General features: G+C 43.2%; 4 protein-coding genes and 1 long non-coding RNA gene across 9 annotated transcripts; 4 read left to right on the top strand and 1 right to left on the bottom strand.

Annotated features, from left to right (window-relative positions):
* Positions 1-19903: 19903 nt before the first annotated feature.
* LOC115156276 (vegetative cell wall protein gp1-like) lies at positions 19904-20524 on the top strand. The gene has a single exon (XM_029703733.1). The coding sequence runs from the start codon at positions 19904-19906 to the stop codon at positions 20522-20524; it is 621 nt and encodes a 206-aa protein (XP_029559593.1).
* A 30250-nt stretch (positions 20525-50774) lies between these two features.
* On the top strand, positions 50775-55666 carry LOC115155482 (heterogeneous nuclear ribonucleoprotein A3). Of its 3 annotated transcripts, XR_003868084.1 has the most exons (12): positions 50775-50840; positions 51726-51848; positions 51960-52106; positions 52201-52411; positions 52500-52586; positions 52693-52746; positions 52841-52897; positions 53131-53259; positions 53389-53520; positions 53605-53675; positions 55148-55222; positions 55351-55666. XR_003868084.1 is itself a non-coding variant. In XM_029702116.1 (11 exons), exons 1-10 carry the CDS (start codon positions 50835-50837, stop codon positions 53658-53660), a joined length of 1002 nt encoding a protein of 333 aa, XP_029557976.1. In that variant the 5' UTR covers positions 50775-50834; the 3' UTR covers positions 53661-53675; positions 55148-55666. The 3 variants fall into 3 exon arrangements, 2 of the variants coding, with proteins under 2 accessions (XP_029557976.1, XP_029557975.1); XM_029702116.1 differs by having other exon boundaries at positions 55148-55666; XM_029702115.1 differs by lacking the exons at positions 55148-55222; positions 55351-55666 and adding an exon at positions 53790-54652.
* Positions 55667-57464: 1798 nt separating this feature from the next.
* On the bottom strand, positions 57465-68002 carry LOC115155481 (nuclear factor erythroid 2-related factor 2). Its single transcript, XM_029702114.1, has 5 exons — positions 67790-68002; positions 60690-60965; positions 60267-60359; positions 59693-59875; positions 57465-59098 (listed from the first exon to the last, which is right to left on the bottom strand). The coding sequence occupies exons 1-5, from the start codon at positions 67829-67831 to the stop codon at positions 57848-57850; spliced, it is 1845 nt and encodes a 614-aa protein (XP_029557974.1). The 5' UTR covers positions 67832-68002; the 3' UTR covers positions 57465-57847.
* Positions 68003-81040: 13038 nt separating this feature from the next.
* LOC115155484 (uncharacterized) lies at positions 81041-83252 on the top strand. Its single transcript, XR_003868087.1, has 2 exons — positions 81041-81635; positions 82515-83252. It is a non-coding gene; the product is annotated as an uncharacterized LOC115155484 (long non-coding RNA).
* A 2394-nt stretch (positions 83253-85646) lies between these two features.
* Positions 85647-119088, top strand: LOC115155483 (alkyldihydroxyacetonephosphate synthase, peroxisomal). 3 transcript variants are annotated; one of them, XR_003868086.1, is made up of 21 exons: positions 85650-85975; positions 90007-90096; positions 91522-91612; positions 91717-91837; positions 92024-92101; positions 92537-92608; positions 92849-92928; positions 95511-95591; positions 96569-96694; positions 97012-97120; positions 99426-99553; positions 100139-100190; positions 104296-104372; positions 104473-104585; positions 106238-106307; positions 108768-108829; positions 110256-110345; positions 112110-112209; positions 112365-112422; positions 116815-117146; positions 117261-119088. XR_003868086.1 is itself a non-coding variant. In XM_029702117.1 (20 exons), the coding sequence occupies exons 1-20, from the start codon at positions 85800-85802 to the stop codon at positions 116934-116936; spliced, it is 1896 nt and encodes a 631-aa protein (XP_029557977.1). In that variant the 5' UTR covers positions 85650-85799; the 3' UTR covers positions 116937-119088. The 3 variants fall into 3 exon arrangements, 2 of the variants coding, with proteins under 2 accessions (XP_029557978.1, XP_029557977.1); XM_029702117.1 differs by having other exon boundaries at positions 116815-119088; XM_029702118.1 differs by lacking the exon at positions 110256-110345 and having other exon boundaries at positions 85647-85975; positions 116815-119088.
* Positions 119089-132793: the final 13705 nt, after the last annotated feature.

A 132793-nucleotide genomic window follows, 5' to 3' on the forward strand; every position in this document is an offset into this window, starting at 1 on the left:
GGAGAGAGAAAAGATTAACCAAGCACCTGCAAAGTTATTTCAGCAATTATTTTATTGATTTAAATAGGCAAGTAAGTTAAGAACAAATTCTTATTTACAATGACGTTCTACACCGGCCAAACCCAGAGGACGCTGGGCAAATTGTGCGCCGCCCTATGGGACTCCCAATCACGGCCGGTTGTGATACTGCCTGGATTCAAACCAGGGTGTCTGTGGTGACGCCTCAAGCCCTGAGATGCAGTGTCTTAGACCGCTGCGCCACTCAGGAGCCCATTGCTCCTATAATCTTAAAGTAAGTGCTTTATTTTATTTACCTTTATGTGACTGTTCACGGGGATCTATAGGGCAGTATTTATGCCACATTGGCCACTGTTGAAACATCAAGAATGGTAATAGGAGTGATCAAATAGCCACTACCTAACCAACAATCCCATTTTATATGGCATATATGACATGGAAGCAGAGGTCATATCCTTCTTAACCTCTGGTTTCACTGGCTGTGTTCAAACGTATTCTAGATGTTATAATTTTGTAAACAGCGGTGCCGTCCTGTCCGGCCCAGGTTACCGACTGCTGAGTTACAGTTTAGACCTACAAGGGCAGATTGGTAGCCGTCGTCAGCACCAGTTGTACCTTTGTAATGGGGCCGATTTTAAAGAGGTGCCTTGAAATATGCTTCTGCACCTTTAATAAGTTCCAGCAGCGTCCGAAGCTGCGGGTTGCTTTTCCCCAGGCGCTGGTCTGAGTTTAGCAAACATTTATCACATATCTAACACCACTCCTGCTAAAGCAGACAAATGCTTTCCTGCTCTGGAATCCCTTCCGTTAGCCATCAAAATCAGGCCAACAAATATGCCTTTAATAGTTATCTATGGAGCCTCTCACGTACAATGAACACCCACATTTATTTCACCGCTTTCTCCTGCCCAGGGTAAGTGGATTCATTAGTACAGACCACAAGTTCAGCATCTTCACACATAGTATCAATGGTTTAAGTTGAGCTACAGCAGTGCTCAGATCCTCTGGCATCTGTACTCCAACACCCCCCCACCCAGACCTAAAGCCGGGCTCATTACAAAGGCTCCTCTGAAAAACACAGCCTTCCCACTAATGGCCCACAGATTGATTTTTAATTAGTAACACTTTTGGATGGTGGCCATTTTCAAATGGATCCTATATGAATAACTAATCCCTGTTTCAGTTTTAAGGGTCCTCTCTAAGTAGATGGCCTTAAGGTTAAACACTGATTGGATTCTCACAGGATGATCTCTGCTCCTTGTTCAACCTGTAACCCATTATCAGTCTTGTTATATGTAGGATCTATCCCCAACCCTCCTACAATATGTAGGATCTATCCACAACCCTCCTACAATATGTAGGATCTATCCCCAACCCTCCTACAATATGTAGGATCTATCCCCAACCCTCCTACAATATGTAGGATCTATCCACAACCCTCCTACAATATGTAGGATCTATCCCCAACCCTCCTACAATATGTAGGATCTATCCCCAACCCTCCTACAATATGTAGGATCTATCCCCAACCCTCCTACAATATGTAGGATCTATCCACAACCCTCCTACAATATGTAGGATCTATCCCCAACCCTCCTACAATATGTAGGATCTATCCCCAACCCTCCTACAATATGTAGGATCTATCCCCAACCCTCCTACAATATGTAGGATCTATCCACAACCCTCCTACAATATGTAGGATCTATCCCCAACCCTCCTATAATATGTAGGATCTATCCCCAACCCTCCTACAATATGTAGGATCTATCCCCAACCCTCCTACAATATGTAGTATCTATCCACAACCCTCCTACAATATGTAGGATCTATCCACAACCCTCCTACAATATGTAGGATCTATCCCCAACCCTCCTACAATATGTAGGATCTATCCACAACCCTCCTACAATATGTAGGATCTATCCACAACCCTCCTACAATATGTAGGATCTATCCACAACCCTCCTACAATATGTAGGATCTATCCCCAACCCTCCTACAATATGTAGGATCTATCCACAACCCTCCTACAATATGTAGGATCTATCCCCAACCCTCCTACAATATGTAGGATCTATCCCCAACCCTCCTACAATATGTAGGATCTATCCCCAACCCTCCTACAATATGTAGGATCTATCCACAACCCTCCTACAATATGTAGGATCTATCCCCAACCCTCCTACAATATGTAGGATCTATCCCCAACCCTCCTACAATATGTAGGATCTATCCGCAACCCTCCTACAATATGTAGGATCTATCCCCAACACTCCTACAATATGTAGGATCTATCCCCAACCCTCCTACAATATGTAGGATCTATCCCCAACCCTCCTACAATATGTAGGATCTATCCCCAACCCTCCTACAATATGTAGGATCTATCCCCAACCCTCCTACAATATGTAGGATCTATCCACAACCCTCCTACAATATGTAGGATCTATCCACAACCCTCCTACAATATGTAGGATATATCCACAACCCTCCTACAATATGTAGGATCTATCCCCAACCCTCCTACAATATGTAGGATCTTCCGAGTGGCCAAGCAGTCTAAGGCACTGCATCTCAGTGCTAGAGGTGTCACTACAGACCCTGGTTCGATTCCAGGCTGTTTCACAACCGGCCGTGATTGGGAGTATCATAGGGCGGCGCACAATTGGCCCAGCGTCGTCTGGGTTAGGGTTTGGCTGGGGTAGGCCGGCATTGTAAATAAAAATGTGTTCTTAAAACCTGTTAGGGATAGGGGGCAGTATTTTCACGGCCGGATAAAAAGCGTACCCGATTTAATCTGGTTACTACTCCTGCCCAGAAACGAGAATATGCAAATAATTAGTGGATTTGGATAGAAAACACTCTAAAGTTTCTAAAACTGTTTGAATGGTGTCTGTGAGTATAACAGAACTCATATGGCAGGCCAAAACCTGAGAAGATTCCATACAGGAAGTGCTCTGTCTGACAATTTGTTCTCCAACTAGGGCATCTCTATCAAAAATACAGCATCTCTGCTGTAACGTGACATTTTCTAAGGCTTCCAATGGCTCTAGGAAGGCGCCAGAGAGTGGAATGAGAGCTCTCCAGTCTCTGGGCGAAAAACAGCAGGGGGTTTTGTGAGTGGTCCTTCTGAGAACAATGACACTGGAGCGCGTGTGCAAGAGACGACTCCATGTTTTACTTTCATTGTTTGAACGAATACAACGTCGCCCGGTTGGAATATTATTGCTATTTTACGAGAAAAATAGCATAAAAATGTATTTTAAACAGCGTTTGACATGCTTCGAAGTATGGTAATGGAATATTTTGAAATTTTTTGTCACGAAATGCGCCGGCGCGTTACCCTTCGGATAGTTACCTGAACGCATGAACAAAACGGAGCTATTTCAATATAACTATGGATTATTTCGAACCAAAACAACATTTGTTGTTGAAGTAGAAGACCTGGGAGTGCATTCTGATGAAGAACAGCAAAGGTAATCCAATTTTTCTTATAGTAAATCTGAGTTTGGTGAGTGCCAAACTTGGTGGGTGTCAAAATAGCTAGCCGTGATGGCCGGGCTATGTACTCAGAATATTGCAAAATGTGCTTTCACCGAAAAGCTATTTTAAAATCAGACACCACGATTGCATAAAGGAGTTCTGTATCTATAATTCTTAAAATAATTGTTATGTATTTTGTGAACGTTAATCGTGAGTAATTTAGTAAATTCACCGGAAGTTTGCGGTGGGTATGCTAGTTCTGAGCATCACATGCTAATGTAAAAAGCTGGTTTTTGATATAAATATGAACTTGATTGAACAAAACATGCATGTATTGTATAACATTAATGTCCTAGGAGTGTCATCTGATGAAGATCATCAAAGGTTAGTGCTGCATTTAGCTGTGGTTTTGATTTTTGTGACATATATGCTTGCTTTGAAAATGGCTGTGTGATTATTTTTGGGAGGGTACTATCCTGACATAATCTAATGTTTTGCTTTCGTTGTAAAGCCTTTTTGAAATCGGACAGTGTGGTTAGATTAACGAGAGTCTTATCTTTAAAATGGTGTAAAATAGTCATATGTTTGAGAAATTGAAGTTATAGCATTTTTGAGGTGTTTGTATTTCGCGCCACGCTAAACTATTGGATATTGGTGAGGCGTTCCGCTAGCGGAACGTCTGGATATTGGTTCCGCTAGCGGAACGTCTGTCCCTAACAGGTTTTAACTGACTTGCCTAGATAAATAAAGGTTTAAAATATATATGTATATAACTAAATAAACCTATCCACAACCCTTCTACAATATGTAGTATCTATCCACAAACCTTCTACAGTGACGCCTATGTGTTTGTTGAAACACCATTGTACAATGAAAATGATTTGTCGTTGTTATAGACCTATAGTGTGGAGTAAGTGAGCACCACACATGACCATAATAACAATCTGGAAGTTTGGAGAGCTCCACATCTCAATGACTGTAGAGAGAAATAGTGTAGCTGAGGTGTAAACTAAAGTGGATCAGGTCAGTGTGAGTGTTGGGTTGGGTGTATATCATTAATTTATTCACACACAACAAAGGATGTTCTGCAGCAACTGCAGATTGCCTCTTTAACACACTTGCATAGTTGGATTGCACTGCCATCAAGGATGTTTTTTAAATCATTCATTAAAATAGATTTAATACAAATTAAGATTCAATTTACCTTTGCATTTCTTTGTCTAGTGAAAGTGAACAGTGTTTCACTATAACTATGTGTGTTCATGCAGTTTAAGCATGTGTGTTTGTCTGAGTGTGTACTGTACACAGGCTGTGTGTGTATTGTATGTATATATTATTATGTGTGTATTATAATATATTATTATGTGTGTATTATAATACGTTATTATGAGTGTATTGTAAACAATTATTATGTGTGTATTATGTGTGTATTATAATATATGATTATGTGTGTATGATGTGTGCATTATAATATATGATTATGTGTGTATTATGTGTGTATTACAATATATTATTATGTGTGTATTATAATATATTATAACGTGTGTATTATAATATATTATTATGTGTGTATTATAATATATTATTATGTGTGTATTATGTGTGTAGCATGTGTGTATTATAATATATTACTATGTGTGTATTATGTGTGTATTATAGTATATTATTATGTGTGTAATACTTGTGTATTATAATATTTTATTATGTGTGAATTACGTGTGTATTGTGATATATTATAATATATTATTATGTGTGTATTATGATATATTATAATATATTATTATGTGTGTATTATAATATATTATTATGTGTGTAATACTTGTGTATTATAATATTTTATTATGTGTGAATTACGTGTGTATTATGATAAATTATTATGTGTGTATTATGATATATTATAATATATTATTATGTGTGTATTATGATATATTATAATATATTATTATGTGTGTATTATAATATATTATTATGTGTGTAATACTTGTGTATTATAATATATTATTATGTGTGAATTACGTGTGTATTGTGATATATTATTATGTGTGTATTATGATATATTATAATATATTATTATGTGTGTATTACATGTGTATTATGATATATTATTATGTGTGCATTATGATATATTATTATGTGTGTAATACTTGTGTATTATAATATATTATTATGTGTGAATTATGTGTGTATTACGATATATTATTATGTGTGTATTATGATATATTATAATATATTATTATGTGTGTATTACGTGTGTATTATGATATATTATTATGTGTGTATTATGATATATTATAATATATTATTATGTGTGTATTATGATATATTATAATATACTATTATGTGTGTATTATAATATATTATTATGTGTGTAATACTTGTGTATTAAAATATATTATTATGTGTGTATTACGTGGGTATTATAATATATTATTATGTGTGTATTATGTGTATATTATATATTATTATGTGTGAATGATGTGTTTATTATGTATGTACTTAATGTGTATTGTATGCATCATGGGTGTGAAGAGGCATCACACAGTGTGCCTCTTCACACATATCTGACCTAGCAATCCACTCAACGGTAATTTATTGGTGCGATCCATTATTTTCATGTTTTATTATAGCCAGCGTTGGAGATATCATTCACAAATAGGCGCACTCGGCTGAGATGACAGCCAGGGAGAGGGATGTCCTTTAACGTTGTCCTCTGCCAAGCGCTTTCAGGGGAGCCCAATGGCCCAGAGACAGACAGTGAAGAGAGAGAGAGAGAGAGAGAGAGAGAGAGAGAGAGAGAGAGAGAGCACAGCAGCTCTCAGTGACGACCATGTCACATGACTACCTTTGTATTCGGTGGCCATAACTCAGCGCCTGAGAGTGTAGGATCCCTGGAGAATCCCTGGATGATCCCTGGGACTCAACGCAGTATGATCTGCAGATTAATGCAAAAGGGATCCCCAGGCCAGGCCTTTGCCTCTGGCCAAACGCTTGCGTCCTCCAAATTTGTATCCGCTAAAATGTTGGGTCCCATGTTTATTTGGGTAATGAATTGCAGTAATTAATGCACCTATTGATTCCTCCACAGTGTCTCCTACAAAGGCCAGTCTGATTTTTAATTTAGAGAGAGTGGGAGTGTACAGAGTACAATGGGAGGGGAAGGCAGGAAAACATAACCCAGACAGAAAACATAACCCAGACAGAAAACATAACCCAGACAGAAAACATAACACAGCCAGAAAACATAAAACCCAGCCAGAAAATATAACCCAGCCAGAAAACATAAAACCCAGCCAGAAAATATAACCCAGCCAGAAAATATAACCCAGCCAGAAAACATAAAACCCAGCCAGAAAACATAACACAGCCAGAAAACATAAAACCCAGCCAGAAAATATAACCCAGCCAGAAAATATAACCCAGCCAGAAAACATAAAACCCAGCCAGAAAACATAACACAGCCAGAAAACATAAAACCCAGCCAGAAAATATAACCCAGCCAGAAAATATAACACAGCCAGAAAACATAAAACCCAGCCAGAAAATATAACCCAGCCAGAAAATATAACACAGCCAGAAAACATAACCCAGCCAGAAAACATAACCCAGCCAGAAAACATAACCCAGCCAGAAAACATAACACAGCCAGAAAACATAACCCAGCCAGAAAAAATAACACAGCCAGAAAACATAGCACAGCCAGAAAACATAACACAGCCAGAAAACATAGCACAGCCAGAAAACATAACACAGCCAGAAAACATAACCCAGCCAGAAAACATAACCCAGCCAGAAAACATAACACAGCCAGGAAACATAACACAGCCAGAAAACATTACCCAGCCAGAAAACATAACACAGCCAGAAAACATAACACAGCCAGAAAACATAACCCAGCCAGAAAACATAACCCAACCAGAAAGCATAGCACAGCCAGCACAATTGCAATATGTGTTTGTAGGGTGAGAGTGAAATTGTTGTATGAATCACATTTGAATATATTCAATTAAATCTCACAAGTTGGAGGCGTTGGGTGCTCCATGCTGGTATTTTGCTTCTTTTTCCCTTCCTGGTTGTAATACAAATGTAAATGGTAAGAAGGCAACAGGGACGTTTGGCTTAGGAGCGTTTCAACAGCTGTGGTGGCACACTAATAAACACAATACAAACAAAATACAAAATTAGCATATAATCTCCTGGAATGATCAATGCGCTAATCTCTATCATCTTGCCTTGTTAAGAGAGGCATTGGCTGAAAACGGGATGTCGAGGGAAACATAATTTCAGGGGAAAATGAACCTCAAGGACAGAAACACTTCCCTTTAAGTATGCTCTCTCTAATTCTCTCTCTCTCTCTCTTTTTCTCTCTTTCTTTCTCTCTTTCTCTCTAATTCTCTCTCTCTTTCTCTCTTTTTCTCTCTTTCTTTCTCTCTTTCTCTCTTTCTCTCTTTCTTTCTCTTGGAAGACCTGAGCCCTAGGACCATGCCTAAGGACTACCTGGCCTGATGACTCCTTGCTGTCCCCAGTCCACCTGGCCGTGCTGCTGCTCCAGTTGCAACTGTTCTGCTTGCGGCTATGGAACCCTGACCTGTTCACCGGATGTGCTACCTGTCCCAGACCTGCTGTTTTCAACTATCTAGAGACAGCAGGAGCGGTAGAGATACTCTGAATGATCGGCTATGAAAAGCCAACTGACATTTACTCCTGAGGTGCTGACCTGTTGCACCCTCGACAACCACTGTGATTATTATTATTTGACCCTGCTGGTCATCTATGAACATTTGAACATCTTGGCCATGTTCTGTTATATTCTCCACCCAGCACAGCCAGAAGAGGACTGGCCACCCCTCATAGCCTGGTTCCTCTCTAGGTTTCTTCCTAGGTTCTGGCCTTTCTAGGGAGTTTTTCCTAGCCACCGTGCTTCTACACCTGCATTGCTTGCTGTTTGGGGTTTAAGGCTGGGTTTCTGTACAGCACTTCGTGACATCAGTAAGAAGGGCTGTATAAATACATTTGATTGATATTAGCCAGATTGGGATCAACAATCCAATTATCACTCAATGATGACGAACTTGTATTGATTCAGTTGTGGATCATCATAACATATGCATCCTATTCTATGTGTGTTACCGTTCGCTAGGGCCCTTAGCTCATTATAACAGCTCTCCTGATTGGTTGTTCTTCTCTGTGCTGTGGTTCCATGGGTGGTGCCCTATGTAAGCACTGGGTCACGGCTGCATTCACACTACTTACCAAGGTCTGCTGGAGAACAATGAACACTACCAGCCAACCCATTTATTCTTATTTGTTGACGTTCACCTTAAGAATTGCTTGTGCCCCTTGCGTGTAATTATAGGAAAATGAGTTTTTGCCTTCAATTATTATTTCAAAAACTTGAGTTTAGTTCAAATACGATTAACAGTTTCATATTGATAGCTATAGTTGCTGCTACAAAAGTACTCTAAACACCCAAGAGGTGTGTGGGATTTGTCAGTATTATCTCAAAGAGACGCAGGCATTCACTAAACAGATACGTTTCCTTAAGTAGCAATGTGTTATTTTAAGATAAGATATTGTGCATTCAAAAAGTATTCATACCCCTTGAATTTTTCCACATTTTATTGTGTTCCAGCCTGAATTCAAAATAGTTTAAATAATGTTTTTGATAAAGTGAAAATATGTTTTTAGACATTCTTGCTAATTTATTGAAAATGAAAGTAGAGGAGAGATTGACAGGATCACTACTTGTTTTTGTAAGAAGTGTTGACATGCTGAATGCACTGAAGTGTCTGTATAAACTACTAGCACATAGCTCAGACACATCCATACCCCACAAGACATGCCACCAGAGGTCTCTTCACAGTCCCCAAGTCCAGAACAGACTATGGGAGATGCACAGTACTACATAGAGCCATGACTACATGGAACTCTATTCCACATCAGGTAACTGATGCAAGCAGTAAAATTGTATTTAAAAAACAGATAAAAATACAACATATAGAACAGCACGGACTGTGGAGAGAAACACACACACAGGCACACACACACACAATAAGATATGCACTTTACACACACATACACATGGATTTTGTATTGTAGATATGTGGTAGCAGAGTTGTAGCCTGAGGGAACACACGTAATGTGTTGTGGAAAGTGTTATAAAATACTATGTCATGTAATATTTAAAATTGTGTGTAACTGCCTTAATGTTGTTGGACCCCAGGAAGAGTAGCTGCTGCCTTGACAGGAACTAATGGGGATCCTTAGTAAATACTAATACAGAAATACTGTATCACGTTTACATACTGTAAGTATTCACACCCTGAGCCAATACATGTTAGAATCACCTTTGGCAATGATTACAGTCTTTCTGGGCAAGTCTCTAAGAGCTTTGCACACCTGGATTGTACAATGATTTCACTTTTTTTTAAGTCTTCAAGCTCTGTCAAGTTGGTTGTTGAAAATGTTCAAGTCTTGCCATAGATGTTCAAGCCAATTTAAATCGAAACTGTAACTAGGCCACTCAGGAACATTCGCTGTCTTCTTGGTAAGCAATTCCAGCGTATATTTGGCCTCGTGTTTTAGGCTATTGACCTGCTGAAAGGTGAATTTGTCTCCCATTGTGTTGGAAAGCAGACTGAACCAGGTTTACCTCTAGAATTTTGCCTGAGCTTAGCTCTATTCCGTTTCTTTTTATCCTAAAAAACTCCCTATTACTTGTCATTGACAAGCATAACCATAACATGATGCAGCCACCACATTGCTTGAAATTATGATGAGTGGTACTCAGTGATGTGTTGTGTTGGATTTGCCCCAAACATAACGCTTTGTATTCAGGACTTAAAGTTCATATCTTTGCCAATTTGTTTGCAGTTTTAGTGTCTTATTGCAAACAGGATGCATGTTTTGGAATATTTGTATTCTGTACTGGGTTCCATCATTTCACTTCGTCATTTAGGTTAGTATTGTGGAGTTTTTTTTTTAAGGGGTGGATCAGCTTAATATTGCGGAAAGATTGTTGCTTCCATCAATGTAATTGTCTGTATCATTTCCAATCCCCCATATATTTTTCGGGCTAAATATATATATCCATATACATACACGTACATATACATATGCATACATATACACATATATACACACACATACCTATATAGACATACATACTTTTTTTTAGAATATACCTTTATTATTCGCCGCAAACCCTACCACCCTTCCCCCAATTAGAGTAAATTAATAAACAATAACACTTAGGCTTCTACCTTCAGTTTATTCATCTTATACACATTTTACAGACACAATCTATTTTGCAATAGTCATATTTTTGTTTGTTTGTAGTCCTTCCTCTATTTCTGATGTCCATCCAGTTTGATTTCTATTTGTAACTGTGCTATTTCACAAAATGTCTGAACCTACATGCATTTTACAGACCCCGTATGTTTTACATTGTTTATCTTGTTATAAGTTCCACCCTTCAGCTCCATTCAACCCCTCCCATCTATCTCTCAACATCATCCATTTAGGATTTCTATTTGCCATATATTTTTCAGCTGTGCTGTGATGCTTGACAAAAGTACTGAACCTTTCTATTCTCATAGCTTCTACAGATTGTAAATTTTAAAAAAAAGTTTTTTTGCTAAAATAATTATTATATTATTGATTGATTGACTATGGCTTTTCAAATCACCCAGTATTGCTATCTGCAGCGTTAGTTTTAGGCAAATGTTGCAATTCTTCAGCCATTCCTGGGCCTGTGACCAAAAACGAGCTACATATGGACAATACCAAAATAAATGATCTAATGACTCTGCCTCCTCACAGCAAAATCTGCAGAGCTGGGAAGATTGTATCAGTGCGGAGAACAAGTATTTGATACACTGCCGATTTTGCAGGTTTTCCTACTTACAAAGCATGTAGAGGTCTGTAATTTTTATCATAGGTACACTTCAACGGTGAGCGACGGAATTTAAAACAAAAATCCAGAAAATCACATTGTATGATTTTTAAGTAATTAATTTGCATTTTATTGCATGACATAAATATTTGATCACCTACCAACCAGTAAGAATTCCGTCTCTCACAGACCTGTTAGTTTTTCTTTAAGAAGCCCTCCTGTTCTCCACTCATTACCTGTATTAACTGCACCTGTTTGAACTTCGTTACCTGTATAAAAGACACCTGTCCACACACTAAATCAAACAGACTCCAACCTCTCTACAATGGCCAAGACTAGAGAGCTGTGTAAGGACATCAGGGATACAATTGTAGACCTGCACAACGCTGGGATGGGCTACAGGACAATAGGCAAGTAGCTTGGTGAGAAGGCAACAGCTGTTGGCGCAATTATTAGAAAATGGAAGAAGTTCAAGATGACGGTCAATCACCCTCGGTCTGGGGCTCCATGCAAGATCTCACCTCGTGGGGCATCATTGATCATGAGGAAGGTGAGGGATCAGCCCAGAACTACACGGCAGGACCTGGTCAATGACCTGAAGAGAGCTGGGACCACAGTCTCAAAGAAAACCATTAGTAACACACTACGCCGTCATGGAATAAAATCCTGCAGCGCACGCAAGGTCCCCCTGCTCAAGCCAGCGCATGTCCAGGCCCGTCTGAAGTTTGCCAATGACCATCTGGAGGATCCAGAGGAGGAATGGGAGAAGGTCATGTGGTCTGATGAGACAAAAATAGAGCTTTTTGGTCTAAACTCCACTCGCCGTGTTTGGAGGAAGAAGAAGGTAGAGTACAACCCCAAGTACACCATCCCAACCGTGAAGCATGGAGGTGGAAACATCATTCTTTGGGGATGCTTTTCTGCAAAGGGGACAGGACGACTGCACCGTATTGAGGGGAGGATGGATGGGGCCATGTATCGCGAGATCTTGGCCAAGAACCTCCTTCCCTCAGTAAGAGCATTGAAGATGGGTCGTAGCTGGGTCTTCCAGCATGACAACGACCCAAAACACACAGCCAGGGCAACTAAGGAGTGGCTCCGTAAGAAGCATCTCAAGGTCCTGGAGTGGCCTAGCCAGGCTCCAGATCTGAACCCAATAGAAAATCTTTGGAGGGAGCTGAAAGTCCATATTGCCCAGCGACAGCCCCAAAACCTGAAGGATCTGGAGAAGGTCTGTATGGAGGAGTGGGCCAAAATCCCTGCTGCAGTGTGTGCAAACCTGGTCAAGAACTACAGGAAACGTATGATCTCTGTAATTGCAAACAAAGGTTTCTGTACCAAATATTAAGTTCTGCTTTTCTGATGTATCAAATACTTATGTCATGCAATAAAATGCAAATTAATTACTTAAAAATCATACAATGTAATTTTCCGGATTTTTGTTTTAGATTCCGTCTCTGACAGTTGAAGTGTACCTATGATACAAATGCAGACCTCTACATGCTTTGTAAGTAGGAAAACCTGCAAAATCGGCAGTGTATCAAATACTTGTTCTCCCCACTGTATATAACATTCTATTGGTTGCAAGAATTTTGTATAGTAATTTAAATTGAAAAATTTGACGTTTTGAATCCGGCGTTGTTTTGGGTATCAATTCATAAACCATGTGCCATGGAATGGGTACATCAAAAATCTCTTCCCAACTATTTTGCAGTTTATATGGCACAGCTGTCAGTTTTTTAGTCATTAAAGGAAATTGGTATATGTTTTTATTTATCACACTTTTCTTTAACCATTTATGTTCTTTAATACAGGCCCGACATTCAAGTTCCTTACTTTTTTCCCCTTCTACTTGCCGTTTCCATTTTTGGGGCAATGCTGCAAGTAGTTGGCTGTAATTTTGGGTAGAGCAGACATTTTCATATGTCTGTGTTAGCTGCATGTGTGACATAGCTCCACCAGTCCTATTTATGATATCATTCACAACAATTATACCTTTTTTTAAACATTTCTTCGAAAAATACCTTTTTTTATCAATTAGTATATTTGAGTTTAAACACAATATTTGTTGTATTATTTGATCTGTTTTTTCAGGTGGATTAAACTGAAATTGCAACCAACTTTCTAAGGCTTGTTTAAAAAATAACTATATTTTTGAGATGATTTCCTTTTCAAACAACCGAAAGTGAGCAGTTGTAATCTAAATAAAGGGGAAAAGGCCATTCTTGAACATGGAATGAGACAAATCCTACCAATTTACTAGAGAACCAGTTTGGATTTAAGTATGACTGATGCCTTTAGTGAGAAGTCTAATGCTTTAATATTTAATCATTTCTGCTCTCTGAATTCAAATTCATTATATAAATAGGCCCTTTTAATTTTGTCTGGCTTGCCATTCCAAATAAAATTGAATATTTTTTTGGTTCATACAATTTAAAAAGCAGGTAGTATTGTGGAGTTACTACAATGTTGTTGATCCATCCTTCCTTTTCTCCTATCACAGCCATTACACTCTAAGTGTTTTAAAATCACCATTGGCCTCATGGTGAAATCCCTGAGCGGTTTCCTTCCTCTCCGGCAACTGCGTTAGGAAGGACGCCTGTATCTTTGTAGTGACTGGGTGTAGTGATAAGTAATAACTTCACCATGGTCAAAGGGATGTTCAATGTCTGTTTTGTTGTGTTTTTTTACCCATCTAGCAATAGGTGCCCTTCTTTGCAAGGCATTGGAAAACCTCACTGGTCTTTGCGATTGAATCTGTGTGTGAAATTCACTGCTCGACTGAGGGAGCTTACAGATAATTGTATGTGTGAGGTACAGAGATGAGATAGTCATTCAAAAATCATGTTAAACACTATTATTGCACACAGTTAGTCTATGCAACTTATTATGTGACTTGTTAAGCAAATGTTTACTCCTGCACTTATTTAGGCATGCCATAACAAAGAGGTTGAATACTCATTGACTCAAGACATTTCAGCTTAATTTCTAAATACGTAATTCCACTTTCACATTATAGGATATTGTGTGCAGACCAGTGACACAAAATCTCAATTTAATCAATTTTCAATTCAGGCTGCAACACAACAAAATGTGTAGAAGTCAAAGCACTGTAGCCTTCCCTGTAGCTCAGTTGGTAGAGCATGGTGTTTGCAACACCAGGGTTGTGGGTTCGATTCCCACGGGGGGCCAGCACACAGAAAAAAAAAAAATAAATGTATGAAATTGTATGAAATGTATGCATTCACTACTGTAAGTCGCTCTGGGTAAGAGCGTCTGCTAAATGACTAAAATGAAAATGAAATGTAAGAAAATGTAATTGTCCATTTGGTTAGCAGAAATTTGTAATTTGGCACTCTGTTATAAAAAATAATGGCTTTTCAGAATGATGTATCACTTCAACCTCATTCATTATCTCATATACAGCACTTGTTTTTTTATTTGATTTATTTCACCTTTATTTAACCAGGTAGGCTAGTTGAGAACAAGTTCTCATTTCCAACTGCGACCTGGCCAAGACAAAGCAAAGCAGTTCGACACATACAACAACACAGAGTTACACATGGAATAAACAAACATACAATAAATAATACAGTAGGAAAATGTATATACAGCATGTGAAAATGAGGTAGGATAAGAGAGGTAAGGCAATAAATAGGCCATGGTGGCAAAGTCATTATAATATAGCAATTAAACACTGGAAAGGTAGGATGTGCAGAGGACGAATGTGCAAGTTGAGATACTGGGGTGCAAAGGCGCAAGATAAATAAATACAGTATGGGGATGAGGTAGATTGGATGGGCTATTTACAGATGAGCTATGTACAGGTGCAGTGATCTGTGAGCTGCTCTGACAGCTGGTGCTTACAACTAGTGAGGGAGGTAAGAGTCTCCAGCTTCAGAGATTTTTGTAGTTCGTTCCAGTCATTGGCAGCAGAGAACTGGAAAGAGAGGCGGCCAAAGGAAGAATTGGCTTTGGGGGTGACCAGTGAGATATACCTGCTGGAGCGCATGCTACGGGTGGGTGCTGCTATGGTGACCAGTGAGCTGAGATAAGGTGGGGCTTTACCTAGCAGAGACTTGTAGATGACCTGGAGCCAGTGGGTTTGGCGACGAGTATGAAGCGAGGGCCAACCAACGAGAGCGTACAGGTCGCAGTGGTGGGTAGTATATGGGGCTTTGGTGACAAAACGGATGGCACTGTGATAGACTGCATCCAATTTGTTGAGAAGAGTGTTGGAGGCTATTTTGTAAATGACATCGCCGAAGTCGAGGATCGGTAGGATGGTCAGTTTTACGAGGGTGTGTTTGGCAGCATGAGTGAAGGATGCTTTGATGTGAAATTCTAGATTTCATTTTGGAATGGAGATGTTTAATGTGAGTCTGGAAGGAGAGTTTACAGTCCAAAACAGACACCTAGGTGTTTGTAGTTGTCCACATATTCTAAGTCAGAACCGTCCAGAGTAGTGATGCTGGACGGGCGGGCAGGTGCGGGCAGCGATCGGTTGAAGAGCATGCATTTAGTTTTACTTGCACTTAAGAGCAGTTGGAGGCCACGGAAGGAGAGTTGTATGGCATTGAAGCTCGTCTGGAGGTTTGTTAACACAGTGTCCAAAGAAGGGCCAGAGGTATACAGAATGGTGTCGTCTGCGTAGAGGTGGATCAAAGAATCACCAGCAGCAAGAACGACATCAGTGATCTATACAGAGAAGAGAGTCGGCCCGAGAATTGAACCCTGTGGCACCCCCATAGAGACTGCAAGAGGTCCGGACAACAGGCCCTCCGATTTGACATACTGAACTCTATCGGAGAAGTAGTTGGTGAACCAAGCAAGGCAATCATTTGAGAAACCAAGGCTGTTGAGTCTGCCAATAAGAATGTTGTGATTGACAGAGTCGAAAGCCTTAGCCAGGTCGATGAATACGGCTGCACAGTAATGTCACTTATCGATGGCGGTTATGATATTGTTTAGGACCTTGACCAACTGAGGTGCACCCATGACCAGCTCTGAAACCAGAGTGCATAGAGGAGAAGGTACGGTGAGATTCGAAATGGTCAGTAATCTGTTTGTTAACTTGGCTTTCGAAGACCTTAGAAAGGCAGGGTAGAATAGATATAGGAATGTAGCAGTTTGGGTCTAGAGTGTCTCCCCCTTTGAAGAGGGGGATGACCGCGGCAGCTTTCCAATCTATGGGAATCTCAGACGATACAAAAGAGAGGTTGAACAGGCTAGTAATAGGGGTTGCAACAATTTCGGCAGATCATTTTAGAAAGAGAGGGTCCAGATTGTCTAGCCCGGCTGATTTGTAGGGGTCCAGATTTTGCAGCTCTTTCAGAACATCAGCTATCTGGATTTGGGTGAAGGAGAAGTGGGGGAGGTTTGGGCGAGTTGCTGTGGGGAGCGCAGGGCTGTTTACTGGGGTAGGGGTAGCCAGGTGTAAAGCATGGCCAGCCATAGAAAAATGCTTATTGAAATTCTCAATTATTGTGGATTTATCAGTAGTGACAGTGTTTCCTAGCCTCAGTGCAGTGGGCAGCTGGGAGGAGGTGATCTTATTCTCCATGGACTTTACAGTGTCCCAGAACTTTTTTGAGTTTGTACTACAGGATGCAAATTTCTTCTTGAAAAAGCTAGCCTTAGCTTTCCTATCTGCCTGTGTATATTGGTTCCTAACTTCCCTGAAAAGTTGCATATCACGGGGGCTATTCAATGCTAATGCAGAACGCCACAGGATGATTTTGTGCTGGTCAAGGGCAGACAGGTCTGGAGAGAAACAGGGGCTATATCTGTTCCTGGTTCAAATTTTTTTGAATGGGGCATGCTTATTAAGGATGGTGAGGAAGGCACTTTTAAAGAATAACCAGGCATCCTCTACTGACGGGATGAGGTCAATGTCATTCCAGGATACCCCGGCCAGGTCGATTAGAAAGGCCTGTTCGCTGAAGTTTTTTAGGGAGCGTTTGACAGTGATGAGGGGTGGTCGTTTGACCGCCGACCCATTACGGATGCAGGCAATGAGGCAGTGATCGCTGAGAAAACAGCAGAGGTGTATTTGGAGGGTGAGTTAGTTAGGATGATATCTATGAGGGTGCCCGTGTTTACCTGGTAGGTTCATTGATAATTTGTGTGAGATTGAGGGCATCAAGCTTAGATTGTAGGATGGCCGGGGTGTTAAGCATGTCACAGTTTAGGTCACCTAGCAGCACGAGCTCAGAAGATAGATGGGGGGCAATCAATTCACCTATGGTGTCCAGAGCACAGCTGGGGCAGAGGGTGTTCTATAGCAGGTGGCAACGGTGAGAGACTTGTTTCTGGAAAGGTGGATTTTTAGAAGTAGAAGCTCTAATTGTTTTGGTACAGACCTGGATAGTAAGACAAAACTCTGCAGGCTATCTCTGCAGTAGATTGCAACTCCGCCCCCTTTGGCAGTTCTATCTTGGCAGAAAATTTTATAGTTAGGGATGGACATTTCTGGATTTTTGGTGGTTTTCCTAAGGCAGGATTCAGACACGGCTAAGACATCCAGGTTGGCAGAATGTGCTAAAGCAGTGAAAAATGCAAACTTAGAGAGTAGGCTTCTAATGTTAACTTGCATGAATCCAAGGCTTTTACGGTTACAGAAGTCAACAAATGAGAGTACCTGGGGAATAGGAGTGGAGCTAGGCACTGCTGGGCCTGGATTAGGTTTCTGGGCACGATAGCATTGATTCAAGGCATAATGTACAGACAAAGGTATGGTAGGAAGAGAGTACATTGGAGGTAAACCTAGGCATTGAGTAATGATGAGAGAGATATAGTCTCTAGAGACGTTTAAACCAGGTGATGTCATCACATATGTGGGAGGTGGAACAACATGGTTGGTTAAGGCATATTGAGCAGGGCTATAGGCTGTACAGTGAAATAAGACAGTAATCACTAACCAGGACAGTAATGGACAAGGCATATTGATATTAGGGATAGGCATGCGTAGCCAAGTGATCGTATGGGTCCAGTGAGTGGTTGGGCTGGCTAGGGACACGGTGATTCAGACAGTTAGCAGGCCGGGGCTAGCAAGCTAGCAGTTAGCAGGCCGGGGCTAGCAAGCTAGCATAAGGACCTTAGAGGGATGTCGCGATGGGGGTAAGTCTGTTTTTGCCTCCTCGTGTGGTGACGTTGATAGACCAGTCGTGGAATTAGTAGGGTTCCAAGTAGCAGAGGGGTCCAAGTCCAATTGGTAAAATGGGTATAGTGGTCCAAGAAACTGGCCGATGGATCTACATTTGATAACTTGTGTTAGCCAAGAGTTAGCCCTAAAATCTGAGGCTTGTTGAAAAGGTGCACTTGCAACAAACGTTTTTTTATCTACCATTTCAGCTGATGTTGTACCAGTGTTTTTCAGTTGACTATAAATACCATCTGAGAGTGTAAGAGGAAATGTAACAGACGTGATTACCAAATTCATTAATAACACACTTAAACTAAATCATGGTTGGCAAACAGCTCAGCCCATCGATAAGTTTATCCCACTACTTAGAACAATGATTATGAATAATGATTCATATTAACCTCCTACATTCCTCAAGCAATGCCTTATTAAAGGCAAAATAGGAAGAAGACTAATTGAGCTGACCAATAGTAATATCGGCTCAACTGCCAGGGCTGAGCAAGAGTTTGAAAAATAGCTGCTCTGCAGTTTAAATTAATCAGTTGTATTTTGCTTAATTTTGTTTGACGTTGGCAGAGGAAACGTCCTCTGGGAGTATCTGTCCTTTGACCACTATTGCTTTAGTAATTCTCCCATCAGTAAGAGTATGATTGAACCAAGTGTGTGTGTGTGTGTGTGTGTGTGTGTGTGTGTGTGTGTGTGTGTGTGTGTGTGTGCATCCAAATCAGTATCTCCTTCTCTCAGTTATCATTTATTCCTGATTTTCCCCTGCAGAAGTGAATGGGAGTTGACTACAAAGCCCACACAACCAAGAGTGAAACCTGATTAACCTTTCGATGACTCCAGCAGCAGCAAGTGAGCATAGCACACACCCTCCTCTCCTCTCCTCTCTTCTCCTCTGCTCTCCTCTCCTCTCTTCTCTTCTCCTCTGCTCTCCTCTCTTCTCCTCTGCTCTCCTCTCCTTCTGATAGCCCCAGCCAGGAGATGTTTCAGCTCACTTCTGCTACAGTGATGAATTAACAATAGAACCATTCAATGGCCCAGTAATTACCAAACACTTCGGACACAACATCAGCACTGTCACACAGGCTTTCCCCGGGAATCCTGAGGCTCCTTGCTCTTCCTAACTTTGTTTTCTCTGACGCAGATTACTTCTGCCACTCCATTACATCTGCCACTCCACTGCCATTTCATGTCTGCACCGCGCTCCATCTGCACAGGGTTGATAATTGTGTGGACCAGCCCTGGTGATTAACATCAGCAGAATTAATTACGCCCGCCATTAAGGCTCCAGGTTGCACACGTGATCAAAAGAAATGATCTTTCTCCCCAGCCCCTAAATCATCTCACCTTCAAGTGGAGTGATGGTGCAGAGACACCCAGAGACGACCAGAGACGACCAGAGACGACCAGAGACGACCAGAGACGACCAGAGACGACCAGAGACGACCAGAGACGACCAGAGACAACCAGAGCCCCCCGTTTACCACCTTCTTAACCCAACAAGAGGCGTGCATCTCACACCCGCCCACCTCCCTCCCGCCACCCACCCTCCTGCCCGCCCACCACCGTCCCTCCCTCCCACCTCCCACCCTCCTGCCCGCCCACCTCTCTCCCGCCTCCCACCCTCCTGCCCGCCCACCTCTCTCCCTCCTCCCACCCTCCTGCCCGCCCACCTCCCTCCCACCTCCCACCCTCCTGCCCGCCCACCTCCCTCCCGCCTCCCACCCTCCTGCCCGCCCACCTCTCTCCCGCCTCCCACCCTCCTGCCCGCCCACCTCCCTCCCACCTCCCACCCTCGTGCCCACCCACCTCCCTCCCGCCTCCCACCCACCTCCCTCCCGCCTCCCACCCTCCTGCCCGCCCACCTCCCTCCCGCCTCCCACCCTCCTGCCCGCCCACCTCCCTCCCACCTCCCACCCTCCTGCCCGCCCACCTCCCTCCCGCCTCCCACTGCCCACCAAGGAGACTACAGCCGAGGCTGATGGTATCAATTACAACACCTTATGTGGTGGGATGAGGGAGAGGTGCCCTGGGCCTTGTGACTAATGGCTCTGGGTTAGAGCCACCCTGCCTGCATATGGAGATCAGGGAGCTGACTGCCACTCCGGGTATGCAGGACCCACTGCCAGATGCTGAGGGCTCATTGGTACACACTCCACAGTCAGTTCACTGGCCTGACATACACAGGTATACAAGCACAAGAAGCAAGCTGCATCCACACAAAGGGTGGGATGTGTTGCTGTATTTAACCATAGCATAGTATGTAGAGGGTTTATTGATCTGTTCATCTGTTTATTCTTCATTTAACTCAGCAATGCTTTTTAGTTTGAATGTCAAAAGGTACAGTACAATAGACCAGGGAAGTAGCCAAATGTCGGAAGTTATGCCATTGTGTTCGTGTAGCAGTACATACAGCATGTGGTCTGAGTTGTGTTGTATTGATAGTGAGCATACAGAGATGGGCCAGGCCGGATCCTCAGAGAGAGTGATGACTTTGTTTGGAACAGGCCCCTGGAAGCACTGAGAACAGTGGTAATGTCAGGAGGAGATAAGCCTGTATCATATTGGCTTGTCAAGGTTAAACAGTGAGAGCTGGAGGAGTGGGAGGAGAAAACTCTCCAGTCTATCAATCCTTCCTTTGACTGAGGAAGATGGTGGGAGGGAGGGGAGAAGATGGTGAGGGAGGGGAGAAGATGGTGAGGGAGGGGAGAAGGGGGAGGGTGGGGAGAAGATGGTGGAGGAGGGGGGAAGGGAGAGGGAAGGAGGGGAGAAGATGGAGAGGAGAAGGGAGGGGGAGAGGAGAAAATGGTGGAGGAGGGGGGAAGGGAGGGAGGGAGGGAGGGGAGAAGATGGTGGGGAATGGAGAAGGGAGAGGGAGGGGAGAAGATGGTGGGGGATGGGGGAAGGGAGAGGGAGGGGAGAAGATGGTGGAGGAGGGGAGAAGGGAGAGGGAGGGGAGAAGATGGTGAGGAGGGGGGAAGGGAGAGGGAGGGGGAAGCTGGTGGGGAGAGGAGAAGGGAGAGGGAGGGGAGAAGATGGTGGGGAGGGGAGAAGGGAGAGGGAGGGGAGGATATGGTGAGGGAGGGGAGAAGGGGGAAGGAGAGGGAGGGGAGAAGATGGAGAGGGGAAGGGAGAGGGAGGGGAGAAGATGGTGAGGGAGAGGAGAAGGGAGAGGCAGGGGAGAAGATAGTGGGGGAGGGGGGAAGGGAGAGGGAGGGAGGGGAGAAGATGGTGTGGAGGAGAGAAGGGAGAGGGAGGGGATAAGATGGTGGGGAGGGGAGAAGGGAGAGGGAGGGTGGGGATGGCCATGCTCTATCAACTGAGCCACAAACCGATGCTGGCACTAAGACCGCACTCAACGAGCTGTATAGGGCCATAAGCAAACAAAAAAATGGAGATTCAGAGGCAGCGTTTCTCGTGGGTAGTAATTTCAACACAGGGGAATTAAAATCAGTTTTACCTCATTTCTACCAGTATGTCACCTGTGCAACTAGAGATGACAAAACTCTAGATCACCTTTACTCCACACACAGAAATGCATAGAAGGCCCTCCCTCGCCCTCCCTTTAGCAAATCAGACCATAACTATGTCCTCTTGCTTCCTGCTTACAAGCAAAAACTCAAACAGGAAGAGGTCCGATGAAGAGGATGCTACACTACAGGACTGTTTTGCTAGCACAGACTGGAATATGTTCCGGGATTCATCCGAAAGCATTGAGGGAGTTTACCACATCAGTCACCAGCTTCAATAATAAGTGCATTGATAACGTCGTCCCCACAGTGACCGTACGTACATACCCCAACCAGAAGCCATGGATTATAGGCAACATATGCACTGAGCTAAAGGCTAAAGCTGCCGCTTTCAAGGAGTGCGATACTAATCTGGATGCTAATAAGAAATCCCGCTGTGACCTCCGACAAGGCATCAAACAGGCAAAGCGTTAATACAGGACTAAGATCGAATCCTCCTACGCTCGACAGATGTGGCAGGGCTTGCAAACTATCGTGGATTACAAAGAGAAACCCAGCAAGCTGCCCAGCAACGAGAGCCTACCAGATGAGCTAAATGCCTTCCTTCTATGCTAACTTGTGAGTAAGACCTTTAAACAGATTTAAACATTCACAAGGCCATGGGGGGCCAGACAGAATACCAGGATGAGTACTCAGAGCATACGCGTTGACCAGCTGGCAAATGTCTTCACTCACATTTTCTGTCTGTAATACCGGGTCAGAGACAGGTTGTTTCAAGCAGATCACCATAGTCCCCCGTGCCCAAGAACACTAAGGTAACCTGTCTATATGACTATCGCGCCGTAGTACTCACATCTATAGCCATGAAATGCTTTGAAAGGATGGTCATGACTCACATGAACATTATCATCCCAGACACCCTGGACCCACTCAAATTTGCATACCGCCTCAACAGATCCACAGATGATGCAATCACTATTGCACTCCACACTGCCCTCACCCACCTGGACAAAAGGAACACCTATGTAAGAATGGTGTTCATTGACTACAGCTCAGCATTCAACACCATAGTGCCCTTCAAGCTCATCATCAAGTTCAGGACCCTGGGACTAAACACCTCCCTCTGCAACTGGATCCTGGACTTCCTGACGGGCCGCCCCCAGGTGGTGAGGGTAGATAACAACACACTGCCACACTGACCCTCAACACGGGGGCCCCTCTGGGGTGCGTGCTTAGTCCCTTCTTGTACTCCCTGTTCACACACAACTGCGTGGCCGCGCATGACTCCAACATTATCATCAAGTTTGCTGACGACACAACGGTGGTAGGCCTGATCACCGACAATGATGAGGCAGCCTATAGGGAGGAGGTCAGAGACCTGGCAGTGTGGTATCCAGGACAACAACCTTTCCCTCAACTTCAGCAAGACAAAGGAGATGATTGTGAACTACGGGAAACGGAGGTGCGAGCACGTCCCCGTCCACATCGATGGGGCTGTAGTGGAGCAGGTCGAGAGCTTCAAGTTCCTCAGTGTTCACATCACTGAAGAATTAACATGGTGAACACACACCCACACAGTCGTGAAGAGGGCACGACAGCGCCTCTTCCCCCTCAGGAGGCTGAAAAGATTTGGCATTGGCCCTCAGATCCTCCAAAAAGTTATACAGCAGCACCATTGAGAGCATCCTGACTGGCTGCATCACTGCTTGGTATGGCAATTGCAAGACTGCTTGGCGCTACAAAGAGTGGTGAGCACGGCCCAGTACATCACTGGGGCTGAGCTCCCTGCCATCCAGGATCTCTATACAAGGGAGTGTCAGAGAAAGGCCCAAACAATTGTCATAGACTCCAGCCACCCAAGTCATACACTGTTCTCTCTGCTACTGCACGGCAAGCAGTACCAGTGCACCAAGTCTGGAACCAACAGGACCCTGAACAGCTTCTAACCCAAAGCGATAAGACTGCTAAACAAGACTGCTAAATAGCTAATCAAATGGCTATCCGGACTACCTGCATTGAGCTTTTTTTGCACTAACTCTCTTGCACTGAGTCTATGCACACACACTCACACATACTTACACTGACACCCCAACACACACGCATACACTACGTATACCTACACGCACATCGACACTGGTACTTCCTGTGTATAGCCATGTTATTTTAACTCGTTATTGTCATTCCTTATACACTGTGTATTTATTCCTTGTGTCATTATTGTTGGAAAAAGACCCGTTAAGTAAGCATTTCACTGTTAGTCTATACCTGTTGTTTACAAAGCATGTGACAAATAACATTTGATTTGAAGGCTTCACCTTCATTGTAATGGGGGATCTCAAATTTGCAGGGATTCATTTATATAAGGAAGACAGCATCTTTCCTTCCCTAAAACAATGAGAGGTTCAGTATCATCAACTCCATTTCCACACCAGCCCCCCTGCTGCAGGATCATTTAAAAGGTTAAAAGACTAGTCAGCAATTATCCTCTATTCATTTGAGGTAAGCTGTAAAACAGAATCACATTACAGCTGCTGTCAAATGCCACACACTGCATCTACAAAGGAAGTGGCCATGGCTTCCCTCTCACTGCACCAGCTGCCTTTTACTATCCTGCCTGGAAACAGTTCCTTTGATAAAGGAGATCAGAGGAATGGGATTTAGTGTTTGTTTGTTTACTTGTTTCTCACATTACCATAAGGGGCGTCACTGGAGGACTTAGTATTGGGCAGACGATGCTAATACAGATCTTTCTTATATCTCTCTGATTTAGGACAGACATTTCAAAACATACTTCCTTTTTTTTTTTTACTGTCTGTTTTTACATGTATGAATATGTTATTCAATGCGTTTCTACGGGCTAATATGTCATACTCTTTTTGACCAGACAGTCTCAGATGCATGGGCTACATATAGTAAGACAGAGGGCCACTGTTTCGCTCGCTCAGATGCTTTCTCCAGTGAGAAAGAGTTTCAGCCACTTACGAATTGAAGGAAAATTGGCCGCTGCACAGTGCACTGTTCGGATGCTGGAATTTTTTCGGATGAACGTGCAATGGTGACCTACTTTTTTAATCGATTTGTTTGATAATCAGACGAAAACATCATGACTGGTTGTGTTCATGGCACATTAAAAGGTAATACATTTTTCTGGTGAAATTACTTGTCTGGCCTCTGCCTTGGGCCTCCAAATCGCTAAGTCCGCCCACGCGAAAGTAACATATCATATCATACTACTACTATTGGAGTGTCCCGGATTTAAGATTACAATGTTACGTTAACCCCTGAGTCCAGGTTGCAGCGTGCGTGCAGTCAACAACAGAACTCTGTGTTCATCAATCTGAGCTAGTCCAGAGCGTCACGTATTGCAGGGAAACAGGTAAGCACACCATCTACAAAGTGTTCCCCTTTGACTCCAGCGCTCAACAAATCAGAGCTAAGGGGCAGCCTGGAGAGGGGGGGGGGGGCACTGACACAGAGCTGCCATAGGAATGTGGCAGAGTAAGGCCAGGGAGGGCAGGGGAGGAACAAAGGGATGTCTGGGGTTCGTCTGGGAACCAGCCTGATATCTCCTTACTTTTAAACTATTCACTTCAGATCTAGCATGCTCACAAATGATGGCCATAGACTGATGAACTTGTTCCAGTTATTTCAGGTTATCCACCTCCCACCCCATAGGAGTTAGGTTGGTGTGTGTGGGGGGTACTGAATTAGTCCTGGGCGTTCAAGTCATTAGGTAGTACTTCCCATATTGGGGGGGCAGCATGGTTGGCAGGCAGGTTTTACAGCCCTCTGTGTGACGGTAAAGCGGGGGGACGTTAACTCCGATCATTAAACAGAGGATGTCATCACTCTGCACCACCACTGGACGGTATGTGTCACATGTATCCGCCATAGGCCAGCTTCTGTCCTGCACAGTCCACAACATCCTCTAAATCTGTCATCACAGCCCAGAACTGTCACACAAAAGGGCCATGACACTCTGCTTTAGGTAGGGGGGGACAATGTGTGTGTATGGGGGGGGGGAGGAGGGACATTTCGGCACCCCTGTGTGAACGCCTGTGCTGGACAGCGCTCGGGACACGGCGGCCGGTGCACATGGGTCGAGGTGTGGGGCTTGGTGCTCGTTACAGACCTGCTGCTGTACACTGACCAGATAAGCGGAGCAGGACAAGATAAGAGAACACTGCTGCCTACACAGAACTGCAATCAGCCGTAGACTGTCACAGCACTTAACAAAAACATATTCATTTTTATATATATTTATATTTAAATATATATATATATATAAGGAATGATATGTTCTTGTGTGTTGTATGTTCATAGGCTTGCATATACATTTGCATTGAAATATTTAAATTGGCTCCGTTTGCTGTGTGATGGAATTAAGGGGGAATCAATTGAAATGGTAAATGAGAGAGACTGTAATTTATTAGCCTCAGAGGATTACATGTTACCTTAATTCTAACTATAAACAATTATTACTCGAAGTAATGTATTACTGTGCTGTGTGCTACCAACATGTAGCCCAAGATGTTCTCTTAAACAACCTAATGTTACTCCTTACAGTCCTTTTAGAGGAAGCTCTGGCAGCCAAAACAGACAAATACTCCATCTAAACGGGATTCTCAATTATGATACGGTTCTAGGAACATGAAACCCTTTATATCACATCTAAATAATTTCACAAATGCAAAATATACACTTACTGGACATTATTTTAACTGGCATTATCAGCCAACAGTATTTTTCAGTGACAAGACATTTCTGGAGGGCTTCTTCCATTACACACAGGTGTTTGGAGCATACTAGATAGCTAATTAGCACAGGTGTTTGGAGCATACTAGATAGCACATTTTTCTTAACTAGACAAGTCAGTTAAGAACAACTTCTTACTTACAGTGATGGCCAATCAGGGAACAGTGGGTTAACTCCCTTGTTCAGGGGCAGAACAACAGATTTATACCTCATCAGCTCGGGGATTCGATCCAGCAACATTCCGGTTACTGGCCCAACGCTCTAACCACTAGGCTACCTGCCGCCCCAGAAAGATATGGTCCTTATGCTTCCAAAAGCGATGCGTTATAATGTTCAGACCGAGCATCGGCCTCTTAACAAAACTCCCCCTTACAGAAGATGCCTTTGTCCAATGACTCTGATGTGTAATGTAATGTAAACTCAGAGTCATGATCAAGGGTTGACCAACACCCAACAATATAATGTAGCCTGACTTTCATCTTATTGCATTTCCACAGGCTGCTTTTGTTTGTTATAGGGAATACTTACAGTGTGTGTATGTGTATGACTGTTGATACAGTATATAGCACATAAAAGTAACAACAAACAATACAATGTGAATATTTATGCCTAATCAACAAGTCCTTGCTTTTTTCTTTCCATGAACTGACATAATTGTCTCCTATCACTTTTGTTTTGCATGTAATGTCAGTGTTTTGCCTGCATTGAGAGATGGATAGAGAGACAGCGGGATAGAGAGACAGAGAGAGAGACAGAGAGAGAGACAGAGAGAGAGAGGGAGACAGAGAGATGGAAAGAGAGAGAGAGACAGAGCGAGAGAGAGAGAGAGAGAGAAAGAGAGAGAGAGACAGACAGACAGACAGAGAGAGAGAGATGAAAGAGAGAGACAGAGACAGAGAGAGAGAGAGAGAGACAGAGAGAGAGACCGAGAGACAGTGGGATAGAGAGAGAGAGAGAGAGAGAGAGAATGGATAGAGAGACAGCGGGATAGAGAGACAGAGAGAGAGAGAGATGAGAGAGAGAGAGAGAGATGAAAGAGAGAGACAGAGTGACAGAGACAGACAGAGAGAGAGAGAGAGAGATGGATAGAGAGACAGCGGGACAGAGACAGAGATAGAGAGAGACAGAGACAGAGATAGACAGAGAGAGAGAGAGAGAGAGGGAGAGATGGATAGAGAGACAGCGGGATAGAGAGACAGAGACAGAGATAGAGAGATGGATTGAGAGACAGCGGGATAGAGAGACAGAGAGAGAGAGACAGAGATGTTTGATCTGCTTTGACTTCATTCTCATGTCTCCCTCCTAGGACATTTTGAAGTATTGCACTACTTGAAGAGTACATTTTACTTGATCCGTTTACTACAGGTATGAACTATGTTTTTACAATAAACTTCTTCCTTAGTAAATTACCAAAAAGCATAGAGGAGCAATGTTACATCAGATATGTAACTTAGGTTGATAATTGTACTTTTGGGGCTTATAGCCCATAAATACATTAATACGAATGGTATCCCACTTGATGTTAAAGACTGATAAACCGTTCTACAAAAAAATGATATGGTGAAAAAATACTTATTTTGTAAATACATCGGACATACTGAAAATAAGATTTGGAAAGCATTACAAAATCTAATGAACTATTTGCATAAAAGGAGAAAAACCTGCTGCCCATTTTCTAAAGTTAGCTGCATTATTTTGTTTGTATCCCTGTTAATTGAAAATACAGGTGTTCTCCTTGGGGGAGAGATCAAAGTGAGATAACTTTCAGGTGATTTCCCCTTCTGAGGGCACTTCTCTGCACAAGTCATCAAACATTTGGAAATATTTTTCTAATGAATAACAGGTCGATATTTACTACCCTTTTGGGGGACTTTGATGTTCATGTAGCAGTAATTTCTTGAATAGGATTTTAGCAGATTATGCACTTGATAATTATGTAACAGACAAGTTTATAACTGCTAGTGGACATTAGTCAAAGAAAACTGGTGTAATAAAAACAGATAAAATAGGATCAAAACACTTTGTCACAGTTCACCACTTTATCTCTTATCGCTTAATAATTCCATTTGTCTGGAGAAAGAACGTGCAGGACTGGAATGTTGACTTTGGTAGACATTCAACGGTAGCCTTGGCTATTGGGTCACATTGGGCATGTGATACTCTTCCAGAGAAACCGTGGATGCCGTAGATTAGCTCCAGCCCATGTTCTTATTTCAACACACAGGAAGGATACGCATTAAAGATAGCAGTGAACTATTGCTGTAAGCCAGCAATGCTTCTGGGGTGGGTGGGTGTGTGTGTGTGTGTGTGTGTGTGTGTGTGTGTGTGTGTGTGTGTGTGTGTGTGTGTGTGTGTGTGTGTGGGGGGGGGGGGGGGGGGGGGGCATGTGTGTATATGTGTGTGTGCATCACCAATTTGTGATGGCCAGGTGAGCAGCTCCTTCTTCAGCTGGTCTATTCTGATGTAGATACTGTTCATTGTGTCCAAGCGGTGCCATTAGACATTGTGTCAATTGATGTTTGGCTGTTGCTTTTCATCCAATAAATTGTCCCTCTCCTCTTGCCATTATTCTCAGTGATGCTAGAGCACCAGGGGAGGGAAGAAGAGGCCGGGCTCTCTTATTGTTTGTGTGATGTAAGTGGGTTTTAATCAGGTCCTCTGCTCTCTGATCCCAGGTAGAGCTGTTGAGGTGTTGAGTCAGGTCTTGCTTAATCGATCCATCACCCCGAGCAAGCGGTGGGCAGGTGTAGTCCCCCTCTCCCTGGAGACACAGGCAACACCTCCGCTCCTCCTCCTCCTCTCCTCCTCCTCTCCTCCTCCTCTCCTCCTCCCCTCCTCCTCCTCTCCTCCTCCTCCTCTCCTCCTCTCCTCCTCCCCTCCTCCTCTGCTCCTCCTCCCCTCCTCTTCCTCCTCTCCTCCTCTTCTCCTCCCCTCCTCCCCTCCTCCTCCTCTGCACGGGAAACATCATCATCCCTCCATCTCAATGTCGCAGGCTGCTGGCAGCTCAACGTCGCCAAGCTGAGACTGTGAAAGATGCACTTTTGTGCTCGTTTGTTGTCTGTACACGAGAATTAGGGAAGGGAGTGTGGCTCTCCCTCCCACCCCTACCCCCTCTCACCCAGGAAGAAGGGAAAGTAAATGAATGGACCGCCCACACAACTGCCTTAGAGCTGCCTGAAGCTGTGCAGGGCAGACCACATAATGTATATATTGTAGAATACACCTCAAAATAGCACCACATTGTAAATTACCAGTGCATTTCATCTTTATTTTACGACATAAACCCCAATTAGTCAAAACGAATAAACTTTCAATGCAGCTTTAACACATAATTAAGAGAATGAGCAGTGTTTGTAATTACTTCGCAGGGTATAGTGAGGCAGTAAGGAATGAGAGTCTATGTTTCTCCTGCAGCAGACAGTCAATTAGAGGCAGAGGGAGACTGTGCAGCAGTCCTCTCCTCCGTCGCTGCGCCACTGAGGTGCTGTAAATAAGGTTTTATTTGCTTCCCCACTCCTACATCATTAGCCCACCCATTCCACTGTTTCCTAATGTCATCACTTCTTCACCTTCTATTTCTCATTGAGAGAAAAATACACTTTAAAATGGCCGCCTTCTTGGCTGTTCCTCTTTCCTCCTGTTTAACGTAGCACCTTCTTGGCTGTTCCTCTTTCCTCCTGTTTAATGTAGCACCTTCTTGGCTGTTCCTCTTTCCTCCTGTTTAATGTAGCACCTTCTTGGCTGTTCCTCTTTCCTCCTGTTTAATGTAGCACCTTCTTGGCCAGATGAAAGCAATAACGACAGTGCCTCTTTCCTCCTGTAGCTGAATTCCTCTACTTTACACCCTAAGAAGAGTTATCATGTGTTGTCGCTGACAAACTGAAGAGAGAGAACGACCCAAACTCCTTTATTGCACCCAGAGAGCTCTGTGAAGACGCCTGCCGTTATCTGTCCATATTGACAAAGGAGAGAAAAATGGTCAGAGTCCAGCCTTGACCTGGAGCTCATTGGTCAGAGTCCAGCCTTGACCTGGAGCTCATTGAGAAGGCTTCACCACGGCCATCTTGACTGTATCAATACATGATATGGTGGGAACCATGTATCAGTCGACACGGATCCTTCAATACTGCAAATCAAATCGAGCCAATTGATTTCATGTTGGAGGAACTCTCCACCATTGCTACTCCTTTGTCAGTCCATGCATAAGAGCATTGCTTTATGAGGAAATTTAAGGTAAATTGCTTTGTCTTCCAAATCCTTTGACGGTGCATGTCCTTTTATGAGACATGAAGCAGTGAGAGTGAAAAAACAATACGCTTTGTCATACAAAGTGGTAAACTAATATGAACATTGGATTTGCACAACACAAGCAATTCATTTCAGAAACACTGGAACTCCAAAGTAATAAAACATTCTGTGACTGATATACAGCCTGCATGGAGCAGACGGTAAAGGGAGACATTCTGTGACTGATATACAGCCTGTATGGAGCAGACGGTAAAGGGAGACTATTATTGGCTGATATACAGCCTGTATGGAGCAGACGGTAAAGGGAGACTATTATTGGCTGATTAGAGTAACACTTCTGCTTTTCGTAGACAGCTTTGGACAGCAAAGAGGACATATTCATGTTGAATATATGGTATTTTACAAAGTACAGACATGGAGTGTGGAAGCAGTTTTTGCCATAGCAGGAGACCGAACTGACGCAAAAGAGCAATTCTCTTATGTTGAATACTTTATGCAGAGCTAGAAACATGAAGTGTGCATGTGGATCCCAATGGCTCTGGTTAAACCATTGATATGAGTCTCTGTCTTTAGTGTTTGGTCTTGGAGAGGGTACGATGCTGAGCTGTTTATCTTGAACGAACATTGTACAGTGATATGACTTTCCATAAACTTCCAAAGGCATTTTATCAATGAGTGATGTGATTCAGTCAACAAATCTGTCTGCCAATTGTGGGAAATGTTGCTTAGCCCTGCACTAAAGAGGCTCTAACCCTGCACTAAAGTGTCTCTAACCCTGCACTAAAGAGGCTCTAACCCTGGACTAAAGTGTCTCTAACCCTGGACTAAAGTGTCTCTAATCCTGGATTAAAGAGACTCTAACCCTGGACTAAGTCATTAAACTATACAGTGTGAAAAGCTGCATTGTATTGTTCTCCTAATTAGGAAATAGCCAACCATTTACTTGTTCACATTTATTAAACATTTATAGAGCATGAAATACGCTTATAGATGATTTGTGACCAATTAATGCAGTGCTTATAAAGCTTATATGAATGTTTTATGACGCCTATATGAATGCTTATAAAGCCTTTATGAATGCTTTATGAAGCCTTTATGAATGCTTTATGAAGCCTATGTGAATGCTTTATGATGCCTTCATACAAGGCACTTAAAATAAAGCAGGACCTAAACCATGAACGGTTTGTCTAAAGCTTGTCTAATTGTCTGTAGCTTGTCGCTCGTCAGTAGCCCTCAGCCAGGTAGGCCTACATTTTAGTGCAGATCACTCACATATTCACATCACACACACACAAACGAACACACACACATAGGCCCAAAAAACAAAGCCACAATTTCTACCCTTAGATCCCAATAAGCTGATTCTATTTTTATTTGGTGTGATTTACACCCATTTCCTCCATGCAATAGGACAGGAAACAGATGCTAGGAATTGTTATTTTCCTAAATTCCTGGGAGAGAGATTGTGGTCAACACTGACGTGCGGGCTTGGCTTTGTAATCGCATGTGAAGGGGTGGTAGACGGTGAATAAATTCACTCCCTGCTTTCCCTGCTGTGATGCTCCATTTCCTCACAGTTTCCACTTGCCCATGTCCGTCTGCCCAAAGCCAGGTTGGCCGTGCTTTATAGCAGGCTTCCCTCTCGGAACCACTGCTGCGATTTTTCAGGACAAGGTCAAAACTCGTCCTCTGCTCCTGCTGTGACAGAGACAGACAGACAGACAGACAGACAGACAGACAGACAGACAGACAGACAGACAGACAGACAGACAGACAGACAGACAGACAGACAGACAGACAGACAGACAGACAGACAGACAGACAGACAGACAGACAGACAGACAGACAGACAGACAGACAGACAGACAGGTGATGGGTGTGACCGCTCTTGCCATCCAGATCATGACCTGAATAGTGAGAAGCATGGAGTAAAGTGGTCAACCTATTCTGTTTTAAGGTGAATTTTAAGAATTAATAAAGGGCAAACAATTAAACAAAGCCACATTCTGTAACATTTCCAGTATAAGTTTAACTAATAAAATGTCAATTGATTTTGAAAAAAAAGATTGACCTTACCTAAGATCCTATTAGGTTACCATTATGTAAGGGCTCCTGAGTGGCACTGCATCTTGAGGCATCAGTACAGACACCCTGGTTCAAATCCAGGCTGTATCACAACCGGCTGTGATTGGGAGTCCCATATGGCGGGGGGACAATTGGCCCAGCATCATCTGGTTTAGGCCGTCATTGTAAATAAGAATTTGTTCTTAACTGACTTGCCTAGTTAAATAAAGGTTAAATAAAGGTAAAATATTAACATCTTATGAGATGCTTAAATTAATCCATTATTATTTTTGATGGTGGCCAACTGTTTGCTGGCATGAAAAGCACACCTTTTACAGAGTGTGGCTTTAACCCAGTGATAATACTCCAGCCACAAATCCTTACTTTTCGTGGGCAAGAGCTCCATCTAGAGGATTTTTGTCATATGTCTTTATATAGGTAGGGCTGCTGGACCCTGCTGGAGACAGTCTGGTTATTGTGGACAGAACCCTGCTGGAGACAGTCTGGTTATTGTGGACAGAACCCTGCTGGAGACAGGCTGGTTATTGTGGACAGAACCCTGCTGGAGACAGTCTGGTTATTGTGGACAGAACCCTGCTGGAGACAGTCTGGTTATTGTGGACAGAACCCTTCTGGAGACAGACTGGTTATTGTGGACAGAACCCTGCTGGAGACAGACTGGTTATTGTGGACAGAACCCTGCTGGAGACAGTCTGGTTATTGTGGACAGAACTCTGCTGGAGACAGTCTGGTTATTGTGGACAGAACCCTGCTGGAGACAGTCTGGTTATTGTGGACAGAACCCTGCTGGAGACAGTCTGTTATTGTGGACAGAACCCTGCTGGAGACAGACTGGTTATTGTGGACAGAACCCTGCTGGAGACAGACTGGTTATTGTGGACAGAACCCTGCTGGAGACAGACTGGTTATTGTGGACAGAACCCTGCTGGAGACAGTCTGGTTATTGTGGACAGAACCCTGCTGGAGACAGACTGGTTATTGTGGACAGAACCCTGCTGGAGACAGTCTGGTTATTGTGGACAGAACCCTACTGGAGACAGACTGGTTATTGTGGACAGAACCCTGCTGGAGACAAACTGGTTATTGTGGACAGAACCCTGCTGGAGACAGACTGGTTATTGTGGACAGAACCTGCTAGAGACAGTCTGGTTATTGTGGACAGAACCCTGCTGGAGACAGTCTGGTTATTGTGGACAGAACCCTGCTGGAGACAGTCTGGTTATTGTGGACAGAACCCTGCTGGAGACAGTCTGGTTATTGTGGACAGAACCCTGCTGGAGACAGTCTGGTTATTGTGGACAGAACCCTGCTGGAGACAGTCTGGTTATTGTGGACAGAACCCTGCTGGAGACAGTCTGGTTATTGTGGACAGAACCCTGCTGGAGACAGTCTGGTTATTGTGGACAGAACCCTGCTGGAGACAGTCTGGTTATTGTGGACAGAACCCTACTGGAGACAGTCTGGTTATTGTGGACAGAACCCTACTGGAGACAGTCTGGTTATTGTGGACAGAACCCTGCTGGAGACAGTCTGGTTATTGTGGACAGAACCCTGCTGGAGACAGACTGGTTATTGTGGACAGAACCCTGCTGGAGACAGTCTGGTTATTGTGGACAGAACCCTGCTGGAGACAGTCTGGTTATTGTGGACAGAACCCTGCTGGAGACAGTCTGGTTATTGTGGACAGAACCCTGCTGGAGACAGACTGGTTATTGTGGACAGAACCCTGCTGGAGACAGACTGGTTATTGTGGACAGAACCCTGCTGGAGACAGACTGGTTATTGTGGACAGAACCCTGCTGGAGACAGTCTGGTTATTGTGAACAGAACCCTGCTGGAGACAGTCTGGTTATTGTGGACAGAACCCTGCTGGAGACAGACTGGTTATTGTGGACAGAACCCTGCTGGAGACAGTCTGGTTATTGTGAACAGAACCCTGCTGGAGACAGTCTGGTTATTGTGGACAGAACCCTGCTGGAGACAGACTGGTTATTGTGGACAGAACCCTGCTGGAGACAGACTGGTTATTGTAGCTAAGTGCACAGACGCAATACACACAACACTAAATACTTCCTCCAAGCTAGCTAACCACTGTAGCTAGTATTGACATTATAATTAAATCACAATAGATTAGTGTCCGTTAAACAGCTGCTTGTGTTAGCTGCCAAGTTAGTGCAGTGTCCTTAGCTAACTAGCTAAGTTGTGCTAGTTAGCAAATATGCTAAAGTTAGCTAGCTAAACATTTGGCTATGGCCTGGCACTGGCTGTATGGGATTATAGAGAGTGAATTTAATTGTTTCTTCATAGTCTTGCTAGGTAGTTATCTAGCTATGGCCATATGGCTAGTAGTCAGTTTAGGTGGCGAGGTCAGCACAGGTACATCAAAGCGGGGACCGAGAGATTGAAAAACAGCTTCTATCTCAAGGCCATCAAACTGCTAAACAGCCATCACTAACTCAGAGAGGCTGCTGGCTACATTGAGACCCAATCACTGGCCACTTTAATAAATGGATCACTAGTACCTTTAAACAATACCACATTAAATAATGCCACTTTAATAATGTTTACATATCTTACATTACTCATATCACATGTACATACTGTATTTTATACCATCTATTGCACCTTGCCTATGCCACTCAGCCATCGCTCATCCATATACTTATATGTACATATTCTCCTTCACCCCTTTAGATGTGTGTGTATTGTGTGTGTTGGGGAATTGTTAGATTACTTGTTAGATATTACTGCACTGTCGGAACTAGAAGCACAAGCATTTCGCTACACTCACATTAACATCTGCTAACCATGTGTATGTGATTTGATTTATCAACAAGGGAATTCTACAAAATAGCACATTAGCAGCTAGGGCTTGCTAACATTGGAATCTAGACCATAAACTAAGGCTAAGCAACACACAGGACATGCATTCCCAAACAACGCTACTGCCACCTTCTGGTTTGAAGTATTTTAACAAGGCTGTGGCTGACGGCTTCAAGGTCTTTGCTATGGGAACACAAAAGAGATTGACTGCCAACACTCTGTTCAGAGGTGCTAAGTACTGTCGGCAGGCAAACGATTGATACTCTGAGTTTTGCCTGTGATAACAAATTATTAGTAAACCATGCTGATTACCCTTGATGTCATGCAACAAAATGAAGGATAACAAAAACACATCACTTATATTGAACCCCAGATTGGGAGAGAAAATGTTCCTACCTGAAGCTGGTAATAATTATCCAGGCTGTATCACATTCTGCCATGATTGGGAGTCCCATAGGGCGGCACACAATTGGCCCAGCGTTGTCCGGGTTTGGCCGGGGTAGGCCGTCATTGTAAATAAGAATTTGTTCTTGACTGACTTGCCTAGTTAAATAAAGGTTAAAAAAAGAATAATGTGTGGGATGGGTTAGTAGTGTGTGATAGATCTCAGTGTCCCCCCATGTTCAGAGAGTAAGTTGTGTGATCAACAACCAAACAACTTGCTGTCCAGGGGTCGGGGCAAGCAAAAGTACACAGAGCATCAACCAAACTCCATCTGTGAGGAGCTGATACTGCACGACACATGCCTTTACACTCAGCTCTGCTCAGCTCAGCTAACCTCCCTAAACACCCAGCCCTCTTCACAGTACAGATCCTTTAACTATGCCAAATATTCTGTTTTGTGCCATTTCAGTCCATAATTTGTGATTGAAATTAAAAAAGGCTGCTGGTTCATATAGTCCTATGTTTTCAGAACTTACTAGCAAGTGCAGAGTGGTCAAAACACCAAAATCAAGACAAAATACATGATTTAATATGTTCTGATGGACAAGTTACTCTGTTGAATTAATATTTAGCCGGTGTAAAACCAAGTCCTTTTTCTAGGCTTATAAATGCTTGTTGGGAGCATTTTCTCCTTCAGTTGCCCTATGACTGACTACCTGGTTTATGACAGCATGACTTTTGGACAAATCACCTGACATCTGTTGCTCCCCTCAAACAACAGTGATTAGCATGGGCTTGGAATGAGACATCAAGACATGGTTTATGGCTGCTGGGCTAGCCTTGGCTGTTCACCCTGCAAAACATTTTATCAGTATTAATGTTTTAATGCTGATTAAATGTTTTCCCTCTTATACCGGTGCTATGGACAAATAAAATACTTTATACCATGGCATTGTTGAATACTCCTTTCTGATTGGCTTGAACGGCATTCTAGAGCGTGCATTATTTATCTTTATAAACTGGGTGGTTCGAGCCCTGAATGCTGATTGGCTGACAGCCATGGTATATCAGACCGTATACCTTGAGTATGACAAAACATTTGTTTTTACTGTTCTAATTATGTTGGTAAACAGTTTATAATAGCAATAAGGCACCTCGGGGGTTGCATTGTGCCTAAGAACACCCCTTAGCCATTGTATGTATTGGCCATATACCTTACCCCTTTGGGCCTTAATGCTTAAGGATACGCGGGACGGTAGCGTCCCACCTGGCCAACATCCGGTAAAATTGCAGAGCGCGAAATTCAAAAATACTAAATCCAAATATTTAATATTCTTGAAAATATATGTGTTATACATCAAAATAAAGCTTAACTTCTTGTTAATCCAGCCAAGGAGTCAGATTTCAAAAAGGCTTTACGGCGAAAGCAAACCATGCGATTATCTGAGGACAGTGCCCCGCATGCAAATGCATGACAAATCATATTTCAACCAGGCAGTTGCGACACGAAAGTCAGAAATAGCGATATAATATATGCCTTACCTTTGAAGATCTTCTTCTGTTGGCACTCCAAAGGGTCTCAGTTACATTACAAATGGTCCTTTTGTTCGATAATATCCAGTTTAGCGGAATAATCCACCGATTTCCCTCCTTCAAAATACATACAAAATGAATCCCAAACGTTACCAATAACCTTATCCAAACAAGTCAATCAACATTTATAATCAAACCTTAGGTACCCTAATACGCAAATAAACGATCAAATTTAAGACGGAGAATCGTTATTGTCTTCCTGGAGATAAATAACAAAGAACGCACTTTCCTCCACGTGCTTGGAAAGACTACAGCCAAAATGGGAGCCACTTAGAAAAGCTACAAGTTCTCCCTCATTTTTCCAAAAACCAGCCTGAAACTCTTTCTAAACACAGTTGACATCTAGTGGAAGCCCTAGGAACTGCAATCAGGGAGGATTTCGCCCTATAATAAAAGTGCCAGCCATTGAAATCAGTGTTATGCTGAATTCTTTTTTGGGGGGATGGTTTGTCCTCTGGGTTTCGCCTTTTAACAGTTTTAGAAACTTTAGAGTGTTTTCTATCCAAATCTACCAATTATATGCATATCCTAGCTTCTGGGCCTGAGTAGCAGGGAGTTTACTTTGGGCACGCTTTTCATCCGGACGTCAAAATACCGCCCCCTAGCCCAAAGAGTTTATTAAATAATGCACGGTATATTTGCACGGTAGAATTCAATGGCTATAGTTTATTTTTACATGTTTGAGCAGCTAGGACCGATGATTTGGTTAGCTAAACTAGCACTAGCTAGTAAATTTGCTAGCTACTTCAGTAGATGTTGAACACAGTTCTACCAGTAAATGAACACATTTCTAGAGGCAAATGTGTTCAATTATAGCCATGGTATAAAAGGGTTATAATCAACTCAGGGCTCTATGCATTCTTTGGAAAATAATGCATATAATCCGCTAGTGTGGAACACACCTTCCACGTCATTCATTATTTTCCACAGAATGCATAGCCCCTTGTTGATTTTCCCTTACATAAGCAATGACAATGTCACAGATTGTTCAAAATCAACATGGAGACAAAAGCTGTTGCACATTTCGGTGACATTCCGAATAAAACAAATGAATCATTGAGATCCATGGTGTCAATAAATTATCCATTGTAGGATGCAGTGTCACGTCCTGGCCAGCAGATGGAGCTGTGGTAGTAGTTTGGGGGTCAGGACGTGGCAGTCTTGTGTGTGTCTTGTGGCTCCTAATCAGGAACAGCTGGGAGTCGTTGTTCCTGATTGGGAGTCATATATGTAGGAGTTGTTTGTCACTGGGGTTTGTGGGTGGTTGTTTTTACATTGCATTTTGTATGCCTGTAAAACTGTCACTGTGGTGTTTATTGTTTTTTCAGTGGATGCTCTACTCTTTTTTTGAAAATAAAAATATGAGTATCCACACTTCCGCTGCGCCTTGGTCCTCCTTACAACAGCACAAAGTATTCGGTGACATGCAGAGTATTTGACAACTCCTACACCCAGAGGCGAGAACTCCTGGTACCGCACAACTACCACTGTTCATTAAAGGAGAGCTCTGAAGCAGAAATAATGTTACCAGGCCTCAATCTCATTATCAGTTTCATTAAGAAATAAATGTGCTGGAACAAGGTGGTGTGTAATCGACAGTCAGAGTGAAACACAGGACGTACTTTATTCATGGTTATTGACTTATTTTGAAGGCTGTAGAGTCCTTGTTTTCTTCCATTTTAACAACTGTGTGTTAAATGTTAGCAATAGAACAATGTAATGAATTGAAATAGTTGCAATGGTCTTTTACTCAACACATGTCCAATAATTTTACCTATAATATAACAGTACTGAAACAACAAAAAATACTCAACACATACTGCTACTATCACGTTTGAGGTATGACCCAGATGTAGACAGAGTTGAAGAAACAAAAGTTTATTCCTAACAACAGGGGCAGGCAAACGACAGGTCAAGGCAGGCAGGGGTCAATAATCCAGGCATAAAGGGACCAGAATGGTGGTATGTATACGAAGGGTACGGGGCAACAGAAGACGAACAGCAGAAGGGCTAATAATTTTGGAGATTGTAAACGGGCCGATAAACAGGGGGGAGAGTTTGCAGGATTCCACTCGGAGGGGCAGATCCCAGGTGGATAGCCATACCTTCTGCCCGAGACGATACCGGGGAGCCGGGGTTTTTATTTTATTTCATTTGATTTATTTCATCTTTATTTAACCAGGTTGGCTAGTTGAGAACAAGTTCTCATTTACAACTGCGACCTGGCCAAGATAAAGCAAAGCAGTGTGACACATACAACAACACAGAGTTACACATGGAATAAACAAACATTCAATCAATAATACAGTAGGAAAATGTACATACAGCATGTACAAATGAGGTTGGATAAGGGAGGTAAGGCAATAAATAGGCCATTGTGGCGAAGTAATTACAATATAGCAATTAAACACTGGAATGGTAGAATGTGCAGAAGATGAATATGCATGTTGCGATACTCCTAAGGAGCAAGATAAATAAATAAATACAGTATGGGGATCAGGTAGTTGGATGGGCTATTTACAGATGGGCTATGTACAGGTGCAGTGATCTGTGAGCTGCTCTGACAGCTGGTGCTTAAAGCTAGTGAGGGAGGTAAGAGTCTCTAATTTTGAGTTGCACCCCCTTTAGCCTTCAGAAAAAGGTGTTGAAGCGTTCCACAGGGATGCTGGCCCATGTTGACTCCAACGGTTTCCACAGTTGTGTCAAGTTGGCTGGATGTCCTTTGGATGGTGGACCCTTCTTGATACATACAGGAAACTGTTGAGTGTGGAAAAACCCAACAACATTGCAGTTCCTGACACATTCAAACCGGTACTCCTGGCACCTACTACCATACCCCGTTCAAAGGCTCTTAAATATTTTGTCTTGCCCATTCACCCTCTGAATGGCACATATACACAGTCCATGTCTCAATTGTCCCAAGATTTAAAAATCCTTTAACCTGTCTCCTCCCCTTCATCTACACTGATTTAAGTGGATTTAACAAGTGACATCAATAAGGGATCATAGCTTTCACCTGGATTTACCTGGTCAGTTTGTCGGTACCGTGTGGCTCAGTTGGTAGAGCATGGTGTTTGCAACGCCAGGGTTGTGGGTTCGATTCCCATGGGGGACCAGTACGGAGAAATAATGTATGAAATGTGTGCATTCACTACTGTAAGTCGCTCTGGATAAGAGCGTCTGCTAAATGACTAAAATGTAAATGTCTCCAGCTTTAGTGATTTTTGCAGTTCGTTCCAGTCATTGGCAGCAGAGAACTGGAAGGAGAGGCGGCCAAAGGAAGAATTGGCTTTGGGGGTGACCAGTGAGATATACCTGCTGGAGCATGTGCTACGGGTGGGTGCTGCTATGGTGACCAGTGAGCTGAGATAAGGCGGGGCTTTACCTAGCAGAGACTTGTAGATGACCTGGAGCCAGTGGGTTTGGCGACGAGTGTGAAGCGAGGGCCAGCCAACGAGAGCGTACAGGTCGCAGTGGTGGGTAGTATATGGGGCTTTGGTGACAAAACGGATGGCACAGTGAAAGACTGCATCCAATTTGTTGAGTAGAGTGTTGGAGGCTATTTTGTAAATGACATTGCTGAAGTCGAGGATCGGTAGGATGGTCAGTTTTACGAGGGCATGTTTGGCAGCATGAGTGAAGGATGCTTTGTTGCGAAATAGGAAGCCGTTTCTAGATTTAATTTTGGATTGGAGATGTTTAATGTGAGTCTGGAAGGAGAGTTTACAGTCTAACCAGACACCTAGGTATTTGTAGTTGTCCACATATTCTAAGTCAGAACCGTCCAGAGTAGTGATGCTGGACGGGCGGGCAGGTGCGGGCAGCGATCGGTTGAAGAGCATGCATTTAGTTTTACTTGAATTTAAGAGCAGTTGGAGGCCAAGAAAGGAGAGTGATATGGCATTGAAGCTCGTCTGGAGGTTTGTTAACACAGTGTCCAAAGAAGGGCCAGAGGTATACAGAATGGTGTCGTCTGCGTAGAGGTGGATCAAAGAATCACCAGCAGCAAGAGCGACATCAGTGATCTATACAGAGAAGAGAGTCAGCCCGAGAATTGAACCCTGTGGCACCCCCATAGAGACTGCCAGAGGTCCGGACAACAGGCCCTCCAGTTTGACACACTGAACTCCATCAGAGAAGTAGTTGGTGAACCAGGCGAGGCAATCATTTGAGAAACCAAGGCTGTTGAATCTGCCAATAAGAATGTTGTGATTGACAGAGTCGAAAGCCTTAGCCAGGTCGATGAATACGGCTGCACAGTAATGTCTCTTATCGATGGCGGTTATGATATCGTTTAGGACCTTGAGCGTGGCTGAGGTGCACCCATGACCAGCTCTGAAACCAGATTGCATACCGGAGAAGGTACGGTGTGATTCGAAATGGTCAATAATCTGTTTGTTAACTTGGCTTTCGAAGACCTTAGGTAGGATAGGATAGATATAGGTCTGTGGCAGTTTGGGTCTAGAGTGTCTCCCCCTTGGAAGAGGGGGATGACCGCAGCAGCTTTCCAATCTATGGGAATCTCATACAATAGGAAAGAGAGGTTGAACAGGCTAGTAATAGGGGTTGCAACAATTTCGTCAGATAATTGTAGAAAGAGAGGGTCCAGATTGTCTAGCCCGGCTGATTTGTAGGGGTCGAGATTTTGCAGCTCTTTCTGAACATCAGCTATCTGGATTTGGGTGAAGGAGAAATGGGGGAGGCTTGGGGGAGTTGCTGTGGGGGGTGGAGGGCTGTTGATCGGGGTAAGGGGTAGCCAGGTGGAAAGCATGGCCAGCCGTAGAAAAATGCTTATTGAAATTCTCAATTATTGTGGATTTATCGGTGGTGACAGTGTTTCCTAGCCTCAGTACAGTGGGCAGCTGCGAGGAGGTGCTCTTATTCTCCATGGACTTCACAGTGTCCCAGAACTTTTTTGAGTTTGTGCTACAGGATGCAAATTTCTGCTAGCCTTAGCTTTCCTAACTGCCTGTGAATATTTGTTCCTAACTTCCCTGAAAAGTTACATATCGCGGGGGCTATTCGATGCTAATGCAGAACGTCACAGGATATTTTTGTGCTGGTCAAGGGCAGTCAGGTCTGGAGAGAACCAAGGGCTATATCTTTTCCTGGTTCTACATTTTTTGAATGGGGCATGCTTATTTAAGATGGTGTGGAAGGCACTTTTAAAGAACAACCAGGCATCCTCTACTGACAGGATGAGGTCAATATCCTTCCAGGATACCCGGGCCAGGTCGATTAGAGAGGCCTGCTCGCTGAAGTGTTTTATGGAGCGTTTGACAGTGATGAGGAGTGGTCGTTTGACCGCAGACCCATTACGGATGCAGGCAATGAGGCAGTGATCACTGAGATCTTGGTTGAAAACAGCAGAAGTGTATTTGGAGGGCAAGTTGGTTAGGATGATATCTATGAGGGTGCCCGTGTTTACGGATTTGGGGTTGTACCTGGTGGGTTCATTGATAATTTGTGTGAGATTGAAGGCATCAAGCTTAGATTGTAGGATGGTCGGGGTGTTAAGCATGTCCCAGTTTAGGTCACCTAGCAGCACGAGCTCTGAAGATGGATGAGTGGCAATCAATTCACATTCGGTGTCCAGGGCACAGTTGGGGGCAGAGGGTGGTCTATAGCAAGCAGCAACGGCGAGAGACTTGTTTCTGGAAAGGTGGATTTTTAAAAGTGGAAGCTTGAATTGTTTTGGTACAGACCTGGATAGTAAGACAGAACTCTGCAGGCTATCTCTGCAGTAGATTGCAACACCGCCCCCTTTGGCAGTTTTATCTTGTCGGAAAATGTTATAGTTAGGGATGGAAATTTCTGGGTTTTTGGTGGTCTTCCTTAGCCAGGATTCAAACACGGCTAGGACATCCGGGTATGGCAGATTGTTGCTCCCACACAGCCATGACCCAGGCGAGTGCCGTCCCTGACATCAGCGTAATGATGTATGCTATTCTCTAGCGCTCCGAGTGGAACGAAGAAGGCTGCAGCTCGAAAACGAGGGAGCACTGTGAGAAGGAAGCCCGGCAGGTTACGGAATCTCCATCGTAGCACTCCGGAGGAGGTAAGCGGGGTTCTCGGGACACCGGGGTGACCGGGGTGGCAGCACTGCTAATAGCCAAGTTACTGAGGGGCTGGGAGGTTACCGTCGTGGTAGGCTGCCTCACGGACAAGCCGCGGAATTGCTCCAGCAAAGTGTTCAACGCATGGTCATGGCGTTCGGCCAAGGTCTGAAACCCTTCCATAAGCCCACGAAGCAACTCCTTGTGCCTTCCAATGGTGGCTCCTTGGGAGGAGATGGCATTGCGGAGTTGGTCCGAGTCTGCTGGGTCAGTCATGACCAGTTCAAACTATCATGTTTGAGGTGTAACCCAGATGCAGACAGAGTTGAAGAAACAAAAGTGTATTCCTCACAACAGGGGCAGGCAAACGACAGGTCAAGGCAGGCATGGGTCAATAATCCAGTGAGGGCATAAAGGGACCAGAACGGCAGGCAGTCTCAGGGTCAGGACAGGCAGGGATCAATAATCCTTTTAGGTGGGGTAAGATACAAAAAACGGCAGGCAGGCTCAGGGTCAGGGCAGGCAGAACATTCAAAACATGTTATGGATTGTAATACAATAGTAATAATAGTAATAATTGCTCATCTATATAATCATTAGAAACCTAAATAAGGGTATACAAGATGACAGAGATGGTCACCTCGCTTCAGGTCCTTAGAAAATTATGCAGTTAATTGTTTTTTATGTATTATTTCTTACGTTGTTAGCCCAGAAAACCTCAAGTGTTATTACATACAGCTGGGAAGAACTATTTGATATAAAAGCATGTCAACTTACCATCATTACGACCAGGAAAACGTCTTTCCCGAAGCGGATCCTTTGCTCGGACCTCCACCCTGGACATGGGATCTTATCCCAGAGGCCGATCCAAAACAACGCGGTCGCCGCAGGAGCGGCCTACTGGTCAGACTCAGAAGGTGAGCACACCATCCACCGCTTCCGAGCATATTACTCGCCAATGTCCAATCTGTAGATAACAAGGTGTACGAAATTAGGGCACGAGCTGCCTTCCAGAGAGATATCAGAGACTGCAACATTCTCTGTTTCACGGAAACATGGCTCAATCGGGATATGTTGTCAGAGTCGGGAAAGCCACCCGATTTCTTCACGCATCGCGCCTACAGAAATAAACATCTCCATGGTAAGAAGAAGGGCGGGGGTGTATGCCTTATGATTAACGACTCATGGTGTAATCACAACAACATACAGGAACTCAAGTCCTTTTGTTAAACTGACCTACAATTCCTCAAATGCCGACGCATTATTTTCCAAGAGAATTCTCTTCAGTTATAGTCACAGCCGTGTATATCCCCCCCCCCCAAGCAGATCCCTCATCGGCCCTGAAAGAACTTCACTAGACTATGTAAACTGGAAACCATAGATACTGAGGCTGCATTTATTGTAGCTGGGGATTTTAACAAAGCTAACCTAAGAACCATACTTCCTAAATTCTATCAGCATATCGAATGCGAGACAAGAGCTGGTAGCATTCTGGATCATTGCTACTCAAACTTCCGTGACGCATACAAAGTCCTCCCCCACCCTGCCTTTGGCAAATCTGACCATGACTCCATTTGGTTGCTCCCAGCAACAAACTAAAACAGGAAACGCCTGTGCTCAGGTCAATACAACGCTGGTCTGACCAATCAGATTCCACGCTTCAAGATAGCCTCAGACAATAACATTGACGTATACGCTGACTCGGTGTGCGAGTTTATTAGCAAGTGCATCTGAGTTGTTGTACCCTCTGTGACCATTAAAACATTCCCTAACCAGAAACCATGAATTGATGGAGGCATTCGCACGAAACTGAAAGCGAGAACCACCGCTTTTAATCATGGCAAGGCGACCGGAAACACAACCGAATACAAACAGTGCAACTATTCCCTCTGCAAGGCAATCAAACAAGAAAAGCTTCAGTATAGAGACAAAGTAGAGTCGCAATTCAACAGCTCATACACAAGACGTATGTGGCAGGGTCTACAGTCAATCACGGATTACAAAAAGAAAAACAACTCCATCGCGGACACCGACTTCTTGCTCCCAGACAAATTAAACAACTTCTTTGCTCGCTTTGAGGACAATACAGTGCCACTGACACGGCCAGCTACCAAAGCATGTGGGCTCTCCTTCTCCGTGGCCAACGTGAGTAAAACATTTAAACGTGTTAATCCTCGCAAGGCTGACGGCCCAGACAGCGTCCCTAGCCGCGTCCTCAGAGCATGCGCAGACCAGCTGGCTGGTGTGTTTACGGACATATTCAACCAATCCCTATCCCAGTCTATTGTCCCCACATGCTTCAAGATGGCCACCATTGTTCCTGTTCCCAAGAAAGCTAAGGTAACTGAACTAAATGACTATCGCCCCATTGCACTCACCTCTGTCATCATGAAGTGCTCTGAGAGACTAGTCAAAGATCATATCACCTCCACCCTACCTGATACCCTAGACCCACTCCAACCCTGGGTCTCGACCCCACCCTGTGCAACTGGGTCCTGGACTGCGTTCTCAGCCCTCTCCTGTACTCCCTGTTCACCCATGACTGCGGGGCCATGTACGCTTCCAACTCAATCATCAAGTTTGCAGACAATACTACAGTGGTCGAGACAGCCTACAGTGAGGAGGTGGGGGCCCTCAGAGTGTGGTGTCAGGAAAACAACCTCTCACTCAAAGTCAACAAAACAAAGGAGATGATCGTGGACTTCAGGAAACAGCAGAGGGAGCACCCCCCCATCCACATCGACTGGACAGTAGTGGAGAAGGTGGAACATCTGAAGTTCCTCGGCGTACATATCACAGACAAACTGAAATGGTCCACCCACACAGACAGCTTGGTGAAAGCGAGGAGGCTGAAGAAATGTTTCATGTCATCTAAAACAGTCACAAACTTTTACAGATGCACAATTGAGAGCATCCTGTCGGGCTGTATCACCGCCTGGTACTGCAATTGCACCGCCCTCAACCGCAAGGCTCTCCAGAGGGTAGTGAGGTCTGCACAACGCATCACCAGGGGCAAACTACCTGCCCTCCAGGACACCTACAGCACCCAAAGGCCAAAAAGATCATCAAGGACAACAACCACCCGAGCCACTGCCTGTTCACCCCGCTATCATCCAGAAGGCGAGGTCAGTACAGGTGCATCAAAGCTGGGACCGAGGCTGAAAAACAGCTTCTATCTCAAGGTCATCAGACTGTTAAACAGCCATCACTAACATAGAGAGGCTGCTGCCAACATACAGACTCAAATCTCTGGCCACTTAAATAAACAGACTTAATAAAATGATCACTAGTCACTTTAAATAACGCCGCTTTAATAATGTTTACATATCCTACATCCTAATCATCTCATATGTATATACTGTATTCTATACCATCTACTGCATCTTGCCTATGCCGCACGCCATCGCTCATCCATATATTTATATGTACATATTCTTATTCATCCCTTTACATTTGTGTGTATTTGTGTGTATAAGGTAGTTGTTGTAAATTTGTTAGATTACTTGTTAGATTTTACTGCATAGTCGTTACTAGAAGCACAAGCACTTCGCTACACTCGTATTAACATCTGCTAACCATGTGTATGTGACAAATACAAATTTATTTGATTTACAATAGTCATATTTAGGCTATAGAGAGTTGGGCCAATGCTGGTTCTGTCTGAATGTTCAGAGAGCGACAGTTTGCTGTTGCTAAGTGATTATTCCGTGTTGTGTTGTTTATTTCTGATCATTTTCAAAAACTATGAATATGTCCAGTGAAAACAGATATGCAATTTGTTGACGATACACACAGTACAGACTTGGATACACGTTATCCCGAATGCTAATCAATAAAAACGTCAGTTAAATTCGCTGCTCTGTTTTGCTTGTTGCATCAACAATATGTCACCAAAAACAGTGCAACATCAGTACACAATTGTTTTCGTTCAATTGAACGTACTATTATGTTTTTATATACTGAACGCAGCCCCAGCCGAACTCTATACGGCTCTGGGGTATGGTTTCCACTAGTTACCACAGCCACAAAGTGTAAATTGGCTATAACGTAAAAATTCATGAAAACAAACGTTTGCTTTTTTTAAAAAATCTTAATTTAAGGTTAGGCATAAGGTTAGCAGTGTAGTTAAGGTTAGGGTTGAGGTTAGGTTTAAAATAAGATTTTACGAAGATACATTTAGAAATGGGCGGGGTTTATGACTTTATGGCTGTGGTAACTAGCGACGACCCCCTGGGGTATCGCCAGCTTGTAGTCCTAAAAAAACGGAAAGAGTTATCAAAGATTTGTATAATTAAATCAAGATAGACCACAGTTTCCATTGGGAACAAATGAGTCATAGTGGCCAGAACTACCAAGGAGGTGGGCAGAGTCAAGCACAAGCTAGTGAGATCCTATTGGCGCGTTCTAGCACACATCTGCATATTTCCATCTGTGAAGTGGCGTGTGCAATAATTCAATTCGCTTTAGTACACTCTGTTCATAACATATTATATATTATAGTTTTGGGAATAGAAAACTGTATTGAGATCAAATGTTTAATTGATGACAAAATATGCAGAATGTCGGCCAAAATCAATCTTGTTCCATTTTGGGGCTCCAGAGTGGCGCAGCGGTCTAAGGCATTGCATCTCAGTGCTAGAGGTGTCACTACAGACCCTGGTTTAATTCCAGGCTGTATCACAACTGGCTGTTATTGGGAGTCCCATAGGGTGGTGCACAATTGGGTTTGGCCGGGCTAGGCCGTCATTGTAAATAAGAATTTGTTCTTAACTTCTATGGGCTACGTGGGACGCTAGCGTGACACAGCCAGTGAAATATCAGGGCGGCAAATTCAAAAACAACTAAATGTCATAATTCAACTTTTTTCAAACATACAACTATTTTACACCATTTTAAAGATACACTTCTCCTTGATGTAACCACATTGTCCGATTTCAAAAAGGCTTTACAGCGAAAGCAAAACATTAGATTATGTTAGGAGAGTACATAGACAAAAATAATCACACAGCCATTTTCCAAGCAAGGACATGTGTCAATAAAACCCAAAACACAGCTAAATGAAGCACTAACCTTTGACGATCTTCATCAGATGACACTCCTAGGACATTATGTTACACAATACATGTATGTTTTGTTCGATAAAGTTCATATTTATATCCAAAAACAGCATTTTACATTGGCACGTGATGTTCAGAAAATGTATTCCCACCAAAACGTTCGGTGAATGTGCACACCAATTTACAAAAATACTCATCATAAACGTTGACAAAATATATAACAATTATTTTAAGAATTATAGATAGACTACTCCTGGATGCAACCGCTGTGTCAGATTTTAAAATAGCTTTACGGAGAAAGCATATTTTTCAATATTCTGAGTACATAGCTCAGCCATCACGGCGAGCTATTCAGACACCCGCCAAGTTCGGGGCAACCTAAACTCAGAATTAGTATTAGAAATATTCTCTTACCTTTGCTGATCTTTGTCAGAATGCACTCCCAGGACTGCTACTTCCACAAGAAATGTTGTTTTTGTTCGAAATAATCCATATTTATGTACAAATACCTCCGTTTTGTTAGTGCGTAAGGATCACTTATCCAAAGGCATAACGCGCGAGCGCGGAACCAGAGACAAAAAGTCAAAATGTTCCATTACCGTACTTAGAAGCATGTCAAACGCTGTTTAAAATCAATCTTTATGGTATTTTTAACGTGAAATTGCAATAATATTCCAACCGGACAATAGCATATTCATTCAAGAAGAAAAAGAAGGAACGGCGTGCTCGCATGACTGCGCATATCCAATCCCTTTGTCCCCAGGCAGTCCACTCAGAAACTGAGCTCCTATTATCTGCCCAGTGACAGGAGAATGCTCAAACCACTTTCTGAAGGCTGTTGACAGCCAATGGAAGCCTTAGGAAGTGCAACGTCCCCCACAGACACTGTAGTTTCGACAGAGAATCAAAAGAAGAACTATAATTCTCAGACTTTCCACTTCCTGCTTGGATTTTTCTCAGGTTTTTGCCTGCCATATGAGTTATGTTATACTCACAGACACCATTCAAACAGTTTTAGAAACTTCAGAGTGGTTTCTATCCAAATCTACTAATAATATGCATATTCTAGTTTCTGGACCAGAGTAGTAACCTGTTTAAATTGGGTACGTTTTTCATCCGGCCCGTTTTTCATACTGCCCCCCAGACAGGTTTTAACTGACTTGCCTAGTTAAATAAAGGTTAAATAAAAATATATAAAATATTCTCCCACTACCATATTTGGAAAAGCTAAACAGATGCTTCACATTTATACATCTGGCGAAATATCTGTCTAATTGTTTTATCTTCGGAGTTACCTCTGGTTCGTTCAGCCATTCCTATGGGGGAAATAAAGTCTGGGTTTCACACAGAGGTAAATATCAGTCAGTTAACATTACCTTTATGGATTATGATGCCTTTATGTACTTATTTTTTAATTTTTTTTATTCACCAAAAGTGACATTAGCTAATGAAGATTATATCATAGAATAAAACGTATAAGACCTCCTAAACCTGTGTTTACCACAGATGTTATGTTCGCCGTTCATCCCAAACCCCATTATTTTCCCATGGGCATTGGCCAGAGTCACTCAGGTATAAAGAACGGCGCAGTTAATTCCTACAAAAAGACGCTATTACTATTGCTCTCTATAAACAAACTGACCACAGTTTCTAAACATACTGAACTGACTTTAAATCAGCTTGCCTTATCCGGTTTATTCTGGTAAACGACAAGAACTGACCCTGGATCAGTTATAACCGCTGCACAAGCGCAGACTTCTTTCTAATCACGTGGTAGAGTAGCTTCCTTTCTTCTCAGGACCAAGGAGAATACGCTGCGAAATGGAGGTGACGATGTTATGCATGTTTATCAATCTCTGTATATTTCAGTTGGACGTAACAGAGTGTAAAGTGTATTTAGAGGAAACTGATTTCTTTTTTTTTTTGTATTATCATGTTACAGCAACAATAAAATGTGCGCATTCTTAACCGCATTTTTTTGAGGAAGCAACGTTAGCTAGCTAACTAACTAACTAGCTAACTAACTAGCACAGCTGCGTCTCTGAACGTTTGGCCATCAAATTGCATCATGCCAGTCATGTAGTGTTACGGTTTCAATGTTGCATACATTTTGGTTTGTAGACGAGTGCTTGAATGTATTGTTGGGATACATAACTACCGGTATAATAACGTTATAGGCCTTACAATGTAGGACAGGCTACGCCTATACCTAGTAGTACGGCATGCATTGAACTTGAAAAATGAATTTACACACCAAATATTGGTATTTGCATTATAAAGTATATTAAATAATATTTTCAAAATGGCGAGTTGTTGTTTCTCCAAGAATGTTATAGAGTCGTGGCTAATGAGATAACTTACTCTCCTAAAATGTTTTTCTGTGGGTTTTTTTTATCAGCTAAGTCTGTCTTGCTGTTGGACACTGGGCAGAGCTGATTACTGTAATTACCCCCCCCCCCCATTACCCATAACCAGAGCATTATATAATTCTTCTCAATGTAAGTCTCTGCCTGTAACCATTTAAACAGCCTGGCTGGCACATTGCATTCTAATGCAGTAGGTCTGCTTTGGGACGGTGTGAAATTAGAACATTTACACTTATATATTGGACTCTTGTACTGTACAATTTTTTTGTAAAAAGATAGTATGCTGTTTTCTGTAGAGTTGCATTGTTATGCGTGACATGCATTCCTGTTTTGAATAATTCAACAGGGTCATGAAGCTAGGGAGCCTGAACAGCTCAGGAAGCTGTTCATTGGGGGCCTCAGTTTTGAAACCACTGAAGAAAGTTTAAGGATCCATTTTGAACAATGGGGAAACCTCACAGATAGTGTGGTATGTATGCATTTCACTCGCATTTGATTTAATAAAACGTGTCTAGCATTTACAATGTATTTCTTGGAGACCCACTGAATTGTTCAAGTAATGTAAGCTGGTTTCATGTAGGTGATGCGGGACCCAAACAACAAGCGCTCTAGAGGGTTCGGCTTTGTAACATACTCCTGTGTGGAGGAGGTTGATGCCTGCATGGCAGCTCGCCCTCATAAGGTGGACGGGCGTGTTGTCGAACCTAAAAGGGCTGTGTCGAGAGAGGTAAGCGAACTCTGCTTCACATTCAGGTGCATTTGCTGTTGTGCAGGTGTTGACCGGTGTGTGCTCACTGCCCTGCGCTTCTTGTCTGTCTCAGGACTCCAACAGACCAGGTGCCCACCTGAGGGTGAAGAAGATCTTTGTTGGGGGTATCAAGGAGGACACGGAGGAGGACCATATCAGAGAGTACTTTGAGACCTACGGGAGGATCGAGACCATTGACATTATGGAGGAACGCGCAACTGGGAAGAAGAGGGGATTCTGCTTTGTTTCATTTGATGACAATGACACCGTGGATAAAATTGTTGGTATGTATGTGGTTGTTGCAGCTTTGTCATTTTAAACATCAGTAAACGTTCCGTTTGCTAAGTATTCCCCTTTTCGTTTTCCTTTCAGCTCAAAAATACCACACAATAAACACACACAACTGCGAAGTCAGAAAAGCACTTTCAAAACAGGAAATGATGGAAGCGTCCAACCAGAGTAAGCATAATAACCTGTCTTTATACTGAATGTAAAACTGTGGGACTGTTTTAGAGAAGCACATTTAGAATGCGTTTCATTGTCAATATTGGCATTTTATTTCTAGGTAGGGGTGGTGGCTCTGGGAACTTCATGGGTAGAGGCGGCAACTTTGGACGAGGTAAACACTTTTTACATTTTGATATGGGGATAAATTTGGAACATAAGAACAGTAATCACACAATACATGTAAACATAATTGTCTTGTGTTACAGGAGGCTACAGTGGAGGAAGAGGAGGTTATGGAGGAGGGGATGGATATGGGGGAGATGGTAAACATTTCTCTACCATTAGTGGATAATCAAATGAGGGGGGATTTAAAGATGCATTACTAGAAGAGAGCTTGTTCTAATCTGAGTGCGCTGCTTTTGGTCACTGTTCTGATCTCACTGGTCAATTTGTAACCTGTTCTGAGCTCACTGGTCAATTTGTAACCTGATCTGAGTGGTCTGTTTGTAACCTGTTCTGATCTGAGACACACTGTTTTGTAACCTGTTCTGTGCAGGTGGGAACTATAGTGGAGGTCCTGGCTACGGAGGTGGACGTGGTGGAGGGGGTTATGGGGGAGGAGGTCCTGGGTATGGAAACCAGGGAGGAGGATATAATAACTACAATGACGGAGGCAACTTGGGAGGTACAAACGCCTGTTTTAGCCAGGATATATTGTCTTGGCTCGTGATTTATTCTTTGAGTTGCACTCACACTAACCCACAATAATTGGATTTGATGTCTGACCTTCTAAAAACACATCTCTGACTGCTAGGAAACTTTGGTGGTGGAGGAGGAGGAGGTGGAAATTACAATGACTTTGGTAACTACAGAGGACAGCAATCTAGCTATGGCCCCATGAAGGGAAACGACTTTGGTGGCAGAAACTCTGCTAGCCCCTATGGAGGTGAGTATTCACTCCCCTGAGCTGGACGTGACGATGTGCTGTTTGATGACACAACATTCATCTGTCAACTGTTGTTCATTCCAGGTGGCTATGGCTCAGGCAGTGGAAGTGGGGGTGGCTATGGCTCACAGCGCTATTGATACTATGACACTAGGGTATGTTCCATATTTGTTATTTTAAATACTCTGCATACCTGACTGTATAGTACAGCGTGAGCCCACGCAACACTAGAATAACCATTTTTGTTTTATCCTGTATCCATTCAACAGGCTTCAGTTCTTAGCAGGAGAGGAGATGAGCAAGGATTTGCCAGGAAAGCTGCAGGTTACTGTACTTTTAGGCAGTCGTCTGAAAGCATTTAAAGGAACAGAAGTCAGAAAGTTACTGCAGCTATAACGGGAGACTAATCCTTAAAAAGGCTGTACACAAGCTACAAAGTGCAAGAGTGTAGCTAGTACCTTCCTTTATTTGTGGTAGATGTTCCCCCACATTATATTTTTCCTTTTGTGCATCGGAAGTGTAAGTATTGTGCCTGTGGAATCAGAAAGTGTTTTTTTTTATATATATATATATAATTTTTACTCCTAACTCCAGTCCGTTTTGAATATTCCTTCGTTATTTTGTTGTAGATTGATAGATTTTCTCTGGTCTTCTCATCTTTGTCATTTTGAAGAACTTGGTTCTGTCAAAAGGGCGTAGACGCATCAGGCCCTCAAATTGGCTAGAGCTGTCCTTTTTTTCTCTCTTTGAAGTTAATATGATTGCAAGTCTCCGTATGAAGTGTATTATTATTTGTATTTCAAGAACAGTATGTATTTCAGTAATTTCGTTAGTGTAACAAGTGGTTATAATTAGTGCAGACAACAATTTGAGGAAATGTTTTACACTACTTGTATGCAGTAAACTCCATTCTAGATTGTAAAAATATTTTTGACAAGTGGAAAAAAAGTTAAATAAAGTTGTGTAGTAAAGTCTTTTGAAGTATAGTGCATCATTGGCTCAGAGAAAGATTGAAGGATTGGATTATTTTCATGTCCGTCATCACTAATCAAGTGTTGCAAATCAATACCCTCAATGTTTTGTTTTCTCTGAACTTCCTTGAAATGTAAAAATAAATAAAAAAATATGGCTGGATGGAAAGGGAGTCTTGGCTAGTCCTAGGGCGAGGTGCAAGCATCACCTAGCCAGCATTGCACTAGTAGGATTGTTACAGCTACAAGCCATTTCAGTTGAGCCTCAGCAGGTCAGCATGGAAGATTGCAGATGACTTTTTCAGACAGGACCTCTTCAGCCCCAGCACAGTGGACAAGTCAGCATGTTGTGAGAGGAAAGAGAAGGCAGTACCGAGAGCCGCATCCCTTGGAGAAAAGCTTGCATTGTCTTGCCTGGTAGTGAGCGTCAGCCTCATGGCTAGCTATACCTTTCAAGATCAGCTGATGCTAGCGAAGAAAGACTAACTAGAGTTCCTGGACACTTGGGAGATCCTGTTGAGTCAGATATCGACAGATTACCAGGAAGTTCTTATTAGCTGTCAGACGTTACATGGGGAAAGGGAAGTGAATATTTCACAGGCAGTGGTAACATAAAGATGGAGCAGGTAAGAGTAACCACTTTGCTTGATTTACAGATCGGGAAAGAAGCATTACGACTATTAAAGGCTGAAAATCTCTAATGACAGGATTACATGGAGATTTCTGGATGGGTAAGACTTAAGTATTTCTCAAAGTATACAGTAAGGCTATGTAAGACACTAACACTCATAAGGTAGAACAAATGCTATTGAGTCTAATCCCTTTCGAGAGTCAAAGTGTACCATTCACTCAATTTAAGGTCATTTTGAAGGATCTGATGAGATCCTTGCACAGCTCACTGATCTCTGGAGGTCTGCAGAGAACATGCTTCAATTCACTCAAACTTACACCCCTATAGATGTCCTTGATATTTTTCTCTGTGTAGTTTTTATAAAATGTTCAATTTTAATGTATAGCTTTTAATAGTAATAATAAAAAGTTGCTAAATTAAGGATGGTGGTTTTTCAACCCCTGGTTAGACAATTGAAGTATCATATTATAGTTTGAAGAAATTAATACTTATGCATGTCTATTAAATAAATGAGTTTATTGAATAAAGACATCTCTCAAAGGAACGACTGATTTATTTGATGTATGAATAGTTGATAGTTGTTTTGTTCGCCTCACACAGCCTCTGAAAGATTGGTTTGAAAGAGGGTGGAAAAGGCTTGGCGTTCAAATGTACTGTTTGTGAAAAGGCCTGGAACTGCAGATACAATGCGCAGTGCTAGCGGACTACTCGTTCATTCTTCCGCTGCTCTGTCATTCGCTACAGAAGAAACTGGTCGGATCAAGGAGCATTGGGTAGCCAGGAAAGTGCAGTGACTGCTGAGCTTTTCCCGAAGTGTATCCAGCTGACCTTTTTGAAGTGTAGCTGAACAATGGAGTACACTGTTGCATAACTGAATAAATGCCGGTGGAACCATATCCCCAGTGTTTTTGGCTTACACACAATAATGTATAGAATTAAAGGATTCAGCTCATAATAATCCATACTTCCCTTTTTATGCACTTTTTTTCTTGACTATTCTGGATTTGGCCATGAGGTAACGCAATGTCTCAACCTGCTATTCTTTCCGGGGTGGAGATATTGAGAAATGGAGTTGTGGCAGAGGTGTGTGTGTCTACAGAGCCACGGTGACCTTGACTTAATTCCAACACAGTAAAGGTGAATAATAAAGTCGAGCAACCTGTCGGTTCCAACTGGAAGAGCATCTACACCATTTTCCTTGCTTTGTAATTTACAAATGTATAAGAGCTATTGATAAGAGCTAGGTAAATGAGTATCCGTTTACATAAGGGGATTGTAAATATAAAATGAATTGTTTTACGTTATGCTCGCTGAAAACAAATGACAGCTAAACGGAAGCATATCAACTTTCCCACGGTGACGTTTATGAAACGGTGTGCCATTATGTAGAATTTACATTGTATGTCCTTTTAACTTCAAGGGATGACATTTAGAGACCCAAGCTGTAGGCTTCTGTGGCCGTACGCAAATCACGGCATAGCGCCAAATCTACAGTTGATTTATGATTTCTGTTTTAATTATATGCCCGGACTTTTCACATTATTTATTGCTTTAAATATTAGCCACTATCGGTAGCCACCATCAATTATACCCACATACATTTATTACTGTCACTTTAGTGTTCGTTTGCTTACATTTTGCATCATTCCAATACGTCGTTAGTCTACCTTCCTGTCATCTGTCATGATCGTGTGGTTGTTCCTGGGGATCGCTAGTAAATAGTGAATCATATTAGGCTAACCTATTAGAAGTTCTGCAGTCATTTCAGACATGTGGCCTATTTCAACCCTAATGGATTGAACCATACGTAACCGTTTAAACCTGCAGCCTGGCACAAGGTTCACGATGACTGGACCATTGTCCTCACAGTTTCTTGATTAGTGAGGATTATTAATGTGTAGCCTACTGTTCAACTTATTTTCGACACTTTTCTCAACTTACATTAATGGTTTGAACAATTTAATATGGCAACTTTCAGGATCAATCACAAATATATTTACTGCGTAAAGGCTCTCCAAACCTGTTTTTGTATTATTCATAAATACTTACCTAACTCTAAATAATATACAAGGTCAGAGCATTTTTTAAATCTACCAATTTGCGCTGTAAAGGAGACGAATATGTGTGTATTTACATGGCTTTGTTTCATCGATCTCCAATATTCTGAACCTGTTCTCTCGATATATTCTAGTGAGTCTATTGAGAAGATCCTAATTAAAAAGGGATCTCTTTACATAAATGCACTGAAAGTCTGTTAGTCTGAATACCAACTACTGAGAAGTTAGTAGGAAAGGCGTACATTTCTGAATCGGCCTAATTTGAATAGTAAGCAAGAGACCAACTGACTAAATGAACTGTTTATTTCATTAAAAAGCACAAGAGTCAGGACATACAAAGGAAATGGAGCTGCAAATCAGCAGTAAAGTTTATAAAACAGACTTTGAAGTAACAGTGATTGCAACAATATAATTAGCATACTAAAAACATGATATATACAATACAGATTTTCATATCTCAAAAGCAAATTATGTATTTACAAACAATATCAGGGGAAAATAGAGACCAGTACAAAATAACTCAAATATAATTAAAGATTCAAAAAGAGTAGGCAAAAACTATATAACAGTTCTGCTGTTTTACTAACGCTTAAAGCCAAGCAACTACAAAGTTATTCTTTGCATAGTATTATTACTAATGCTGTACCATGTAGTAAAGCAGAGAAGTGCTAGCTGTCCTTTTTCTTGATAAGTGTCTTTTTAATGCGGGGGACGAGGAAGACTGTGCCATCGGTCGTCTGCTGGAGGGAGTACTCCAACGGGGAATAGGGCTTCCCATCCTCGTCCCTCAGCAGACGGAAAACCTCCAGGTACAGGGTGTTTAGCTCTTGCTTCATCTTCCGCAGGCTGCTGTCATTCTTGGTCTTCTCTGTCTGCAGTCGCTCCTTCTCCTCCTTCAGCGAGTCCAGGTCATATTCCAGCTCCGTGATGTTCTCCATTTTGCGCTTGCGGCAGTTCTGGGCAGCCACCTTGTTCTTGCCCCGCCGGCGGATGTCTCTGACCAGGGCCAGCTGGGCTTCGTTGAGCTGGTGCTTGGACATCATCTCGTTGAAGTCATCCACAGGCAGGTCGATGATCATGTTCACGGTGAAGGGGATCTGGAGGGCCTTGGCTCGCTGCTCGTCTCTAGAGAGACGCTTCTCGGAGCGCCTCCTCTTCTTGTCTTTAGTGAAGGGGGGTTCACTGTGGCCAGTCTCGTCATCTGGCTCAGTCTTGCCATGTTTGGGCTTTTTGTCCCGCTGCTGAGGTAACACAGAAAGAGGTGTCTGCAGGCCATCTGGTTGGAAAGACAGTGAGAACATCTCAGAGTAGTCAGACTGTGCACTCCCAGGGTTACTGTCCATCTCATCCATGTCTGAATCGCTGTAGCCACCAAAGGAGCGGTCCCCATACATGGATTTCTCAGGAGAGCTAGAGTATGAGCTTGCCTCCACAGAAACACCTGAATCAGAATCTGGACATTCTGTAATTATCTCAGGTTTGTTGTCTCTGTCAAATGTATCTCCAGGAGAAAGGTCCTGTAATTCCATTGGTGTAAAAGTAGGCTTGTTTGGTATTTCTGCCAATGAGTTAACTCCATTTCCTTGGCCACAAGGCAGGGTGACACTGGTCACTTTTGTGTTGACAACATCTGGGTAAAATACGTCACAGAAAGTGTCTGTAGTGAAATGAGTATTGAGGTCTGGAGCCTTCAGGGTCATCTGACTGAGATGGTCCAGTGGAGCCATGTTGGGAAAGCTCTCCTCAAAGGTGTTGATGAATTCAGGTGGGCAGACATCTTCTGTGTTTGATGCCACCTCTTCCAGGTTGGACAATGGGTAGAAGCTGTAGTTTAGATCCTGCACCTCAGGGGTGGTGTTAGTGGGCAGATATCCTCCGGTCTGCTCCCGTGTGTCCTCCATTTCCATATTCAGACATTGCTAGAAAACAAGATTCAGAAGCATCAAAACAAATCCAGTAACCCATGCCGTTAATTAGACATCAAGATGTAACGTTAATGTAATATGCAGTATAGAACCATCATGTCGATTAGCTGTTGTTCAGTTTTTACTAATCATTTATTAAACCTTGGTTTCAAACCTTTTTATCCATTATTCCCAATAGTGAAACTTTGCACAGGTTCAATATTGCAAATAAAGTGGGATTCCTATATTGACTAACATTTTTTGCATGAAATTACACATTGTATTTGTACTGTAAGTAAAGTATTTTATTTCTTGTTTCAATGCTACTACCTTCACTAACTGCTTAGAAGCTATTTTATGTTCTACTAAGGACACAAGCAGCTTCACACCATTTGAGGCTTTCCCTCCCACTGCTTGGAGTCAACAGTGCTATGTGGGAACCTGACCACAGTGAGAATTAGCTGAGTAGTATCTTCTTCCGCTGTGTCCCATTCAAACACACAAAACAAAAAGGTGAGTATGTCCTCTCATGCATACCTGGCTGCTGCCATCCATGCATTCTTTGAGTGCTTGTTACACCATAGAGGCGGTAGAATATTCGTATTGTACCTGCAGCTCAGGGAGGGACAAAAGCTCCATCCAGGCCTGCTCCAAATCTGGGGAGGTCCTTTGTGGGGGCATTGGGGCTGGGAGTAGGGGCAGCTGGGTCAAAGCTGGCGGATCAGATTTCATCATGATGTGGCTGCTGTTGGGTGCTGGAGCTACGACGGTGTCCAGACAGGAAGAGGTCGTCTACAACACAAACAAGGGAGGGAAACACTGTAAAAGACCAGTACATACAACATTATATATTGTTCATTAGAAACTGGGTGGTTTGAACCCTGAATGCTGATTGGCTGACAGCCATGGTATATCAGACAGTATACCACGGGTATGACAAAAAATATATAATTACTTTGGTAACCAGTTTATAATAGCAATAAGGCACCTCTGAGGTTTGTGGTATATGGCCAACATACCACGGTTAAGGGCTGTGTCCAGGCACTCTGTGTTGCGTTGTGGCTAAGAACAACCCTTAGCTGTGGTATATTGGCCATTTACCACACCCCCTCTGTCCTTATTGCTTAATTAGAAATCGTTGTAAGCATATTTGTAAGGTAATAGTGAAAGCCTGTATTCTTACCTCAGTTGCCTCTACCAAAGGAAATGTCTCTGCCAGCAGTTGCATACATTCATCAAATGACATGGCATCCCCATCTACAGTGAAGCTGACATCCTGAAAGCAAAGATTCAAAGCACTTCAGGTTTTCATCTAAATTCCCTCTATTCTAACACTGCATCCATTTCAACATTGTGTTTGAAAATGCCTGATTTGCTAAAGAATAGGTAAGAATTTGAGCAGACAGCATTGCGCTACCTTAGACAAAGCTCTCCACAGAGCAGTTTCTAAACAGCCAAATCCACTAATGCAAAACTACAAAGCCACCTGTGTTTCCCTAATTACAGTGGAGGAGGTTGTTACCTAGCTACAGAGCAGCTGCACCCCCCAGGGAGGGGAGTGGCCAGCCCCTGACATGACTGACAGCTGTGTGTGTGTGTACGGTACCTGTATGAGTTGAGAGGGTGCGGCGGAGGTAGCCGTCTGAAGTGGCTGTCCGCTGGTTGCAAGGCGGGGCACAAACTCCCCCGTCTCCTCATCCAGCTGCAGCTGAGCAAGCAGGGCCTTCTCCTGCTCCCTCTGCTGCTGCAGCCTCTTGTCCTCCTCCTGTTCCCTCTGCTGCTGCAGCTCGTGCTCCTTCTGACGCTGGCAGTAGTCAAACACCTCGCGCCCCGCACCCAGATCTATGTCCTGCCTCCACAGGATGTCAATCAGGTCTATGTCCTGCCAACAGACAACAAGTTAGACCGGAACTCACAAAGCACCACACAGACTGTGACCAGATGAAAAAGACACTGAGGAGGAACAAGGAAGCGTTTCCCTGCTGTGAAGGAGTACGGCTACTGTCTCTCTCTCTCTCCAGTGCCACGCCCCGTCCCTCTGGGTGTCTGACGACAGCAGTACTAGCAAGAAGCAGTATGAATAATAGATGCACTTCTCCATTTCCCCAACTGCTCCTGAGTGGCGCAGCGGTCTAAGGCACTGCATCTCAGTGCTAGAGGCGTCACTACAGACCTTGGTTTGATTCCAAGCTGTATCATAACCGTCCGTGATTGGGAGTCCCATAGGCCGGCGCACAATTGGCCCAGCGTCATCCGGGTTAGGGTTTGGTCGGGGTAGGCCATCATTGTAAATAAGACTGTTCTTAAAACTGACTTGCCTAGTTAAATAAAGATTAAATATATATATATATTTTTTATTCACCCACAGAGGAGACGTGCCTCTCAGCTGGTGACTCTCTTGATTAGTGTCAACCAAATAAATCAAAGGACAGCAGGTCAAATGTAATATCACTAGCTCAAAAACCAATGAAATCATTGATCACTCTGAGGAGAAAAGTTCATTGATACAACTTAAAATTAAAACTGAGTTTTACGGAGTAAAAATAGAGTTTTACAGAGTGGCTGCGTTGCTGAAAACATTGGATGCCTTTTCCAGATAGCTAGAACACCGAACCTTCTAGCAACACCACTAGGACCTCCTAGTACGCTGCCTGTTCAGTCAGGAATGTGCAGAGATAAACTGTGCTGGTTTCCCCTGGGGCCCATCTTAACATCCATTACACAGACCTTATATACAGAAGGAAACATTTCACAAAGGACTTGTGAGATTGCATTAACCCAACGTATTAGGTCACAAGGAAAGCTCTGAGGATGTGTCTATTTGTTGCCTAAAAGAAGGTCAACGATACTTTCAGAGAGACTGGGACACATAAACAGAACAGAGAGGATGTAAAGAGAGACAGATCAGATGACTAACAAAGTGGAAGGCAGTGCAGAGGATGTGGTGTGGGAAAGATTTCAGAGCTTGGTGTAGATTTCGACATAGATAACTCTTGTAAATGGAATGAGCAGAAGTAATTGAGTTGTAACTTTGTGGACCAAATCAAGTGTTAAACATGGCCACAAAAATCCCCAAAACAATGTTTAATTATATAATTCACATGACCTATCATCTTTAAATTCAGAAATAGTTATAACAAACATTCTCTCTCTCTCTCTCTCTGCAGTGCAGCTGAGAACTGTTTAACCCTAATTGCCTCATGGGTGTCACGTCAAATCCAGCATTAATCCATAACCACTAAAACCTTTAAAGTCACAAGGTCTGGTTAGGCCTGTAAGTCTCGCTATTAATCTTGGTCTGGGTAGTGAGTACACAAAACCATAGGTGATACATTATGGCTCTGGAGAGGATGAAGAATGGCCCACACAACCACCCACAAATATCACTTACAGTCTAGAAGAGTAAAGAAATCTTGAAAAATAGGCGTACAAAGCCTTATTATTTTCAAATGAAATCTTATTGGTCGCGTACACAGATTATTAGTTACAACAGTGCAGTAGAATGTCTAGCAAATACAGTACAGATCATCTATAAATCTAAACAAGAAGTCAAGAAATGTCAGAACGAGTCCAATTAACAATCCAATATCGATATATTAGAGTGAGCAGTGTCAGAATGCAGAATATAAATATGTGGTGTTTTTAGACAGTATATAATTCGGGTAAATAAAATGCTATAAACAGTAGTAGGTATATTAGAATGGGCTATGCCTAGTTAAATTAAAAAAATTGAAAAGAATTATGTGGTGAATACAGTATATACATACACAGTGAGTAAACAATAGTATAGGAAGTGACCTATGTTCATTTTCTATATACATGGGACATTTTATAGACACTTTCATCATACAGGATGGATTCATAGTGTCATAAAAGATGTTATTGTAGAATCCCCTTTGAGGAAAAAAAAATATGATTTTCCCAGAGCCTCTTTTCATGTTGTCACTGAAACTTCAACACCACTCAACATTCATGCAGAGATGAGTGATCTGTGTACATTCACAAATGACTGAATCCTCCCTTTTCGAGGCCCCTTTCATGGACTGTCTCAAAAAGAGGATGATGTAACTATTTGGATGAACAGCTGAATGACTTCAAGTTATAACTCAGTAACTATTTTGATATAAACTATATTGGTGGAGTGAAGTATTTATCCACAAAATACTTGTGAAACATACTGGTTAGTTCACTGATCTTTATGAATAGTATAAATATACTAAGATACCATGTTAGTTACCTTTATCTGTCACTCAGAGGAGGTCTGGACTACAAATAAGGAACTGGGCTTGTAAAAATATATGATCCATTTCCTGGTCGATTCTGTAAATTAGTGTAAATAAAAACATTTTTCATGCTCAAAAATAATCTCTTTGTTTAAAACCAAACAGACAGACTTTGAGTAGCTGTATTTGGACTTCCATCTCAGAATGTGCAGCTACTCAAACAGAATAAAACAATTGTATTAGGTGAAGAAACAGCACTTTTAAAAACAAGCCAACCAAAGGAACTGTAAGCGCCAGTAACACAACAGGGCTGTGAGATAGAGTAAGGTTTCCTGGACACACATTAAGGCTTGACCAAAAAGCATTTTCGTGTTTGCTTTTAAATCCAGGACTAGGCTTAATCTGTGTCCAGGAAACTGTCCCAAAATGCACCTCTGTGTTGTTTCATGATACATTGTTGCTTACTGCCCCTACTTGGGTGTCAGATGACTATATTTGTTTTCACAAAAGAAACGCATCTGGTTAAAACAACTAAGTAGACTAAACTCAGGTTTAGACTTAATCTAGGGGGAAACCTGTTATTCAGTTGATAAAACCAAGGTAGCAAGATGGTGCAGTTTTATTGTCCCCCCAACCAATTGTGCTATTGTGTGTCTTTTTTGCCGTTATTTGTTTTTTTACATGTCACCTTTATTTAACCAGGTAGGTCAGTTGAGAACAAGTTCTCATTTACAACTGCAACCTGGCCAAGATAAAGCAAAGCAGTGTGACAAAAACAACAACACAGAGTTACACATAAACAAACGTACATTCAATAACACAATAGAAAAATTTATTTAGGGTGTGTGCAAATGTAGAAGAGTAGGGAGGTAAGGCAATAAATAGGCCATAGAGGCGAAATAATTACAATTTAGCATTAACACTGGAGTGATAGATGTGCAGATGATGATGTGCAAGTATAGATAGTGGGGTGCAAAAGAGCAAGGGGGTAAGTAATAATATGGGGATGTGGTAGTTGGGTGGGCTATTTACAGATTGGCTGTGTACAGGTACAGCGATCGGTAAGCTGCTCTGACAGCTGATGCTTAAAGTTAGTGAGGGAGATATAAGACTCCAGCTTCAGTGATTTTTGCAGTTCGTTCCAGTCATTGGCAGCAGAGAACTGGAAGGAAAGGCAGCCAAAGGAAGTGTTGGCTTTGGGGATGACCAGTGAAATATACCTGCTGGAGCGCGTGCTACGGGTGGGTGTTGCTATGGTGACCAGTGAGCTGAGATAAGGCGGGCCTGAGGTAGAGTATCTCAAGATAAGCTGTAGACCACACTATTTACCAAGCGTTTTCATCAATATTCTTTGTAGCTGTCTATTTACCACCACAAACTGATGCTGGCACTAAGGCCGCACTCAATGAGCTGTATACGGCAATAAGCAAACAGGAAGACGCTCATCCAGAGGCGGCGCTCCTAGTGGCCGGGGACTTTAATGCAGGGAAACTTAAATCCGTTTTACCTCATTTCTACCAGCATGTTAAATGTGCAACCAGAGGGGAAAAAAACTTTACTCCACACAGAGACGCGTACAAAGCTCTCCATCGCCCTCCATTTGGCAAATCTGACCATAATTCTATCATCCCGATTCCTGCTTACAAATAAAAACTAAAGCAGGAAGCACCAGTGACTCGGTCAATAAAAAAAAGTGGTCAGATTAAGCAGATGCAAAGCTACAGGACTTCTTCAGATGGCATTGAGGAGTACACCACATCAGTCACTGGCTTCATCAATAAGTGCATCAATGACGTCGTCCCCACAGTGAAAGGAGCGAGACTTTAACTCGGAAGCTTATAATAAATCCTGCTATGCCCTCCGACGAACCATCAAAACAGGCAAAGCATCAATACAGGACTAAGATTGAATCGTACTACACCGTCTCCGACGCTCGTCGGATGTGGCAGGGCTTGCAAGCTATTACAGACTACAAAAGGGAAGCACAGCCGAGAGCTGCCCAATGACACAAGCCAACCAGACGAGCTAAATTACTTCTATGCTCGCTTCGAGGCAAGTAACACTGAAGCATGCATGAGAGCATCAGCTGTTCCGGACGACTGTGTGATAACGCTCTCCGTAGCCGATGTGAGTAAGACCTTTAAACACGTCAACATTCACAAGGCCGCAGGGTCAGATGGATTATCAGGACTTGTACTCCGAGCATGTGCTGACCAACTGGCAAGTGTCCTCACTGACATTTTCAACCTGTCCCTGACTGAGTCTGTAATACCTACATGTTTCAAGCAGACCACCATAGTGCCTGTGCCCAAGAACACTAAGGTAACCTGCCTAAATGACTACCGACATATAGCACTCACGTCTGTAGCCCCCAGGTGGTAAGGGTAGGTAACAACACATCCGCCACGCTGATCCTCAACATGGGGGCCCCTCATGGGTGAGTGCTCAGTCCCCTCCTGTACTCCCTGTTCACCCATGACTGAGGGGCCAGGCACAACTCCAACATCATCATTAAGTTTGCAGATGACTCAACAGTGGTAGGCCTGATCACAGACAACGATGAGACAGCCTATAGGGAGGAGGTCATAGACCTGACCGTGTGGTGCCAGGATAACAACCTCTCCCTTAACGTGGTCAAGACAAAGGAGATGATTGTGGACTACTGGAAAGGGAGGACCGAGCACGCCCCCATTCTCATCGACGGGGCTGTAGTGGAGCAGGTTGAGAGCTTCGAGTTCCTTGGTGTCCACATCACCAACAAACTATCATGGTCCAAACACACTAAGACAGTCGTGCAGAGGGCATGACAAAGCCTATTCACCCTCAGCAGACTGAAAAGACTTGGCATGGGTCCTCAGATCCAAAAAATGTTCTACAGCATGGATCCTCTTTTACGCTGCTGCTACTCTCTGTTTATTATCTATGCATAGTCACTTTAACCCTACCTACATGCACATATTACCTCAATTACCTCGACTAACCGGTGCCCTCACACATTGACTCTGTACCGGTACCCCCTGTATATAGCCTCGCTATTGTTATTTTACTGCTGCGCTTTAATTATTTGTTACTTTTATTTTTTATTTATCTATTTTTTACTTAACGCTTTTTTTTCTTCTTAAAACTACATTGTTGGTTAAGGGTTTGTAAGTAAGCATTTCACTGTAAGGTCTACACCTATTGTATTCGGCGCATGTCACAAATAAAATGTGATTTGATCAAATTTGATTTGAAGGTCAGCTACAGAACTACAAACACTTTTGGGTTATTATAACAAGCCTAAGGCTTAAGCCTACATATATTTCTCAATTTCACACAACCAATTTAACTCTAAAGAGGACCTGTGTAGCCTACATCATGGAAAAGAAAATAAACTAAATTCCAGGCTGGGCAGCCTGAGATTGTGCAATCAGTTAGTTGTATGGAGCGAAATAGGCCCAAAGATGGTGGATGAATAAAGATGTCTTACTGAGGCAGTTAACCATTGGACAAATGGTCAAGTTTCCTATCTTTGTAAGTGGGCGTTCCCACTCTCACGTGAGCATGCTTTCCTCCATAATCTCTAACATCAAATCAAATCTCTTACATGGCTCACGCGAGAGAGGGAACGCCCACTTACAATATATATGTCAATGGGGAAACTGTCCAATAACAGCTGGCTCTGGGGTACTTACTGGCCCCGACCAGAACAAATGTGACCATGAGATGTCTCGCTTTCTCTACCGTCTATGGTCGGTTTATTTAACGCCGGTTTCGTTAGGTTACTGGTAGGCCAATAGATGCCATCTTTACGGGAAAAACGCTATGGGGCTCTAGTGGCGCATGGGGGGATTCCGACGGCCACAAAACAAGCGCACTGAAATGAAATGAAAAACACTGTCTGGGGAGAAGTGTCGTCATCGTCACCTTGACATATGTTTTACTTGACGATAATTGCATCATTACACATGGACTTCCAAATTAAACGGATGTTTTACCGTTCTTTTTTTCGCCCACACGGAATTGAGTTGGATAAACCGGCCAGACTTCCATCCATGACTTTGCAGAATTTTCTATGAAGGCGTCTGTCGACTACAGCGCAGAGACAAACTGTAGAGCTACATGCAGTAGTAGCCTAATGTATTTACAAATGTCAAAACTACAGCACTAGAAGTTCACAAATAGGATTATGATAGCCTGTAAGAAAACATATTTACGATGCAGTCGTTTCATTTCATTAACTTACGAAACAATATCTTATGAAATAATATAGTAGTATGGGAAACGCACATTGAGTTGAACATGACAGTTTATTAATCAGGTAACATACGAACAGTTTTAATTAGCCTAATTTTATTTCAATAGTTTGAAATATCCAATAAAATATATTTTTTTCAACAATGAGGATATTGTCTAGCATTGCGTCAATAGGCTATAGGTCAACCTTGTGCTATAGTTTCACATAACAGCCTAAATATATTATATATAACAAAAGATGATTTACCTGTTGACTAGGATGAATTTTAGGTATCTCAATTTCCATCATAATAGAGAGTTGTCCCTTCGTAAAGCAATGTCCAATATATTAAAACAAATATTTATAATCCTTTAGACCTACAGCAATATAAAATGGTGGACTATCAGAAAGCAAGGACTCCGGCGCAGCGACGTTTTGGCTATGAAGGAAATATTGCTTCTAATCGTATGAAAATGTACGGAAAAATCCAAGCAGTCTGATGGCCCTGCCCACAAGCTGCAGCAACCAGTCAAGGGTTCTGAGAGAGCTACGCTGGGATCGTCCCCCTCAATATCCTATTGGTCCATAAGACCAGTGTGCCTGTGCCCTGGACAGCCAATACAACATTTGCATAAGAGAGGAATTTGTTATGCAACCTTTAAAAAAAATAGTTTATTCCAGTAACATTTACATAATCTCTGCCCTCATGGATTCATGTTTCTAGAATAGGCCTTTTAGCCCAATTTGGCAATTAGAATTGCATCTTGGTTGACTTTTTAACAAACATAGAAATTACAGTTATTATAATGTTATTACAACAGCTATTACAACAATTGTCGGTAGGCCTAATGTTTAACAATTTGAGTCACATTTATCAATTTTATCATCCTGACAGACAAAATAACCCCAGTCATCTCATGCAGAATGCTGTGAAGATGCCGTGTATTTATGTACTGTAGGTTTACAGTGTCTTCAGAAAGTATTCAAATCACACCCCTTGACTTTTTCCACATTCTGTTGTGTTACAGCCTGAATTTAAAATACATTTAAACTGAGATTTTGTGTCACTGGCCTACACACAATACCCCATAATGTCAAAGTGGAATTATGTTATTACATTTTTTTACAAATTAATACAAAATTAAAAGCTTAGTATTCAACCCCTTTCTTATGGCAAGCCTAAATAAATTCAGGAGTAAAAATGTGCTTAACAAGTCACAAGTTCCTCGGCGTACACGTCACTGACAAACTGAAATGGTCCACCCACACAGACAGTGTGGTGAAGAAGGCGCAACAGCGCCTCTTCAACCTCAGGAGGCTGAAGAAATTTGGCTTGGCACCTAAAACCCACAAACTTTTACAGATGCACAATTGAGAGCATCCTGTCGGGCTGTATCACCGCCTAGTTCCGCAACTGCACCGCCCACAACCGCAGAGCTCTCCAGAGGGTGGTGCAGTCTGCCCAACCCCTCACCGGGGGCAAACTACCTGACCCCCAGGACACCTACAGCACCCGATGTCACAGGAAGGCCAAAAAGATCATCAAGGACAACAACTACCCGAGCCACTGCTTGTTCACCCCGCTTTCATCCAGAAGGTGAGGTCAGTACAGGTGCATCAAAGCTGGGACCGAGAGATAGAAGCTGTTTTTCAATCTCAAGGCCATCCGACTGTTAAATACCCATCACTAGCACATTAGAGGCCGCTGCCCTATATACACTACCGGTGAAAAGTTTTAGAACACCCACTCATTCAAGGATTTTTCTATATTTGTACTATTTTATACATTGTAGAATAATAGTGAAGACATCAACACTATGAAATAACACATATGCAGTAAACAGTAATGCAGTAAACAAAAAAGTGTTAAACAAATCAAAATATATTTTATATGAGATTTTTCAAATAGCCACCCTTTGCCTTGATGACAGCTTTGCACACCATTGGCATTCTCTCAACCAGCTTCACCAGGAATTCTTTCCCAACAGTCTTGAAGGAGTTCCCACATATGCTGAGCACTTGTTGGCTGCTTTTCCTTCACTCTGCAGTCCGACTCATCCCAAACCATCTCAATTTGGTTGAGGTTGGGGGATTGTGGAGGCCAGGTCATCTGATGTGGCACTCAATCACTCTCCTTCTTGGTAAAATAGCCCTTACACAGCCTGGAGGTGTGTTGGGTCATTGTCCTGTTGAAAAACAAATGATAGTCCCACTAAACCCAAACCAGATGGGATGGCATATCGTTGCAGAATGCTGTGGTAGCCATACTGGTTAAGTGTGCCTTGAATTCTAAATAAATCACAGACAGTGTCACCAGAAAAGTACCCCCACACTACAACACCTCCTCCTCCATGCTTTACGGTGGGAAATACACGTCTTACAAAGTGGTTGGTGGTTGGAACAAAAAATCTAACATTTCCACAGGGCTAATGTCCATTGTTCGTGTTTCTTGGCCCAAGCGAGTCTCTTCTTCTTATTGGTGTCCTTTAGTAGTGGTTTCATTGTAGCAATTCGACCATGAAGGCCTGATTCACATAGTCTCCTCTGAACAGTTGATGTTGAGATGTGTCTGTTACTTGAACTCAGTGAAGCATTTATTTGGGCTGCAATTTCTGAGGCCGGTAACTCTAATGAACTTATCCTCTGCAGCAGAGGTAACTCTGGGTCTTCCATTCCTGTGGCGGTCCTCATGAGAGCCAGTTTCATCATAGCGCTTGACGGTTTTTGCAACTGCACTTGAAGAAACTTTCAAAGTTCTTGACATTTTCCATATTGACTGAACTCCAGGTCTTAAAGTAATGATGGACTGTCGTTTCTTTTTGCTTATTTGAGCTGTTCTTGCCATAATATGGACTTGGTCTTTTACCAAATAAGGCCATCTTCTGTATACTCCCCCTACCTTGTCACAACACAACTCATTGGCTCAAACGCATTGGGAAAGAAATTCCACAAATTAACTTTTAACAAGGCACACCTGTTAATTGAAATGCATTCCAGGTGACTACCTCATCAAATTTATTTATAAAGCCCTTCTTACATCAGCTGATATCTCAAAGTGCTGAACAGAAACCCAGCCTAAAACCCCAAACAGCAAGCAATGCAGGTGTAGAAGCACGGTGGCTAGGAAAAACTCCCTAGAAAGGCCAGAACCTAGGAAGAAACTTAGAGAGGAACAAGGCTATGAGGGGTGGCCAGTCCTCTTCTGGCTGTGCCGGGTAGAGATTACAGAACATGGCCAAGATGTTCAAATGTTCATAGATGACCAGCAGGGTCAAATAATAATAATCACAGTGGTTGTTGAGGGTGCAACAAGTCAGCACCTCAGGAGTAAATGTCAGTTGGCTTTTCATAGCCGATCATTCAGAGTATCTCTACCACTCCTGCTGTCTCTAGAGTGTTGAAAACAGCAGGTCTGGGACAGGTAGCACATCCGGTGAACAAGTCAGGGTTCCATAGCCGCAGGCAGAACAGTTGTAACTGGAGCAGCAGCACGGCTAGGTGGACTGGGGACAGCAAGGAGTCATCAGGCCAGGTAGTCCTGAGGCATGGTCCTAGGGCTCAGGTCCTCCGAGAGAGAGAGAGAGAGAGAGAAAGAAAGAATTAGAGAGAGTATACTTAAATTCACACAGGACACCGGATAAGACAGGAGAAATACTCCAGATATAACAGACTGACCCTAGCCTCCCGACACAAACTACTGCAGCATAAATACTGGAGGATGAGACAGGAGGGGTCGGGAGACATAGTGGCCCCATCCGACGATACCCCCAGACAGGGACAAACAGGCAGGATATAACCCCACCCACTTTGCCAAAGCACAACCCCCACACCACTGAGGGATATCTTCAACCACCAACTTACCATCCTGAGACAAGGCCGAGTATAGCCCACAAAGATCTCCGCCACGGCACAACATTTACATTACATTTACGTCATTTAGCAGACGCTCTTATCCAGAGCGACTTACAGTAGTGAATGCATACATTTCATACATTTTTTTCTGTGCTGGCCCCCCGTGGGAATCGAACCCACAACCCTGGTGTTGCAATCACCATGCTCTACCAACTGAGCTACAGGGAAGGCTACACGACCCAAGGGGGGGCGCCAACCCAGACAGGAAAATCACGTCAGTGACTCAACCCACTCAAGTGACGCCCCTGTAATAGGGTTAGAGGCAGAGCATCCCAGTGGAGAGAGGGGAACCGGCCAGGCAGACAAAGCAAGGGCGATTCGTTGCTCCAGTGCTTTCCGTTCACCTTCACACTCATGGACCAGACTACACTCAATCATAGGACCTACTGAAGAGATGAGTCTTCAATAAAGACTTAAAGGTTGAGACTGAGTCTGCGTCTCTCACATGGGTAGGCAGACCATTCCATAAAAATGGAGCTCTATAGGAGAAAGCCTTGCCTTCAGCTGTTTGCTTAGAAGTTCTAGGGACAGTTAGGAGGCCTGCGTCTTGTGACCATAGCGTATGTGTAGGTATGTACGGCAGGACCAAATTGGAAAGATAGGTAGGAGCAAGCCCATGTAATGCTTTGTAGGTTAGCAGTAAAACCTTGAAATCAGCCCTTGCCTTAACAGGAAGCCAGTGTAGAGAAGCACAGGCTTCCAGCGTGGGCAATTTTGGGGCTTCACCATGTTTCATCGAAATGTACAGCTGTGTGTCATCCGCATAGCAGTGAAATTTAACATTATGTTTCCGAATGACATCCCCAAGAGTCAAAATATATAGTGAAAACAATAGTGGTCCTAAAACAGAACCTTGAAGAACACCGGAATTTACAGTTGATTTGTCAGAGGACAAACCATCCACAGACACAAACTGATATCTTTCTGACAGATAAGATCTAAACCAGGCCAGAACTTGTCCGTGTAGACCAATTTGGGTTTCCAATCTCTCCGAAAGAATGTGGTGATCAATGGTATCAAAAGCAGCACTAAGGTCTAGGAGCACGAGGACAGATGCAGAGCCTCGATCTGATGCTATTGAAAGGTAATTTACCACCTTCACAAGTTTCAGTGCTATGATGGGGTCTAAAACCAGACTGAAGCGTTTCGTATACATTGTCTTCAGGAAGGCAGTGAGTTGCTGCGCAACAGCTTTTTCAAAAATATTTGAGAGGAATGGGAGATTCGATATAGGCCAATAATTTATATTTTCTTGGTCAAGGTTTGGCTTTTTCAAAAGAGGCTTTATTACTGCCACTTTTAGTGAGTTTGGTACACATCCGGTGGATAGAGAGCCGTTTATTATGTTCAACATAGGAGGGCCAAGCACAGGAAGCAGCTCTTTCAGTAGTTTAGTTGGAATAGGGTCCAGTATGCAGCTTGAAGGTTTAGAGGCCATGATTATTTTCATCATTGTGTCAAGAGATATAGTACTAAAACACTTTTGTGTCTCTCTTGATCCTAGGTCCTGGCAGAGTTGTGCAGACTCAGGACAACTGAGCTTTGGAGGAATACGCAGATTTAAAGAGGAGTCTGTAATTTGCTTTCTAATGATCATGTTCTTTTCCTCAAAGAAGTTCATGAATTTATCACTGCTGAAGTGAAAGCCATCCTCTCTTGGGGAATGCTGCTTTTTAGTTAGCTTTGCGACAGTATCAAAAATACATTTTGGATTGTTCTTATTTTCTTAAATTAAGTTGGAAAAATAGGATGATCGAGCAGCAGTGAGGGCTCTTCGATACTGCACGGTACTGTCTTTCCAAGCTAGTCGTAAAACTTCCAGTTTAGTGTGGCGCCGTTTCCGTTCCAATTTACTGGAAGCTTGCTTCAGAGCTCGGGTATTTTCTGTATACCAGGGAGCTAGTTTCTTATGACAAATGTTTTTGGTTTTTAGGGGTGCGACTGCATCTAGGGTATTGTGCAAGGTTAAATTGAGTTCCTCAGTTAGGTGGTTAACTGATTTTTGTACTCTGACGTCCTTGGGTTGGCGGAGGGAGTCTGGAAGGGATCTAGGAATCTTTGGGTTGTCCGGGAATATATAGCACGACTTTTGATGATCCTTGGTTGGGGTCTGAGCCGATTATTTGTTGTGATTGCAAACGTAATAAAATGGTGGTCCGATAGTCCAGGATTATGAGGAAAAACATTAAGATCCACAACATTTATTGCACGGGACAAAACTAGATCCAGAGTATGGCTGTGGCAGTGAGTAGGTCCGGAGACATGTTGGACAAAACCCACTGAGTCGACAATGGCTCCAAAAGCCTTTTGGAGTGGGTCTGTGGACTTTTCCATGTGAATATTTAAGTCACCAAAAATGTGAATATTATCTGCCATGACTACAAGGTCCAGTAGGAATTCAGGGAACTCAGTGAGGAACACTGTATATGGCCCAGGAGGCCTGTAAACAGTAGCTATAAAAAGTGATTGAGTAGGCTGCATAGATTTCATGACTAGAAGCTCAAAAGACGAAAACGTCATCTATTTTTGTAAATTGAAATTTGCTATCATAAATGTTAGCAACACCTTCGCCTTTGCGGGATGCGCAGGGGATATGGTCACTAGTGTAACCAGGAGGTGAGGCCTCATTTAACACAGTAAATTCATCAGGCTTAAGCCATGTTTCAGTCAGGCCAATCACATCAAGATTATGATCAGTGATTAGTTCATTGACTATAACTGCCTTGGAAGTGAGGGATCTAACATTAAGTAGCCCTATTTTGAGATGTGAGGTATCACAATCTCTTTCAATAATGACAGGAATGGAGGAGGTCTTTATTCCAGTGAGATTGCTAAGGCGAACACCGCCATGTTTAGTTTTGCCCAACCTAGATCGAGGCACAGACACGGTCTCAATGGGGATAGCTGAGCTGACTACGCTGACTGTGCTAATGGCAGACTCCACTAAGCTGGCAGGCTGGCTAACAGCCTGCTGCCTGGCCTGCACCCTATTTCATTGTGGAGCTAGGGGAGTTAGAGCCCTGTCATGTTCGTAGATAAGATGAGAGCACCTCTCCAGCTAGGATGGAGTCCGTCACTCCTCAACAGGCCAGGCTTGGTCCTGTTTGTGGGTGAGTCCCAGAAAGAGGGCCAATTATCTACAAATTCTATCTTTTGGGAGGGGCAGAAAACAGTTTTCAACCAGCGATTGAGTTGTAAGACTCTGCTGTAGAGCTCATCACTCCCCCTATCTGGGAAGGGGCCAGAGACAATTACTCGATGCCGACACATCTTTCTAGCCGATTTACACGCTGAAGCTATGTTGCGCTTGGTGACCTCTGACTGTTTCATCCTAACATTGTTGGTGCCGACGTGGACAACAATATCCCTATACTCTCTACACTCGCCAGTTTTAGCTTTAGCCAGCATCGTCTTTAGATTAGCCTTAACGTCAGTAGCCCTGCCCCCTGGTAAACAGTGTATGATCACTGGATGATTAGTTTTAAGTCTAATACTGCGGGTAATGGAGTCGCCAATGACTAGGGTTTTCAATTTGTCAGAGCTAATGGTGGGAGGCTTCGGTGTCTCAGACCCCGTAACGGGAGGAGTAGAGACCAGAGAAGGCTCGGCCTCTGACTCCGACACGCTGCTTAATGGGGAGAACCGGTTGAAAGTTTCTGTCGACTGAATGAGCGACACTGGTTGAGCATTCCTACAGCATTTCCCTCCAGAAGCCATGAGAAAGTTGTCCGGCTACGGGGACTGTGCGAGGGGGTTTATACTAACGTTACTATCTGTACTTACTGGTGGCACAGACGCTGTTTCATCCTTTCCTACACTGAAATTACCCTTGCCTAACGATTGCGTCTGAAGCTGGGCTTGCAGCACAGCTATCCTCGCCTTAAGGTGATCGTTCTCCTGTATATTATGAGTACAGCGACTGCAATTAGAAGGCATCGTGTTAATGTTACTACTTAGCTTCGGCTGGTGGAGGTCCTGACGAACCACGTCCAGATAACGCGTCCGGAGTGAAAAAGTTGAAAGAAAAAAAGTAGAGTGAGGGGAAAAACCAAAAATATAAACGGTAATTAAAAAGTCAAAACTGTAAAGTTGTCAGGTAGCAAAGTACGGTTAGCAACAAAACGCACAGCAGCACGTACACAAGTCTACAAGTTGCATGAAGCTGGTTGAGAGAATGCCAAGAGTGTGCAAAGCTGTCATCAAGGCAAAGGGTGGCTTTTTGAAGAATCTCAAATCTAAAATACATTTTGATTTGTTTAACACTTTTTTGGTTACTACATGATTCCATATGTGTTATTTCGTAGTTTTGATGTCTTCACTATTATTCTACAATGTAGAAGATAGTAAAAAATAAAGAAAAACCCATGAATGAGTAGGTGTTCAAATTCTAGTGTACATAGACTTGAATTCACTGGCCACTTTAATAATGGAACACTAGTCACTTGAATAATATTTACATATTTTGCATTACTCATCTCATATGTATATACTGTATTCTACTCTTAGTCTATGCTGCTCTGACATTGCTCATCCAAATATTTACTTTAGATTTGTGTGTATTGTTATGAAATTGTTAGATATTACATGTTAGATATTCTGCACTGTTGGAGCGAGAAACACAATCATTTCACTACACCCACAATAACATCTGCTAAACAGGTGTATGTGACCAATACATTTTTATTTGATTTTATTTGACTTAATAAGTTGCATGGAATCACTCTGTAAGCAATGATAGTGTTTAACATGACATTTGAAGGACTACCTCATCTCTGACTACCACACATAGGGATCTATGATAACTGTCAGTCGAGCAATGAATTTCAAACACAGATTCAACTACAAAGACCAGGGGGGTTTTCCAATGCCTCCCGAAGAAGGGCACCTATTGGTAGATGGGTAAAAAAAAAAGAAAAAAGAAAAAAGCCAACATTAAATATCCCTTTGAGCATGGTGAAGTTATTAATTACACTTTGTATGGTGTATGAATACACCCAGTCACTACAAAGATACAGACGTCCTTCCTAATTCAGTTGCCGGAGAGGAAGGAAACCGCTCAGGGATTTTAAAACAGTTAGAGAGTTTAATAGCTGTGATAGGTGAAAACTGAGGATGGACCAACAACATTCCAGTTACTCCACAATACTAACCTTAATCACAGAGTGAAAAGGAAGCCTGTATTTTATTTAACCAGGCAAGTCAGTTAAGAACAAATTCTTATTTGTAATGATGGCCTACCCCGGCCAAACCCTCCCCTAACCCAGACGACGCTGAGCCAAATTGTGCGCCGCCCTATGGGACTCCCGATCACGGCCAGTTGTGATACAGCCCGGGATCAAACCAGGGTCTGTAGTGACGCTTCTAGCACTGAGATGCAGTGCCTTAGACCGCTGCGCCACTCGGGAGCCCTGTACAGAATAGAAATATTCCAAAACATGCATCCTATTTGTAATACCAAACTAAAATAAACTGAAAAAAATTTGGAAAAGAAATTAACTTTCTGTCCTGAATTGTCACGGGCGTCATAAGGATTGGACCAAGGCACAGCGGGTAAAGTGCTCATCTTCTTAATTTATTTAAAGAAAACACTTAAACAAAATAAACAAACGACAAAAACAGTTCCATAAGGCTCCCAGGCTATACAGAAAATAACCACCCACAAAACACAAGTGAAACAAACACAACTAAATATGGCCTCCAATTAGAGACAATGACAACCAGCTGCCTCTAATTGGAGGTCATTGCCAAAAACCCAACATAGAAATAGAAAACTAGATATAAACAGATATAGAAAACATAGAACCTAAACCAAAAACACCGAAACACACAAAACAAACACCCCCTGTCACGCCCTTACCAAACTACAATGACAAATAACCCCTTTTACTGGTCAGGACGTGACATGAATAACCTGTACCCCCGCATATTGACTCAGTACCGGTACCCCCTGTATATTGCCTCATTATTGTTATTTTATTGTGTTACTTTTTATTATTTTTTACTTTAGTTGATTTGGTAAACATTTTCTTAACTCTTTCTTGAATTGCACTTTTGGTTAAGGGCTTGTAAGTAAGCATTTCACGGTCAAGTCTACACTTGTTGTATTCATGTGACTAATAAAGTTTGATTTGGTTTGAGCCAGAAAGGCTCACAGCTGTAATCACTGCCAAAGGTGATTCTAACATGTATTGACTCAGGGGTGTGAATACTTATGTAAATCACATATGTCTATATTTAATTTTCAAAACATTTTCAAGAATGTCCAAAAACATGTTTCACTTTGTCATTATGGCTTATTGTGTGTAGATGGGTAAGAAAAAAAATTATGCAATCCATTTTGAATGCAGGCTGTAACACAACAAAATTTGGAATAGTCCAGGGGTATGAATACTTTCTGAATGCACAATATATGCTACAATGGGAATGCAATGAATATAATAAGAATTTAAATTTAAATTGAAGGCACACTTGTGCAGAATATTGATCACTGTGATTGTTTTCAATAGTACTCCAGTTGTTTCCAGCAGGCCTCACAGCTTACTGGTAGAGAGATGGGGTGGCAACCCATGAAACTTGGTATAATACATAGGGACCTCTTCTGGTTAGATGATGCCAAAGTATTTAATGCACTTGTACAGTTAAGCAATAAGGCCCGAGGAGGTGTGTTATATGGCCAATATACCACAGCTAAGGGTTGTTCTTATACACACGACGCAATGCGGAGTGCCTGGATACAGCCCTTAGCCGTGGTATATTGGCCATATATCACAAACCCCTGAGGTGCCTTATTGCTATTATAAACTGTTTACCAACGTAATTAGAGCAGTAAAAAAATAAGTGTTTTGTCATACCCGTGGTATACGGTCTGAAATACCACAACTGTCAGCCAATCAGCATTCAGGGCTCAAACCACCCAGTTTATAATAGCTTGTATAGCACAGCAGTCGCAGGCCCTTGCACCCTGTGCAGAGCCACAGCATTTAGACAGACGTTATGGTGCACAGAGTCCATGTAACTTTACCGGAGACCCAGAAAAGACCCAGACTGTTGACTCCAGACCAGGTGGTAGCCGACACACGGTTGCCTTTCATAAGAATGGATATTTGCAACACAATACAGGAATTTCACATTCCCCAGTATAGCCTAGTTGTGTGCACAAGTACATAACCATATATATACAGTTGATGTCGGAAGTTTACATACAATTAGGTTGGAGTCATTAAAACTCGTTTTCAACCACTCCACAAATTTCTTGTTAACAAACTACAGTTTTGGAAAGTCGGTTAGGACATCTACTTTGTGCATGACAAGTCATTTTTCAAACAATTGTTTACAGACAGATTATTTCACTTATAATTCACTATCACAATTCCAGTGGGTCAGAAGTTTACATACACTAAGTTGACTGTGCCTTTAAACAGCTTGGAAAATTCCAGAAAATTATGTCATGGCTTTAGAAGCTTCTGATAGGCTAATTGACATCCTTTGAGTCAATTGAAGGTGTATCTGTGGAGGTATTTCAAGGCCTACCTTCAAACTCTTTGCTTGACATTATGGGAAAATCAAAAGAAATCAGCCAAGACCTCAGAAGAAAATTGTAGACCTCTACAAGTCTGGTTCATCCTTGGGAGCAATTTCCAAACGCCTGAAGGTACCACGTCCATCTGTACAAACAGTAGTACACAAGTTTAAACACCATGGAACGACGCAGCCATCATACCGCTCAGGAAGGAGACGCGTTCTGTCTCCTAGAGATGAACGTACTTTGGTGCGAAAAGTGCAAATCAATCTCAGAACAACAGCAAAGGACCTTGTGAAGATGCTGGAGGAAACAGGTACAAAAGTATCTATATCCATAGTAAAACGAGTCCTATATCGACATAACCTGAAAGGCCGCTCAGCAAGGAAGAAGCCACTGCTCCAAAACCGCCATGTTACAGCTGGATGAGTCAACAGACGTGGCGGGCCTGGCACAGCTCCTGGTATATGTCCGTTACCAGTGGCGGTTCTACTTCGTATGGCTCCCTGGGCGAATCTTCAGCCAAAAAAAAACTAAAACACCCCTAACTGTAATTTTTATTCAGACATTTGGAACAACACAAATAAATAATCATAACATTTCAAACTATATAAATATAAAAAAATATTCAAAAATAAGACTAAAATATCAAAATGTAGTAACAAAGACAAATAGAAACAAATTGTAATATAGAAATACAAATAAAAAATAATTTCATTATTGCGCTATTACCCTATTGCTAACAAAAACACACACAAATAAAACTAAATTGCACAAATCCTATATCACACAAATAGAATAACACACTTATATAGAAGAGAACCTGATTATTACGCTATTGCACTTCAAACAGGAAACACTGTAGCATCCACCGAGAGGCTCTTGCTGCCAAAGGAATGCCTGACAGCTTGAAAGACGTTTTGGACACTACAGTGAAAATGATTCACTTTGTTAAAGCAAGGCCCCTGAACTCTTGTGTTTTTTCTGCATTATGCAAAATGGGCAGCGACCATGTAACGCTTTTTACAACATACAGAAGTGCCGAGACGAGCTTAAAGTTATTTTTACTGACCATCATTTTCACTTGTCTGACCGCTTGCATGATGACCAGTTTCTCACACGACTGGCCTATCTGGGTGATGTTTTTTCTTGCCTGAATGATCTGAATCTGGGATTACAGGGACTCTCCGCAACTATATTCAATGTGCGAGACAAAATTGAGGCTATGATTAAGAAGTTGGAGCTCTTCTCTGTCTGCATTAACAAGGACAACACACAGGTCTTTCCATTATTGTATGATTTTTTTGTGTGCAAATGAACTCAAGTTTACAGACGATGTCAAATGTGATAAAACGATGCACCTGAGTGAGTTCGGTGCGCAATTACGCAGGTACTTTCCCCGAAACGGATGACACAAACAACTGGATTCATTATCCCTTTCATGCCCTGCCTCCAGTCCACTTACCAATATCTGAACAAGAGAGCCTCATCAAAATTGCAACAAGCGGTTCTGTGAAAATTGAATTTAATCAGAAGCCACTGCCAGATTTCTGGATTGGGCTGCGCTCAGAGTTTCCTGCCTTGCCAAATCGTGCTGTTAAGACACTGATGCCCTCCGCAACCACGTACCTTTGTGAGAGTGGATTCTCGGCCCTCACTAGCATGAAAACTAAATACAGGCACAGACTGTGTGTGGAAAATGATTTAAAGACTGAGACTCTCTCCAAAACAACCCAACATTGCAGAGTTATGTGCATCCTTTCAAGCACACCCTTCTCATTAACCTGTGGTGAGATATTCACAATTTTCGATTAACAAATCAGGTTTAAATATAAGATGATTAAATAAAGACCAAAATTATTGATTATTATATTATTTGTGCCCTGGTCCTATAAGAGCTCTTTGTCACTTCCCATGAGCCGGTTGTGAAAAAAACTCACACTCATTCTTACGTTTAATAAATGTATCATACATTGAATATAGTTGCGGAGAGTCCCTGTAATCCCAGATTCAGATCATTACAGGTTTACAAAGATGGCAAAAAAACAACATTTGAGAGTGCGCTGACCCTGGTGCTAGAGGGGGTACGCAGCTGGAGGTTGAATGTTTGAAGGGGTACGGGACTAAAAAGTTTGGGAACCACTGCGTCTAGTCTAACATTCTGACACCAGAGAGGTTGGGACCACTTTGCAATTAAGTAGCGTTAGAAACATGTCTTCTTAATGAGGTGGTCATACGACGAGCTCCGACAATTTATCTGTAAAGAGCCTCACTACCTCCAGCTACCTTACCTACTACACCGTGCACTTACTTCACTGTTCTACAATCTGAAATTATACGTTTTTTTTTTTTTTTTTCTTCCTCAAGCGCGCCCACGAATACGCGTTCACGTTTGGCAGCTCCACGTCGACATTCTTCCAGCTACAGACTGAACTGCACAGGGCTGAAAGAATAGAATATGAGGTAAAAGCGGCGTGAAGGCACCAATACGAACACTGTATGGAGGCTCCAAAGAGGGACGTCAACCGCGAAATTAGGAAGTGGAAAAACTCTTGCTTGCTTTGATAGTTTGTCCTGCAACCATTTTAGATAGCCCACTGGTTTTTGCATTTTATTATCGGTTTGCCCTCGTGCTTGATTGCAGCTGTTGCCCTTTAAGAGCTCCCGTTTTTTTTCTACCAGGTACCGTATGATGATTTGCATTTCTTTAGCTTCTCATTATAGTTTTCACATTTAGAATATGAAGCTATGCTATGGCATTTCACATCTGCTAATCGAATTCCAACATCTTTTAATTCACTGTTTGATTTTGTACTTTGTAACTTCATGACAATAAGCAACTCTACAAACTGTATTGAATATACATGTATTTGTTACTGTAATGTGAAGTGGAATATGTTGAATATTTACCTTGTTTTATAGGTAGACCATTGTACTAGATTTTCATTGTGAAATTCAGTCTGTGGCTTGTGAAAAACTCAACAAGTAGGCTAAACAGAGTAATGAACGTGGGTGTCTTACCCATGGAGTGAGCTATTCAGCATAAAGAAATTCATGATTTCAAATTTGGAACCTTTTAGACACGTCATCTGTTCCACATATGGAGTGCCCCAATTGTTGCCCTTTACTACCTTGAAGATAGTCAAGGTTGAACTGCAAAGTAAACACCTTATGAAAGAAAATGTATCTTGCCTCTTACTGTGTGATATTGTATGATTTCATCATTTGTGTGGTGGGGGGGTGGGTTGGTGTCAGAGTGTGAGAATCAATCCAAGTTTCCAACAGGAGGCTTTCCATTCACTCCTCTCTGTGTTGTTTTAATAAGCCCAGAGAATTAGTTAAAGTTCCACGTAATACACTTTTGTAAAGCACTCAGCTGTGCTTGATTCAGTTTAATCTCAAAATCATGGTGGATTTTAATTTTAGGTTTCAATATTGTGTTCAGAAAGTCATCCCAACCTCATAATTACATATTTTCCCACACTACAGTGTTAATTCAAAGTGTTTATCAACCCAGCACATCAATAGGAAACTTACATTTCACTCTCTTATATGTTGCAGGTGAAGGAGTAGTGAAAAGGGTTGGCACTGTGGCTGTCCAAGTAAAGTTCTGTGATACACTTCGACTCTAATTGTTTGCAGTCAGTGCATTACAGAACTTTATTTTGGGAGTTAATGCTCTGGCCTGAGGGAAATAAACCTACCATCTGGAGATTGGGACCATTATTCCACAACATGCCACTCGCAGACTTCAATAGGGAAACCCCTTGTCACTAAAATGTTCTATGAATAAACTTTTTCTTTTGACAATGACATGTCTCGTCAGTTTTCACCTACTTGTGAAAGTATTTATTTGCTTATAATTAAAGACTCACTTTGGTCTGTTGCTATCAGAGTGAAATGTCTGAATTATGACTGGAAAAACTGGAGTAGGAGAAAGACGAAGTAGATTGTTGCATCACTTTCTATAGGATGACCCAGCGAGCCATATGGAAACTCCAGACTCCAGTCATCCCTCATGTTCACTTTGTCATGTGACTCATGGAGGTGAGACACAGTTAAACAAGAGCAGTTTAAATGTTCAAACCTCTTGTTCAGTGACCTGGGTCATAATGTACTGGTCCTACCACATTAACCTTATCAAACCCATAAACATTAATGTCAAAGATCTTTTTAAGGATTATTTTCTGTTATGTATTGACATTGTATCCTGTGAATGGTAGTTAGGCCTAATTATCTGTTGTATCATTCATTGTTGGAGTGTTGCAAATATAAATCTAATAAACTATTTCAGAGATGTATATGACAGCCAATAGAAAGTTAGGCTGAAACGTTGCTATTCTGCAGTGCAGTGTGGGCTGTCTGTCCAAGCAGTATGAATCAACAGTTCTTTCAAATCAAACTTTCCATACATAAAAATATTTTAAAAAGGCAGATCATTAAATATAAAACTTCCTAAAAAGTGCAATAACACTGGCTCTATAAAGGGCACAAAACTTGTTAGTCTAATTTAGAGATTCTCTGGTACTTTTGTATACTTGTTAGCGCTCACCAGTCAAATGTGGTCCCCGAAAATTGCATACTAAGTCACATGTGTAGATATGTGCACCACATCATTGCTCTGCTGTGTGTGCGCATCTTGCTAGCTGTCACTCAAATGGCGAGGGGCTGAAGCTCATTGGCTAGAACTCGAATTGCTAAGGTGGCCCACATGGGGGGAAATGGAAGGGAAAAGGCACCGCATAGCTTCCAGAAAAAAAGTCGCTTTCAAACTAGGGATTTCATGGCTAATCGAGGTAAAACAGTAATTATGCTCATAGATTACACATGTATGAACTACACATTGATACATCCGGTCCAAAGCGGGAGGTTTAAAAAAAAAATATATATATATTAGGATTGCAGTCCGAACACTTAATAAGAAACTTAGCACCTCAGCCATAAAATTAAGTGGAACCTTCTGATGACGTGTCGTGACGTCTGAGGAGTATACACTTGCAGGGCAAAGAGAGGAAGGAAGACTGTTTAAATTGACCTCTCTTGGCCGGAAATGCATCACTCGTTCATCCCGCGATGATTGTGTTTTCAGCCACCGGTGGGTGCTTTATATGCGCTACAGTCAATTATGAGTGTATGTCTACTTATATTTAATATACGCCTACTGTTTGATAGCTAGCAAATTAGCTAACTACCGTTGGCCTGCCTAGCTGGAACTTCTGAAGAAGGAAAATATTTTATGTCTACAATTTCCAAAACATAACCAAACAAAAACATTTCATTTTTACATAGTAGCAAATTGTCTAACTTATTTGCATTCTTTTTTACTTACACTTGTATGTTGACTTCTCCATTGATGTCATTTTTAAGTTTTCACTGTCTTCTTAGAGGATGTACAATCTCGCGAATTGAATTCTGGGGAGTTTCAGGCCCCAGGGTGACATTATAGTACACTCGCAAAGCCGACTAAAAACAAGGGCTGAGGGACTTACGTTGCAAACTTCCCTTGCTTGGCTAATCATTTGGACCACCCGCCAAGATGGCGACAGGGATTCCCCCAAGGGCATAAGACGAGGGTAAGTGGACGAGGGTGTGTCTTTTAAGTGTTTGGATCGCAACCCTAGTAGTTACCAAAGTTCCAGACCATATTTTTAAAGACACATGCACACATTATTTAAGCAACATGACGTATGTTTTCTGCTATTAAATTATATTACTTTCTTATAATAAAATCAACATTTTTCTCTGTGTTTTGAAAAAGTTTTGAATTTCAGTTCTCCCAAAGCCCAGTTCATTTATCATGGTCTAATATTTAGAGAGCTTCTGTGCTAAGCTTAAGTAATCAGTAGGCTACCTGTCCATGGATCAAATCTGTCTGAGAAAAAGGCAGTCACCGGCACAGCGAAAGAAGAGTTGCGTTGATGCATGTTGAGAATGCCACACTTATCTGGAATTTCTTTCTCTTGCCATTTCTCCTGAAAGGATGACCTCAGAACTATGGGCATCAAGTTTCCATGAACTGAAGGCCTACTCTCAAACTCGTATGAATGTAACTGACAGTCCAAATCAACATGCGTGTAAGCCAGTCCTATACTACAATACTTGTTATGGAGTGATGATAAGGGAAAACAGTAGAAAGCTCATTCATTTATATTCTTCCAAGAATCAATATAATTTTTGGAATGACCATTGAACAGCAGTAAATCACACATTGTGCCTTGTAAAAATATTTTTCTAATATAAGCTATTCCAGTGACTGTAGCTCTCATCAACTAGATTCAGCTGCTGGACAATTTTATTTAATTTTTTCTTGAGCGGATAGTTGGGGGACCGGAACATAATTACAAATAATTTGACTGCAAATTGACTTCAAGAATCCCAAACAGATATAATATTTGACTAAAACATAATAATTGAAAACCTTGCTTAGATTTGTATATGATCACCTGTCTCTCTATTATGTGTGGGAATGCTTGGGAACAGATTTCTCAAATTAAAATCACATGGAGTTGATCTCCAGGTGTTTTTACAGTATTTTATGTACAACAATAAAAAATAAAAATATGTATTTTTTTATTTTACTTTTTTGCTCAGAAAATGTGTGGTGCCAAATAAAACCACCCGCGGAAATTCGGCCCGCGGGCCGCCAGTTGGGGAAACGTGCTCTATAGACTACCAGCAATTAAAGTAACAGCAAAGATAGGCGATAATGTAACCAATTTTGCAACATTGTAACATGTATTGAAAGCACAAATTGAATGCAAAGCATGATGGGATTTGATTACAATTTAGCTGTTATCCTATTATCGCTGTGACAGCTGCCCTTCCTTGCACAAACACGGAACCAGTATGGCGTCAAACAGCAATAGCTCCGAGAGGCAACGAATTGCACAGCAAAGATTAAGGATAATTGCAGCGCATTTACATAAACATGAGGACGGTGACTCGGGGTTTATCGCAAAAGATTGCAAAATTGATGCGACCGGTTCAACGGAAGAGAATAAAGGGACGGTGCGGAGAAAGAGGTAGGAATTGGCGGTGGTATTGGGGTAGAAGTGGACGAATATGAGGGCTATCTGCTAGCTATAAGTGATTGTCATACAGTATGAAATAGCTGTTATGCATTTTCTTGTCATTTTAAAAACACATCATTGGTGTCTTACAAACTGTGATGACCTCCTTGACATATTGTTATTTAGACATCTCTGCGTTAATTTAGCTAGCTAAGAAAATGATCCAGCAGAATGTACGGTAGTGGTCCTTAAACAAAGTGTTCATTCATAGAAGTGGGTGCGGCGGGACTGTATTCTATGTTAATCTTTTTCATTGTAGTTAGCTAGGCTACTTATTTAGAATGTGTTTCAGTAATGTTTAATCTGTCACCCTGTTGAAATTGAAGTTCAGGTCAATCCTACACTAGGACTGTACCAAATCTGTCATAGCTTGCCAGCGTTATATGATCCACACTAGCCGACTAAACTCCTAGATTTAGGATGGAGTTGAGCTGCGACTAGTGTGGACGGACTGGAGCTCCGACACCACATAACATGCATATATATATATATATATATATATATATATATATGTGTGTGTGTGTGTGTGTGTGTGTGTGTGTGTGTGTGTGTGTGTGACTAACTACTGATTTCAGAACCCAAAGAATAGACTGGAATTACACACAAGGGTTCTGTTTATTTGCGGGCTATTCTTTAGGTGCTGAAATTAGTAGGTTTTGATAAAAACATAATTTTATCTGACCTCGGAGCTCCAGTCTGCCACCACTAGTCGCAGCTCAACTCCATCGTAAATCTAGGAGTTGAGTTAAATCGGCTAGACCCACACTAGCCGCTAGTGACAGTGGGCAGCTGAAGTTTATGTAACACCACAAGATCAGCTTGCCAACGTTTGTGACTATTTCAAGGTAGCCTATTCCATTATACATGTATATTGTTAGCTTGATAAACTACGGGTGATGTTTTAAATGCTGACAATATTCTGAACAACGTCTAGGGAAATCTCAAATGTGTTTGAGTGACATGAACAGAATAAGCTATTTAGCTACTATACATTCTTGAATAGAAGGGATCATTTATAATGGTCATATTTTTATATTCTTAATTATATTATCACATCACATTTTATCTAGAGGTTAAAGTTTTTCCAGATTCAGAAATGGGACAAAGTTGAGCAGGTAAAACTTGGACTTGGATCTGATTTGGCCAAGCCCTGTGGTGGTCTGACAATCAGTTCGTAATGAGACGAGTTGGCTGTTAAGCTTTCACAATCGTGCTGTAGCGACATAAAAATAAAATCAGGGTTAAGTGCCTTGCTCAAGGGCAATCGAACCAGCGACCTTTCATTTACAGGCCCAACCGCTAGACTACCTACCACCCTATGACAGCTAGTGTCAGATATGCCTTAGATCACACTTCCATGTTTGCAATTCGTAGAGGATGTATTGTATGAACCACTCACCCATGTAACACTGAACCATCCATTATCCTGCATTGTTCTGGTCGACTGGGACATGGCCTGTGTTTTGGATCAATGTTACCATCGTTTTACCACAAGAATGTTAATTATTTGTTCTGCATTATGTATGGCTCTCTTTTAAAAAATAAAATAAAATAAACAATTTAAGTGAAAAATCTGAGTCTCGGCATCACTCTATTACTGTGGAATTGCCCCAATGCTACCTTTCTTGCATGATGAGTTTGGTTTAACCTGGAAGCCAGATTTTTGCAGGTTTGTTGGTCTCTATTGCCAAATGTATGGTCATTTTGTGCTGACGAGTGGCCAAAACTGTTTTAACTATGACATTTTATAAGACCGTCTATGCCTAATTCTCCAGTGTGAGCCCACCCCCATTTTCCAAATGTAATAAGAATGTTGTGTACAACTTGTATTGTTATCTGAATGCATAAATGTTACCTTCATGAATTTACCCTCATTGCCCACATTTTCTAGAATTGCGCTTATCACTGGAGAGTAGGAATGTTGCCTGCTACAAAGCTGGACTAACTGGTCTTGCTGGAATGTCAGTCTGGATTTGACCTACGTCAGAAACAACCTAAACCTTTGCGCCCATTGTTTCAAATGGCATTTTAAGGCCAGTCCTCTTAACAGACAAACCTTCTTCTTAAAAAAAAATATATGATTGCCTGTTGTAATAATTTGATTGCAGCGACAAAACAAGGCAACGTTTTGAATAAGGCGCTGATCTAGCAGCTAGTTACTAGCCTAATGGTCTGGTCATCGTCATGCAGTGTAATATTTATTACAGTCGCTTCAAAAGATTCCCCCAGCTCTTTGAGGCCAGACGGCCATTGCTTCCATTTAATTAAACAATAAATTCATTAATCTCCGGGCAGTTGTATTCCTCTGCTTGTTGAGGTTGTGACAGGACATCAGAGTTGTGTCATGGTCCGTTGAGATGCCAGGCAGTGATAGACTGGCATTGAGAGTATGTCTCTCTCTCTCTCATTTCCCAGGCTCCTCATAAATTACACTGGCTGCCTGTTTGGCAGGCATTCCTCATGGGTTTTACTCAACCACGTGTACCAACTTAAGGTATGGATCCCTTCTAGGGGTAGTGGCCTATTTCCTCTGGCCGGCTGCCGTAGCGGCCTATTTCCCCTGGCCGGCTGCCGTAGGGGCCTATTTCCCCTGGCCGGCTGCCGTAGGGGCCTATTTCCCCTGGCCGGCTGCCGTAGGGGCCTATTTCCCCTGGCCGGCTGCCGTAGCGGCCTATATCCCCTGGCCGGCTGCCGTAGCGGCCTATATCCCCTGGCCGGCTGCCGTAGCGGCCTATATCCCCTGGCCGGCTGCCGTAGCGGCCTATTTCCTCTGGCCGGCTGCCGTAGCGGCCTATTTCCTCTGGCCGGCTGCCGTAGCGGCCTATTTCCTCTGGCCGGCTGCCGTAGCGGCCTATTTCCTCTGGCCGGCTGCCGTAGCGGCCTATATCCTCTGGCCGGCTGCCGTAGCGGCCTATATCCTCTGGCCGGCTGCAGTAGCGGCCTATTTCCTCTAGCCGGCTGCCGTAGCGGCCTATTTCCTCTGCCGAGGAATATCTGAGAAGCATTCCCTTGGTATGAGCGTAGTGATTTAACACAGACAAAGAAACACATTACTAAACTGTCAGTTTTTTATATTTTTTATTATTCAGTAGATATATTGAGCTACTAAAATTCTGCCTGACATTTTCAGTTCAGTGTTGAAACTTTGTTTCTTGAATCCTCTAACCTGATTTAGCAATAATGCTAAGCCGACCAATGTTATTCATTTGGAACACTGTTTTAAGAGGATATTCATTTGGAACACTGTTTTAAGAGGATATTCATTTGGAACACTGTTTTAAGAGGATATTCATTTGGAACACTGTTTTAAGAGGATATTCATTTGGAACACTGTTTTAAGAGGATATTCATTTGGAACACTGTTTTAAGAGGATATTCATTTGGAACACTGTTTTAAGAGGATATTCATTTGGAACACTGTTTTAAGAGGATATGCCCTACCTTCGTTGGCCACACCTTTTATCCTAATGCTCATCTATGGTTATTCATCATGCTGCTCCCCCTTGGAATGAGATCTAAGCCACTCTCTGTCTGATGACTGCTGTTCATGCTGTTTGAAAGTAACAGGTTTTCTTCCCCATTTTGTTACTGTGCCTACAGGCTTTTGTTGTTGTCTGTGTGTAATCCACTGGGGAATGACCACCTCTGAGACCAGGCCTAGGTGTGACTGGAGCCTCCCATACTGCCAATACACAAAGGGAGAGCCATGACGTGGAAAGCCCATTTTTGAATAACGGATAGCAAAACAAGGGAACTACAACACTTTCCCCATTGCAAAAAGACCACTAATACAATTACTAGCCTACTGTGCAGCAGGATGTCAAGTATGAGGGTGCAAGTCCATGGTCTTTTAAAAGTGCTTCCTTGTATTGTCTTGGTCCCTTCAGATTTGACTTGTGTCCTCTCTGACAGCATTATTACAGTATTAGCTTCTACTACCGTAACATAATTAAATTGTCTAACTTTTTCTTGTTCTCTCCCAGGCAGGAGCTTATGAAGTGGAATGGCTGGGGGTACAGTGACTCCAAATTCCTCTTTAACAAGAAGGGTCAAGCAGAATTTACAGGCAAAAGGTACAGTATACTGTCTCAACATTTTCAACTGTTTTACTCTGGCGAAGAAAATCTTGATTGTCTCAGATCTGTAGGCTAAATAATCTAGTCACATGTTGATAGACTTGTCAATGTTAGTTATTCACTGCTTTACACAGGCTACCGCCTAAAACTGCTTCCGACATTTCTTGATTTCTTGTTTTTTATGTATTTAAATGATTGATTATTTGTGTGCTCGTTTGATATTTTACTGCGTTGCTAGGAGATAGTAACATAAGCATTTCACTGCACCCGCTATAACATCTGCTAAACTGTGTTTGCCAGGGTTTCCACAAACTTGGTCCTGGTGCCCCCCATGGGTGCATTTTTGTGTGTTTTTGCCCGAGCATAACACAGCTGACTTAAACAACCAACTCATCATCCAGCTTTGATTATTTGAATCAGCTGAGTTGTACTAGGCCCAAAAAACTAAAGGGCCAGGATGGAGTTTGGGAAAACCCTGGTGTACATGATCATTAAACTCCTCTCCAGCCTCATTCAGAGTGGGGTACTAGTGCCATCTGTTGGCTGGTATCTGTACTCTGTTTATCTTGTTTTGATTTGGTCCCTGACATCAGGTCAATGAGTGGGATTATCAGATGTTTGAAACTCCCTTTATTACCTTTCATGGAATGTTTCTTCTTACCATTGACTACGGGTCGGTGCTTTTGTTTTGTTTATGCTAACGGTTGTCATGGGAACAATTGTTGGAAATATGTTGAGTGCTGATGTAGGAAGTGATTAGTTTGAATCTCTGTGTGTTTTTTTTTTTTAAGAAGCCTAACCTATTGTCTCTCTACTCTCTCTGATAACTGAGCATGACTTCGATCCACACTGGCTGCAGAATGGATCTCTGTTTTCTTTGGCACAACATCTTTTTATCTTTGTCCTGTATGATAGAGGCAGAGATGGTGACGTATGGTTTCAGAACAGAAAGCCTGTCAGACTTAAAGCTAAGCGATGTGATTTTTACAGGACGCTGAGTAGCAAATGGTTCCTCTGTTAGTCTCTACCTGAAGTTGTATCAACAACATTTCCTGTTCTGTGCTTTCTCTGCGTGGTTTGAGAGATGGAAGAAATGAAAGCGAATGAGGTTTCTCCTCTTTTCATTAAGGAGTGTGTTTTTAATGGTCTGCTGGACAAAGACAGACTACAGTTCCCTGATGTGTTTGCCTCTACTGTGCCAGCGGTTCAATTATAGAGCGCCTGGCCTGGCGCCACGGGGACAGCGCGGTCACCGGGCTCACCTAATTACCTCTAAGCTCAAACAACCACACACTGACTCCATACCCATAACAGACAGTATGTATTTCAGCAGTTCCCAGCATAACACCTAGGTCAGAGGGGATGTGTTTATGATTTGGGTCAAGCTTTCTTTTAATCCTGTGTGTTTTTGGTTCATTCCAGGTATAGGCTAAGCGGGATGACCCTGCCCAGTTTGCAGGACTGGTTTGAAAATACCTTTGGTGCCAGTGTGAAGCATAAAAGCCCTGCGACAGTAAGTGTTGTTTGTTTTCAACCCTCATGTCTCCTGTTGGTGTGAATTCCAATGACGGCAGCGACCAGTTAATGGCTCCTCCTCCTCCCATGTCTTTGTCCCAGCCCGTCCTGAATGCCAGCGCTGTGCCGCCGCCCAGACTGAACGAGGCATTCGTAGAGAACCTGAAGGCCACAGGCATCCCATTCTCCAATGAGGCGGAGGACAGGGTCTTCCGTGCCCACGGTGAGGAAGGCTCTGGTCCTCCAGGGGGCTGGGTCTCATACAGACAGTGTGTGATGCCGTCTTTACTCTTACACGTGGTATATAGGAACACAGCAGTATTATCAACATCACACTAATTATACTGATCATACAATCATAATTGCTTTTGTCGTAGTATATTTAAAAACGTTCACCTTGTGTTAACAGGTCATTGCTTACATGAAATCTTTGCTCTCAGAGAAGGAAAGACATTTGAGCGTGTTCCAGACATGGTGGTGTGGCCAAGTGAGTTTTACATCACTACTGTTTTGAACGACCAACGTTTCCACCTCCCTCCCTCCCACAATGCATTGCTTATCTTCATCCTGGCTCAGGGGATTTTTAATTTTTTTTAAAGGGTTAATCTCTGCCGAGGCGTAGGGATATTGATATGTATGAGAGGTGGCTTAATAAGAGCGTCAGGGGGAAGGAGTTGGATATCCAATACACCAGTCCCAGTACAGTATAGTCATGAATCATGGCAGATTGGTTCGCTGCAGTTATGTCTGGCACCTTTTTATCTTGCAAATTTGTGTTGACTGATGGCTGGAATTTGATTTAGCAGACGCTGTGCCATTGCTACTCTTGTTATCGATGTAACACTAACATATAGCTGTGTATTATATAATGACATGGGATAAAATGTCCATCCAAGATATTATGTATCCTTTGCCACTGCAGACTGCCACAACGATGTGGTGAAAATTGTGGCGCTGGCATGCAAGCACAATGTTTGTTTGATACCGTACGGCGGTGAGTATTTTACTGTTGCAAACCCAATAGTGGAATATATTATAATGTTTTATTTATGTTTTCCAAACTTTAAAACATATTGTAGATTAGAATGGTATGCCCTGTCTTGACCATGTGGCCTGACCAGGGAAAGTGCTGGTTATAGCCTGCTGCTAGGGCCCAGAGTTTTCCCCTGGTCATGTGATGTGGTCAGGGAGAAGTCCTAACTCTAACCCCTCTAGTTTCCTGTCCCCCATCCAGGAGGGACCAGTGTGACCAGTGCTCTAGAGTGCCCTCCGGAGGAGACCCGCTGCATCGTCTCTCTGGATACTTCCCAGATGGTGGGGAATGAACCGACTTGGAGACACATTAGATCCACTCTGAGAGTCACACGTCGTAAATCTGTAAACAATGCTTGTATACCATACAAGGATCTGCTCCACAAAGCACTTTGTCTCAACACAACTTTACTGTTTTTATAGGACAAAATGTACACTGTGTACCCTTTTTGCCCTCAGAACAGCCTCAATTTGTCAGGGCATGGACTCTACAATGTGTTAAGAGTTCCACAGGGATGCTGGCCAATGTTGACTCCAATGCTTCCCACAGTTGTGTCAAATTGTCTGGATGTCCTTTGGGTGGTGGATCATTCTTGAAACACACAGGGAAACTGTTGAGCGTGGAAAAACCCAGCAGCGTTGCAGTTATTGACACAAACTTGTGCGCTTGGCACCTACTACCATACCCTGTTCAAAGGCACTTAAATCTTTTGTCTTGTCCATTCACCCTCTGAATGGAACACATTCTCAATGGATGTCTCTATTGTCGGGAAGGCTTATTAATCCTCCTTTAACCTGTCTCCTCCCCTTCATCTATACTGACTGAAGTGGGTTGAACAAGTAACGTCATTAAGGGATCATAGCTTTCAACCTGATCCGTCTGTCATGGAAAGAGCAGGTGTTCATAAGGTTTTGTATTTAGAGTAAAACCTTGTATCTGTATGTTAATGATACATCTTAGTTTTACAGATCGTATAATGTCTTGCACAAGATCAACCGGCTATATACTCTATGTATGGACAATAGAAAGCCAAGTATTACAGGCCATTTCTTTTGAGACGTTAGAGCTTTTTTTGCTGTGAATGTCTGACGCTCTCACAACAGGAAAGATAGGGGTCGGTCAGCACGGAGGACGCTCTCGCAACAGGAAAGGTGGGGGTCGGTCAGCACGGAGGACGCTCTCGCAACAGGAAAGGTGGGGGTCGGTCAGCACGGAGGACGCTCTCGCAACAGGAAAGGTGGGGGTCGGTCAGCACGGAGGACGCTCTCGCAACAGGAAATGTGGGGGTCGGTCAGCACGGAGGACGCTCTCGCAACAGGAAAGGTGGGGGTCGGTCAGCACGGAGGACGCTCTCGCAACAGGAAAGGTGGGGGTCGGTCAGCACGGAGGACGCCCTCGCAACAGGAAAGGTGGGGGTCGGTCAGCACGGAGGACGCTCTCGCAACAGGAAAGGTGGGGGTCGGTCAGCACGGAGGACGCTCTCGCAACAGGAAAGGTGGGGGTCGGTCAGCACGGAGGACGCTCTCGCAACAGGAAAGGTGGGGGTCGGTCAGCACGGAGGACGCTCTCGCAACAGGAAAGGTGGGGGTCGGTCAGCACGGGGGACGCTCCTATATCCACATCAAAGCTTATTCAGACGTCCAGCTGTCTCACTCTCTTATCTTACTTTCGGAGAATCATAAATTTGCTCAACTTTTTTTCTCAGAGAAAAATACTGTGAGGGAAGGAAACCCGATTGCAAACAGCATTTAGTATCAGTACTGTATCATAGAGCTGTTTGACAGCTGTCAACCCAGGTGATATATTGGCTGTCTGGACATTGCTAGTCCAGCAGTCACTGAGGAGGTGACATAAATACCAGTGCGCTGGGTCAAAGGTCACAGGGCATAGCGGGTCTGAGGGAGTCACATGAAAGACTGTATGACCGCAGCAGACACTTTATTACCTCTGAAGAATGAATGATGGCTCAAGCTGGGCCGGGGGTGACTGGAGAGGTTAACCTTTTGGAATCTGACTAACACTGTGTCCTCCCCACGGCCCAGTCCTCTAGTAACGACAGCCACATGTTCATATCTCACAAGTGCTACTGAAATTACCCCCCCCCCCCAAAGTCACATCTTCAACAAATAATACGAGCTTGGTTGTTATTACCTTTCTCGTTGATAGATATTGTGGTCACCATAGCATCAGGCTTTTTCTCACAGTCGTTATAAAAGGCTGCATACTGACCTTTTTTGGTGGGTTCTAGAATAAAGACCTCAAGAACTGGAATGTATTTGATGTAATTCATTTGGTGAAGGCAGTTTTAGAGAACAGCCTTGAATATGCTGTCAACATTACTTCGGCAAGCGTTAAAAATCCTCTCCCTCTAACCTGTATGGGATGTATCGGACACAGAGCATGCTTTTGATCAGGGCTAAACTCATAAGGCATTGTACACAGTTGTATTTTGTTTGTCCTAGTGGTCTAAATCAGGGATCATCAACTAGATTCAACCACGGGACAATTTCTTTTCTTGTGCGAATAGTCGGGGAGCCGGAACATAATTACAAATAATTTGACTGCAAATTGACTGCAAGAATCCCAAACAGATATGTTTGACTAAAACATAATAATTGAAAACCTTGCTTACATTTGTATATGATCCCCTGTCTCTCTATTATGTGTGGGAATACTTGGGAACAGATTCCTCAAATTAAAATCACATGGAGCTGATCTCCAGGTGTTTTTATAGTATTTTATGTCCAACAATAAAAACTCCATAAAACCACCAGCGGGCCACCAGTTCGGGAACCGTGGTCTAAATGATGGAAGCAGTGAAATGTTATGAACTCATTAGTTTTGTCTTTGTTTTTATCTGCAGAACCGCATATTGTGGATCGACGAGAAGAATTTAGTCGCCCACATTGAAGCTGGCATCATCGGTCAGGATTTGGAGAGATTAGTAAGTGCCTTGCCCTCATACATACTAAGCCATTTCATGCTGAATGATCTCCCATGCAAGGGCTCATTGTTGTTGAGATGGGTAAGTATAAGCCGTCTTCTACAGGATCTTTCACCTGTAGCCTGCCATGCCTCTCCACCCAGGGAGTGCTAGGAAGGTCTGAATAGGAGAAGAGGTAACTACGTTAGAGCTTGAGGCTCGGGCGATGAGCAGATGGCACCATCAAGCTAATTTCGAAACATTGAGGAGGCAGTGTTTGACGTGAAGGAATGCGTGCTCTGCGTCTCAAACTGGCTCCACCTTTTCATATAGAGGGGCCATTTTTTTGACGGAGCAGATGGCTCTGCATTAAAAGCTGCCTGTCGGGGAGAGCAGTGCCATGAACGCACGGCCTGACTCCTCACACGTCACCTGGAAGACGGGAGCCGTTAGAGCACTGAGACCAGGGCCCCCCCCCAGCACTGAGACCAGGGCCCCCCCCCCAGCACTGAGACCAGGGCCCAGGCCACATCCGAAACAACTCATATTTTGACTCCGCTCTTTCATTTTTTTCTTCTCCTCCACTTATATTTTGTGGTTCATTTTAGGCTGTTGTAAAAAAAATATATGGTGTCATAAAGCACATAATTTGAACATAAAAGCCCCTTAATGAGCCCATAATTGAATCCAGTGGTGGAAGAGGAATTTGATTGTGATTTGGTTTCATATCTAAAATTCTTGTGGTTTTAGTGGTTTACACCAGGATTTGGGTGCATGTTTGGGTTTTTGCCCTAGCACAACATAGCTGACTCAAATAATCAAGGCTTGATGAGGATGAGTTGGTTATTTGAATCAGCTGTGTAGTGCTAGGCCAGAAACCTAAACGTGCACCCGTGGGGTGCCAGGACTGAGTTTGGGGAAAACCCTGATTTACACGACGTAGGTCTAAACTCTGCTCCTATGAATACTGATGAGTGTTTCTTTGTCAATCTCCCCAGCTCAATGAGAGAGGCTACTGTACGGGGCATGAGCCAGACTCCATGGAGTTCAGTTCGCTGGGCGGCTGGGTGGCCACTAGAGCGTCAGGCATGAAGAAGAACGTATATGGTAACATTGAGGACCTGGTATGTTCCCTCTCTGTGACTAACTCTGATCTTACTGGGTGATTTGTAAATGGACAAAAGGTTGCCGGTGCGCCCATCTTAAACACAGTTACGTCATGCTAATGTATGGGAACCATTCTATTTGGATTTCCTGTGACGAAGGGGCCTGCTTGTTTTGTTTAAGCTCTGCCAATAATTGACAGAATTTAGCCTTGAATATGAACTCAGCAAACAAAATAGTGCTTGTTTTAACCTGGCTATTTCTTCACTCCTCTCTGCTGTGATTTTAAAGTCAAGCTAAGTGACTTGAGCTGCCATCTTGTTTGTCGTATGTCCAGGTGATCCACATAAAGGTGGTGACCCCTCGAGGGGTGATAGAGAAGAGCTGCCAGGGGCCACGCATGTCCACTGGGCCAGACATCCACCACTTCATCCTGGGCTCAGAAGGTAAGACTCACCTCAACACTCCTCCCAGGGATCATGACTTCAACAAGATTGTAAGTTGACCCTGTCTGTGCAGTGTGTATAATAACCTGACTGGCTAACTTCATCCAGGTGGGAGAAGAGATGCAGTTATGGGGGGGGGGGGGGGGGGGGGGGGGTATTGGTTTTGGGCCTCTGTGTCATGCCTGTCCTTGTCCCCCACCCCTTCTGTCCCACCCTGTCCTAGTGAGAGCCCAGTGACAATACTGCCATATGCCAGGTTGAGGAAGTGCAGGGACTCCTGGGCACTGCAGTGTTCCACAGCTGTGGATACATGCGCCTAAGAAAGCACTGCAAGCTGTTTACTGACTATACACTGGAAGCCGGGCAGAGATCTCCATCTGGACTCATTACAATGTATACTTAACGCACATCCGCTAATGAAAGCCTAACTAGATGTATTTAATTTAGTCCAATCATCTCTTTTTTTTTATAAATGACCTTCAATTCAGGGACACAAATAGTTTGAAGTAAATATGTCTCTCTATGTCTGTCTATGTCTGTCTGTCTCTGTCTGTCTCTCTCTCTCTCAGTTCTACTTCCACCACAGTGGGGGTGTGACAGGCCCCCTGAGAGGAGGCCCAGGGTATGTGGGGATGATTGAGTCACATCATTACTGTGTGAATTCAGAGCGAAAATAGTCCAAGACAGTTATTGTGGATATTTTCTCAAATAAGTCAACGTTCATAAACACTCATTTAAGTCTTTAGGAAAACATCAGTGTTTTTAAAAAATTTTTTTATGGAAATAATAATAAACATGTCTGATTATTAAATAAACATCACATTTTTGTTTTCTTCCTAATAACTGCTGGTGTAATGACAATGGCTTTGCCTCGCTGAGGTCATCACTATTTACTGTGTGATGTCAGAAGATCAGCTTTATTACAATCCATTCCACCGTTCAGATTTTTATAGAGCCTCCATCTCTCCAAGGGAATTCTTAACAACACCACTAGGCTGAATAGGATGCATTCGTTTGGTCCATTTAGTTTTCCATTTTGGACCAAGTGGGAGTCCATCCATGCCAGTAACTGAATCTAAATTTAAATAGTCCTTTTTTATTTTATTTTTTTACATCTTGTTCATTTTTTTTCTGTCTTAAGAAAACAACAATGCCGAGGTTTGCGTCTGAAACGGCTCCACTTGACCAGTGCCCTTTTAGTTAAAAGTAGTGCACTACGTAGTAGGGAATAGGGTGCCATTTTGGACACGGAGAGCTTCCTCTTGGTAGGGAGGATTCCACCTGTCACTAAACCAAGGTGGAACATAACCCATAAAGCGGCAGACACAGTGGATACTCTGTGGGGTCAGAGGTCATGCTGGGAACCCTGGGTGATGTGATGAGGACCTGGTGTCCCGGGACTTCCCTTGATATACACCTGTATTTTATTTTTTATTTTTTTTCCCTCAAACCCCCAGTCGATAAATCTTACTGGTCTCCTGTGAGCAGCATGAAACCAGATAACGAGAGAAAATTAACATGTACTGTGGTTAAAACAACGGGGCACTGCCAGTGAGGTAGTGGTTAAAAACAACGAGGCACTGCCCGTGAGGTAGTGGTTAAAAACAACGGGGCACTGCCAGTGAGGTAGTGGTTAAAAACAACGAGGCACTGCCAGTGAGGTAGTGGTTAAAAACAACGGGGCACTGCCAGTGAGGTAGTGGTTAAAAACAACGAGGCACTGCCAGTGAGGTAGTGGTTAAAACCAACGGGGCACTGCCAGTGAGGTAGTGGTTAAAAACAACGAGGCACTGCCAGTGAGGTAGTGGTTAAAAACAACGGGGCACTGCCAGTGAGGTAGTGGTTAAAAACAACGGGGCACTGCCAGTGAGGTAGTGGTTAAAAACAACGGGGCACTGCCAGTGAGGTAGTGGTTAAAAACAACGGGGCACTGCCAGTGAGGTAGTGGTTAAAAACAACGGGGCACTGCCAGTGAGGTAGTGGTTAAAAACAACGGGTTGGTAAGCGCCAATCGCCTTTCTCAGTGAGCTAAGTAATGCTCTCTATACTTTCAATGCATTTTTCCGCAAAATGTGGGTAAATGTCACGCAAAATAAAAAAAGTTGTGTTAACGGCGTTTAGTTGCGCTTGTCCTTCTCTACACCACTGCTCATCACCAGCCCAAACCTAAAAGCTGCTAGGAAAGTTAAAGCATCGTTTTAAGTAACACAATAAAACACGACCAATGACAGGCTATCGTTTTAAAACTATTCTTGTATGAGAACCTTTTTGTTTCTGTAATATGTGCCCCTGTGTTTTCCCCTAGGAACCCTTGGTGTGGTTACCGAGGTAACGATGAAGATCCGACCAATCCCAGAGTACCAGAAATATGGCTCGGTGGTCTTCCATAATTTTGAGGCGGGCGTGGCCTGCTTACGAGAGGTTGCCAAGCAGGTCAATTACATTTCCATCTTGTGTTTGTACGGTATGGTCTTTTCCTATTGAAGACCTCCTGTATACTGACAACATTTAGTTCACATTTATCCAATCACATTAAAAAGTGAGTTGTAGTTGTGATCTTTAATCTTTTGGTTATATGACAGTATGTACAGTAGCTAAACTATGCAGATCAATGATCTATTGTAGTGTACAAACAAAGTGGTTGGGTTGTGAGTGGCAGAGCCCCAGTTCTGGGAAGAGATGATAATGAAGCGTCTCCTGCTCTGATTGGGTAGTGCTGATGCAGCCGTCATCGATGACTGCATGCGTATGGTTTATGCAGCTCCCATCCCTGGTTAATACTGTGGTTCAGCTTAACACACAGTGAAGGAATTGACCATTGAGCCCTGGCTTGTCATGGACGTATCCACACACTACCAGGAATATCTACTCATGTCTCGGGTTGTGTAGCAAATGTTATTTCAAAAGTTTTTCGTCTCAATTAAGGAAGGTAATGCAGATGACAACTTCACTAGAACTGTGTGGGATGGGGAAATGTTTAACACATACTCCTGAATGTTTTTTTTTTCTCTCTCCCAGAGGTGTGCACCGGCTTCCATCCGACTCATGGATAACAAACAGTTTCATTTCGGTAAGTCAACATCATTCTGAACCCTGCCATTTGATCTCTGTAAAGGAACCATTTGATACAGGGCCTTCAGAAAGTATTCATACCCCTTGACTTATTCCACATTTTGTTGTGTTACAGCCTGCATTCAAAAGGGATTCAATTGTTGTTTTTTTCTCCCCCATCTACACACAATACCCCATAATGACAAAGTTTTAAAAATGTTTGCAAATGAAATGCAGAAATATCTAATTTGCATATGTATTCACACCCCTGAGTCAATACATATTAAAATCACCTTTGGGTAAGTCTCTAAGAGCTTTGCACACCTTGATTGTACAATATTTGCACATTATTATAATTTTTTAATTGTTCATCCTCTTGTCAAATTGGTTATTGCAAGACAGCCATTTTCCAGTCTTGCCATAGATATTTAAGTCAACTGTAACTAGGCCACTGAGGAACATTTAATGTTGTCTTGGTAAGCAACTCCAGTGTATATTTGGCCTTGTGTTTTAGGTTATTATCCTGCTGAAAGGTGAATTTGTCTCCCAGTGTCTGTTGGAAAGCAGACTGAACCAGGTTTTCCTCTAGGATTTTGCCGGTGCTTAGCTCTATTCCGTTTATTTTTATCCTGAAAAACTCCCTAGTCCTCGCTGATGACAAGCATACATACCCATAATATGATGTAGCCACCACCACGCTTAAAGTGCTACTCAGTGACGTGTTGGATTTGCCCCAAACATAACGCTTTGTATTCAGGACATAAAGTTGATTTCTTTGCCACATATATTTTTAAGTTTTACTTTAGTGCTTTATTGCAAATAGGATGCATGTACATGCTAACTTCTTTCACTCTGTCAGTTAGGTTAGTATTATACACTAACAACAATATTGTTGTCCTTAGAGTTTAATGGCTGTGATAGGAGAAAACTAACTGTTTAAGTCACCAATGGCCTCATGGTGAAATCGCTGAGTGGTTTCCTTCTTCTCTGGCAATTTAGTTAGGAAGGCCACCTGTATTTTTGTAGTGACTGGGTGCATTGATACACCAGACAAAGTGTAATTGATAACTTCACCATGCTCAAAGGGAAATTCAATGTCTACTTTTTGTATATTTTTACCCATCTACTAATAGGTGCCCTTCTTTGCGAGGCTTTGGAAAACCTCCCTGGTCTTTGGTTGAATCTGTGTTAGAAATTCACTGATCGACTGAGGGACCTTTCAGATAATTGCATGTGTGAGGTACAGAGATGAGGTAGTTATTCAAAAATCACTTATTGCACACAGTGAGTCCATGCAACTTATTATGTGACTTGTTAAGCACATTCTTACTCCTGAACTTATTTAGACTTTCGAGGCTCCCGAGTGGCGCTGTGGTCTAAGGCACTGTATCTCAGTGCTGGAGGTGTCACTACATACCCTGGTTCGATCCCGGGTATCACAACCGGCCGTGAGTCCCATTGGCCCAGCATTGTCCGGGTTAGGGGAGGGTTTGACCGTGGCATGCCGTCGTTGTAAATAAGATTTTTTTCTTAAGCATGCCTCGTTAAATAAAAAATATATAAAAAGACTTGCCATAACCAAGGGGTTGAATACTTAAGATATTTCAGCTTTTAATTTTTAGTTATGGAAAGCTTAATTCCACTTTGACATTATGGGGTATTGGGTGTAGGCCAGTGACGACAAATCTCAATTTTAAATTCAGGCTGTAACACAACAAAATGTGGAAAAAGTCAAGGGGTGTGAATACTTTCTGAAGGCCCTGTGTATCTTTGTAAACACGGGAGCTCAGAGTGAAGCCATACTCTGACTGCTCTCTGGCTCTCCACACTGCCTGTGCTGTGGTGCTGACCTTATTTTCATTTCTGATTCCTTCACTCTGCCATTCTTTTTTTAAATTAGCCTGCTTTTGTGTGTGTCTCTTTACCCAACTGGAATCCATTTGAGAAAAGAACACTGCATTGGCAGCGTTTCTTCACAATGCTTTTTTCTTCTGCCCTCTGCGGCGTTATCCCCGTCCTCTGCTGCGTTATTCCCGCCCTCTGCTGCGTTATTCCCGCCCTCTGCTGCGTTATTCCCGCCCTCTGCTGCGTTATTCCCGCCCTCTGCTGCGTTATTCCCGCCCTCTGCTGCGTTATCCCCGCCCTCTGCTGCGTTATCCCCGCCCTCTGAGGCGTTATCCCCGCCCTCTGAGGCGTTATCCCCGCCCTCTGAGGCGTTATCCCCGCCCTCTGAGGCGTTATCCCCGCCCTCTGCGGCGTTATCCCCGCCCTCTGCGGCGTTATCCCCGCCCTCTGCGGCGTTATCCCCGCCCTCTGCGGCGTTATCCCCGCCCTCTGCTGCATTGCATTGAGTTCAGTTGATTGTTATTTCACCAGTGGAGTAGCTAGCTGCACGCACGACTTGTGGATTGAAGCCCGATGGGGAAAATGACTGTGGGAACAATTTAAGCAGTTGTTTTATTGAAGTTTTACAATATTGTTTCTTGAGGTCTGGTGGAAGGAATCAAGCGTTGGTGCCAGACATCTTTGTAAAGTTCTTCAGTCCCCTGGGATCTCATTACTCTCCCTATATTCCCACTTCTTCTTAGCTTTAAGCAGGCAAGATGAAGCTATTCGGTTTCTCACTAATATCTTAACCTCAGTCAGGGCTCTATGATGGGATACCTTATTAGATTAATATCTTAACCTCAGTCAGGGCTCTATGATGGGACACCTTATTAGATTAATATCTTAACCTCAGTCAGGGCTCTATGATGGGATACCTTATTAGATTAATATCTTAACCTCAGTCAGGGCTCTATGATGGGACACCTTATTAGATTAATATCTTAACCTCAGTCAGGGCTCTATGATGGGACACCTTATTAGATTAATATCTTAACCTCAGTCAGGGCTCTATGATGGGATACCTTATTAGATTAATATCTTAACCTCAGTCAGGGCTCTATGATGGGACACCTTATTAGATTAGTATCTTAACCTCAGTCAGGGCTCTATGATGGGACACCTTATTAGATTAGTATCTTAACCTCAGTCAGGGCTCTATGATGGGACACCTTATTAGATTAGTATCTTAACCTCAGTCAGGGCTCTATGATGGGACACCTTATTAGATTAATATCTTAACCTCAGTCAGGGCTCTATGATGGGACACCTTATTAGATGAATATCTTAACCTCAGTCAGGGCTCTATGATGGGACACCTTATTAGATGAATATCTTAACCTCAGTCAGGGCTCTATGATGGGACACCTTATTAGATGAATATCTTAACCTCAGTCAGGGCTCTATGATGGGACACCTTATTAGATGAATATCTTAACCTCAGTTAGGGCTCTGATGGGACACCTTCTTGGGCTTATTAGTGCCTTGTCTTCCCTTTTGAATCACCCTGTCTGCTGAGTGAAGGGTCTGCTGTATTTCAGAATGGGACAGTAGTAGAAAATACAGGGCCACGTATCTCAATACGCTAGTTAGATGAGAATGGCAATTAAATGCGCATTAAAGAGAGCGGGAAAAATTGACCCACTATGTATGATCACCCTCTCTTTTATTTAATTAAAGAGTGATGGCTGCAGGACACCTAAAGATCCACAGTCACATTTCGAATGGAAACAATGAGGAAACGAAGTGATGAAGAGACTGAGACCGAGGGGAAGGAATGATTTGATCAGTCTCCGTGACTCAGGACTCTATCCTGCTGTGATTGATAACCGTCCCATCAGCTCCAGACCCTCGTTTCTGCTTGTCCATGGGCGCTTTCTGTGTCCGATCGGAAACAAACCAAAACGTGTGGTGGCTGAGGAAGACTGATATAGCCGTGTCAAGCCCCCCCCCCCCCCCCCCCCCATTGGAAAGCCGCTGATTTATTGTCCCTGTCGCAGCCAGCCTACTCGTTACTTGTCAAGTTATTCACGTTACCATTAATTTTCCTCCTTTTTTGTTCCCAAACCCAAATAAATGTGACTGCTGCCCTGTTGGAGTCCTGGAGGAGATGGGCGGGCTAAGTGAGACCAAATGTGTGAATATCCGACATCAGTGGTTTCTTTTAACTGTATTGTCCAAAAGACAGAGGTCTACTTGGCTTTGAGTTGAGGGACTTGACCCTCTTTCTATTTCCACAGGTCATGCCCTGAAACCTCAAGTGTCGTCCATTTTCACACATTTTGTTGAAGGGTTAAAGAAGTTTTACATCACCAAGGTAACGCGTTCTTAATGCTTTGGCAGGAATCCTAACTCCTCTTTATGTAATTTGTACTTTTTTGGAAAGTGTTAAATGGTTATTTCCCTGTTTACCCCAGTTGAAGGGTTTTGACCCCCACCAGTTAGTGGTTGCCACCCTTCTGTTTGAAGGGGACCGCGAGAGGGTCCTGCAGCATGAAAAACAAGTTTACGACATCGCAGCAACATTTGGGTAAGTTGGTGGAAATAGGTGATCTATCAGCTGGAGAGGGATTCTCCATTCAATAGGTCTTCTACTTAAGCTACAACAGCCACAAACCTGGGTTCCTCTGACTTTCCCTACATGTTCAATTCTCTTGCATTCGTGGAATTCAGGAAACATTTTGTCTCTCTTTGCCCTTCGTAACGACCCTGTAGACAACTGAAAGGCAAAACGAATCAATATACACAAGTGTGTGTGTGTGTGTGTTGTCCCAAAGGAGTCAGTGAGTAGGGACTTGGTAGTGAAGCGGTGCTGCGAAGCCCCTGTCTGAGGGCTGCTGGGCTGGGCCCCGACCCCTGTCTGAGGGCTGCTGGGCTGGGCCCCGACCCCTGTCTGAGGGCTGCTGGGCTGGGCCCCGACCCCTGTCTGAGGGCTGCTGGGCTGGGCCCCGACCCCTGTCTGAGGGCTGCTGGGCTGGGCCCCGACCCCTGTCTGAGGGCTGCTGGGCTGGGCCCCGACCCCTGTCTGAGGGCTGCTGGGCTGGGCCCCGACCCCTGTCTGAGGGCTGCTGGGCTGGGCCCCGACCCCTGTCTGAGGGCTGCTGGGCTGGGCCCCGACCCCTGTCTGAGGTGCCTGAGGGCTGCTGGGCCCCAGCCTGCCAGGAGCCACACGGTTTCACACCATTACAGAAGAACCAGATCATTCTGTAGCAACTCACTCCCTCCTTCCCTGGACACACCGTCCTAGTTTCAAGTTTTATTAGTCGTATGTACAGGACACACTATCCTAGTTTCAAGTTTTATTAGTCGTATGTACAGGACACACGTGGGGTACACCGTCCAAACAGGACACACGTGGGGTACACCGTCCAAACAGGACACACGTGGGGTACACCGTCCAATGAAATAATTACTTGTAGGTTCCTCCTCAACAATGCAACAACAACAATAATAAATAATCAAATATAGGAACATAAAGTAAATGGCTGAATAGAATAAACATGTTTAGCATCACAATAATACAGGAAAGCACAATTTATAGTCCAATATTTACACGTATCAGGGAACGGGGGATTGTGCAGTGGTAGTATTTGGAGGGGACATAGTCATCATAAACAAACCTTTCATTAAAACGCCACCTAATGACAAATTCCATTATATTGCTGGTGACCCTATGGATTGTGTAAGTCCCTGGCCCAGTGCACAGCTTCCAGTCCATTCCTCAGGTCACAGGCTTAGTGCCCTCAGGCAAGATTTCTAAACAATTCATGAGTTTAATCATTGAAAAGACCTCACCTACCAGACGGTGATTTTTCTTTTTTTTTAAAGTTTTTTCCATTATTTCAAGTCAACCATCGCCTGTCGAGAGCCTGTGATCGATTGGCTGGGTCTGTAAGGGATATTTCTGTTTGTTTTTAAGAAACAAGGGGAGAAAAGAACAGCTAAATCAATACAGTGATTTCCTAATGAGCACTTCCTGATTTAGTTATAGTATTAGATTAACATTTGATTACCCGTGGCGGGTGATGGATGTGTGGGTGACTTGCAGGGATGCATGGAGATCCAATCATTGACCTGTGCATTGGGGAAGTGACAGGCACCACCGGCATCTGTGGTCAGAGGGACTTGACCGGGCCAGAGAGGAACCTGTTTTTAAATATGAACCCTGTTATCTGTTTCCAGGGGCCTGGCAGCTGGAGAGGACAATGGGCAGAGAGGCTACATACTGACCTTTGTCATCGCTTACCTCCGGGTGGGTCACTTCTCCCCCTCTATTCTCCCCCTCTATTCTCCCCCTCTTCTCAAATCAAATTGTATTGGACACATACACATGGTTAGCAGATGTTATTGCGAGTGTAGTGAAATGCTTATGTAAATCAATCTCCCCTCTCCTCCTTCTCCTCCTCTGTTCCCATGTGTTCTCCCTTCTCCTCCTCTGTTCCCATGTGTTCTCCCTTCTCCTCCTCTGTTCCCATGTGTTCTCCCCTCTCCTCCTCCTCTATTCCCATGTGTTCTCCCCTCTCCTCCTCCTCTGTTCCCATGTGTTCTCCCCTCTCCTCCTCCTCTGTTCCCATGTGTTCTCCCCTCTCCTCCTTCTCCTCCTCTGTTCCCATGTGTTCTCCCCTCTCCTCCTTCTCCTCCTCTGTTCCCATGTGTTCTCCCCTCTCCTTCTCCTCCCCCTGTTCCCATGTGTTCTCCCCTCTCCTCCTTCTCCTCCCCCTCTTCCCATGTGTTCTCCCCTCTCCTCCTTCTCCTCCCCCTCTGTTCCCATGTGTTCTCCCCTCTCCTCCTTCTCCTCCTCTGTTCCCATGTGTTCTCCCCTCTCCTCCTTCTCCTCCTCTGTTCCCATGTGTTCTCCCTTCTCCTCCTCTGTTCCCATGTGTTCTCACCTCTCCTCCTTCTCCTCCCCCTCTGTTCCCATGTGTTCTCCCCTCTCCTCCTTCTCCTCCTCTGTTCCCATGTGTTCTCCCCTCTCCTCCTTCTCCTCCTCTGTTCCCATGTGTTCTCCCTTCTCCTCCTCTGTTCCCATGTGTTCTCCCCTCTCCTCCTTCTCCTCCCCCTCTGTTCCCATGTGTTCTCCCCTCTCCTCCTTCTCCTCCTCTGTTCCCATGTGTTCTCCCCTCTCCTCCTTCTCCTCCTCTGTTCCCATGTGTTCTCCCTTCTCCTCCTCTGTTCCCATGTGTTCTCCCCTCTCCTCCTCTGTTCCCATGTGTTCTCCCCTCTCCTCCTTCTCCTCCTCTGTTCCCATGTGTTCTCCCTTCTCCTCCTCTGTTCCCATGTGTTCTCCCTTCTCCTCCTCTGTTCCCATGTGTTCTCCCCTCTCCTCCTCTGTTCCCATGTGTTCTCCCCTCTCCTCCTTCTCCTCCTCCTCTGTTCCCATGTGTTCTCCCCTCTCCTCCTCCTTCTCCTCTGTTCCCATGTGTTCTCCCCTCTCCTCCTCCTTCTCCTCTGTTCCCATGTGTTCTCCCCTCTTCTCCTTCTCCTCCTCTGTTCCCATGTGTTCTCCCCTCTTCTCCTTCTCCTCCTCTGTTCCCATGTGTTCTCCCCTCTCCTCCTTCTCCCCCTCTGTTCCCATGTGTTCTCCCCTCTCCTCCTTCTCCTCCTCTGTTCCCATGTGTTCTCCCCTCTCCTCCTCTGTTCCCATGTGTTCTCCCTTCTCCTCCTCTGTTCCCATGTGTTCTCCCTTCTCCTCCTCTGTTCCCATGTGTTCTCCCTTCTCCTCCTCTGTTCCCATGTGTTCTCCCTTCTCCTCCTCTGTTCCCATGTGTTCTCCCTTCTCCTCCTCTGTTCCCATGTGTTCTCCCTTCTCCTCCTCTGTTCCCATGTGTTCTCCCTTCTCCTCCTCTGTTCCCATGTGTTCTCCCTTCTCCTCCTCTGTTCCCATGTGTTCTCCCTTCTCCTCCTCTGTTCCCATGTGTTCTCCCTTCTCCTCCTCTGTTCCCATGTGTTCTCCCTTCTCCTCCTCTGTTCCCATGTGTTCTCCCTTCTCCTCCTCTGTTCCCATGTGTTCTCCCTTCTCCTCCTCTGTTCCCATGTGTTCTCCCTTCTCCTCCTCTGTTCCCATGTGTTCTCCCTTCTCCTCCTCTGTTCCCATGTGTTCTCCCTTCCTTCTCCTCTGTTCCCATGTGTTCTCCCTTCCTTCTCCTCTGTTCCCATGTGTTCTCCCCTCCTTCTCCTCCTCCTCTGTTCCCATGTGTTCTCCCCTCTCCTCCTCCTTCTCCTCTGTTCCCATGTGTTCTCCCCTCTTCTCCCAGTGTCCAGAGATAGAAGGAACACATACACTGTATCACAACCGGCCGTGATTGGGAGTCCCATAGGGCGGCGCACAATTGGCCCAGCGTCATCCGGGTTAGGGTTTGGCCGGGTTAGGGGAGGGTTTGGCCGGGGTAGGCCGTCACTGTAAATAAGAATTTGTTCTTAACTGACTTGCCTAGTTTAAATAAAATGTTAAATAAACAAAGGCTGCAGAATGAGACCTCTGAGATGTCTGAGCTCCCCGTTTAGTCAGGGATGGCATGTTGTCATCCTCGCTATCACGGCACCAGTAATTTCCACAGTGAAAATCGCAGTTTATTAATTTTTTTATTTATTTGTGAAATACCATTTAGTAACTTGTTTTTTTCCTCATATATTGTCCTCTTAAAAAAAAAAAAAAAACATCCAAATAGTACAGAAATACTTGTGTTAATTTGTTCTTGTCTTTTATCAACAGGACTTGGGGATGGACTACTGTGTGGTCGCAGAATCCTTTGAGACATCGGTGCCTTGGGACAGGTAAAGTTGAACCTTTTTGTGAATGGACAAGTATCTCTGATGGTGCGACACTCTTCTCACACAGTCATTTTGAAGAGCTCAGCACCCTCTCCCACTCTCTCTCATACACACCTGCCTTCTCCCTCCATGAACTGGTTGTGTGTGTGGGAAGGAAGACCTCCTGACACTGCTGGGGGAGAGAGGAATGGAGTGAGACACGGCCAGTAGGACACAGATGGACCATGAATCTCCAACATTATTGGGTCAGCCTGTTAATTCGGTGTAAAACCCTTCCCGTTAGAAAACCACAGTTCTTCCCACACATGAGGATGCCCCACCCCCCCCTCTCTCTTTCACACTCAGACACCAACACAGGCATGCTCAGTGTTCCACTGTGTAGACTGCCTGAGGGGGGGGCCAGGGATCAGGCGTGCAGACCAGCAAATGTTCAGGGATCATTACCCCTCCTCCATCTCTCCACACTCTGCTGCACATGCCTAGAGGAGAGTGAGCCAGTCTCTCCCAGCTACAGCTACCTAGCACTGCTACAGTCTCCATAGTTCAGTCTACCTAGCACTGCTACAGTCTACCTAGCACTGCTGCAGTCTCTATAGTGCAGTCTACCTAGCACTGCTGCAGTCTCCATAGTTCAGTCTACCTAGCACTGCTAGTCTGCCTAGCACTGCTGCAGTCTCTATAGTGCAGTCTACCTAGCACTGCTGCAGTCTCCATAGTGCAGTCTACCTAGCACTGCTGCAGTCTCCATAGTGCAGTCTACCTAGCACTGCTGCAGTCTCCATAGTGCAGTCTACCTAGCACTGCTGCAGTCTCCATAGTGCAGTCTACCTAGCACTGCTGCAGTCTCCATAGTGCAGTCTACCTAGCACTGCTGCAGTCTCCATAGTGCAGTCTACCTAGCACTGCTGCAGTCTCCATAGTGCAGTCTACCGAGCACTGCTGCAGTCTCCATAGTGCCGTCTACCTAGCACTGCTACAGTCTCCATAATGCAGTCTACCTAGCACTGCTGCAGTCTCCATAATGCAGTCTACCTAGCACTGCTGCAGTCTCCATAGTGCAGTCTACCTAGCACTGCTGCAGTCTCCATAATGCAGTCTACCTAGCACTGCTACAGTCTCCACTCTCTCTGTCTGTCAATGTACTCCACTGTTCATGGCCAGAGGTCACCTTTTCTCAAACTGATAGCTTAGCGTCTCCTGTTATACTGTGTGAAATCATGGTGTTGTGCAGCCTATTCCCTATTTAATGCACTACTATAGCTCCCTATTTAGTGCCCTACTTTTGACCAGGGCCTATAGGACTCTGTAGGCAATAGGGTGTCATATGTGAAACAGACATGGCTTTCATCACGTCTTCATGATACGTTTCCTGTGTTGTCTGTCTTCAGGGTATTATCTTCATGATGTTTCCTGTGTTGTCTTTCTTCAGGGTATTGGACCTTTGCCAGAATGTCAAAGAGAGAATTGTCAGAGAGTGTAGAGAAAGAGGAGTCAAGTTTCAACCTTTGACCTCATGCAGGTACGTTTAGCACCTGTCTCTGTTCCTTGCTAAAACACACTTGCTGGCATTGTGGAGGTCATCTTAAACAACCTCTGCATAACCTCTACGTAAGGCCTGTCTCCAGCTAGATGATTCAACGACTGTAGGCCGTGCGGGGGACGGTGGGCCGTGCGGGGGACGGTGGGCCGTGCGGAGGGGGGGGGGGGCGGTGGGGTGGGCGGTGGGCCGTGCGGGGGACTGTGGGTCGTGCAGGGGGGCGGTAGGCCATGCGGGGGGCTGTGGGCCGTGCAGGGGGTCAGTAGGCCGTGTGGGGGGCTGTGGGCCGTGCGGGGGGCTGTAGGTAGTTTGAAAAAATCTGTGTTGGACCATTGTGTTAGAGTCATAGGATATGATCAATCATCTAAAATGTGTTCTCTGCTATGAGTGGGCCTGTAGTGTGACCAGACAGGAGAGGAATCCTGTAACCTTCCTGTGTGACCTGGCAACACACACATTGCCTGCTTCTTGCTCACTGGGGACAAATTAGGGCCCAACCTGATTATGTTTCAGCCATTCATTTCCCGTCTGCAGTCTGTCAACAAGATTGATTTGTCCGTTTAACCTCTAGAAGCCAGCGCACCCGCTGAGTGATAGGCCAGGTCACCGGAACAACAGCTCTCCCCACAACAAAAGGGAATATTAGAACGAAAAGGCACAGAAAAGAAACAGGAAAAATCACTTATACGCTGTTTCCATCCCTGAGGCACAGTGTTGCATTATAAGGGTCTAGTTTCATTTTCAATGCAGACATTTTGACCCTGGTTAGAGAGAGCTATAGTAAATATACACATGCCTACTAAGATGGATGATATCCATCGATTGTTAATGATAAGGGAATCAAACATTCATTTTGTCACATTAGCCCTGCACTTCTTGAAAAAGAAACAAATAGCTAATCCAAATAGCCCCTGCATTGTTTTCATCTTTTGAACGGTGCAAAAAAAATGTCACAGTAATAATTATAGCTTCTTGTTGCATATTCATGTGAAAGGAACAATCTTTAAGCCAATCATGGACAGTCAGTGTTGAAGCATGTTGTGTTGTGAACCATTGTAGCCCAGAGAATCCAATCGGAGTGTACTGATGGCCATTTTAATGTCCTGATAATGGGGTGTTCTTCAAGGTGGTAGATCCAATGCACCTCTCCTCCGCTTCTCAGCAACCATGAGGGAGAATTAGGTTCAGAGGGAAAGCCCTGCCTCTCAGCTCAGTCTGCCTCTCAGCTCAGTCTGCCTCTCAGCTCAGTCTGCCTCTCAGCTCAGTCTGCCTCTCAGCTCAGTCTGCCTCTCAGCTCAGTCTGCCTCTCAGCTCAGTCTGCCTCTCAGCTCAGTCTGCCTCTCAGCTCAGTCTGCCTCTCAGCTCAGTCTGCCTCTCAGCTCAGTCTGCCTCTGCCTCTCAGCTCAGTCTGCCTCTGCCTCTCAGCTCAGTCTGCCTCTGCCTCTCAGCTCAGTCTGCCTCTCAGCTCAGTCTGCCTCTCAGCTCAGTCTGCCTCTCAGCTCAGTCTGCCTCTCAGCTCAGTCTGCCTCTCAGCTCAGTCTGCCTCTCAGCTCAGTCTGCCTGCCCTCTGATTCAAATTATCTTCAAATTGCATTAATTGTTACAAAATGGATTTTGGTTAAACAAATTCGACATTTCCCTCTGTAGACTCGTGGAGATAAATTACAGAGGGACGAGTGATGGAAAAGCGTATATTTTCTGTTGCGTATATCATGGCGTTTAAAACCCTTTTCTCCTGTCTTGCAGAGTGACTCAGACCTATGACTCTGGTGCATGTATATACTTCTACTTTGCCTTCAACTACAGAGGACTGGCGGATCCAGTACACACATACCAACAAGTGGAGGTAAATCTACGGAGCACTCCACATCTGTACTGCCTAACCGCTCAGAGACATGCATTATATCTACCCTGAAACGTTACACCTCAGGAGGGAAAATACACAACCATAGTTTAAGGTGATAGTTAAATGATGTGTTTATTGATATTGTCCTTTCCCAGCATGCTGCCAGAGAGGAGATCCTAGCCAATGGAGGAAGTCTCTCGCATCACCATGGAGGTAGTCAAGTGAACACCCCTACGTCTAGCCACGCCCCTACGTCTAGCCACGCCCCTACGTCTAGCCACGCCCCTACGTCTAGCCACGCCCCTACGTCTAGCCATTTCAGCTTTTTCCAACATTTCTTCATATCAAAACCTACAAATTCATAAAATTCACTTGCCAATTCACTTACGTCGATGGACGGCACGGCAGTGGTTTAAAGTCCCATGGATGGACGGCACGGCAGTGGTTTAAAGTCCCGTGGATGGACGGCACGGCAGTGGTTTAAAGTCCCGTGGATGGGCGGCACGGCAGTGGTTTAAAGTCCCGTGGATGGGCGGCACGGCAGTGGTTTAAAGTCCCGTGGATGGGCGGCACGGCAGTGGTTTAAAGTCCCGTGGATGGGCGGCACGGCAGTGGTTTAAAGTCCCGTGAAGGCAGTCTGTCAGGCTCTGTGCTGCTGTATAGAAGTGAGCCAGTCTTTTTCTAAACCTCCTGTTTTGGCTTGGAGATCATTCATTGCTTCCTTCACACCTCCAAAGTTTCCCACAGTACAGAGAAATGGCTCTTTGTTCATTTCAACACAGGCCAAATGAAACGTGAGCAGGGGAGCGAGTGTGAAACAACTATCAGGGCAAACCCTAATGGCTGCCTCATCTATATTGCCAGGCGCCTCGTCTGTTTTCATACATCACTTCAGGCTATTCATCACGGCTGTCAGAAACAGCACGCAGTGAATCAGCTGCAATATTAAATCACAATTTCTCCTGAAGGTGGGGAAGGTTAAAAATGAACAGATTGCTAATATAAGAAGGCAGTGGGCCAGGGTAAATGATGTTGCTGTTATCACCCAGTATTTACTGCCCTCCAAATGGTGGGCCGCCAGCCACCCAGCCAGCCACCCAGCCAGCCAGCCACCCAGCCAGCCACCCAGCCAGCCACCCACCCACCCAGCCAGCCACCCAGCCAGCCAGCCAGGGCTGAGTAGGAGGGTGTGCAGCCGGGAGGAGGGGATATTGATGCAGCTCCTGGGTGCGAGGCCCGCTCTGTAATTGTGATTAATAACAGCCTGCTATCTGGGCGCAGACAGGCGGTTTGTCTGCCCACAATCAACACATGACAAATGGAACTAGTCTCACTGGGGTGTGTAGCAAAGAAAACCGATGTAGTCTGTGAAGGCAAGGTGGGAGGGGCCACCACAGGAAATCTACATTATTCTAACCTGTGTTTACACGAGGTCAGGGTGTGCAGAGAGAAGTATTCCACCCCCTGAGTCATTACATGTTACAATCACATTTGGCAGCGATTACAGCTGTGAGTCTTTCTGGGTAAGTCTCTTAGCGCTTTGCACACCAATATTTACACATTATTCTGTTTTATATTGTTCAACCTCTTGTCAAATTGGTTGTTGATCATTGCTAGACAGCCATTTTCCAGTCTTGCCATAGATATTTAAGTCAAAACTGTAACTAGGTCACTCAGGAACATACATTTGTTCTCTTGGTAAGCAACCCCAGTGTAGATTTGGTCTTGTGTTTTAGGTTATTATCCTGCTGAAAGGTGAATTTGTCTCCCAGTGTCTGTTGGAAAGCAGACTGAACCAGGTTTTCCTCTAGGATTTTGCCTGTGCTTAGCTCTATTCCGTTTCATTTTTAACCTGAAAAACTCCCCAGTCCTTGCCGATGACAAGCATACATACCCATAAACTGCAGCCAACACCATTCTTGGAAATATGATGAGTGGTACTCAGTGCTGTGTTGTGTTGGATTTGCCCCAAACATAAAGCTTTCTATTCAGGACATAAAGTTAATTTCTTTGCCACATTTTTTCAGTTTAAATTTGGTGCCTGTTTTGGAATATTTTTATTCTGTAGAGGCTTTGTCCTTTTCACTCTGTCATTTAGGTTAGTATTGTGGAGTAACTACAATGTTGTTGATCCATCCTCCTATTCTATCACAGACATTAAACTGTTTTAATGTCACCATTGGCATCATTGTGAAATCCCTGAGCGGTTTCCTACCTTACAGGCGTCCTTCCTAACGTAGATGCCGGAGTATTTGTAGGGACTGGGTGTATTGATTCACCATGCTCAAAGGTATAGCTAAACAAGCAGACATTGAATATCTCTGAGCGTTGTGAAGTTTTTAATGACACATTTGGATGGTTTATCAATACACCCAGTCACTACAAAGTAACAGGTGTCCTTCCTAACTCAGGTGCTGGGGAGGAAGGAAACGGCTCAGGGATTTCACCATGAAGCCAATTGTGACTTTAAAATAGTTAGTTCTCCTATCACAGCCATTAAAAACTCTGAGGATGGATCAACAACATTGTAATTACTCCACAATACTAACCTAATTGACAGAGTGAAATTTTTTTATCCTGTACAGAATAAAAGTATTCCTGTTTCCAGTAAGGCAAAAAGTAAAACTGCAAAAAATGTGGCAAGGAAATTCTTTTTTTGTTTGAGACAAACACAACACATCACTGAGTACCACTCGTCAAGGTTGACATTTTTTTTTAAATTACTTTTACCCCTTTTTCTCACCAATTTCGTGATATCCAATTGGCAGTTAGTCTTGTCTCATCGCTGCAACTCCCGTACGGACTCGGGAGAGGCGAGGCTCGAGAGCCATGCGTCCTCCAAAACACGACCCTGCCGAGCCGCACTGCTTCTTGACACAATGCCCTCTTAACTAAGGAAGCCAGCCACACTAATGTGTCGGAGGAAACGCCATACACCTGGCGACCGTGTCAGTGTGCACTGCGCCCGGCCCGCCACACGAGTAGCTAGAGCGCGATGGGACAAGGACATCCCTGCCGGCCAAACCCTCCCCTAACCCGGACAACGCTGGGCCAATTGTGCGCCGCCCCACGCGTCTCCCGGCTGCGACAGAGCCTGAACTCGAACCAGGATCTCTAGTGGTACAACTAGCAACTGCGATGCAGTGCCTTAGTTTGCAGAGTGGTGCAGTGGTCTATCATATTCTCAAGCATGGCGGTGGCTGCATCAAGTTACGGGTATGCTTGTCATTGGCAAGGCCTGACAAGTGTTTTTTTTATTTTTTTTATTATAAAATAATAATTTGGATGAAAAGAAGTTAAATCGAGCTAAGGCCAAATCTACACTGGAGACGACAGTGAATGTTCCTGATTTTTCGCCTTAAATCTATGGCAAGACTTGAAAATGGCTGTCAACCAACTTGACAGGGTATTATTTGTAGATGGGTGTTATTTGTAGATGGGTGTTATTTGTAGATGGGTGTTATTTGTAGATGGGTGTTATTTGAATTCAAGCTGTTACACAACAAAATGTGTAATAAGGGGTATAAATACTTTCTGAAGGCTCTGTATGCTCTGTGTACTACCAAAGTATTTGTTCGTGGCTCCTGTTCAAGTTCATTCCATTCTCAGGCCTGTTTTATAGACTAGTGTGCTGTTCTAAAAACTGCGTGACCTTACACTTGACCCTTACCCAGACACTGAGCAAACACACTGCTGGTTTCCTACTCTTCAAGGATCCAATGTTGCTTTCAGATTGAATCTTGCTTCCTCAACATTGTGTTTGCTCGTTATTTACTTACTAAATGAATTGTGTGTTTATCTGACAAAAGGAGTGAGGTTGCTGTGACCTTTTATTCACGATTTGAGGAGATGCGGTCGCTCTGGATAAGAGCGTCTGCTAAATGACGTAAATGCGGGAGTCTATTGCCGTTCTATAACTGACAGTGGATTGAACATTTTCAATGCAGCATTTGTAAGTCATGAAAACCCCTGGCTTCCAGACATCCTGTGGTCAGTGTTGGGTTCTTGGTGTTGACTGTATCCCTCTCAGGGACCAGTGACAACCTGTTCCTCTCCCAGAAGCTCCAGACTCCCTGCATAGGTCCTGGGGGGGGGGGGGGGCTCTGGAATGTGTCTGTTTGGACAGCTGGTAGAGCAGAGTGCTGGTCTTGGTACCTTGCTGGGCATCCTGGCCAGGCCTGACCCATGCTGTTCCACCTCCAGTGGCCCACAGCCAGAAGGGGTGTGTGGGGGGGTGCAGCTGAACATGGCACGCTTGGACTTTTATGGCTGTTTTATTCGGCCTGAGGAGAACCCCCCCCCCCCCACACACACACACACACACACACACACACACAGCATGGTGACGTCTGTGGGAGGAGAATGGGAGAAGGAAAGGCAGAGCCAGCCGGGAAACACACAAAGCCTAATGAGTTTGATAGGCTTTTGGGCTCCATAAATCATGCCATGCAAAACATTTCTCCTCTCTGAATAAAAGCATTTATCACCCTCTGTTTATTCACTCACTCTAACAAGATTGATTGTCTCCCAGCAGCCACCTGGGCATTCAGGCGTGCTGATTTCGCCTCCTTGGTGTTTTTATTTTTCTTCCCTCTTTCTCTCCAGTTGGGAAACTTCGGAAGGAGTGGATGAAGGACAGCATCTCTAACGTGGGCGTCGGGATGCTCAAGTCCGTTAAGGAATACGTGGACCCGGAAAACATTTTCGGCAACCGAAACCTCCTCTAATTTACATGACATTTTATAACAGCCTCTTGGAATAATGGTTACTGAATGTGACAAGAAGTATCAATGTCTTTCACCTTCGGTATGACTTAGTCAGTTGTGCAGTCAACATCAGTCATAACTTGCCTTGCATTACATTACTGCACTTAACATGCTGTAACAATAATTGTCTGTGATTCATTTCGAAGCTCATTGCATCAAGTCCTCAGTAATGTCCTCAACCAGGATGATATGGTGAATGAAGCAGTCAGGTCCTCAACCAGGATGATATGGTGAATGAAGCAGTCAGGTCCTCAACCAGAATGATATGGTGAATGAAGCAGTCAGGTCCTCAACCAGGATGATATGGTGAATGAAGCAGTCAGGTCCTCAACCAGGATGATATGGTGAATGAAGCAGTGTATCATACTAACGATAGTACTGTTGATCATTTCAGTCACGTGTATACAACACACCGTAAGAATGGCCTTTTCATATTGTACCTGATGCAGGTTAACTTTTTGTGATCCCATATTTGCCTACAATTTGTTTCCTATAATTCTTGCCAATTTCATTAACTAGATATTTTTTGGTAGATGTTTATTTACCTGTGTTTGGCACTACTTTAACAGTGAGTTCTAGATGAATGCTTTTTCTAAAGCTCTGTGCCTTTCTGAAGATGTCTATCTTCACCCTTTCCTACACACGCGCACACACACACACACACACACACACACACTGTGGAAGCTTGACTGGTTTGTTTATGTCATCCTATATCTTTCCTTATAATGTGCGTGTCCTTCATTCTACATTTCCTGTTTTCCAGTTGGTCTTTGTTTCTCTACTAAAGCCTTGTATTACTTATACTATTAATGATTTCTAAGATATGTGTATTTTGTTGTACCTACCTAGAAGGATTTATATTATGTTGAAGTCGTGCCTCTTCTGAAAATGTACCTCAGGGTAAAAATGTCCCTCAAACCCAAACGTTAAACTGTTTATGAAGAAACTAGGATATGATGCGTATCAACTTGTTTTTTTAATTGATGTTTTATTTTCGATTTGACCTTGCATGGTCTTTGCCTGTTATACAGAGTTCAGTTTGTGGACAGAGACAATGTACTTGAATCATACATGCTTTTAGTGTGAACATGTTACAGACGACTGAATCCCAAAAGCCATGTTTGTACCAAAGACTTTCAGCACAACCGTTTCACTACTTTATACAGACCATGCAAACATCCTGGATGTAATGTATGGGACATTCATACAGTTAATACATGAACCTATATCCTGATGATACATATTTTTATTCAATTCAGATATGCAAATTTCCAAATATCAAAATATGTGTTCATATTTGTTACTTTAAATGTTACATGTTCATGTCAAAGAAAAACATCTTCTTTAAATTCAATTACAATATTTTGTCACTACTTTAAAAAAAAAAAACAGTTGCCTACAAGCAAGAGAGGTTGTATTTAGACAAAAATACATCCGACTAAATTGTCTGTTCCCTGGTGAGCGTCCCAGTGTTGTGGTTTTGTTGGAAACGATACATTTGAGTGAAAGATAATTGTACCTTTGTCACAATTTACAGATGATTATGCGTATAAGTTTGGCGTCTTTGCGAGGCATGTGTCGATGTTGTGCCCAATCCTAAACTCAGACATGGGATTCTACTGTACGGTGCTAGAGTAAGATACATGAAATGTATTGCTACCGTTTTCCTGTCACTACTGCGTGACTGTTCCTCCTGTTCTCAGCCTCACAGCTTTCCCACAGTGCATTGTTACCTTCCTGCCCAAGTATCTCATCTCTCCACCTCCAATGAACATGTTGTCAAAGGAAATGGTGGAGCCGGAGACAGCGTTTTATCTAATCAGTTTCATGCTTTTACTTCCTGTGATGGTTCCTGAAAGAGAACTTAATGAGAGCTTGAAATCTGAATGTTATGCATGTACTTTTTTTTTGTGTTATTTTTCAATTCTTAAAGTTAACATTTAAGTACCTTTTATCAATGATGTTTGTGCAGTAAATACATTGAAATAAAACAAGCAGTAGATAACAGTAGAATGACACCAATCGGTTGAATAGAAATGCAGTTGACAGGAAATGTCTCTGCTTGTCCGTGACGTAATATGCATATTCATAATAAAGTTCAACATACGAGGTATTTCTTGGTTCTATTTATTTTTGTTGCTACATCCATAGCAATTGGTTGATTTCAATACTGTAGTCATGCAAAGATCCATACCACACAATGCACACAGCAATTATTATTATTTTTTTACTCCAATGAACAAATCTACAACACAATTCATAGCCTAAATAAAAGTAAAAAATGGAAGCTAATGTAGCTACACCACGGTCCTTTCTGTTCTACAGGGATCCAACTGTGTTCGCACTTTCCCTTTAATTCATCGGCAATAGGACAATTTGTACGTTTAGTTTTTCTGAATCATCCATCTGTGGCTCTGGAAGGGTCGTTCTGTAGTGTATGACGAGGTATTCTGAGGTGCACAAAGGAAAGAGCTGCTGTTACACTATTTGTGTGACATTCCCGATACACTTTTTCCTCGGCTGAAATGGCATCAGCAGTTAAACATATAGGTGTTCTCTGTTGAATCAACATGCACAATAGTATAACATTTGCAAACATTTGCATTGCAGTGGTTATCTACAGACTAATAACAAGCACGTAGTTTAAATTATTCATCAAATGTGAAATGATCAGATTGATGCCTTTTTCAATCATGTGGCATATAAAACAACTATTCTGGGTCAGTAAGACTTCTAATGTAACATGACATACAGTGAGGGAAAAAAGTATTTGATCCCCTGCTGATTTTGTACGTTTGCCCACTGACAAAGAAATGATCAGTCTATAATTTTAATTGTAGGTTTATTTGAACAGTGAGAGACAGAATAACAACAACAAAAAAATCCAGAAAAACGCATGTCAAAAATGTTACAAAAGGATTTGCATTTTAATGAGGGAAATAAGAATTTGACCCCTCTGCAAAACATGACTTAGTACTTGGTGGCAAAACCCTTGTTGGCAATCACAGAGGTCAGACATTTCTTGTAGTTGGCCACCAGGTTTGCACACATCTCAGGAGGGATTTTGTCCCACTTCTCATTGCAGATCTTCTCCAAGTCATTAAGGTTTCGAGGCTGACATTTGGCAACTCGAACCTTCAGCTCCCTCCACAGATTTTCTATGGGATTAAGGTCTGGAGACTGGCTAGGCCACTCCAGGACCTTAATGTGCTTCTTCTTGAGCCACTCCTTTGTTGCCTATGGCCTCCAATTAGAGACAATGACAACCAGCTGCCTCTAATTGGAGGTCATGCCCAAAAACCAACATAGAAATAGAAAACTATATTTAACCATAGATATAGAAAACATAGAACACAAATCAAAAACACCAAAACACACAAAACAAACACCCCCTGCCACGCCCTGACCAAACTACAATGACAAATAACCCCTTTTACTGGTCAGGACGTGACAATCCGACCATCACCCCTAGTGAGACAAAACCGCAACTGGTCAGTGAAGAGCACTTTTTGCCAGTCCTGTCTGGTCCAGCAACAGTGGGTTTGTGCCCATAGGCAACGTTGTTGCCGGTGATGTCTGGTGAGGGGCTGCCTTGCAACAGGCCTACAAGCCCTCAGTCCAGCCTCTCTCAGCCTATTGCGGACAGTCTGACCACTGATGGAGGGATTGTGCATTCCTGGTATAACTCGGGCAGTTGTTGTTGCCATCCTGTACCTGTCCCGCAGGTGTGATGTTTGGATGTATCGATCCTGTGCAGGTGTTGTTACACGTGGTCTGCCACTGCGAGGACGATCAGCTGTCTGTCCTGTCTCCCTGTAGCGCTGTCTTAGGCGTCTCACAGTACGGACATTGCAATTTATTGCCATGGCCACATCTGCAGTCCTCATGCCTCCTTGCCACATGCCTATGGCATGTTCACGCAGATGAGCAGGGACCCTGGGCATCTTTCTTTTGGTGTTTTTCAGAGTCAGTAGAAAGGCCTCTTTAGTGTCCTAAGTTTTCATAACTGTGACCTTAATTGCCTATCGTCTGTAAGCTGTTAGTGTCTTAACGACCATTCCATAGGTGCATGTTCATTAATTGTTTATGGTTTATTGAACAAGCAAAGGAAACAGTGTTAAAACAGTGTTACCCTTTACAATGAAGATCTGTGAAGTTATTTGGATTTTTACGAATTATCTTTGAAAGACGGGGTCCTGAAAAAGGGACGTTTATTTTTTTGCTGAGTTTATATAGTAAGACTTAATGTAACATGACATAGTAAGACTTCTAATGTATGTAACATGACATAGTAAGACTTCTAACGTATGTAACATGACATAGTAAGACTTCTAATGTATGTAATATGACATCGTAAGACTTTAATGTATGTAGCATGACATAGTAAGACTTCTAACGTATGTAACATGACATAGTAAGACTTCTAATGTATGTAATATGACATCGTAAGACTTTAATGTATGTAGCATGACATAGTAAGACTTCTAACGTATGTAACATGACATAGTAAGACTTCTAATGTATGTAACATAACATAGTAAGACTTCTAACGTATGTAACATGACATAGTAAGACTTCTAATGTAACATGACATAGTAAGACTTCTAATGTATGTAACATGACATAGTAAGACTTCTAATGTATGTAACATGATATAGTAAGACTTCTAATGTATGTAATATGACATCGTAAGACTTTAATGTATGTAACATGACATAGTAAGACTTCTAATGTAACATGACATAGTAAGACTTCTAATGTATGTAACATGACATAGTAAGACTTCTAATGTATGTAACATGATATAGTAAGACTTCTAATGTATGTAACATGACATAGTAAGACTTTAATGTATGTAACATGACATAGTAAGACTTCTAATGCAACATGACATAGTAAGACTTCTAATGTAACATGTAGCAAAAGTATGTGGACACCTGCTCGTCGAACATCTCATTCCAAAATCATGGGCATCAATATGGACTTGGTCCCCCCTTTGCTGCTATAACCGCCTCCACTCTTCGTGGAAGGCTTTCCCCTAGATGTTTGAACATTGCTAAGGGGACTTGCTTCTATTCAACCACAAGAGCCGTAGTGAGGTCGGGCACTGATGTTGGGCGAAAAGGTGTTCGATGGGGTTGAGGTCAGGGTTCTGTGCAGGCCAGTCAAGTTCTTCCACACTGATCTCGACAAACCATTTCTGTATGGACCTCGCTTAGTGCACAGGGCCATTGTCATGCTGAACAAGGAAAGGGCCTTCCCCAAACTGTTGACACAAAGTTGGAAGCACAAAATCGTCCAGAATGTCATTGTAAGCTGTATCTTTAAGATTTCCCTTTACTGGAACTAAGGGGCCGAGCCCGAACCATGAAAAAGAGACCCAAAACGTTATTCCTCCACTACCAAACTTGACAGTTGGCTCTATGCATTCGGGCAGGTAGCATTCTCTTGGCCTCCGCCAAACCCAGATTCATCCGTCGGACTGCCAGATGGTGAAGCGGGATTCGTCACTCCAGAGAATGTTTCCACTGCTCCAGAGTCCAATGGTGGCAAGCTTTACACCACTCCAGCAGACGCTTGGTATTGCACATGGTGATCTTAGGCTTGTGTGCGGCTGCTCGGCCATGGAAACCCATTTAATGAAGCTCCCAATGAACAGTTCTTGTGCTGACGTTGCTTCTACAGGCAGTTTGGAACGCGGTAATGAGTGTTGCAACCGAGGACAGACGATTTTTACGCGCTTCAGCACTCGGCGGTTCCGTTCTGTGAGCTTTTGTGGCCAACCACTTCGCAGCTGAGCCATTGTTGCTCCTAGACGTTTCCACTGCACAATAACAGCACTTAACAGTTGACCGGGGCAGCGCTAGCAGGGCGGAAATGTGATGAACTGACTTGTTGAAAAGGTGGAATCCTATGACGGTGCCATGTTGAAAGTCACTGAGCTCTTCAGTAATGCCATTCTACTGCCAATGTTTGTCAACGGAGATTGCATGGCTGTGTGCTTGATTTTAGACACCTGTCAGCAACAGGTGTGGCTAAAATAGCCGAATCCACTAATTTGAAGGGGTGTCCACATACTTTTGTATATACAGTGTATATTCAATACCCTTCAGTAATACTTCTAATGTAACATTACATACACTGAGTATACCAAACATTAGGAACACCTTCCTTATATTGAGTTGCATCCCCCCGTCCCCCGTCCCCCTTTGACCTCAGAACAGCCTCAATTCGTCAGGTCATGGACACTACAAGGTGTCGAAAGAGTTCCACAGGGATGCTGGCCCATGTTGACTCCAATGCTTCCTACAGTTGTCAAGTTGTCTTGATGTCCTTTAGGTGGTGGATCATTCTTGATACACACAGGGAAACTGTTGAGCGTGAAAAAACCAGCAGCATTGCAGTTCTTGACACACTCAAATTGGTGCACCTGGCACCTACTACAATACCCTGTTCAAAGGCACTCAAATATTTTGTCTTGCCCCTTCACCCTCTGAATGGCACACAATTGTCTCAAGGCTTAAAAACCTGTCTCTGTCCCCTTCATCTACTCTGATTGAAGTGGATTTAACAAGTGACATCAATAAGGGATCATAGCTTTCACCTGGATTCACCTGGTCAGTCTATGAATGCGCTGCAATGCCTATTTTTCATGCTGCGGTGAAGAGTGAAGAAGCTAAGAGGTGGAGGAAAGATTGGTATTTTTCATGCTGCGGTGAAGAGTGAAGAAGCTAAGAGGTGGAGGAAAGATGGGTATTTTTCATGCTGCGGTGAAGAGTGAAGAAGCTAAGAGGTGGAGGAAAGATTGGTATTTTTCATGCTGCGGTGAAGAGTGAAGAAGCTAAGAGGTGGAAGAAAGATGGGTATTTTTCATGCTGCGGTGAAGAGTGAAGAAGCTAAGAGGTAGAAGAAAGATTGCCTGGAAAGGTAGCAGGAGTTTGCTTGCTAGTTTAGGAGGGTCACCTGCACAGCAAGGTGTGTCACCCAAAGAACAACTTCTTGTTTCTGCGGTGTCACTGCTGCAAGGGCTTGTGGGTTTGGACTCGCTCTGTCTGTGTTGTCTCTCTTTGTCCAGTTCCTCCCACTTGGGTGTGTTAGCCCAGATCAAGTCAACCATTGACTGGAGCTGGGGGTTGATTTTCACCAACGCCTGAAGAGAGAGAGAGAGAGAGCGATAGTGAGAAGGTTAGATAAAGGAAGATTACCCTCAGCACTAAGTACATTATTCATTGTGCAAAAAAAAAAGTACAGTCGTGGCCAAAGTTTTGAGAATGACACAAATCTTAATTTTCACAAAGTCTGCTGCATCAGTTTGTATGATGGGAATGTGCATATACTCCAGAATGTTATGAAGAGTGATCAGATCAATTGCAGTTAATTGCAAAGTCCCTCTTTGCGATGCAAATGAACTGAATCCCCAAAAAAACATTTCCACTGCATTTCAACCCTGCCACAAAAGGACCAGCTGACATCATGTCAGTGATTCTCTCGTTAACACAGGTGTGAGTGTTGACGAGGACAAGGCTGGAGATCACTCTGTCATGCTGATTGAGTTCGAATAACAGACTGGAAGCTTCAAAAGGAGGGTGGTGCTTGGAGTCATTGTTCTTCCTCTGTCAATCATGGTTAACTGCAAGGAAACACGTGCCATCGTCATTGCTTTGCACAAAAAGGGCTTCACAGGCAAGGATATTGCTGCCAGTAAGATTGCACCTAAATCAACCATTTATCGGATCATCAAGAACTTCAAGGAGAGCAGTTCAATTGTTGTGAAGAAGGCTTCAGGGCGCCCAAGACAGTCCAGCAAGCGCCAGGATCATCTCCTAAAGTTGATTCAGCTGCGGGATCGGGGCACCACCAGTACAAAGCTTGCTCAGAAATGGCAGCAGGCAAGTGTGAGTGCATCTGCAAGCACAGTGAGGCGAAGACTTTTGGAGGATGGCCTGGTGTCAAGAAGGGCAGCAAAGAAGCCACTTCTCTCCAGGAAAAACATCAGGGACAGACTGATATTCTGAAAAAGGTACAGGGATTGGATTGCTGAGGACTGGGGTAAAGTCATTTTCTCTGATGAATCCCCTTTCCGATTGTTTGGGGCATCTGGAAAAAGCTTGTCCGGAGAAGACAAGGTGAGCGCTACCATCAGTCCTGTGTCATGCCAACAGTAAAGCATCCTGAGACCATTCATGTGTGGGGTTGCTTCTCAGCCAAGGGAGTGGGCTCACTCACAATTTTGCCCAAGAACACAGCCATGAATAAAGAATGGTACCAACACATCCTCCGAGAGCAACTTCTCCCAACCATCCAGGAACCGTTTGGTGACGAACAATACCTTTTCCAGCATGATGGAGCACCTTGCCATAAGGCAAAAGTGATAACTAAGTGGCTCTCGGAACAAAAGATCGATACAAACAAAACCCACAAATTCTGACAAACTCCAAGCATTGATTATGCAAGAATGGGCTGCCATCAGTCAGGATGTGGCCCAGAAGTTAAACTTCTCTGGGCTAGGTGGGACGTGACCGTCCCACACTATTCAACAGCCAGTGAAATAGCATGGCGCGAAATACAAAACAGCAAAAATATCATAATTTCAATTTCTCAAACATACAACTATTCTACACCATTTTAAAGATACACTTCTCCTTGATGTAACCACATTGTCTGATTTCAAAAAGGCTGTACAGCGAAAGCAAAACATTAGATCATGTCAGGAGAGTACATAGACAAAAATAACCACACAGCCATTTTCCAAGCAAGATGTGTCAATAAAACCCAAAACACAGCTAAATGCAGCACTAATCTTTGACGATCTTCATCAGATGACACTCCTAGGACATCATGTTACACAATACATGTATGTTTTGTTCGATAAAGTTCATATTTATATCCAAAAACAGCATTTCACATTGGCGCGTGATGTTCAGAAAATGTATTCCCACCAAAAACTTCCGGTGAATGAGCACAACAAATTACAAAAATACTCATCATAAACGTTGACAAAATATATAACAATTATTTTAAGAATTATAGATAGACTACTCCTGGATGCAACCGCTGTGTCCGATTTTAAAATAGCTTTACGGAGAAAGCACATTTTTCAATATTCTGAGTACATAACTCGCCATCAAAGCAAGCTATACAGACACCCGCCAAGTTCTGGGATCACCTAAACTCAGAATTAGTATTATAAATATTCTCTTACCTTTGCTGATCTTCGTCAGAATGCACTCCAAGGACTGCTACTTCCATAAGAAATGTTGTTTTTGTTCGAAATAATCCATATTTATGTCCAAATACCTCCGTTTTGTTTGTGCGTTCAGGTCACTATCCAAAGGCATAATGCGCGAGCGTAATTCGAGACACGAAAAGTCAAAATGTTCCATTACCGTTCGTAGAAGAATGTCAAACGTTGTTTACAATCAATCTTTATGGTATTTTTAACGTAAAAATGCGATAATATTCCAACCGGACAATAGTGTATTCATTCCAGGAGAAAAAGAAGGAGGGGCGCGCTATCGGGCTCGCATATCACCAAGTCCTTTGTCCATAGGCAGCCCACTCATTGACTGAGCTCCTATTCTCTGACCGGTTACAGGAGAATGATGAAAAAACTTTCTGAAGGCTTTTGACAGCCAATGGAAGCCTTAGGAAGTGCAACGTGACCCCACAGACACTGTAGTTTCGATAGGGATTCAAAAGAAGAACTACAATTCTCAGATCTCCCACTTCCTGGATGGATTTTTCTTAGGTTTTTGCCTGCCATATGAGTTATGTTATACTCACAGACATCATGCAAACAGTTTTAGAAACTTCAGAGTGTTTTCTATCAAAATCTACTAATAATATGCATATTCTAGTTTCTGGGCCAGAGTAGTAACCAGTTTAATTTGGGTACGTTTTTCATCCGGCCGTGAAAATACTGCCCCCTTCACCTTGACAGGTTAATTGACAGCATGCCAGGGCGGATTGCAGAGGTCTTGAAAAAGAAGGGTCAACACTGCAAATATTGACTCTTTGCATCAACTTCATGTAATTGTCAATAAAAGCCTTTGACACTTGTCAAATGCTTGTAATTATACTTCAGTATTCCATGGTAACATCTGACAAAAATATCTAAAGACACTGAAGCAGCAAATTTTGTGGAAATTAATATTTGTGTCATTCTCAAAACTTTTGCCACAACTGTACTAAACAAAAAAAAAAACCCATGCAAGAATTGTCAGAGAAATTCTATAGGAAGAGAGACAACAATTTTATTATAAGATTTGCAAAAAATGAAACAACCGTCACTAAGAATAGTCAGAGTTGAAAGCTCCACGAACAGAGTTGTGGCTCTCAGCTTTTATAGAGAAGTCCAACCTCTTTGTCTATGTGGCAAGATGAGGAAGTGTATAAAAGGCGTTTAGCTTGTCGGTATAGATTAAGATAGCTGACGTTGACCATCATTGTCTGTTCCTTCCTGTAAAGAGACATGGTTAGACAGAAGGAGAGGGGATACAGAGAGAGAGACATGGTTAGACAGAAGGAGAGGGGATACAGAGAGAGAGACATGGTTAGACAGAAGGAGAGGGGATACAGAGAGAGAGACATGGTTAGACAGAAGGAGAGGGGATACAGAGAGAGAGACATGGTTAGATAGAAGGAGAGGGGATACAGAGAGAGAGACATGGTTAGACAGAAGGTGAGGGGATACAGAGAGAGAGACATGGTTAGACAGAAGGAGAGGGGATACAGAGAGAGAGACATGGTTAGACAGAAGGAGAGGGGATACAGAGAGAGAGACATGGTTAGACAGAAGGAGAGGGGATACAGAGAGAGAGACATGGTTAGACAGAAGGAGAGGGGATACAGAGAGAGAGACATGGTTAGATAGAAGGAGAGGGGATACAGAGAGAGAGACATGGTTAGACAGAAGGAGAGGGGATACAGAGAGAGAGACATGGTTAGACAGAAGGAGAGGGGATACAGAGAGAGAGACATGGTTAGACAGAAGGAGAGGGGATACAGAGAGAGAGACATGGTTAGATAGAAGGAGAGGGGATACAGAGAGAGAGACATGGTTAGACAGAAGGAGAGGGGATACAGAGAGAGAGACATGGTTAGACAGAAGGAGAGGGGATACAGAGAGAGAGACATGGTTAGACAGAAGGAGAGGGGATACAGAGAGAGAGACATGGTTAGACAGAAGGAGAGGGGATACAGAGAGAGAGACATGGTTAGACAGAAGGAGAGGGGATACAGAGAGAGAGACATGGTTAGACAGAAGGAGAGGGGATACAGAGAGAGAGACATGGTTAGACAGAAGGAGAGGGGATACAGAGAGAGAGACATGGTTAGACAGAAGGAGAGGGGATACAGAGAGAGAGACATGGTTAGATAGAAGGAGAGGGGATACAGAGTGAGAGACATGGTTAGACAGAAGGTGAGGGGATACAGAGAGAGAGACATGGTTAGACAGAAGGAGAGGGGATACAGAGAGAGAGACATGGTTAGACAGAAGGAGAGGGGATACAGAGATAGAGACATGGTTAGATAGGAGAGGGGATACAGAGAGAGAGACATGGTTAGACAGAAGGAGAGGGGATACAGAGAGAGACATGGTTAGACAGAAGGAGAGGGGATACAGAGAGAGAGACATGGTTAGATAGAAGGAGAGGGGATACAGAGAGAGAGACATGGTTAGACAGAAGGAGAGGGGATACAGAGAGAGAGACATGGTTAGATAGAAGGAGAGGGGATACAGAGAGAGAGACATGGTTAGACAGAAGGAGAGGGGATACGGAGAGAGAGACATGGTTAGACAGAAGGAGAGGGGATATAGAGGTTATCTGTGCTTCAGGTCTCTAACTCTCCTTGTCGTTATCATGGGTCTTCCTCTGTCTCTCACACACTCACTGCTGCAGAGGTCATGACCTGGCTCACTCACACAAACAGACACACACTGTATATTCTATAGGAAGAGACACAACAATTTTATTATAAGATTTGCAAAAAATCGTTATTAGCCTCGTTATTGTTATGTAATTTTCTTGTGTTACATTTGATTTTTTTACTTTTTATTTTATTTAGTAAATATTTTCTTAATTCTTTCTTAAACTGCATTGTTGGTTAAGGGGTCGTAAGTAAGAATTTCACTGTAAGGTTGTATTTGGCACATGTGACGAATACAATTTGATTTGATTTTAGACACACACACACACATCTATATATGTATATATACACAATGAGAGCACAGAGCTGACTCTCCTTATTCATTCCTCTGTCAGTGCTTTGCAGTATGATATGATGCACACGATACAGTACCTGCATGAAAATAAGTAAAGTATGCAATATATTGTACCCTCATCACTAACCTTAATGCTTCTCTCAGTACTATACATATAGAACACATTACTATACGTGTAGAACACATTACTATACATGTAGAACACATTACTATACATATAGAACACATTACTATATGTATAGAACACATTACTATACGTGTAGAACACATTACTATACGTGTAGAACACATTACTATACATGTAGAATACATTACTATACATGTAGAACACATTATTATACGTGTAGAACACATTACTATACATGTAGAACACATTACTATACATGTAGAACACATTACTATACGTGTAGAACACATTACTATACGTATAGAACACATTACTATACATGTAGAATACAGTACTATGCATGTAGAATACAGTACTATACTTGGAGAATACAGTACTATACATGTAGAATACAGTACTATGCATGTAGAACACATTACTATACGTGTAGAATACAGTACTATGCATGTAGAATACAGTACTATACATGTAAAATACAGTACTATGCATGTAGAATACAGTACTATACATGTATAATACAGTAGTATACATGGAGAATACAGTAGTATACATGGAGAATACAGTAGTATACATGGAGAATACAGTACTATACATGTATAATACAGTACTATACATGGAGAATACAGTAGTATACATGGAGAATACAGTAGTATACATGGAGAATACAGTACTATACATGTATAATACAGTACTATACATGGAGAATACAGTAGTATACATGGAGAATACAGTAGTATACAAGGAGAATACAGTAGTATGCAAGGAGAATACATTTACATTTACATTTAAGTCATTTAGCAGACGCTCTTATCCAGAGCGACTTACAAATTGGTGCATTCACCTTATGATATCCAGTGGAACAACCACTTTACAATAGTGCATCTAAATCTTTTAAGGGGGGGGGGTTAGAAGGATTACTTTATCCTATCCCAGGTATTCCTTAAAGAGGTGGGGTTTCAGGTGTCTCCGGAAGGTGGTGATTGACTCCGCTGTCCTGGCGTCGTGAGGGAGCTTGTTCCACCATTGGGGTGCCAGAGCAGCGAACAGTTTGGACTGGGCTGAGCGGGAACCGTGCTTCCTCAGAGGTAGGGGGGCCAGCAGGCCAGAGGTGGATGAATGCAGTGCCCTTGTTTGGGTGTAGGGCCTGATCAGAGCCTGAAGGTACGGAGGTGCCGTTCCCCTCACAGCTCCGTAGGCAAGCACCATGGTCTTGTAGCGGATGCGAGCTTCAACTGGAAGCCAGTGGAGAGAGCGGAGGAGCGGGGTGACGTGAGAGAACTTGGGAAGGTTGAACACCAGACGGGCTGCGGCATTCTGGATGAGTTGTAGGGGTTTAATGGCACAGGCAGGGAGCCCAGCCAACAGCGAGTTGCAGTAATCCAGACGGGAGATGACAAGTGCCTGGATTAGGACCTGCGTCGAATACAGTAGTATACATGGAGAATACAGTAGTATACATGGAGATCAGCTGTGTAACAATGCACAGCTGATTCAAATGATCAAAGTTTGATGATTTGCAGATTTTTTTAAATCAGCTGTGTATTAAAATAATCAAAGATTTATCAAAAACCAAAACGTGCACCCCTTGGGTTCCGGAGGAGCGAGTTTGGGAGTGTTAGGTAGTAGGAGCATGATTCTAGGTCAGCGGTAGGCTTCAACATTCAGCCAAGGGACGATTTCTTTTTCGGATAGCAGGAGGGCCGAAAAAAATGTAGAATAATTTTTGAACACTGCAAATTGACCACAACTGAGCCCAAAAATATGTTATTTTCAAATAACAATAATTTCATACCATTATTATATTGAGACAATATCACGTCTCTTTTTTTATTTGTGGGAATACAGATTTCTTAAACTCAACTAAATTCCTGGTGAAGCTGAATTACTGGTGAATTACTCTGTCGCCCTGCTTAAAGAACTCACTGGTGACCAGCTCTGCCACCTAACAAGAGAATAACTATTATTAGCATGACAGAATAAAGATTTTTACATGAATACTGTGAAATGACAGGCCTGAGAGTATTCACAATAGCCTAATATAAACTTGTCCGGTCAAAAATAAATGTAAAAAACCCTGGGCCATCTTACCTTGTGTGATATTTCCCAGGGTTTTTGGTGCTGTCATCAGCATGGACCTGGGAGAGTTCAGGCAGACAGTCATGATCTCAGCTGAAACATCCAGTTGTCTGGCTATACACTGTCTCTGTGGCCTTTCACATTCCAGTCGACCAGCTCAAAAAAACATCTTCCTGTTCCTAAAAGAGAGACTGGATAGATTCTAGTCCATTTTGTTCACTGAGGTGTAAGTGATATAAAATCCACAAGGGGGCAGTACAGACTACAATATTTGTTAGCTCACCAAGAGCTGTAACGAGAAAACGGATTCTTTATCTGTACTTCAAGATTGTATGTCAAAAAGATGAAGCCGGTTATCATATATATAAACAACTAAAACGACTGCACTAGGTTTTGAAGTGAGTTGTATGAGACTATATCTTTAAATATGTCTATATCAAATCCCACCTGGTGTATACAATAAAGTACATAGATAAAGTAGAGCGTGAGGTCTGTGGCCAGGATAGACTGTTTTTACAGCTGCATAAGGTAACTTTCTCTGGATGACAGCTTGGAGAAGATGTTGTATCCCTGAGGAATCACACAGGGAAGAGGGTCACAAAACATGGCATGGATCGCTGTCTAATACCGCCTGAGTACCAGCCTGTTTGTGCTATCTTGCCAACTCAGTCATTGTCATGCCAAACCTATTTGTCATTGGAGTTGGCATAAGCACAAACAGATCTGTGGTACCAGTCTACTTCATGAGGCGGTCTTGAATTGCGCTGACTAATGTCTTGAAGTAGACCGGTACCTGATCTGAGAGCACAAACAGGCTGCTACCCTAAATATGCTGTATTAGACAGTGATCCATGACATGTCCCTTGACTTTGCAACCATGAAAAACACTTTCAAATGGCAAATAGTTACACGTCATTCAACGCACACCAAGGAATGTCCTAGAATAGACATATTTCTTATGTTAATTATTTTACTTTTAAGATTTGTGTGTATTGTTTTTGTATTGCTAGGTATTACTGCAAGACCAGATCCTCGGTTCATTGGTTCCCATTAAATAGCATCATGGCATAGAGTGGTTCTCTCAATCTATCTTACAGAGAGAAAGACAGAGAGAGACAGAGAGAGAGACAGAGAGAAAAACAAAGAGAGACAGAGAGAGACAGAGAGAGACACAGAGGGAGACACAGAGAGAGAGACAGAGAGAGAGAGAGACAGAGAGAGAGACAGAGAGAGACAGACAGAGAGACAGAGAGAGAGAGAGAGAGACGGAGAGAGAGACAGAGAGAGAGAGAGAGAGAGAGAGAGAGAGACAGAGAGAGACACATAGAGAGAGACAGAGAGAGATAGACAGAAAGAGAGAGACAGAGAGAAAGAGAGAGACAGACAGAG

This window comes from Salmo trutta, chromosome 20 (genome assembly GCF_901001165.1).
Source record: "Salmo trutta chromosome 20, fSalTru1.1, whole genome shotgun sequence".
NCBI lineage: Eukaryota > Metazoa > Chordata > Actinopteri > Salmoniformes > Salmonidae > Salmo > Salmo trutta.

Bases quoted from the DNA above. Each gene is read 5' to 3' on its own strand.
- LOC115155481 (XM_029702114.1), bottom strand. From the start codon at position 67,831: ATGATGGAAATTGAGATACCTAAAATTCATCCTAGTCAACAG. The intron at 60,966-67,789 runs GTAAATCATCTT...GTCTGTTGGCAG, and splicing joins AAATTCATCCTAGTCAACAG to GACATAGACCTGATTGACAT. The intron at 59,099-59,692 runs GTACAATACGAA...CTTGTTTTCTAG, and splicing joins TGTCCCTCCCTGAGCTGCAG to CAATGTCTGAATATGGAAAT.
- LOC115155483 (XM_029702117.1), top strand. From the start codon at position 85,800: ATGGCGTCAAACAGCAATAGCTCCGAGAGGCAACGAATTGCACAGCAA. The intron at 90,097-91,521 runs GTACAGTATACT...GGTTCATTCCAG, and splicing joins GCAGAATTTACAGGCAAAAG to GTATAGGCTAAGCGGGATGA. The intron at 95,592-96,568 runs GTAAGTGCCTTG...CAATCTCCCCAG, and splicing joins GTCAGGATTTGGAGAGATTA to CTCAATGAGAGAGGCTACTG.
- LOC115156276 (XM_029703733.1), top strand. From the start codon at position 19,904: ATGGTGCAGAGACACCCAGAGACGACCAGAGACGACCAGAGACGACCA.
- LOC115155482 (XM_029702116.1), top strand. The intron at 51,849-51,959 runs GTATGTATGCAT...GGTTTCATGTAG, and splicing joins GAAACCTCACAGATAGTGTG to GTGATGCGGGACCCAAACAA. The intron at 53,521-53,604 runs GTGAGTATTCAC...TGTTCATTCCAG, and splicing joins CTCTGCTAGCCCCTATGGAG to GTGGCTATGGCTCAGGCAGT.